Below are 144,179 nucleotides of genomic sequence, written 5' to 3' on the forward strand. Positions count from 1 at the left end.
AAGTGCCCAACGTTCTCTGTCTCTCACTCCTCTCCAACAAGAAGTGACTAAACCTCGATGACTTCCTCCATGTTGATATTATATAATTTAATTATATTCCACTTTGTAATATGTATATTAGCATAGAATGTAAGTTCCTTTTCTTTACCGATTTTTTCATGCAACTTTGTTATTCCTTTGCACATGATATGTTTGACTGACTTTCAACTAAATCCTTTGTGCTTATCACAACTGAATCACTTTATTGTATGTAATTCTTTTAATGTTCTTGCTACTGTATTTTCTGCAAATAATATGTTCCTTTACCTCAATAAACTTACTTTGAACTTAAAAGGCAGCACTAGCTGCTTAAAACAAAAACAGTCCTGTTTGGTATTTGTACTTAGGGTCATTGAAACTTATTTGCCATTAGTTATTTTCTTGCACTCGATAAATACTCTACTACATTTGGGCATGGGGCTTCGAGCAAGTTTTAAAATAATAGTAAATGGCGCCTCAGAGGACATTTATATGTCTGAAGGAAATCAGTTTCCACCTGCACCCCATTAAGGACACCCAAATGGAAAACAAAACTCTTCAACTCATGTCAGTGTCTTCAGCATTTACGTTACATTTCCAAATCCATTATGAATGTCATTTCATCAGTTAGATAATCATTGTGCTTAGAAAATTTCAGGGTAATTCATTCCCCCTTTTCCAGAAGTAATATGTGCACAAATAATGTTGGTCAGTAAAGAAATGAAAGAGAAATCATAGCGGGAGATTTCCTGAAATGACTGAGCAATCAATTGACTACTACAATAAATGAATTGCGAGGAAATGGAACATAAAATATTTCTGAACTGTGAGTAAATGTAGTTGCATCTAGCATAATGCATTGGGTAAAACTCGTGCAACGTGTGACAGTGTGAACCACTCCTGAAAACATTATTAAAGGCTTTTCGGAGCAGGAAGGAAGTTCATTCCTTTTTTCTTGTTATTACACATCATTTTATTGTATTTGATTTGGCAGATACAATCAATACAAAACTGGAAGGAGGAAAAAAGAAAATACACCAACATGGAGGGGAGCAAGAAGAATGAGAAAAGGATACAAAGTTCCTATCCTCAAGTGCATACAACGTGCGACCTAGGTTCATGATTAGCAGACACCAGGTTGTGTAAAATCAACTTTGTAAGAGGTGTGGCATTGCCCTTTAACAGAGTAACGGAGGACGGTGGGGGACCTCAGTTACCTTTCATTTCTTCAGTAGGGCTAATATATCCATTAACGCCCTCCAATCACCAAGGTCTTTGCTTAGTTATAGTGTGCTCCAACCATCACTATGCGGATCTCTTCGGCTGGCAATCCCTCGCCAAGGCCTTTAACTATCAGTCATAAAAAGGTCCCCGCTCCTGCAGCTAATGGTTCAAGATCCTTCGCTTGAGTCTAAGGCCCAAACCCACCACACAATATTTCACTCGCCCTCTCTCGGTGGGTCTAGGGTGGATCCCAGTATGAATTGGCATAGGTCCATTTTGGCCACTTGCCCCACTTCCGACTTCAGCCGTGACACCGCCATGTTGCCACAAAATCTGTGTCACTTTGTACGACCAAACCATATGTGGTAGGTGTGCTTCCTCTTCCCCAAATCTAGGACCTCTTCCTGTAGTTTGGAGTGAGCTGAGACTTATGCATGTACTTACATAGAGTTAGGTGTAAACTGGGGTTACGGGTGATCTTTGCCTTGTAGGCCAATATCTTATCCCTCTCCGCGTCCACCCACTGTGTGCAACTGTCTCTTTTTCCCATTTTGTTTCTTTAAGTCCACATAATACTGCAGACTGCGAGAAAGGCAACCCCCTCTGGAAGAAGTTAGATCCTCTGTTCCATAAGTGAGACATAACGCTCACTAGGTGTGCTACTCCTCTTGTTGCTTTGATTGGGGTCAAAAACTGGTTATAAGCTCCACATCACCAAAACATCTGTAATTAATCAGTTTGTCTACTCTGCGTGTCATTTAACCACTCAGGGAGGTGTTGCAGTTGACACCCTAACATAATAATATTCCAGGTCTGGTGCAGCCAGTCCGGCCCTCTAGTAGAGCAACTTCAACGTGCTCAGTCGCACGTTCGGGCAAGCACCCGTCTAGGTCAGGGAAGTCCATGAACTATCCAATCCTCAAACAAACTTTCTGGGTATCAGGGAGAAGAGGCCCAGAAATAGATAAAGGCAATGCAGCAATATCACCATTTTTATCAGCACCACCCTACCCAACATCGAAAGAGGCCTTCTCAACCAGAATTGCATTGGCTTTTGTATGGCCACAATAACTCAACTCAAACTCAATCTATTCAATGTTGTGTAATAGGCGAATGCCCAAATACCACACACCACTTATCTGACATGGTACTCCACCTGTAGGAGTGTCTTAGGGCCACAGCCTGCCATTGACCCCAAGGGGAAAACAGGTAGGGTTTAGTCCAGTTTGTATGCAGTTCAGAGAGTGCTCCATATTCTCTTAGGATCTCTAACTGCAGTGTTGATCGCGCACGCTCCCTATAGTACACTAGCACATCATCAGCATACAATAACACAGACTACGTTGTTTCTGCAGTATTTATTTCTCTGTTCATCAAAAAAGATCTGACCACCCCAGTCAATGGTTAAGTGGCTAATTCAGACGATATCAAGGACAGTGGACAGCCCTGGTGGGCTCCATGTCCTAGCACGCATCTTTCTGATATCACCTAGCCTGTTGTGACCTGCTGCTGCAGTCTGGCATACAACTGTTTGATCCAGCTGAGTATATGGAGGCCACAATTATAACTGTTAAGGTTTCGGCACATCAACTGCCAGTCTACCTAATCAAAGGCGTTTTCTATATCGATCAAGACTATTGTGTGGTCCTCACTTATATTAGATGTGGGCCCGCCTACGGTTGGTATGTATTGTGTTCTGCCTTGAAATAAATCCAGACTCAACTAGATGAATCAAATCACTGGCACCTAGTAACAGTCCATCAGCAAGTGAACCCCTGAATATCTTTGTGTCGGCCATCACCATAGCGAGGGGGCTGTGCAAGGCACTCCGCTCAGAGTCCTTAACCGCTGTAGATACCATTATGATTAGTGCCTTCCTCATTGATTATGGAAGGGAGCCCTCGCATAGGGACTCCGTGCACAGGTCAAGAAACAAGTTCCAAAGTACTCTGAGTACAGTTCAGCATGGATACCATCTACCTCCGATGATCAATCAATCAATCAATCAATAATACCACTTGTATAGCGCACTACTCACCCGGAAGGGTCTCAAGGTGCTTGGGGGAAGGGGTCCGCTACTGCTCGAACAGCCAGGTCTTGAGTTGTCTCCTGAAGGCGAGATGGTCCTGGGTCAGCCGAAGGTGGATGGGGAAGGAGTTCCATGTCTTGGCCGCCAGGTAGGAGAAGGATCTGCCTCCGGCGTTGGCTCTTCGGATGCGTGGACCTGGTACGGCGGCGAGGGCGAGGCTAGTAGACCGAGGCTGGCGGGTGGGCGTGTAGAAGGTCAGGCGGTCGTGGAGGTACTTGGGGCCCAGGTCATGGAGAGACTTGTGTGCGTGGGTGAGGAGCCTGAACGTGATCCTCTTGTTGACGGGGAGCCAGTGCAGGTCCCTCAGGTGGCCGGAGATGTGGCTGCGTCGGGGGATGTCCAGGATGAGTCGGGCGGAGGCGTTCTGGATACGTTGGAGTCTTTTCTGTAGCTTGGCTGTGGTTCCGACGTAGAAGGTGTTTCCGTAGTCCAGTCGGCTGGTGACGAGGGCCTGGGTGACTGTCTTCCTGGTTTCGGTCGGGATCCATCGGAAGATCTTGCGAAGCATGCGTAGGGTGTGAAAGCATGATGAGGAGCGGCGTTGACTTGTCTGGTCATCGAGAGGGAGGAGTCCAGGATGAAGCCCAGGTTGTGTGTGTGGTCTGTTGGCTTGGGAGTGGTGCCCAGGGCTGGGGGCCACCCGGAGTCGTCCCAGGCGGAGGACGATGGTCCCAGGATGAGGACTTCCGTCTTGTCTGAGTTCAGTTTCAGGCGGCTGTTCTTCATCCACTCGGCGACGTCTTTCATCCCTTCGTGTAGGCTGGTTCTGGCGGTGTCGGGGTCTCTGGTGAGGGAGAGGATCAGCTGGGTTTTGTCGGCGTAGGAGATGATGTTGAGGTTGTGTTGGCGTGCGATGGCTGAAAGAGGTCTCATGTAGACGTTGAAGAGGGTGGGGCTGAGTGATGATCCTTGCGGTACGCCGCAGATGACTTCGGTGGCCTCGGATCGAAACGGGAGGAGGCGGACTCTCTGTGTTCTTCCGGCGAGGACAAGATGATCCACTCCAGTGCCTTTTCTTGGATGCTGATGTTGCTGAGGCGTTGAACTAGGGTGCGGTGGCAGGCAGAGTCGAACGCTGCAGAGAGGTCCAGGAGGATGAGTGCCGCTGTTTCCCCGTTGTCGAGCAGGGCTCGGATGTCGTCGGTGGCTGCGATGAGGGCGGTCTCGGTGCTGTGGTTGGCTCTGAAACCTGACTGGGAGGGGTCGAGGGGTCGAGGGATCCGTTCGTCTCGAGTAAGGCGGCAAGCTGTCTGTTGACGATCTTCTCGATGACTTTGGCAGGAAAAGGGAGGAGCGAGATGGGGCGGATGTTTTTGAGGTCGGTGGGGTCCGCTGTTGGTTTCTTCAGTAGGGCGCTGAGCTCTGCATGCTTCCAGCTCTCCGGGAAGGTGGCGGTGTTGAAGGAGGTGTTGATGATGTTCCGGAGTTGGGGTGCGATGGTGGAGTCGGCCTTGTTGAAGAAGTGGTGGGGGCATGGGTCGGTTGGAGATCTGGAGTGGATGGTGTTCATCGTGCGGGCTGTGTCTTCGGTGGTCACCATGGTCCAGGTGCGGAGGGTGGCGGTGGGGGGCGTTGGTTCGACGGTTGGGTGCGTGGATGGTGCGCCGAAGCTGTTGTGGGTGTCGGCGATCTTGCGGTGGAAGAACGAGGCGAGAGAGTCGCAGAGATCTTGTGAGGGAGTGATGTCGTTGTTGCCGGTGCTGGGGTTGGAGAACTCCTTGACGATGCTGAAGAGTTCCTTGCTGTCGTGGGCGTTGTTGTCCAGTCGTTCCTTCAGTGATTTCTTCTTGGTGGTGCGGATGAGCTGGTGGTGCTTGCGGGTGGCGTGTTTGAAGGCGGTCATGTTGTCAGTGGTCTGGTCGAGGAGCCAGGCTTTCTCGAGGGTGCGGCAGGTCTTCTTGGAGTCCTTGAGTTCGTCGGTGAACCAGGAGGCCTTCTTGCTTCTGGGTCTGCTGGGAGGGTTCTTCAGTGGTGCGAAGTCGTCGGCGCAGGCAGTCAGCCACTGCGTGAAGTTGCGGGCTGCTTCGTTGGGGTCCGTTGTTCTGGCGGGTGGGTTCTGGTTGAGGGAGGTGGTGAGCTGGTCAGCGGTGATCTTGCTCCAGCTCCTGTGAGGAACCTGTTGTGGGTGGTGGTGGGTTGTGGTTCTTCTGAAGCTGAAGTGGACGCAGCTGTGGTCGGTCCAGTGGAGTCCGGTGGAGTGGCTGAAGGTGATGTGCTTGCTGGATGAGAAGACGGGATCAAGCGTGTGGCCGGCGTAGTGGGTGGGGGTGTTGACCAGTTGCTTGAGTCCGAGGTTGGCGAGGTTGTCCAGCAGGGCGGCGGTGTTGCGGTCCTTGTTGTTCTCCAGGTGGAAGTTGAGGTCCCCTAGTTGGATGTAGTCGGCGGAGGGGAGGGCGTGTGGGCTGATGAAGTCCGTGATGTCTTCACTGAATTGTGTGCGTGGTCCCGGGGGTCTGTAGATGAGGGTGCCTCTGAGGGTCGTCTTTGGGTCGGTGTGAATCTGGAAGTGGAGGTGCTCGGCGGCGGCGAAGGTGTCGTTGGAGTCGGTCGTGATGCAGATGGTGTTCTTGTGGACGATGGCGATGCCTCCTCTGGTCTGGTTGACGCGGTCCCTCCTGATGATCTTGTACCCGTCCGGGATGGCAATGGCGATGACGGGTGCTGAGGAGACGTTCATCCAGGTTTCCGTGAGGAAGGCGATGTCTGGTGATGTTGTGTCGAGGAGGTTCCAGAGTTCCACGGCGTGTCTATGGACGGAGCGGGTGTTGAGCAGGATGCACTTGAGGTGGTTGCTGCTGGTGCTTGGATTGGCGGGTGCGGTGGAGGTTCGGAGGCAGGTGAACTTGCAGGTTTTGCAGGTGAAGGGTCCGTGGATGCGTTTCGGGGTGGCCCGGCAGCAGGCGGGGTTCCGGCCGGCATTGAGTGCGTTGAGGGCGGCGGCGTCGTAGGTCTGTCGGGTCGTCTTGCATCGGTGGGGGCCAGGGGTCCTGGCACTGGGCGCGGTCCAGGCGCGGACGGGCGCAGACGGGCTTGTCTTCGGCGCACAATCGGCGCACCCGCTGCGCATGAACGCTGCGCGTGCGTGTGGGCGGCATAAGTAAGGAGCCGAGAGGGAGGAGCAGCTGGGTGGCAGGAGCGGGGTGGCGAATGGGCAGGAGGGGGGCGGGGCCGCCGGGAGTCAGCGGCGGGAAATTAGCGGCTCAGCGGCAGCTGGGGCGTCCTAGGCAGCAGCGAGGCAGGAGCGGCAAAGCAGCAAAAAAGCGAGGCAGGAGTCGGCAGGAGCAGCGGTGAGTGGGGGCGACGTCACCTGGAAGTAGACTCAGAGAAGCAAGTAGCTCTTCCTGCACTAGGGACCATCCAATAGCCCACTGCATCAGTGCTATCATGGACAGATGCACCTGAGCTAAAAATGCATATAACACTCAGGGCCAGAGGAGTTACATGGTGAATCAAGTGTTTCTGTATACTGCAGCATATAGGTTCCGTCCATTTAGCCCACCAGAAATTTTCGCTTTTGATTAACCAGTTTTTGGATCTTTTCTGTGGGTGAGTCTCAATCACATTAACTTCATGGTAAACGGACTGAGCGTTGTAACTACCAGTATCTGCCTTTTAAGATAAGACTGCTGCTGCGCAGCTATGATAATGAACACAGGCATGTGCACGTGTGAGGGCTGTACATGTGATTCTATTGTCATGCCCTGACCAGTTTCTGCACATAGGAAACATGTTGCAGGAGTGAGAAGGAGTTATTCTGGCCTGGGGTGGGCTTAATAGTATTAGTGGGCATTAGTATAACATTCTTTTCATTTGTCTGTATGTATATTTAAATGAATTGATGTTTTTTATCGGTACTTTTATTAATTTTATGAAATTCGATTAAAGGTCTTTTGAACTTGAACTTGAACTAGTGGGCATTCATAGATAGGTCAGTAGGGCTGAGTGGAAAATCTGCGGTGCTTTCTCTGTGTTATACATATATGTGAAATCTGCCCAAAGTACAGTTGTGCTCTGCTTAGGCCTCCAGTTTCCAGCAAGGTATCAAACTGGGGTAAAACATGCATGCCAAGTTAGAAAGTACAGGTCCTAACACACTGCGTATACGTTTTATGGGATTCCAAGAATTGAGATATTGCTCTGGCTCAGCTCATACTCAGATTCCAGGCCTTTGTCCCCCATACTGAGCACAGTTAATGTATCTGCTTCCCAGCAGAGAGAACAAAGGCCTACCCCCAAAAAATGAAGTGGAGCAATTATCAATTATTGACCTAGCTCCTGGTCGAGGAAAGGGGTGGAAATTAGCTTGTCACACTGCACCTGGTCAGGGACAGCCCAAGCCCACTGGAACAAAGAGGAGGCCAGACCTCTGGAGTCAACACAGGAGGGACTCACCTTGAAGTTTTGGTGGAAAGCGGTCAGGCAGGTCTGTCAGCTGAGGCAGAGCTGAGGCCCTCAGAGGAGCTCTTTCCAGAGAAAACTTGAAACCACCATATTGGGGATCCCAGGATGCTGGGACAGGGGTGAAGGGGCGATGTGGCATCCTAGGATTGGACTAGGGTGCCTAGCATCTAGAACTTTCTACCTTCACTTAGGAAACGCTGACAGACAGTTGAGAAGACCCTGGGAGGTAACACAGTAGAAAGGATAGCAAGCTGTAAGGAGAAGCCCCCTAATGCACTGCAAGCATGAAGTAAGGGCTCTGACTCCAGATAAGCCCCCAGTACCAGGGTGGGTCTTTCTATGGCCAGTGGCGCTGGCCCCCTCATGCCATCTGAGAAACAGTTGACTTCGACTCCACTGTCCCCTTACAGGTACTCTGCAAGACAGCCAGAAGGCTCTGCAGGCGGAAGGGTGCTCTGCTGGTGGGTTGTGAAGGGGCTGCAAAGATGCCCCCACCAGCAGGAGAGGAGCTGCAGGAGCCAGTCAGAAGAGATGGTTCTTGAGGGGAGCAGAATATGGCTCTTTAGAGGACAGAGGGCCTGTTAAAAATGCTCCTGGTAACTAGGCCCAGCCACCAGGAACAAAAGAAGCTACAGATCAAGGCAAAAACAGGGCCAGAGTTATGGCACTTCAAAATGTTGGCCTTTGGAAACAAACCCAACTCATGAAGAAGCACATAGCTCTCTGCAGCTAGTTCCCTTTAACTACCATGGGGTGGGCCAGGATCTGAGGGTCGGTGCATCCCTAATGAATTACGTTTTGAGGGAGTGGTCGAACGTGGGGTCCTCTCCATTGAAGCCTTACTGCCCCAGTAGGCCAACAGTTGAAGCGCTGCAGCACTCGTCATACTTCTTCAGGGGAGGTCGGAGCTCTGCGAGCAGGCAGCCTCCCCCAATCCCCCCTTCAGTGTCTGTGGGTTGCCCGCAGTTGCAGATTCCGGCGCACCCGGCAGGTGGAAGAGAAGGTGCATTGGGCTCTTCCTACCTGGAAGATAGCTGATGGGAGAGCAGGGGATTGGTCTATTCGTACCTCACTTTTTAAAAAAAACAAAGCATGTGGGTGCCGTGGATGGGACCAGTGCACCCATTATTAAGAATAAAATGCATCGTGAAGCCTCCTGCGACCACAGAATAGAGCAGAGCAAGCTGTTTATCATCTATTTCTATTCCGCGGCCTGGAACTCCCCATAATGCCCAGCGCTGGGTATTTACTGATTTTCTTCTGCTGGTGGTGGCACCAGAATGGAGGGGGCACACCTAACAAGTGATTCAAGTGCTATGGGGGGCTGCAGGGACTGCAGCCACCCCCATGAGTATTTTAAAAAACTTACCATAAGTCTCAGGGTATATTGAAATGATGACATTAGTAGGTTTTCATGACTTTCATTTAGTTCAGGCACTTCTTAATTCAGAATTTAGTTCTTGGGCTATGGAGTGCCATGCTTAATTGTCATTGGTTCAATGGCTGCAATGTCTGGCTTCTAGAGTGTGTAATAAAGATTCTGTGAGTTAGTGTTTTTGAATACATACAATTTTGTTGATGAACGCTGCAATTTTTATACTTATGATAGGTGCATTACAGTTGTTTATTGTTTCTAATTGTAACACACTGGTAACTTAAAGCTTGTGCTTGTTGTGATTAATGTGGTGGTATCCTGACGGCCTGTATGTACATAGATCTTAATGCTGTGACCCGTTGACAAAGCTAGTTTTCACTTATATGATGATATTGCAGCTGTGTATAGGTGGGGGTACGGTGGCTATGGGATACAGGATGCACTAGCGTATTATGTGATGTGAGGGTGTCACCTAATGTATTTCTGTTTCCCAGATGTGCGTATTTGTAATGTAATACAAAGTGCTTAGTAGTGTGTATCTTAAAAGTGCTTTTCGTTTTTAAAAGAAAAAGCACTGACTGGACAGTAATTCATTAAGTGTTAATATTCCTTGCCAGCAATTTGGGATTGCCAGCTCATACTACCTCCCCTGCAAAAAATGTAGGATGGCGCAGAACTCAAGCGATCTGCCTGCGAGTGAGGCCTGACATTCCTATCGACCACCCATAATTATGAATCGGGGTATCTTTGTTCGTCTCTAAGGCCCTCTGACTAAGGGTGGGCGTAAAATCCGTTTTGCGGGCGAATTTGCGGATTTTCTGCGATTTCGCGATCCGCGAATCTCGCGAAATCGCGGTAAAATCCGCGAATCAGCGGGGACGAATTTTCAGCCAAGCAAGGGTTACAGCAGCAGGTGCAAAAGTTGAACCTAATTTATTTGTAACCTTTTACAAAAGGGTTACAAACAAATTAACTTCAACTTGGACACCTGCTGCTAATTGCTTCCTGGCGCCTCGTTGCCTACTTGCAACTATTCTCTGACCCTGCTCTGACCCTTGAAGCAGGATCAGAGAATAGTTACAAGTAGGCAACGAGGCACCTGTCCAAGGAAGCACTTACAGATATAAAAAACAGGAAGAAGGGAGAGGATGGCAAATACACCCATTTTGAGTTGTCAGGAGGGGTTAAACTAAAACAGACCTTTACAGCACAATTTTCATATGCATTTTGCTAAAAATAAAAAGCTGTATGTTCTGTAGGGGCAACTCAGGAATCTGGCCCTTCAGAGATCCGGCCTCTCTTTCTTTCTCTCGTTCTCTCTCTCCCTCTCTCTTTCCCTCTCTTTCTCTCACTTTCTATCTATCTATCTATCTATCTATCTATCTATCTATCTATCTCTCCCTCTCCCATAAACGACTGCATGGGTAACTTCGCTATGCAAGCGGCTCGCGAAGACGCAAAAATCCCCGCGAACACGCAAAAAACCCCGCGAACGCGCAAAAAACCCCGGGAACGCGCAAAAAAACAAAAATCCGCAAATTCACACAAATTTGCGAATTTTGCGGATCGCAAATTCGCAAATCCGCAAATTCGCGGATCGCAAATTCGCAAAATTCGCCCATGCTTACCTCTGACGCAAGTGAACATGGGCAGCTCAGCTCGCTCCCTGGGTTCTGCCATACCCTCTTCTAGGTTCACTCTTTGAACACTGCAGAACATACCTCTGCTGACACCTTTATGATCTTGGGCAAACAGTGCTGAAGGCGTGGTTAAAGTTGGAGAATATCTGCACCTGAGTCCACATGTGAGATTGACAGTGGCCTCACACACTTTGGGGAAGGGATCAACTGGGTCTTATATGCATTGGCTAAGATGTTAGAGGTAGAGCTGGGGAAACTTTGGGAAATCTGTCCTGTCGAGGAGGAAATTAAAGAACTGGGATGACCCCCTTACTGCCAAGGGAAGTCCTGCCATTCCATGCCACCTTGTGTCATGTGGGATCATGTTATGTTGTTCTGATGTTACGATATATTATGATTGTTAGCGTTAAGTGTTTGTGTGCACGGCCGCTACATGACACTACAATCCCACCCTCATACACTCTTTGTGCTTTCTAGAGAGCACATCCCAGGCCTGGTTCTAAAGAATCTCTTACCGGCAGTTTATGGATTGATAATTATTTTGTAGCATAAGGAGTTCTATTTAGGTGATTAGAGTAATGAGTATAATCAGTGAAATTAGGTGATAGAAATGCAGCAGTGTTGCCATAGCATTTCTACTGAGGGCTGCATAGCGTCTTGAGGACAAGACAAGACGGTTGTCTCTATTGAGAGTCAGTGTAATGCCTGCAGTGCAGGCGAGATAGCGTGATACAAGCATAGAATCTGAGGCTGCTGCATTCTGCTGACACTACAGGCACCGGGTTCAGTACAGGAGCTGATACCTCAGGCACATGATCTGTGGCTGCTGCCTTTTGCCGACACTACAGGCACCGGGTTCAGTACATTAGCTGATACCTCAGGCACAGGATCTGTGGCTGCTGCCTTTTGCCGACACTACAGGCACCGGGTTCAGTACAGGAGCTGATACCTCAGGCACAGGATCTGTGGCTGCTGCCTTTTGCCGACACTACAGGCACCGGGTTCAGTACAGGAGCTGATACCTCAGGCACAGGATATGTGGCTGCTGCCTTTTGCCGAAACTACAGGCACCGGTTTCAGTACAGGGCCAGATACCTCAGGCACAGGATCTGTGGCTGCTGCCTTTGCTGACACTACAGGCACCGGGTTCAGTACAGGAGCTGATACCTCAGGCACAGGATCTGTGGCTGCTGCCTTTTGCCGACACTACAGGCACCGGGTTCAGTACAGGGCCAGATACCTCAGGTACAGGGTCTGTGGGCTACTGCATTCTGCCGACACTACAGGCACCGGGTTCAGTACAGGAGCTGACACCTCCTGCGTAGGATCTGTGGCTGCTGCATTCTGCTGACACTACAGGCACCGGGTTCAGTACAGGAGCTGACACCTCCGGCGTAGGATCTGTGGCTGCTGCCTTTTGGCGACACCACAGGCACCGGGTTCAGTACAGGAGTTGACACCTCCGGCGTAGGATCTGTGGCTGCCGCATTCTGACGACACTACAGGCACCGAGTTCAGTACAGGAGCTGACACCTCCGGCGTAGGATCTGTGGGCTGCTGCATTCTGCCGACACTACAGGCACCGGGTTCAGTACATGAGCTGACACCTCTGGGGTAGGATCTGTGGCTGCTGCATTCTGCCGACACTACAGGCACCGGGTTAAATACGGGAGCCGACAACTCCAGCGTATGATCTGTGGGCTGCTGCATTCTGCCGACACTACAGGCACCGGGTTCAGTACAGGAGCTGACAACTCCGGCGTAGGATCTGTGGCTGCTGCATTCTGCTGACACTACAGGCATCGGGTTCAGTACAGGAGCTGACACCTCCGGCGTAGGATCTGTGGGCTGCTGCATTCTGCCGACACTACAGGCACCGGGTTCAGTACATGAGCTGATACCTCAGGCACAGGATCTGTGGCTGCTGCATTCTGCCAACACTACAGGCACTGGGTTCAGTACAGGAGCTGATACCTCAGGCACAGGATCTGTGGCTGCTGCCTTTTGCCGAAACTACAGGTACCGGGTTCAGTACAGGAGCTGATACCTCAGGCACAGGATCTGTGGCTGCTGTCTTTTGCCGAAACTACAGGCACCGGGTTCAGTACAGGAGCTGACACCTCTGGGGTAGGATCTGTGGCTGCTGCATTCTGCCGACACTACAGGCACCGGGTTAAATACGGGAGCCAACACCTGAGGCGTAGGATCTGTGGGCTGCTGCATTCTGCCGACACTACAGGCACCGGGTTCAGTACAGGAGCTGACAACTCCGGCGTAGGATCTGTGGCTGCTGCATTCTGCTGACACTACAGGCATCGGGTTCAGTACATGAGCTGATACCTCAGGCACAGGATCTGTGGCTGCTGCATTCTGCCAACACTACAGGCACCGGGTTCAGTACAGGAGCTGATACCTCAGGCACAGGATCTGTGGCTGCTGTCTTTTGCCGAAACTACAGGCACCGGGTTCAGTACAGGAGCTGACACCTCTGGGGTAGGATCTGTGGCTGCTGCATTCTGCCGACACTACAGGCACCGGGTTAAATACGGGAGCCGACAACTCCAGCGTATGATCTGTGGGCTGCTGCATTCTGCCGACACTACAGGCACCGGGTTGAGTACAGGAGCTGACAACTCCGGCGTAGGATCTGTGGCTGCTGCATTCTGCTGACACTACAGGCATTGGGTTCAGTACATGAGCTGATACCTCAGGCACAGGATCTGTGGCTGCTGCCTTTTGCTGACACTACAGGCACCGGGTTCAGTACATGAGCTGATACCTCATGCACAGGATATGTGGCTGCTGCCTTTTGCTGACACTACAGGCACCGGGTTCAGCGCATGAGCTGATACCTCAGGCACAGGATCTGTGGCTGCTGCATTCTGCCAACACTACAGGCACCGGGTTCAGTACAGGAGCTGATACCTCAGGCACAGGATCTGTGGCTGCTGTCTTTTGCCGAAACTACAGGCACCGGGTTCAGTACAGGAGCTGACACCTCTGGGGTAGGATCTGTGGCTGCTGCATTCTGCCGACACTACAGGCACCGGGTTAAATACGGGAGCCAACACCTGAGGCGTAGGATCTGTGGGCTGCTGCATTCTGCCGACACTACAGGCACCGGGTTCAGTACAGGAGCTGACAACTCCGGCGTAGGATCTGTGGCTGCTGCATTCTGCTGACACTACAGGCATCGGGTTCAGTACATGAGCTGATACCTCAGGCACAGGATCTGTGGCTGCTGCCTTTTGCTGACACTACAGTCACCGGGTTCAGTACAGGAGCTGACACCTCTGGGGTAGGATCTGTGGCTGCTGCCTTTTGCCGACACTACAGGCACCGGGTTCAGTACAGGAGCTAACACCTCCGGCGTAGGATCTGTGGCTGCTGCATTCTGCGGACACTACAGGCACCGGGTTAAATACGGGAGCCGACACCTGAGGCGTAGGATCTGTGGGCTGCTGCATTCTGCCGACACTACAGGCACCGGGTTCAGTACAGGAGCTGACACCTCAGGCACAGGATCTGTGGCTGCTGCGTTCTGCTGACACTACAGGCACCGGGTTCAGTACATGAGCTGATACCTCAGGCACAGGATCTGTGGCTTCTGCCTTTTGCCGACACTACAGGCACCGGGTTCAGTTCAGGAGCTCATACCTCAGGCACAGGATCTGTGGCTGCTGCCTTTTGCCGACACTACAGGCACCGGGTTCAGTACAGGAGCCGATACCTCATGCACAGGATCTGTGGCTGCTGCCTTTTACCGACACTACAGGATCTGTGGCTGCTGCCTTTTGCCGACACTACAGGCACCGGGTTCAGTACAGAAGGTGATACCTCATGCACAGGATATGTGGCTGCTGCCTTTTGCCGACACTACAGGCACCGGGTTCAGTACAGGAGCCGATACCTCATGCACAGGATCTGTGGCTGCTGCCTTTTACCGACACTACAGGATCTGTGGCTGCTGCCTTTTGCCGACACTACAGGCACCGGGTTCAGTACAGAAGCTGATACCTCATGCACAGGATATGTGGCTGCTGCCTTTTGCCGACACTACAGGCACCGGGTTCAGTTTAGGAGCTGATACCTCAGGCACAGGATCTGTGGCTGCTGCCTTTTGCCGACACTACAGGCACCGGGTTCAGTACAGGAGCCGATACCTCATGCACAGGATCTGTGGCTGCTGCCTTTTGCCGACACTACAGGCACCGGGTAAAGGGGCTGACTCAGATTCACCATGAGGACAGTCAGTCCTTGAGATCGCCAGGTGCAGCACGTGCCGCCTGCACCTAAAGGTGGAAGGAAGGGTGGGATCCGCGTAAGAGTTTGGTGGGAAAAGTGTGCCCTTGGCACCCAGTGCCATCAATTTGCAGATGCTGAATTTACAATCAAAAGCAAGCAACACGAATTGTTGTCTCCCTGCCAGGCGGGCTCCGGGGATGCCCAGGGGGCACGGCGCATCTCCCGCGGCCAGTACCCTGCAGATGCTTCTCGATGGTTTCATCTTCCGTTTATTAGCGGTAATACGTTAATGATCTGCCAGCGAGATTGTTGCTCCTGCAGGTTTCAGTTTACCCACAGCTGCAAGGCATTAGGAGTTTTAGGAAGTGTTTTACAAGGGTCAGCGTGTAAGCACTAAAAACTGAGACGACCGGGAGATTCCCTCACGCGGGATGCAGAGGAAGAGTCATGACGCACTTCCGGTTCGGAAACAGGAGTCTCTCCAGGCCCCTTGTCAACCTTTGTAGGATTCCTTGTCTGTCTTGTCAACTCAATATCAGTGTTTTATTAAGAATGTTGGGCTCTGTCGGGAAAGACATATTTGGGGGACCCCCTCTGGGACAACTTAAAATGTTTTTTCCTTGTTTCTGCTCATTTAAGCGTGAGTGATGCCAAACAAACTTGCAGACCGTCACTCAAAAACAGTTGAAACATCCCTGCACTATCTTTACGAATTGGATCACTATTCCGATTGGCCAAGAAGTTAAACCAATAAAAAGTGTTTATGAAAGCAAAAGTAAACATGGCTTGCCTAGGACCCCGAATCCTTAAGATTATCATAAGAAAAGAGAGACAAAGTTGTGGTGGAAGTAAGCAGACAGGAGAAGGTCTAACACACAGAAACAGACAGAGGTGACGCAAAGGGCAAGTTCACTTTTCCAGGGGGCCCTTTGGACGATGGCCCCTGAGCAACTGTCCACTTTGCCTATGCCTTAAAATGTGTCTGGATGTATTGAACAACACCAGTAGAACAAGGACAGGGGGTGTCCACCACCGATGTCCAGCGCTCGCCTGTAACTCTCCAGGCACTAAACCCTGCCTCGTGCAAGCAGCCATGTTCTTTTCAGAGGCAGCAACCACCAGCTCTCCTTTTACTCTGTGTCACAGGGGACATTCAGACCAGGCGATAGCGCAGCATCTCTGAAGGATGGGCGGAGAATTTAAATGTGGTGTGACCTGTGGTTTATTCCACGAAGAGAGATTGTACCAAGCTGAAATGAGAAACCAATGATGCCTTTCAGAGGATTCTATGAGGCAGGAACAAGCGCAGAGCTGTGAACACTGAAGAAGGACACAGATCCAAAAGAGGTCAAACTTTAGTTCTTGTCTCCCATCATCATTTGATTGTTCCTCCATGAATCCAAAGAAGAGGTCTAAACGAGGCGCGTCCGCATCTGCAGAAGACCCAGAGTCGGCCTCCGACAGCCTTGATCAGGTTCAGGAGAGCTTGCTACCATCAACCAACCTTCTACATGTGTCAGTCAACTCCCAGATAAACGTGCTAGCGAATCACATATGGAATGGAATGATATTTCACATAGAGACGGAGGGATTACTAGAATCAGGAAAATGGTGTGATTTGATCAAAAGAAGAATTCTGTTGGTAGATCATGACTTTTTGTGTTGGTTCATAGGCGTTCCTCCTTCTCTCGCCAACAACGCTTCAAGCACTTTGCTTCAAGCACTTTGCCTCTTTCAGTTCAGGGCTAAACTACCAGTTAGTTGTGTTATGGTGAACGTGTTACATTTATTTTCTGTAAAATAGATTTCTCATTTATTTGCAGCCAATCCAAGATAGCACAGGCCAGCTCAGTAGGGGGTTCTCACTAGGCTTTTCAGGTGGGGACTTTGAGAGACCTCAGTAGGGGTTCACTCCCTACTAACACTGATACTCAGCAGTGCATCCATCTTTCTGTTGTTACAACCCTGGCATTAAAATTAGGGTGGGCACTGATCACATTCCACCCGCACAGTTAGGCCAGCACATAGCGTTTGCTTTTTGCATAGGTCTGAGGTGTGCACGCTTTCCTCAACTACACGAGAGATGACAAAATCCAACAAGAAGGTTTAACAGTTTTTTTCTTTAGTGTAAAGACTATTATTTCTAAAGTATCTGAATTACACAACTTGGTAAAGTGTTACACAACTTTCATACAGATGGTGTAGGTGAATTTACACAGGTTTGCGGATGACTCTTAAAAAGAGGCACGAAGACCAACCAAAAGGAAATGCACACATCAGTGTTGCACATCTGGGACCAGAGTTACTGACATTTGATGCACCTCAACACAGCAGGATAACTTGCTGTGCTGTGTCACGTGGAGAGAGCAGAAATGCGCCATATTTACTAAAATATGTTGCATTCCTTCTCTCTCTCTCTGCTCTGGTGCATAGTACCATCATGGCAACAGTCCCCACCCCCAAGCACATAGTATGCATGCAAATAAGTACACACCACACAGATTTTGTTATTGGGAAAAAACTGCTGCAGGTTTATTACATGCAACGTTATGTAATATGGTGGGTTATCTTACGGGCGATCCAAGCGCAGGCAGCATTCTCGCCACCTGCCCGCCTGATGAGCCAAGCAGCACTGGGGCAAACCCCATCTGTGCTACCCCTTCTGGTGATCCTCCTCCCGCATCACGAGACACCTGGTTCCTTATTACTCACACCCCTTTCAGGGCGGAGTGTAGCAAGGCAAGCCCGCGTTTGTTCAGGCCCGCAACCGCCCGAAGGACAAACAGGGCGCCAACACGGTTTCCAGGAACCTCCAATGAGGCTCCTGCGCTCTGGCACCCCTATGTGCTGTGCAGAGGTACCCTTCTGTACCCATTTGCTCCCACATCGGCCCATAACTCCGCCTGCAACAAAAAAAGTACAAGATTACAACATTCTCACCATGCTTCCTACCACCGAACACGCCGGGTAAGCGGTAGGGTGGGAGACGGCCTGTCCCACGAGGCAGCGGCCACGCGTGTCTGGTGCGATGACAAAGAGGGCGTGGGGTGCCCAATGGCACTAGAGGGCCGCCCTCTTGAGTGGCCTCCTGCGGTGGCCTCGGGCAGCCGCATAGTACCATCATGGCAACACTCCCCACCCCACGCTCATAGCATGCATGCAAATAAATACACACCACTCAGATTTTGTTATTGGGAAAAAACTGCAGCAGGTTTATTACATACAACGTTATGTAATATGGTGAGTTAACTTACGGGCGATCCAAGGGCAGGCAACATTCTCGCCACCTGCCCGCCTGATGAGCCAAGCAGCACTGGGGCGAACCCCATCTGTGCTGCCCCTTCTGGTGATCCTCCTCCCGGAGCACGTGACACCTGGTCCCTTACTACTCACGCCCCTTTCAGGGCGGAGCGTAGCAAGGCAAGCCCCCGGTTGTTCAGGCCCACAACCGCCCGAAGGACAAACGGGGCGCCGGCACGGTTTCCAGGAACCTCCCATGAGGCTCCTGGGCTCTGGCTCTGGCACCCCTATGTGCCGTGCAGAGGTACCCTTCTGTACCCATTTGCTTCCAGATCGCCCCGTAACTCCGCCACAGCTCTGTCGGCGGCCACCATCGCCAACAGAGCCCCCCACCAAAAACAGCTCCTTTCTCATCTGCCACTTCTCATATACAGGTCCCCTGCCAGCATGGGAAGGAGACCCCATCTATATCCCAATGACGTTAGACCGCCAGAGTCTCATGAAGAAGGCCTTTCTGGAAAGTGAACTTGTGCCAAGAACTAATCCTCCCTTGGGAAAGTTCCATTGCTTCACATGACTCTGCCCCGTGCCACTCGGGCGGGGCGGATTAAGGCACTATGGATCACATGGCCCCCTGAATTTGCTGATCGCACCTGGCTGCGTCCAACTAGCACCATGTGTCAGCACACTTGTGCCCCACATCTAAGGAGCAGCAGCACACTTGTTAGCTGACCGCTCCCACACCCGCCTGCCTACATAGGCTGTAGGGTGAAAAGGATTATACCTTAGCATATACACCGTCATTCTGCTTTCTAAATCCTGCCGCACCTGGTTGTACATAACTAAAAGTATGTGACAAAGAGCAAGTGATTGCCCACTCGGCTCCCTCTGAGGTGAATCCTCCTAGGCCTACCGACTCACAGAATGTCGTTAAAAGGCAGCAGGTAGGAAGAGTAGATTGAGCAACTAGGCATGCCACCTGGGGCGTGATCCCGGTACACAGGGACACGCCGAGGCTTCGCTCCACGGCTAGGGTGGCTTGCTTCAGAGCGGCTTGGGGGTAGGGTCACTTAGGGCGGATTTGGGAGGTGGAGCTCAACACATGCAGTTCTGCTCACTCACCTCCAGTAGCCCCAGGGCTCTTGCTGCCTGCCCCCATGGGACCCCGGTACACTTTTCAGAGAGCAAGGCTGGCCTCCCCTGCCGTTGTGCGGTCAGGCCAGCGGCGATATCCCGAGGTCGAAGGCTGTGCGCGGGGTTGTGAGGTGAGCCCCCATTTGCCCCGCACCCTGATGCCGTGCAGCTGTGCAGGCCCTGTTTCCCCCTCCTCCCGGCCCAGGTAACTGTTGCTGCTCCGGCCCCGGCTTTGCCTCATTTGGTCAACATTTATTTTGGCAGTGGCTGTTCAGGGGTTAGGGAGCGGGATAGTGGTCGGGCGGGAAAGGTGGGTCCTGCTGGCAGCAGCTGCCTCAAGCGAATGGCCGCACGGCCTCGCTCGCGGGGGATCCTTAGTTTTTGCCCTCTCGGGGGGTAAACTCAGATTTTACTGTGCTTTTAAGTACCTAAGGGTGGTGAGTTGTATTGTGTAGGTCCGGGCATACAGCTGGCTTGGCCATTCGGCAGGCGCCATGTCATGGCTCTCCCTTGGGGATAGGCCGCTTTATTCAGCTTTTTATGCCTGTTTAACACTGGTTACACAATATCTACTGATGGCCTCAATTCCACCTTAGGCACGTATATTGCGGCCCTTGGGGAGCTATACCTCCTTCTTCGGTGCCTTGAAGCTCGGGAGAGTACGGCTCGAATATATAACACGTCGAGGGTAGCTTAACGGCTAGGGCGGCCGACTCTAAAGCTGTGGACCCAGGTTCGAGTCCGGTGAGAGGCTCAATCATCGTGGGATTCATTTCAAATCACTTAAATAAAGCTGTTCCTCTGTAATGCGACTGGTGCGACTTTATAGCACTCTGAGATCAATGTTGAGACTGTGGCAGTCTCAACAGTGAGACGGGCAGTGGGCGACGCCGAGACGGCGTGTCCCGCGAGGCAGCGGCAGCGCGTGTCCGGTGCGATGACAAAGAGGTCGTCAGCCTGGTGAGGGGGACATATATACCCTCACCCCGCCTCGCGCACCGGACATGACGTGGCCTGCCCGCGCCCAGTAGGGAACTCCCTGAGAGTCCTTGCCCCCTTGGGAGGAAAGGGGGTGTGGGGTGCCCGATGGCACTAGAGGGCCGCCCTCTTGAGTGGCCTCCTGCGTTGGCCTCGGGCAGCCGCATTGTGTGCAGCCTAGCGCCAATGCATGCACCCTTCTGCCATGGTGCAAAGGAGCCTGCATTACAAGCAGGATTGTTTTGTGCAGGAAGAGTTACCTTGTTGCACAAAAACAAACCTCAGAGGCATTTTCCTCTTTCTATGTTTGCTGCAGAATACAGCGCACGTAGAAAGATGAAATAAAGAGGAGAAATGCAAATATTTCTCCTCATTACACGGTAAATCAATATGTAGGTGGCACAGAAAACAGTGCCACAGGCCCTTACCGATTCGTTATTTACCATGTAATTCTATTGCATGGTAAATAACGAATACCTGTGTACATGCACATCTGTGCATGTACACCTGTGCCATGTGGCACACAGACATGCCCTAAGGGCATGTATGTGTGTCACATGGCACACAAGTCAAAATCAGGGGTGCAACAGGGTGTCAAAGTGACACCCTGTCACCCTTGCAAAATCGGTAATTTTACCGAATCGGTATTTACCGATTCGGTAATTACCGAATCATACAGATTCACTAAAAATTACCGAATTTTTACCTACATCTGCTTTACCGAATCTAGAATACCGAATAGGTAAAATTCGGTATTCTAGAGTCGGTAAATCAGATTTACCTACATCTGGGCCTCAGTTCCTAAAAAAATGACTAAGTATTAGTTAAAAAGTAATAGTTCGGCAAACAAGTTGTCATTTACATGCCGAAGTACCATTTGCCTCGCTGTTTTTAGGGTTACGCTCACCAGCGCCAACTTTCTGCCATCCCCCCTCATATGGAGGGTTATTGAAGCAAAGCATTGGTATGTCCACGCAGCTGGTGTGCCGCTGGTGCGCTGAAGGCTCGCCTAAGGCAAGTCTGTCTGTACCCATCTGCGCCCGGATTGTGCCGAGCCCTGGAACCCTTGCCGGTTTCGATCCAGACTCCATCTCACGGATCTGCTATTCTAGTAAGGACTCCCCCATTTTCAAAGATTTTTATGTATTAATTTAGAGTCGCCGTCCCAGCCAATCACAATGCTGCCACTGTAGTGTTGTAATTGGCTTAGGGGAGGGGAGGGTGGCTGCCTGAGGCCGCTTCTTGCAAGGACGGCGTGACGTGGGACTGGACCGCCAAAGGTACATTCTGCTACAGCACTTATAAAACCACTAGCAGCCCGTCCCGACGTTGTCCGGATATAAATTGCTGCCGGCCAGTAATATATTACCGGGGGAGGGTAAACACCCATTATTCCACAACTTTTTTTCCGCATACCATCACTCCGCATACTTTCATTACGAAAGTACCATGACTCCACAATGGCATTACATTTTATATGCTTTTACCACTCATACATTTACAACAAAATTAGTTGTAAATGCATGAATGGTAAAAGCATGTTTTTTAATGTTTGGATAAGGTAAGTATGGGTATAGGGGTATATGTTTTGGGGTACTGAGGTATATGTTTTGGGGTGTTTGGGTATTTTAAGGGTTCAGATATAGTTTTGGGTTATGGGGTACAGGGGTAGTTTTAGGGTTTAGGGATAGGTATGGGTTTTGGGGTAAAGGGGTATTTTTAGGGTTCAGGGCTAGGTTTGGGTATAGGGGTATTTTTAGGGTTATGGGGTAGGTTTGGGTTTTGGGGTACAGGGGTATTTTAAGGGTTCTGGGCTAGGTTTGGGTTTTGGGGTACAGTGGTATTTTAGGGATCAGGGGTAGGTTCGGGTTTTGGGGTACAGGGTTATTTTTAGGGTTCAGGGCTAGGTTTGGGTTTGGGGGTACAGGGGTATTTTAGGGTTCAGGGCTAGGTATGGGTTTTGGGGTACAGTGGTATTTTTAGGGTTCATGGCTAGGTTTGGGTTTTGGGGTACAGGGGTATTTTCAGGGTTCAGGGCTAGGTATGGGTTTTGGGGTACAGTGGTATTTTTAGGGTTCATGGCTAGGTTTGGGTTTTGGGGTACAGGGGTATTTTCAGGGTTCAGGGCTAGGTTTGGGTTTTGAGGTACAGGGGTATTTATAGGGTTCAGGGCTAGGTTTGGGTTTTGGGGTAGAGGGGTATTTTTAGGGTTCAGGGGTAGGTTTTGGGGTACAGGGTATATTTATATGGTTAAGATGGGTTAGTGTTTAAGGGTGTTGGGGTATTTTAAGGAGTAGGGTGGGTTATGATTATGGGGTGCAGGGGTATTTAAAGGGAGCAGGGTGGGATTAGCACACGATATGAGACATGGCATGAAGGGCGGAACGTACCACACGCCCCAAGCGTTTGTCATGCCCCCAGCACACGCCCACAGCACAACGCAGACACACCCACAAGGGACTACTTTACTGGCACGGTTCTTTTACCTTTTAAATGTATATGGTGGGCGTCTGCATAGCCTATGTCCTTCTGCTGCAACTGCCCTTTCCAACGCTGTATTGGGTCTTGTGATTGGTGCTGTGGTTCCTGAGATTACCCGCCTTAAAGGTTTGGGCTCTCGCTTTATTATATTAGTATGAATAAAACATAAAAGTGGGATGCTCTGTAATTTTAAACTCTCCCACCCTCCTTTGTTGCCTCCGTTACACATTCTCTTGTCGCTTTCAGAAACTTCCCCAACGCAATTGTAATATCCAAAAATTACATTTCTGTAAGCAGGTCGATGGCATCAGCACGTGAGTTCACCTGATATTTTAAAAAAATTGGACGTAAAAATGCTTTCCGGATTGCTAAAATCCATGTACAGTCAAGCAGAATATGTAAAATATAATTTCTTACTCCCAAACCACATTTACAGGTACCGTTAGGTTGGATCAGGGCCACTCTTATTTTTCTTTCAATCTTCCATGGATTTAGGCCCACCCGAACCTTCAAGATTTTATGTCCTAGCCATCTATTGGGCAGCAAATCCAGGTATGGGAACCGGACCTCCTTTTCCCATTCATTCTTTACCCAGTTCACCGATTTTTTTAGCCTCAGATAGTCCATATCTTGTGATCTAGAGTATTCGAGCCCTTGGTCTCTAAGCATTTTTTTAGTACAAACTGTATGCAACGAAGGTGGGGAGAGGCTCAATTTTAAGTGCGTGGCTACCGACTGGAGGGGTTTCCTCACATTTCGCGCCCAGCGAATGCTGCTTACTTGAATTTCCTCTCTGCACCAAATTGAGACCTTCTCATCACCACCAGACTCCTGTTGGTTCCAAAATCTTATTAAGGACATTTGAGTCTTTACATCCCATGCTGTCAGTCCCACCTCCATTCTAATAGCTTGGATCATGGAGCTATTTTCAGAATATTACCTTCTTCCCGGTCCCACCCTCTTTTACCACTCAGGTAAAGCACTTCTGCTCCATAAAGCACTTGTGGGGGGATCATAACTTCAAAAGCCTTTAAAATCGGTCTGTGTGATACATCACCGTAATCTTTATTACATTTTTTCAGACCACAGACCTATGAATAAGCCTTTGCAGTTTGTGCCTCCAAGTGGGTATTCCACTTTAATGCGCTGTCAAACCAAAGGCCTAAATATTTATATTCACCTACTACGTCTAATTTATCCTGTCCTAAAAACCAATTAAAATTGTTTACCCTCTTTCCAAAACATAGGATCTTTGTTTTCTCCATATTCACGGTTAAGAGCTTTTTATCACAATACTTTTTGAACACGTTTAACTTCCTTTGGAGGCCCATTGCAGTTTGGTCCAAGATCACGAGATCATCGGAATATAAGAGGCATGACACTTTATTACTATTCATTCGTGGGCTCGCACTTTTTTCAACTTCCAGGACCGCTGGAAGGTCTGCTAAGAAAATTGAAGAAAGCAAGGGTGCCAAAACGCACCCTTGTCTCAAACCGTTCTTTACTGGAATTTTATGGGTTAGTGAGCCCTTTATGTCTCTAATGATCTGGGCCCAATTACCACTATGTAATTCTTGTAAGATGTTCAATATACCCTGTGGCATTCCATAGTTTTCTAGTACTTCCCAAAGGCTATTTCGGTCCACTGTGTCAAACGCCGCCCGGAAATCGACGAAACAGCAAAATAATTTGCTGTTTTGTTCCATTGGTTTCCTGGCCAATGCCCACAGTGCAAAACAATGATCTATCGTAGAGTGGCCTTCTTTGAACCCACCCTGTTCAACCGGCACAATAGACCTGTGTTCCACCCAAACTTTTAGCTTACTAAGGATTATTTTAGAGAAGATTTTTTCTCCTATATCTAATAGGTTAAGTAGCCTATAATTCTTCGGGGCATGTACATCCCCTTTCTTATGTAACGGTCTTATTATCGCTCCCTTCCAGTTTGGGGGCAGAGTCCCATGGTCTAAAATTAAAGCAAACATTTTCGCGTAGAATTTCGCCCACCAGGGCTGATTTGAGTTTAATATCAGGGCTGGTAAGTTTTCTGGACCTGCAGCTCTAGTTAGATTCAATGTCATTATTGTCCTAAGGACATTTGTTATTGAGCATTCTTGTTTTAAGTCATCTACTAGGCCTCTCCAATCCCTTGGTGCCTCATTTCCAGTCCCACTCCCAGGGGCGTATAATTGCTGTATATACTCTGCCCACGCCTCTCTTCCACTACGCAAATCATAGGAGCAACCGAGGGTTCAGAAGCTGACTGAATTAGCTTCCAGAACTGACGTGTATTCTTGGATTCGATTGGTTCCAATAATTTGCCCCAACACATTTCTTTATAGGTCCTTTTAGCATTGCGGATTAGAGCGGTATATTCTCTCTTTATTTTTACTAGGTTTACCGCCCTAGCTTGCACAAATGTTTTCCGTAGGCTGCGCTCTTCTAGCCTAACTTCTCTTTTCTTTAGTAAGCAGTCCTGGTTAAACCAAGTTCCTTGCTTTACTTGTGGCCTTTCATTGTTCTTATGGACGCTTACATCATACCTTAATTCTACACTTATGCTTTTCACTACTTGAGTTATTTTCTCAACGTACCAAGGTAGGTTTTGCCGCACAAGCAATCTAATTGCACCTTTTGTTGCAGACTAGTTAGCCTCTCAATATATTTTTCAGTCAACCGGGTGGTTATCCGCTTTGGATAATCAATCTCCTGAAAAATAACTCCACCACATGCTAAATGTTGGGCTATTACAAGCTCTTATTTTAATATTTTATGATCACTACATTCCGCGGGGTCAATCCTAAAATCTTTTACCAACTCAAAATTCCATGCTAACATAAAAATATAATCTATAGGGCAATTTTGAGGCCCATATTGAAAAGTTTTCTTGGCCGGACAGTCCTGAGTTGTCCTACCATTTAGACAAAACTGCCCAGGTTAGCCGCATCAGTCGGTATTTTAATCTCCAAAAATTCGGCTTTTTTTTACTGCACAAGCCTCTAGAATTTCTGTATACCACTGATCAGACAGTTTTGGGTTTAATTTGTGATTAAAATCTCCCAATAACAACATCAAATCATTTCCATACTTATCACAAAGTGTATCCATATCATTCTTAAAATATAACAATTTGTCGCCATATTCCTTCCGTGAACTCCACTGCATATACACATTTAGGATCAGCATATTTTCATATTTTTTATCAGCAAATTATGTTTGTATTCTACAAGCCAAAAGCCGCTTAGACGTCTCTGAAAAACCTTAGTCAATAAATTTGTTGAAATCAAAGTCAGCATGCCACCTGCTGGGCGGCCAGAGGTAGATTTTTCTGCTGGTCGGTAAATTTGTTGGAACCCTTCCACTACTGGGGGTTCTCCACATAGCCAGGTCTCTTGCATACAAATGATTTCACTCTTTTTTGCGAGTTCTTTCAAAGCTTCCTGTTTTACTTGAGTACCCAAACCATTTATATTCCAAGAGACCATATATGTGCTCCGTAGCTGCCCCATTACCTATTCTACATCGCTTAGGGGATCATTGATTACAGATTCCTCCCTATAGCTTTGTCAGGGGCCTGCCGGGCTTACGATATTACTCCAATTCTTACAGGACTCCGCTAGGTCTGAATTATTTATCACTATATTGAAGTTTTCCCGCCCTTGTTCCATTTCCCTTCCTGGTAGCTTCACTTGTCTCTTGCCTAGCCCTGCATGGTACTTTAAAAAAGATCTCTGCTGAGGCACCATAAGACCTTGTGCTATCTCTTCTTTGGGCACTAATCTAATCCCCTCTTTTCAGATCTCCTGCTCTGCGTTTATTATTGCAGTTATGACCAGAGTTTTTCAAGTTTTTACACGGTCACGCTGGTCTGTGGCAGGTCTGTGGCTATTTTATTCGGTTTGCGGGGCAGTGTGCACGCAAATTTGTGTTCCTGAGAGCTAGATTACCACCTGGACTCACGGGTCTCACAGGTCCCGGCTCCTCCTCACGTCGCAACCCGGCTTAGCCCAGTTCTCAGGGATCTATACTCTACAAGGGCGAGGTCGCCGCCTGGACTCACGGGTCCCACAGGCCCCGGTCACCTCACTCCTCGCTCCTCTCGTTAGGTGTTTTGTTGACTCGGCGCTCGCAGCCGCTCACAGCCGCTCCGCTCCAGCAGCCGGCTTCACCTTCGCCCTCTAGCACCCACAGCACGTCGGGGACACGGGTCACGCAGTACGGGTCACGCAGTACGGCAGCAACAGAGTCAGTACGGCAGCAACAGAGTCTGGCAGCAGTGTTCTGTATTGTCTGGAGTTTGCGAAGTAAGGATTTGTTTATGCCGGCGTTGTTTCTGCTATCATATTTGAAATTGCTAGTTTCTTAAACACCCCATCAAACAAAATCTCTAAAAGGAACACCTAATACTGTGATTGGAACAAGGCTATTAGTAAGCAGCTTACATTGCCATTCATTGGTCAACAATCATCCATATCCCAAGATGCAGAGGCAGCTTCAAAAGGATATAATGAATGGCTCAGTGAGACCATCTCTGAAGTAGTCCCAGTAAGGACGCTCAAAGCAGGTAGAAAAAGGATCACATCCCCTTGGTTTTCTGAGGCACTTTGGCAGGAAAAACAAAATTTCAGGAAACCTGAGAGAAAATGGAGGTCACAATATAGTGATCTAGATAACGAAATCTACAAATGCTCTCTGTCTAAATATAAAAAAGTATTCATAAAAGACAGACTACCTGTTTTACTCAAAAGATAGACAATGCTAAAAACCACACGCCCCGACAACAAAGAAGGTAACTGAAGACAAGCCTTTTAATATTCACTGACCCACTATTTTAGGGAGAAAGTAGACCTAATTCATACAGAATTTGTCGCCAGCAGCAATATAAACTCTAGGGTTAATATTACCAACTCATGCAACCCCAAGGAAGGAGACCTCCAACAGTCATCACTTTCTGAGTTTGCATCAGTAACGTCTGATCAGGGAGCGGAGTTAATTAGGTCCACCAAATCTGGGTCACACCACAAGTGATAAAATGACCCCTGATCTTATTTCTATCAATCTTACTGCTATTTTTATTTCTCTGTTCGTGACTGGACTTTTTCCATCACTATGGAAAAAGGCTTCAGTCCTTCCCCTATTAATAAAGCTCAGTCTCAATTCTGAGGATCCAATAAATTATAGACCCATATCCAGAATACCGTTTCCAGCAAAAATAATAGAAAATAATCATGAACTAACTTCTGATGGCCTTTATCCAAAATAACCACCTTATGGACCCCACACAGTTCGGTTTCAAACCAGGCCACAGCATTGAGACAGCATTCATCAAATCCACTCAGGAGATCGGGGCCGCGCTGGATAGTGGAGGAACGGTGGCTCTTATCCTCCTCGATCAGTCGGCCTTATTTTATACGGTTGACCAATCTGTCTTAATTGACCGGTTGAGGCACATAGGTATAACGAGTAAGGCTTTAGCCTTATTTAAATCTTTTGTCGAAAGAAGAGAACAAACAAGGGCTGTAGATCCATTTGTATCAAAACCTTTTACTCTTCCCAGCGGGGTCCCACAGGGGTCCTTGCACAGCCCTACGCTATTTGATCTCTATGTAACAGAATTAGCATCCTTGATCATGTCTTTAGACTCTCCTTCACAGCCTACGCAGATGACACACAAATTGTGCTATCAGCATTGAACAACATCCATACAATCTGAGCCAACTTTCATGACTGCATGTGTGCAATCACCTGCTGGATGAGCAGGCATTGTTTCAAATTGAACTTGAGTAAGACCGAGGTCATTTTGTTCGGGAACAACCCCTGTTCTGGACACCCTCCTGCTGGCCGCAGGAGATGGGTGAGCTCCCAATGCCAGTCAAAAAGGCAAAAACATGGAAGCATAGTTGATGACAAACAACTATTCTATCCGAATAAACTTGGTGATTTCATCTTCCTTCTATACTCTAAAACCCATTAAGAAAATATTACCTTTCATTCCCACTAGTTCAAAGAAAACAGTTATTACCACATTGGTCTTATCAAAAATGGACTATTGTAACGGTTAGTACCTAGGCTTACAAGAGTAATATCTGAATAGACCGCAAACTTTGAAGTATGTGGCTGCCAGGCTTCTCCTGGGAATTCTCGAATTTCAATCCCTCCTTGGCCATTAAGGTTCGTCACTGGTTGACGGCCCGAGACCATATACAATTTAAGGCACTTTGCCTGGTTTTCAAGGCACTTCATGATTCTGGTCCTCTTTTTTGAGGCACCTTTAAGCGGTATCAGCATAACAAACGTTTGCAATCTCAGCGACCCAAAAACGTTGCAGTACCCAGATTTAGGAAAACAGTGAGTGGGGAGGATGCAGTTTCATCCTTCAAGCCACCAGATGCTGGAACTCACTTCCACTCCATATCAAATCTGCTCCTACACGGCTGGCTTTCCGAAAGCAATTAAAAACATGGATTTTTAACAATTAAATTAAACAGGGTTCCTTCAGTTTTGTTTCATCCGCTAGCAGCAAGACACCTCATTGTAATCGACCGCTTTAAAAAACTGATATCATAACATTTTTAAGACTTAAGCATAAATAACTTGTTGCACTTCGGCATAAAAAAGGCAAAATTGAAGAACTAGTTATGGTTATCTAATATAGAGTAATTTGTGTAGGCCACAAAAATGACCTTGTGGAGAATGCATTTTGATTTTACAATGCTTGCCTTGTTAATATCTGAACATTTAGTGGCAGATTTATCATTCTTTCACGCAGCGCAACGCAACGCAACGCAACACAACTCAGAAGCCACCTTGCTGTCTGTGTAAAAGGCAGAAATGCTTGTATATAATAACATTATATGGCGCATTTCTAGCACGGACGCACTATTGTCTGCCCAGCGTCAACGCAAACACCCTTGTGTCATATTACAAGGACACCTGCTTTGTAGGCAGGATTGTTGTGTGGGAAGGGACACCTTCCTGCACAAACACAATCCTCCGAGGCAATATCCTCTTTCTAGGCGTGCTACAGAATGCAGCACATGTAGAAAGAGGAAAGAGGAAAAAACAAGGAGAAATAAAGATATTTCTCTTCATACACCTCACCTAGGAAGGCGTAGCATTTTGACGCATTCCCAGGTCTACCACTAGTACTACATCTGGTAATGCCCCAAACTCCATTGGTGGATATATGGGAACACCCACGCCCCACAATGGAACGCCTCCCTGCTGCAGAGTAACGCAAGGCAGCGATTTAGACAGTGTGTTACTCTAGTTTCTCAAGGCATGGAGGCTTGATAAACGCACTTAGGTTATGTTTCGCGCCTTGCACCCCCTTGCGTGAAGCAAGGGCGATGCACGACCTTGATAAATATGGGTTCCCATACAATGGGTTCTAGTACCTTACATGTCGCACGTCCTGAGAGGCGCCTGGCTCGTTCGCCATATGTGAATGTGCGAATGTCATGGACGCCACTGGCCGTACCGTCTAGAGTCATCCATCAAAGATGGCGATACGTGCTCAACTAAGCATGTTTCCAGGAGCTCCGCAGCTTCCAGTGGCCGGCCGGACAGTACCCAGATGCCCTCCTCTCCATCCAACACAAACGGGATCAGCCCAATGGAAAACGGTTTGAGAAGAATAACAGTCTGGATGGGAAGCCGCAGCCTCGACATGAACCATGGAAAACAAGCCCTATGGAGTGACTGCCAAACACATCGAAAACAAACTAATGGCTGAAAATAGTATCCCGCCACTGGATGGTTCCAGGCCCTTGTCCAACTCTTAATGCTGGCTCCTTGGAAAGAGCCAAGACGTGTTACAAATACGATGGGAAAGCACAAGTTTAGACATCGCCACACAAAACCACAAGTCCAGGCATTGCCATTCATACCCACAAGTCCAGGCATCGTCACACAGAACCACAAGTTCAGACATTGCCACACAGAGCCACAAATTAAAGAATCGCCACACAGAGCCACAAGTACAGGCATAGCCGTGCAGCTGCATTTTTTTAAAACATATTTTATTGATTTTCAATTTCCGTATACAGTCATGCATAATGTTCGCTTCTGATGTATACTGTGTTCCAACTACAAATAGTGTTACATTTTCCATCTGAAGTTTGAAATAACCATAATACATGTCAATTGCTCATAACGGATAATCTTAAAAATCCCTTGTGAATCCTCCCCCACCCCCCTAAGAACTGTGGTCACATTCTAAACGTATTAACAATACCGAGACATGTGTAAGCCATCAATGTCCTGATCATTTTGTTAAAATCATAACAGATCTTTGCAGTCCTTTAGATAAGTAGGCCTAGGCAGACAGGGGTACTGGCTACACGTACATAGCATACTTTAATCTGACATATCAATCTCCGCAGATTTCAACTCCTCCAACATAGCCACCCAATCCATTGCTACTGGCGTCTTTCGTAATCCTCGTGCCTCCTCTCTACGCACCGCAGCGCCCTCTGCACTACCCCATTTTAACACTTCCGCATTCCAGCTGTGCACCGCAGGAGATTTACCGGATTTCCATTGCATGGTGATAGTCCTGAGAGCTAGTAGCATTGCCAGGTCGATGAACCGATATTGCACCTTGTGTTTGGACCTGTGTTTGTGTAGCCCCAGCAAGCAATTCTCCACTGTATCGTGTACTACGTGATAAGCTGACCGTGCTACAGCCTCCCGTATCATAATGCAATAATCTAGCAGTTTGGGGCATGCCCACAACATATGTAATAGGCCCACCCCTGCTTCGTGACATCTAGGACAGGAATGTTGCGTCTGGGGGAACATTTTGTCCAGTTTTTCTGGGGTCAGATAGACGCGGTGGAGTACCATAGTTTGAATGAATTTAAATCTCGTGTTCCGGGATACCTTTCTGGGGTGTTCCAGTATCACTGCCCATTCTTTGTCCGACAATTCCCATCCTATCTCCCCCACCCAGAGAGCTCATAGGGGATCTAGGGACATCCTAGTGTGTGTGCCAATCCCTTGGTATAGCCAGCGGACCAGATGCCTCCCTCCTCCCATATAGTGTACCATCTTTACTAGCTCGTTTTGTTCAGGCTCCTGGCCATGTGGTGCCCAGTGGATCTTAATGTATTGTATCAGTGCAGCGTGTGTTAAAAATAAGTGTGGCGGAGCACCCGTCTCGTGTACAAAAGTGTCATGATCCAGCAGGTGCTTGTGGCTGAAAAGGTCCGCCACTGTAGAGACACCGCCTCCATCCAGGGCGTTATCTTGCGTTTAGTGAGGTTACCAGCGGTAAGTGGGATGCCCAATAATGGTATATTGCCCGCGTATGTGGAGGTTGTAGTAATATACCTCAGCGCCGCCTTCCAGCAGGCAATTGCAGTGTCCAACAGTGGAGGCAGGTCTCTTGGTGCTTTATGACCTGGCAGCAAGAGGGTATGCAGTGCACCTTTGTCAATGTCCATATCAGTGTACCCTATTTCATGGAGGTTACGTCCCACCGTCCAGTACGACAACCACTGCAACTGACAAGCGTAGTAATACGCCCGGAAGTTCGGAACTCCCAGCCCTCCTAATCTAGTGCCCACCTGAAGTTTTTTCAGACTAATGTGTCTGCGTCCCGCAGTGCTTAATTTGTAAAATATGAAGTGCAGGTGCTCTAGTTTTTTTAGGAGGACACACCTACTTCCCCGGCCTTCCCACTTCATCCGGTGGCCCCACCCGCTTCCTTTATTGGCTCCACCCACATCCACAAGCCTCAACACCTCAGAGCTGCTTCCTCACTCCTTGAGTTCCACAAGAAGCTGAAGACCTGGTTCTTCACATAAGCACCCCAGGGCCTCACATCTACATTCCTGCCAAAGTGCCTTGATACCCTCTCGGGTCTTTAGTGTGCTATACATATCAATATAACATAACTTAATATAAAATATAGAAAGCCTTTGACAATAACTTAAAAGTTAACTCAAATTAGAGAATATGTGTATATCTCAAAATGCAGCTTTAGGAAGATATAACCCTGGAAGAAACCAGATTTCCTAGAGTGCAAATGAGACTTCACCAGCAAACTATCCAGCATGGTCAATGACTTCTGATTAACGTGATCGACATTAGAATCTCATCTGAGTCAATCATGGAGTTGCTGCAGACTTTCAGCACTAGTATCAAAGATTGCCAGTAATTTATGAATTATTAATATTTTAAATATGAAGAAGAAGAAAACACTGAAACCTACAACACACCACCCTATAAAAAGCAAAACAATATATGGAAGTCCACTGAAAAACTCAAGCAGTTTGTGCCAGCAGAAGCAAAGTCTATACAAGTATATGTTGTACAGTGTAATGACATGGCCGTAAGTACCTAGCGCAGAAGTGAAAGAGCGTAAAACCAGTGGCTGCAGAGCAGCTAGTCAGTATAAGTCAAAAGAGACATTAATGGAGAGTTAGTTTGGGTACATAATGCTGCCACTGATGGAAGTGGTGAAACTGCTAACCTTGTCACAAGCACATGCACTGGTACACAAAGGCGGCCTCTCTCCTATCACACAACTCATTGCACTGGAGGGCCAGGGATTGTGCCCTGCAGTGAATACATGCTATGCTAAGCACACAGGCATCAATCTGGTCAACCGGGCAGTGCACAACCAACTGCCAGTGACCATGACCACGCAGCATACTCTATCATCATCCTGAGATCAACAGAAGACATGAAGTAACAAGAGGGACTACCAGCAATGGTACATATATCCAACTGTGGCACCGGCCCCAGCACCTCAACCACTTACTGATCCTTACATTTGTAGCCTGCACTCTTTTTGATCAGTTAAATCACATAACATTATTTTAATCCTTTAAAACAGAGACACTCCCAAAATGCCACCAAACGCAATCACTATTACTAACTAAAGGGAAAACATCTTTGTCGCACCCATTGTTAAAAAATGAGGGTATGCATCTTAGATTTGAGCATAATTCAGTTTACTTTCCATTTGGACAAAGTCCTGCCAAGATCAGACAGGATGATACCACAGCAATAAAAATGCACCATTCGTTTTTGAAAATTGCAAAAATCAGCAAATTAAGCATATTGCATAATCGATGCTAGACTTCAAAAGGGCACTACCGCCAGAGAAACATGTGAGTGATCGGACCAGACCTCTCTCTGTACGTGGGGTTCAACTCACAATAAGTGCTCTTCAAAGCAGGATCTAACTTTGTGAATCACCATGCAAGAGCTAATGTCAACAGAATAGCGTCAAGACTATAGTTAGGATTTTTTCCCTATGGCATTTCTGAAAATTCTATGTCTAATAACTTTGGCGTTTGTGGACGGAATCGGCTGAAATTTTCAGGAAAATGGCACATTTTGTTTCTGAGCAGCTCCTGGAAATTTGGGGGGGGTTCGTCAAGGGGGGTCCGAGAAAAAAGGGGGGTCCCAAAACGCGTTTTTCCCATGTTAATTTCCATAGGGCGGTTGGACTCACTTTTAGCCCGAACGGCTGAATGGATTTCCACGAAACTTGGCAAAATTGTAGGGACTGTTAGCCCGATGTGCCTTTGCTAGGTCTCAATATATGTGCTTCAGTGGATTTTGAGAAATTAACGTTTAAATCAAGATATATATCTGTAACAGCGCTCCGGGCAGCGATCCGGTTAGCGAACTTTTCGCGTATCGGAACTTTGCGAAGCGAAGCTGATTGGCTCTCCGGTGTCTGTCAACATTCTAAACAGTCCGGAGCGGCCGCCATCTTGTCTCTCGGTAGGATCGAGAGACAAGAGGAGGCCAAAACAAAGGGGGAAATGAAGGAAAGGGGGCAAGGTAGACCCCTTCTGACCCCCTAGGATTGATGAGGGGGATATTATAGAGCCACGCGGGGCCCCAAAAAAAAAAAAAAAATCCGATTTTTTCGCCGTAGAGACGCGTCTTGGTAAGCGAACCGGGCAGCTAACCGGGCAGCTAACCGGGAAGCTAACCGGCAGTGTAACGGGAGTCTGAGGAGTAGCTGATTGGCTGTCAACATTGTAAACAGTCCGGAGCGGCCGCCATCTTGTCTCTCGGTAGGATCGAGAGACAAGAGGAGACCAAAACAAAGGGGGAAATGAAGGAAAGAGGGCAAGGTAGACCCCTTCTGACCCCATAGGATTGATGAGGGGGATATTATAGAGCCACGCGGGGCCCCAAAAAAAAAAAAAAATCCGATTTTTTCGCCGTAGAGACGCGTCTTGGTAAGCGAACCGGGCAGCTAACCGGACAGCTAACCGGGAAGCTAACCGGCAGTGTAACGGGAGTCTGAGTAGTAGCTGATTGGCTGTCAACATTGTAAACAGTCCGGAGCGGCCGCCATCTTGTCTCTCGGTAGGATCGAGAGACAAGAGGTGGAAAAAAAAAAGGTGTAAATGAATGAAAGGGGTAAGGCAGACCCCTCCTGAACCCCTAGGATTGATGAGGGGGCTATTAAAGTTCCCTGCGGGGCAAAAGAAAAAAAAATTGCGATTTTTCGCGGTAAAGGTGCTTCCTGGTACGTTAACCGGGCAGCTAACCGGCAGCGTAACGGGAGTCCGACATATTGTGTTTTTTGAACGTTTGTGATATGTGCACGTGTGGATTTTGTCTAATTAAGGTTAAAAAAATATATATATATCTTTAAGCGTGTTCTGGCGCGCTTACGTTTTGGGTTTGGTTTGCGCTGCAGAGACGATACGTCACGGTTATGCGATGCATCATGAGGCGTCTCACGGGCTACGTGATACGTCACTTAATAAAGAATATATTTTACAGCTATAGATATTAGCTTTTAAAAAACCAATGAAATTCACAGAAAAAACCATAGGTTATAGACCATATATAGTTAGGAATTTGCATTTACAAAACCTTGAAAATTCACTGAAAAAACCATAGGTTATAGACCATATATAGTTAGGGATTAGCATTTAAAAAACCTTATTTTATTTGCACAAAACCATTGAAATTCCATATATAGTTAGTTGCACTAACTATATATCGCGGACCCGCAATCCACTGCTAATGATGTCACATATTACATCATTCATGACATGGTCAGTGACATCACTGATGACATCTCAAATGACATCACTGATGACATCACTGATGACATCTCAAATGACATCACTGATGACATCACTGACATCTCATTTGACATTACTGATTACATCACTGATGATATCATTTATGTGATAATACATCTTCAGACTCTAATATAACCTTAGATACACTCAGTGTAAACAGGCACTCACAGACTGTCACACACCCATGGAGTTACTCACACACCTAGTCAGTCATGCAAAGAATCAATCACATCTCCATTTCCTCAACTATACAGTTATACACACCTTACTTATTCAAACATATAGTAACACATATTTACTCTCTTATACAATCCTTGATACAAGTTCACAATGATTCATACAGCCACTCACACATTCACTGGCTCTTATGTTCAGTTATTTATATATGTCAACTCTCACATGGAGTGTGTTTTACATATGTACTTACTTTGACATGTAGCACTGAGATATCCATTCACTCACCAATATACTCATGCACACAGTCAACTGTCCATACAGCTGTTTCTACATGCACTTTTGAACCCATACACCTAGGGAATCAACTGCTCACACATCTATGCACAGAGTCATACACCTCCCAGCCACCCACACACATACTCAGTCTCCCATACAAATACTTGGGCAACCATTCAATAACCCATATAGTTACTGATATAGCTACTGATTTAAACATGCAGCAGTTTACAGAACAACATAAATAATGATTGCCAAATTAAGACACTTTAATCACTAACCCATACACTCAGTGAGACACATTTAATCATTCTCTCATACAGTCAGTCATGCACCTACTAAATCCTTCATCCAGACACTTATACATCCACTCATTCTTCAATATGTAAGACATATTTTAACTTTACAGAAACATACAGTCACTGGCTTTCCACAGGAAAATTTAAAATACAAACTAGAACGTGTACATTTACCCCGTCCTATTTCAATGCTTTTACGAGGGAAGACACTGTCTCTGTGCGTTTAGATTACAAGCATTATCAAACCTTCACCTGAGGCACTACAATGAACATTGGTAGTCAAACATACTAGATTGCTTCGTAAGATACTTAACTAAATGCGATTTGTGATTTGCCTTGTTTCATATTAATTTCAAATGCTATATAATATACATAACCAAAATGTATAAATATGGAATACACAATTCTGGTTCTGCTAGTATTTGCATTAAACCTACATAAAACATACATCTCTGTAAGCCTCTCTGCAATAAAACTACATTATCCACTCATTTGATGCTATTAAACCACTCCGTGACGATAGCCAGGTTCTCACTTTGCTCTACTGAACTCGCATGTCTCTAAAACAAGCCTTGGGGTGCACCAAGCATCTCTACAAGACATGCATAAACAAACCTCCTAGTCTCACCCTAGATAGACTACTACCCTAGTTTACACACAAAACTAACCTAAACTGCCAGTAGACAATGGGACATGTGTAAACGTTTGGGATTTAATTAAGTAGAAAATTATGAGAACTGGAATGCCCACTACGATAGGGTACCACACTGGTATTGAAAATATTACTTGTAAGGAGGGTGCATCTTGTTGTGGGTATGGAGATAGTAGAGACAGGCGGGATCAGAGTTAATTTCAAAAAAAACAAACTGGGTATATGGAAGGGAGCGCACGGACCTGTGCCGCTCATAGGATGAGTTGATGCAGCTATTTTCGAATGACTTCTTCTAGAGAAATGTTGAGGTATTATAACTACTCTACGTTTATTTGCAACCCGGGAATGATAGAAGAATCAGCGAAACTGATAGGCTCGCAAGAGCAGATCTTCGCTCGCCAAACTTCCCCGCCTTTGACTAAGGCAGTGATAGCAGCGGACAGGGCAGTGCGGACTACAAGTAATATACTTCGGACGGTTGAGCTCGGTGCAGGCTAAAGGCTCCAGACGATACGTGAAAAGGAGCAAGTAATGATTTATGAATCACGTTAAGTCTGTAACTCAAATAATGTACTCTTCTTTCTTGTGCCTTCTTTATCTTCTTGCACCCCGAAGATCCAGGTTCAATATATAGCAAACGGCCCACGGCTGCAGCTCTTCCTCAGCTGCTGCTGACTTTTAACTTTACAAAAGATTTATTTTGCAGCAAAAGTGAAAAGCCAGCAGAAGCGGAAGAAGAGCTACAGTCGTGGGCCCGGACATATTATAAAATATTATTTATTTGGCATATGGAGCCATGTCAATACTTTGGAGACAAATATGTCATGATTATTAGAATCTAAAGTGAAAGTTATTACTTACCGGGACAGCCTTCATCTGAGATGGTGGCCTGCTGCGCCACACGCTCCTTACTTCGGTCGTCGGCTGATGATTGGCCTGCTGCAGCTGCGCAGTATGCTGGGTGGGCGCGGTTGAAAACAATTAATTTTAGTCCGAATCTAGGCACACATTGGAAGATTCGCCACGGAGGGATAGGGGCGGGCTATTGATACATTTTGCAATTGTTCATTGGTAGCTCATGAACGCAGTGGCGGCTGGTGACATTTGTAAGTGGTGTGGCGTAAAAATTCTGGATGAGTGGCTGATGGTGAGTAAGCTTAGCGGGCGCGCCTCAGTGTCATAAAGAGGGTTAGTTCAGGGGAGTTCTCACCATGGGAATTTTATTTAAAAAAGAGTGGGCAAACTGTGCATTCTCAAGCAAATTTGAGAAAGCAAGAAAGTTACTGAAGCATTTTTGAAAGTGTAGTTCTGCAGTGGTGTCATTTTGTGAATGTGACATGAAGTACCACAAAATCCATCTTATGCTGCATAATGGGCAGATTTGAACAATAAACGAATTTGTTTCTAGCTCAAACGGATCAAAAGTAACGAAAAACATGGCAGCATGTGTTCGTTCTTTTGAAAGGGGAAAGCCTGTCTCAAATTTTGACTTGTCAACTTTCAGCTGCTTATTACTGTATGTGGGTGGTGGTAAACTGGTACTAATAAAGTGAAAGCTTTCCCCAGGCAGTTACCATATGTAAAGACCCCGAGTTCAGACACACTGCACTTCAAAAATTAAATAAACACTGCCTGCTTTCCTGCACTGAGCAGATAAAACCAGTGATACTAGCACCTCTCACAAGGCCATGATCCTGCTATCCACCTGCACCCCTTCACCCCCACTCCTGTGATATTTATAAACCATATGTACACTACTCCAATATTATGATTACTGGGCCAGGCAGAGAGAGGCCAAGCCCCACGCGGGTATGGAGCACTGTGGGACAGTGGCAGCATGTCTGGCCTGTCTGCTGGTGTATATGGGTGGGTGGGTGCCATTAAACTATATCAAACCGGCTCCATTGTGCGCCTGTCAAAATGTGTGCATTACCTGCGACAATAAAAGCCAGGCCACAAGCCTCGGGTAATCCTTGCAAACACCCACTTTAAACAACACACAACACAACACCACAGGAGCTGACCCCTCTCTTATCTTGCTCACAGACTCTTTGGGCAGTTTTAGCCACGGAGTGTGTCATGATCATCACTTGAAGAATTCACCAATAAGCACACACTGCTGGGCCCAGAAAAAGCGTCATTGTTTTGCTCTGAATGGGGGTTGTTTAAAAAGTGACACCGTTTGGGAAAAACAATTAGCAAAGCTATCAGAATCGTGACGGTTGATATATTCCCGCAGCAACAGATCTTGTAGTACAATTAACCATAACATGCTAGGCACACTGCAGCACTCTCCTCTGGGGGGCATTAATCAGCACAGTGGCACAGGCGCACCTTTTAAAGACCGTGAGATTAAATGACCCACAGCAAATGTCAGGGGTGCCTGAGCTATTTTACACCACAACATTGTGTTATCCCGAGTCCCGACAATCTTATGACTGAAATCTACTGGGCTTCCACGGTCGTAATTTACTGCTGGCAGGGGTTGTTGCGAAGGGTGCAGGTGCTCAGAGATTACTGACGTCTGGTGGCCAGCCGGGAAAAAAAAAAAAGAGACGAATGTGATTTGAAATTCAATTTGCATTTTTTACACCTATAGGGCTTAGATGAAGAGACTGTTGGTCTACGCAGTGAAACAAGTACGTGTAAAGACACTTTCCACATATTTTGCTCCTGATTCTGATGTGATCGGCATCAGGGAGACATGGGAGGGTAACGGGTCTAAATTACTTGCATAAACCGTATTTGAGCAGGAGGGCACTTAAATAGAGTTACAATGGGTAACACTATGCCAGAGCCAACATACTACCCGAGTTGGCATTCAAGACCACTTAAAAGGGACGTATCCATTCGTTTTTGACATGGGTGTATAGGTTTTTAGTTTGCTTCACTGAAGGCATAACACTACCCAAATTGGCGTTCAAGACCATTTGAGAAGGAACGCTTAAGACGGGCCGGATCCATGCGTGTTTGACATGGGCGTACAACGTGCAGATGTTCTCACTACTATATGATATGCAGTTTTAACTTCCTACTTATTATGATGTAAATGCCTGGAACATTTTGAAGTTTTCCCGCATTTCATCAGTTTAATTGAATAGGGCAAATCATGTCCCTAGACGAGCTGCAGAGAATGCCAAATGCAGTCCTCCAAAGGCTCCTACCCGTTTCTCGCAAGATAAAGTTGGGTCTCCGAAAATGCCACGGTTTTTATGATTTGAAAAGAAGACGTGTTCTTTTTTATTGTGTGCAATCTTATCGCAGCAATAATACATTATATTTTGTCTGCTTACTTATGACCTTTTTTCCATGAACCATTTATTATATGGACGGATCTGTCGCGGGAAAGAATATCGACCGTCGCCGGACCCAGAATATTCAAAGGCTAGAAGAGCCGCTGTGCTGCCACTGCCATGTTCGAAACATTAACAACTGAATGTGTTAACTAAAATATAAAAACTTACGTTTTCTCATACTGTTCAGACCGCCGTCCGTCAGCGCCGCATCCTGGGACCTTCGACCTTGGGCTTGCCGCCTTCAGTGAAGCGGAAACAGTTACCCCGCCCTCCGTCCTCAGCCAATCCTGGTGCTGGAGCAGCACCAGGATTGACACAGGGCATGGTTGCTTTCTGCCCGGCTGCCCATTAAGAGAGCGAGGTTTCGCTCTTCTAATGGGCATGCGAGCAGGCACAAGTGCGCATGCGTGGGCAAGGCTGAAAAATGTGCCTCCGTCCCCACTGATGCGCACCTGTGTGCTGCTGCGTGCCCCAGACAATGCCTTATGCCTGTCAGTCAGCATGAATCAGGACCGCCCACCCCCTTCAGACTCTGAAGGGGGTGGGCGGTCCTGATTCATGCTGACTGACAGGCATTGTCCCTCGGCGTTTTGAACTTAAGTAAACTGAGAGTTTACTTAAGTTCAGAGCAGTACGCCGAGGGAGCTGCTGGTGCGGGCGGGGGGGCAACGCCCCAACGCCCCTAATGGACGCACCGCCACTGCATGAACGAATGTAAAATGGGGTGTGACAGTGACGGTGACCTACGCTGAGGCAGGGATCCAGGCAGTTTCGCTTTCTGGCGATAATTGTGTGGCTTGTAAAAAGGCATAATTGAAATATTTTACCAGCACGCAGTCAGGTTTGATATCAGCTCTTTACCGGAGAGGCTGGGATCCTACTCTGAGCTTAATGAGCAGCGTGCAGCCAACTTTTATTCATATTACTTGTAGGGTTGAGACTAGAGTGTAGACCCGGTCCTCACATATATGTGCCGGTGCTAAGCACCGGAAAGCTCCGGCACAAATTAAGCACTGGCGTCCCGTACCTCAAATGAGGTCTACAAGCAGCGTGTTTAGCGTCTTAAAAGTGGACAGTGGCACCAAAAGGGGTAGATTCGTGAAATAATAGAGCAGACGCGGCAAGACTACCATCTTCGCTATTGCAACTCTCCCCATAATGGATAATGGCAGTGAGGTCCAGAATACGACGCTGGACCTCAGAGACCTTATTGTTTTATCAAGGTTGCCCTCCAATATATCGGCATGTGCTCTATATACTTGAATACCCAGATTAGAGCTGATGATTGGCGGAGATCACGTAGATAGATAATGATATCGTCTGCATATGCAGAAAAAAGGTGAGTGGTGTGCCTTATCAGTATTCCCTTTTCTGGGAATGACTGTCTCATTGCTATCGCCAGGGGTTCAAGTGCCAGAATAAAGATCAGGGGTGATAACGGACAGCCTTGACGCGTCCCTCTGTGTATTCTGTACTCTCACGAGGTATGCCTACCCGTCCTTGTTTGCACAGTCGGAGCTTTGTATAGCAGTCATAGCCAGGTCATAAACCCCTCCGGTATCCCAAAGCGTGGTAACGTTCGAAACATATATTCCCAGTGGACAATGTCGAACGCCTGCCTAAGGTCTAAAGAGAGGCAGCCCACGTATGGGAACCACTTCAGGGCTTCCGACATCAGATGGTGCAGTTTCCTAATGTTCAAGGAAGTGCTAAGTGCCGGTAAGAACCCTGTCTGATCCATGTGGACCAATTTCGTCAGGAACGGTTGTAATCTGTTGGCCAGCACTTTACTTAGTATTTTGTATTCCGTGGGTAGCAGCGACAGCGGGCGGTAATTGGCCATTTCCGTATGGTCCCTACCGGGCTTGGGCAAGGATATAACCAGCGCCTGTGTGGTGGTGAGCGGTAGGGAACCCTCCTCCCAGATTGCCTTATACAGGTCTGTTAACTTGGGCACCATAGATTCCGGGTATTCAGCGTAAAATTCGATGGGGAGCCCATCCATACCAGGAGTCTTATTACGGGGAAGTCCCTTCATAGCAGTCCTGATTTCTTGTGAGGTTATGGGTCCCGCAAGGTCTTTTTGTGCCAGAGGTGTCAACGTGGGAAATGTCAGGGCGGATAGGAAAGCATCCATCCGCTCTACAGGTACCCCATCAGGTGCGCTATATAAGGAAGTATAGTATGTCTTAAATGCCTCATTAATCTCTCCCTGCATGCAAGCTCTTGTGTCATCTTCTTTTCTGATGTCAGAAATCATTATTGTGGTAGGGGCGTCTTGGAGCAATCTAGCTAATAAAGTGCCTGTCTTGTCCGCCTCTACATGTGTTCTCCAAAGTATATTCCTGGTAATCAATGACTCTAAGGGATTTCAACAGTTCAGCGTGTTTAATCCTCATTTCTTGGAGGTCACCCGGGTGAGTGTCGTCAGTCGCCGCCATCTGTTCCAATTTGCACATTTGTGTTTCAGTGTCTATCAGAGACCTGTGGAGTTCTTGTCGAGCACCGACCGTCGCGCTAATCGCCTTGCCACGTATTACTGCCTTGAATGCATCCCATTCAATCAATCTACTGGACGCCGTGTTGCTATTTTCTGTAAAGTAGCGTTCTATTGTGTGCATCAGATCTGTACGAAACACTGAGTCTTCCAATAGCTGTGGCCATAAGCGCCATGTAGGTAGGCATGGGCGGAAAATCCGTTCCGCTCGCGGATTTTGCGGATTTTCGGGAAATCCGCAATCCGCGAGATTTGCGAATTTCCTGAAAAATCCGCAAATCCGCGAGCAGCGGATTTTGCTCGCACTGCTCGCACTGTTCGCGTGAGTTCGCGCCCCGCGAATAAGTGCGAAATTGCAGAAATACGATTTTAGCAAAACTGAAAGTAACTACTTACCAGGTTCAAAAGTTCAGGCTCATCATTAGTAGCCATTTCCTGTAGTGCTTCCTGAGGGGCCCCTCCAGAGTTCAGTTGCCAGTTGCAACTATTATGTGACCCTGCTCTGAACCTCAGAATAGTTACACATATGCCACAAAGGTCCTGAATTACAGCTAAGGGAGACAAGCAGGAGCCAGGCTGGAAGTTCAAATCCATTAATCAGCCCCTAATTCATTATTGTCAGTTGGGGCAGGGCAGGTGTTGTAACTAATTTTGCAACAATGAAAGCACTTAGCAAGTGCAAAAGATCACTAATCAGGGCGCACTAAGGAAGCAGGTGCCAGCTAAAAAAATATTCTGTGACACATTAATCAGCCCCAAATTAATTCAGGTCACTTGAGGCAGGGAAGGTGTGCTTTGCTTTGCCAAAAATAATGTACACTGGACAACCAGAGGGTGTGGTGATGAAACAGAGGGTGGCATGGGTGGGCCAGAGGGTGGCATGAGTAGTCAGAGAGTGGCAGTGGTGACAGAGAGTGGCAGTGATGAAGAAGAGTGTCCCAAACAGGTTGGACACGTAGAAACAACAAGTTCGCAAAACTTGCGACCCGACAGGTAAGTTCGCAAATTGCGAAATTGTAAAAACCCTCGCGAACTGGCAGAAACACGGGCGAACACAAAAAAAAAAAAAAATCCGCTAATTCGCGGGAATTCGCGGATTTTGCGGATTGCGAGTTTGCAAATCCGCAAATTCGCGGATTGCCAATCCGCAAAATCCGCTCATGCTTACATGTAGGGACTGGGGAGGTCACCCTGCCCCATGTGATTTTGATCTCCTGTGGATTGTGATCAGAGAAGGTCTTGGGCAGGTATGTAGAGTGGAGTACCTGCATTGTGATGCCTTCAGAACAGAGAATCCTATCTATTCAAGTATGTAAGGTATGTACTGCCGAATAGAATGAGTATTCCTGGTGATCTTGGTGTCGTATCCTCCAGACATCACATAGTCTCCACCCCATCATCCATCGTATCCACGCCTCAGTCTGTTTGAACACCCCCGCACAATGCAATGGAGGATGTGATCTATCTAAGGACGCATCCAGCACGGTATTGCAATCCCCCCCCCCGATTATCCAGGGGCATGTATCCCACCCTGCAAGCGCTCTACTAAGCAGGTCCCAATATTTGTCCTGATCAAAATTAGGGGCGTATATGGATCCCAGCACCACTAATTGTCCGTCTAGTCTGCCCCTCACCAGTACATATCTGCCCTCTTTGTCAATTTTCTGGTCATGCGCTACAAAGGGTACTCCATGTCGACCCATATCGTGGAACCCCTAGCGTACCCTGAGTAAGAGGTGGAGAAAACCTGTCCTCTCCATTTCTTTCTAAGTTTTACCATTTCACTGTCCACCATATGTGATTCTTGCAAATAAGCTATCTGCACTTTGCGGCGTAGTAGTTGTGCGTGTATCCTATGTCGTTTGTGAGTGGTGCCCATGCCTCGCACATTCCAAGTAATTACTGTATAGTTATCCAACACATGCATTGAGATAATCTGTACATTCTCAAGGGTGTTAACATGTTTCGTGAGAGATCATATATATTTGTAGCTACAGTATGAATGTGACCAACCCACCCCCCAACATTCCCAATACACGGTCTGGGACCGGAACCATACCAGACCACAACATAACATTGCAATGAACTGAACAAAAGGAGCAAGCCAAGGGCCTTCGCCATATGGGGGGTGGCGCTTGCACTTCGCATGCGTTTGTGTAGCACTTCGAGCTAGAGCCCTAGAGCTACGACGGTACCCGAGCCCATTCAGTACTGTTCTACAGTGAGCAAATACAAAGCAAATATAAAGAGATGGTAATGTAAGCCAGTTACAGTTAAGGCACAAAAACACATTATATACTTGCGTGGGTGCGTCAACCAAATAAGTCCATAATCAATTGCGGTGTAGCCGAGGGGAACAGGGCCACACTTCCCTCCGAGTCCGATCCGTGTGACGTCTCGCCCTCTCTGGAGGATTTAGTCTCAGTTCGTGGGGCGTTCGTGAAGGTTGCTATAGCTATGATCGCTTGTTGCTTAGTTTGATGCAGTTGCTGTGAGGTCACTCTTCTGCTCGCATTGTTTCACCGAAATCGACCACTCCTACAGCTCGTTAATGCGTTCAGCTGGGATCCCTGCTTGAGTTCCATGCGTGTAGCAGTTTTTGCAGCATTGGTCAGCTCCATCACTTCAATCCAGTCTTCTACGTCACCAGGGCTCTCGAAGAAGTAGGTTTTTTGTTCATGTAGCACCTTGAGACGCGCCGGGAATAGTAAGGCATACTGGACGTTCAGATCCCGCAATCGACGTTTCACTGCCACAAAGGAGGAGCACTGGCGTTGTACCAACACCGTGAAATCTGGATATAGGGATACCCTCATGTTCTCAAAGGTAATCGGCGCCATCTCCCGAGCTTTTTGTAATAATGCATCTCTTTCACTGAAATTCAGCAATTTCACGATAAGAGGCCGTGGTGGGGCGCCCGGTTTTGGTCTCCCAGTAGGTATCCGGTGTGCCCGTTCGATGCAATATTGCGGGGAGAGACCCTCCACCATAACGTGATCACAAAACCACTGCTCCATGTAGCTAGTGGCGTCAGTCCCTTCACTTTTCTCCGGCAGGCCGATCACTCGTATGTTATTTCGTCACGCCCGACCTTCCGCATCCTCCACTCGATCCATTAAGGTGGCCATCTGCGTTTGTAGGAGCTTCACGTCGGCTGCCGTCTGTTTCTTCTGTGGGATCAGTTCCGCTAGTGTCGTTGTGTGTTCCTTCACCGTGTCCGCCACCTTCGCATGATCTGCCCGTAGCAGGTTTAGGCTCGTGGTCATTCCATCTGTGACTCGATGGCCTTCCTGGAGTCACGTACTTCTTTCAGAATAAGGTCCAGCTTATCCTCTTGCTCATTTACTATTGTAGGGGGGACACAGCTGGTCTCCGGTGTTCCATCTATACTGTCTGGCGCATCCTGCGTGAGATTAGTACCGGTTTGACCCTGTTGCCTCGGCCTGTTACGCCCCATATCGCCAAGACAGCGCAGCACCCGGTCGCACCAGGTCAGGCCCACATTGCCAGCTAGGGAGTGACACATTCTCGGGCCCCTCACCGTCGACAGAAGGACTACAGCTGTGAGTTTACGTGTAGCGCCGTCTGCTGCAGCACAGATTGTTCAACCAAGGACCAATATCCAAATATTCTCTATGGCATTCAGGGTGGGAGGGGGAAGCCGAACGCCGTTGCTGGGTCCCCCTCTTTGTTCGGGCGAGTGCAGTGTGTTGTGAGTTCCTCCGTCGTTTATATGCGAGGGAGGAGATTCTTGGGTGGTTGGCATTCAGCAGGAGTCCCCACGACGGGGGGGGGGGGGGGGGAGAGGGTCTGCCAACCAGTCCTCGGGATTGCCTCCGTTTCGGTCAGTTTTTATGTTGCTGCCGGTGCCTCGGGTAGTCCCTACCACCATGCAGTTCCTCACCCCCAGCCAGAGCCACCCGTGCAGTGTCCACATTTGTAAATGTATTTATGCACTGAAGTTCAGCTTAGGTGAGTAAAAAGCAATTTGCAAAGGCTGTCATGTAGGTGGAGTTTCCCCATGAATTCCCCAGCGTTTATGGTTAGGGGCGGCTTGTGGACATATCTGGTGGATCTACTTGTGAAAGTGAGCTAATGTCCGATTCGGGTCAAGTTCTCTGTATATATTAAAAAAAAATGTCCACAAACTATTGCATTTATTATATTTGCATGTCCGATGCAGGTAATTTATTACCTTTGAAACGTGCACAGATATACTCTTGTCAGGGGCAAGAGTGTGTCTCCAGCCAGAAATAGGGAGAGATCCCCCCACCATTAGTGGTGTAAATAAATACTGGGCAGGTCTGAACAGTGATGGGGGCCAAGTCTATCCAGAAATAGTGAGCTCAACCTCGACAGTGATATGAGCAACATATAATGCCCTCATTCTGCCTTTTTATGAAGGAAGTTGAAGCCTTACTACTAGAAAAACACTTGTCATAAGAGAACCTTTATAACTGTAATTTACACTAGTTCATCTGGCTTCGCAATGTTTTGTATTGTGCTCTTCGACTAATGCACATTGCATCATAAATATTTGGTGCTTTCTGTAAAGCAACCCTCGTCGGCCCTTTGTACAGCGCTCTGAAACCTTGATGGCCATTGTTCGCACTATATAAAACACTATGAATAAATAAATAAATGTATATGAAGATTAAAACAAACCAGTCATCTAGTGTGTCTCTGTGATGCAGCCCTCATTGACGGCGAGACCAGGCAGTGCCACAGTATTCCTTGCGGGGAGGCTGGCTTGGCAAGGTCGGGCAGCAACCTCTGAGGCACAGCATGGGCGCTACAGTACGAAGGACTAGAGGCCGGATGTATCAAGATATCGTTTTGCGATTTTTAAATAGCAAATTTTTGCGAATCGCTATTTAGAAATCGCAAAACGGTATGTATGTACAAAATCGCTATTTTTTAGCGATTCCTTATCATTCTTTATTTGCGAATTCGCAATTTGCAAAATCGCAAATAAAGAATGATTTCCAATGCATTCCTATGGGCCAGGAGGCCCATAGGAAAAATGGAGCAATAATTCTCAAATTGCGAATTCGCAATTTGCTAATCGCAATTTAAGAATTATTACAAGGGTGCAGGGGTGTCTCAAAGACACCCTGATGCACCCCTCAAATCTACATGTGTGTGCATGTGGCACACATACATGCCCTATGGGCATGTATGTGTGTCACATACCACCCTCACGAATGCCAAATAGGGCATTATTTTGAGAAATCGCAAATTACCACCAACTACAAGTTGGTGGTAAATTGCGATTCCTTAACACAAATTTGCACTTCAAAAATGTATCATACATATCATTTAAGGAATCGCAAAATTTGCGATTCCTTAAATGCTATGGCAAAATAAGGAATCGCAAATTATTGCGATTCCTTAAATTGCGATTGTATGATACATTGGAAAACATGCAAAAATGCCGTTAGCGAATCGCAAAGGCCGAAATTCTGCGAATTTCGGCCTTTGCGATTCAAAAACGGCTTCATACATATGGCCCTAAATGACGACACTCCAGGCCACCATCTTGTAGGATTAGCAATCTACGTCACCACTAGGATGGACCCTCTGGAGAAAGCCCACCGAGGTCTTCCTCGGTGGGATAATCAGCATTACACTAAGATGCCAGTGGAAGGTACTGTCTTCATGCTTTAAAAACAAAGGGCCTCATTTTTGAGGCTGCGCGTCACTTTTACGCCGCCGGTGCGTCACTTTTTGTGACGCACCAGTGGCGTAAAAAATGCGACTTGTTGCGCCATATTTACAAAGTGACGCATCTAGGTAGATACAACACTTTGTAAACCCCTGTGCCACATTATACCTGCGCAAGCTATAAAGTATGCAGGGGGGGTGTATTGAAGCAAGGAAGGGTCGTAGAAGTGACGCAGTGAAATCTATGAGATTTCACTGCGTCACTTTTAGGACGCCGTTGCGTCAAAATCTTGCGCCTGCCTCACAGCAGGCGTAAGACTGATGCAGGCCCTTTCACATGGGGCTTGCCCCATGTGAAAGGACGCATTGCTGGAGTTGCGTCACTTTTGTGACACACTCCAGCAATGCGTCACTTTTGCGCCATACAGATACGTCAGAAATACTGACGTATCTGTAACTCCTTGCGACATGATGTGTCATACATTAAATATGACGCATCAGGAATGTCGCAAGGAGTGCGCACTGATAAGTGACGCATCGCTGTTTTCACGCAGCGATGCGTCATTTCTCATAAATGAGGCCCTTTGGCAGCGGTGCACGGGTGCGCCTCCAAACCCACTCTGGGAAGTCTTATTAGGATCTTTGCGATACTAAGTACACTTTAGAACCATGTTTAGATTGCATACAAGTTCCCAAGATTCCAACTTTAATTCCAAACAAGTATTGACACACTCAATAAGTTTTACCTTTTGGTTTTGCCAATGCGTTTAGGCTGCAGTTCCGCACCAACAAAAAAGGGTTATTGCCAAAAAAGATACAAACAGGCCAGCGCAATGATGTGGACTCATGCACTCATCTTCACTCAGGCGCAGACATGTTTCATGATGCTACCGCAGCCTCAGTGAGATGAGGTTTGCACACGCCTGTCACCAAACATATGCACGCATACACCACGGCGCAAAAGTCCCATTTTGTTTTAATTTTGGAGCAGAAAAAAAAACAGAGGTGTGTGATAGTGAATTTACAGACAGTAATGACCAGCTAAGTAGCAAATTGCAGTTGCTGTAGGTTTAGTTATCTTTAAGAATATCAAACACCTCGATCATTTTCCAGGCGTTTTAGCAAATGTCCTGTTTTCATTCCAAATAATTTCTGAAATTGAGGCAGCATTTCCTTTGTTTTGAGTTTTGTGGGTGTATTTGGTGACAAACACATTCAGGAGTCCTATGTGCTTGAAGAGCCTGTGGTGGATGAAGGGACCCTCATCTTGTTTCGTGTAGGATCTCTTTGTCTTCCTTAGGGGGGCGCAGGACACATTCCCAGGACACCGCTCACGCAGATACCTCTGTACGTCTCAGGATGACGGTGTTCGCTGTTTTTTCGTCTGGGGTCTTAAAGACCCCTTTCAGCCCTTCTTTGCAGAATTGACCTGAGTGCACAGGTTGATTACCTTCTGTATTGTTGATTGTAGCCTGGAGGTGCCGTCTTTGACTATGACATTGATTATTTTGTCTGCTTTGTGTGCCCTGCCTGTTTGTATGTTTTTTAATTTGCTCCAGTGATTCTGATGTTGTTACTGATGTTTTGCAAATAGCACTGAATTAAATACAAATAATTTCAAGACTAATGGAATGGAAGTTCTGGTATCCTTCTGAGATTGGCAAAGATATATGGCTCAAAATGTGGTTTCCCTAGCAGTTAAGACATATGGCTAGTTTTAAGGCGAAGAGGGAAAATGTACCATACAGCGTAAACATAAGACAACGTTGGTTACATAAGTACATTTCTCTGTATCAGCTCTTCGCTGCCTATAAGGCAGAAGAACGGACGACAAGCCCTGTGTGCTGCATCGCTGGTAAGAGGAGGTCACCTGTGATGCTAAATATCAAGGAAGTCCAGTACCCAGCACTCCTCTGTGATTTCATATGGCAGGGCAGTAGCTCCAGTCACGTGGTGAGGAGTGAGAACTCTAAGCAGCAGGGTGCTCAACCACCTGTGCTGTGGCATCTATTGATGGCAACAGCGCTAAGGCAGTCAATTCTGCATCCAAGCAGTAAAATGTAAATTGATACTTGTATAGCGCACTACTCACCCGCAAGGGTCTCAAGGCGCTTGCACGAATACCGCTGTGGAACCCATCCTGGCTTTTCCTGTGAGGTGTCCACTCCTGGGCACCCCCAAGGGGGAGGCCAGGCATCCTTAGCATTGTGGGGGCCGTTGTGGAGATTAAGCAAGCTATTGCCCAGAGTTGCAGAGTGGGACTCCATGATTGGAATAGGCACCAAGGCGAGAATTATCAGGCCCGTGGAATTTTGAGCCCAAGACCCGCCGAGGCAGGGAATTGAACCCTGGTCCCGGTCTAGACCTCAGCATCAGGGTCTGCCGCTCTAACCATTGAGCCACACTTCTCCACAAGCAGTGGATCATAAAAGCTGGCAGGCATCTTGGTAAAGGCTGCCAGTTTCAACAAGTTTTCAACAAAACAAACATTGGAACAAAGGGGCATATTTACAACAAAATGTCAGAGCATTGATCTGCTCCGAATTTGGCAGCGCTGTGCTCTGACATTTTCAAAGAGTACGGCTGCAACGTGATTACTACAATACCGCGCACCCCTGTGTTTTTCCTAGACCTGGCACTTAAATTAGCTACCTAGCGCCAACGCATGCAGGAAATGATTGTTGTACCTTCCTGCACATAAACAATCTATCATGGCTATTAGTTACTTCTACGGGTCTCATCTTTTCTAATGCACTGTTGGCGCAACCAGCTTGCCCATATTCACAAGGCCATGTAAAGCCACTCAGTGTGACTTTTCATGATCTTGTAAATATGGGCCCCTTTCACGCATTACTCTGCCTGAAAGAGGCGTTCCATGAGTGTTGCTGTGGATGTTTCCACGCAGCAGCCTTGGAACCTGACACATTCCCACATTTACAACGTTTTGTAAAGCTGGGAATGCGTCAGAATCCTACTCCTGCCCAGGGGAGGCGTAGGAGTGGCACAACGAGGGGAAAAACTAGTATTTCTCCTCGTTTTTCCCTCTTTCCATGTGCGTTGCATTCAGAAAATGCCTTCAATGATTGTTTTTTTGCAAAAAGGTAAATGTAATGTAAATGTATAGGCATTTATATAGCGCACTACTTACCCGTAGGGTCCCAAGGCGCTTCGACCGCTGCGAAACCCTTCCTGGCTTCCCTGAGAGATGGTCCCTTATTGGGTATCTCCAGGGTGAGACCAGGCATCCCCGGCGGTCTGGTGGGGCCGTTAGTGAAGATGAGGCAAGCTAATGCCCAGAGTTGCCGAGTGTGATCGCTGATCAGAGTGGGCACTGAGGCGAGAGAATTATCGAGTCCGCTGACCCTGGTCCAGAAACCTGCCGCGCCGGGAATCGAACCCTGGTCCCGGGCTGTTCTCTGCTCTCGGGTCTGCCGCCTCTAACCAGTGAGCCACACTAAGGTGTGCCTTCCTGCACAAAAACAATCATCCCTGCAACGCAGGCACCCTTGCAAAATGACGCAAGGGTGCCTGCGCTGGCGCATGGCAGTCAATTGTGCTCCAGCACAGGGGAAGCACACAGATGCATCACATTGTTGACCCCTCCCATGCTCATGACGTGCTCAGCTCGCATGAGCCACAGTTGCCGTGTGCTCATGACGAGCTGAGCTCGTCATAACGGCTCTAACACTCACACGTGGGGCTGATTCCCCCGCTGTGCTGAGCGTTCTAAGAAAACGGGTGCGGCCGTGACGAGCTCAGCTCATCATGAGCACACGGCCACTGTGGCTCGTGACACGCTGAGCTCGTCACGAGCACCGGGGTGCTGTGCGTGCCCCCACCGCCCCCCAGCACAGCAGGGTAATTACCCCCGCGGCCAAGGGGTTAATACAACGCATTTGTGTGCTTTAAAAATGAAGTCGCTCGGCGCAGCGCTGTGTCATTTTCTGGTAATTTAGGCAGTCTGTGTTCTGCAGCACACATAGAAATAGCAAACTGTCATTATTTAATGATTATTTATGCTCAGGAAGGGACACCTTCCTGCACATAAAAAATCATTAACGGCTTTTTTCTCTTTCTGTGTGTGCTGCAGAACGCAGTAAACATACAAAAAGAAAACACGAGGAGAAATAAAAGCATTTATCCTCCTGCGCCATTCTAATGCCTGCTCTTGCATAGAGGTAGTTTTTGGCGCTGCCAAAGATTTACACCTTGTTGTAAATCTGCGGCAGTGCCAAAAAGCAAAGGGTGTTGTGTTGGAACGCCCACAACTACACCTGTTGCACGCCTTTTCACGTAGATACATGAGTAAAAGGGTAGCATATTTACAAATCGGGGTTAAGCCACGAAAAGTGGCTTAACGCCACTTGTAAATATGGTACAGAGCATACCGCCACTGGAGCATACACAAAAGTGACACTCCAGTGGCGACAGAGCTAGTACATATGCCCCAAAGGGGCATACTTTAAGCTTGGTTGCATCATTTTTAAATCCCTCACTGGTCATGGTCCCTCCTTCATTTCTTCTTTGCTTCATCCTTATGTTCCCTCCCGCACTCTTCGGTCATCTCAATTGGCCTTACTTTCTGTCCCCAGATTCAAGCGGAAGAAACACGGTGGCCTCAGGTTTTCTTTCTTAGCCCCGTCTTTTTGGAACACCTTACCTCTTTCTCTTAGGTTGCCCTCCCCCTACACCACATTCAGATCCTCCCTCAAAACTCACCTTTTCACTGTAGCTTATTACTAGCCGTCATTCTGTGTTATGTTATCTTCTGTCTCTCCTCCCTGCTCCCTCTGTATAGCGCCAAGAAACCTAATGGTGTTAGCGCGCTCAATAAGTTAATTTAACATAACATATGTACAAGTAGTTAACGCCGCTTTAGCAGCACTTTTCCAACGGTTCTGCTGCGTTATTTTTATCGCCATATGTATAATCTGTCGCTAACCTCTGTTAGAGGCAGTTTTCCAGTGAAAACGTCCATTATAAAGATCGGCACTTCTGTTAGCCATAATGACATGCAAGGGAGGCATTCCCGTGCAAAAATGGCTGCTAACCCCACTCAGGTTCCTTAAGTCTGGAGGACCAAAAAAACTGCCTCTAACTACAGTTAGTTGCCAGAAAGTAGCTGGTCTTAAAATGGAGATAACCCTTGGGGCCTCATCTCAGCAGGTTTTGTTGCTGGACCGCACTGCAAGCAATGACGGAGAGGTAGAGGAAGTGAGTTAGGTTGGCCTAGGTTAGCCGGGAGGATCCGGCCACCGGGAGCTGAGGAAGTTGCAGCTAGGAGGAACAAAGGACACACTACACATTACAGATGCTGCTGTGTGTGAAGGTTTGCACAATGAGAACAAATGACTCTCGAGTTCTGCGAGCAGCTTGAAAAGACTGCAGAATATTACCGTCAAGCGGATGTCTTCTTCTGTAGCATCCTATGAGAGGTCTTTTTACACGTCTTTTACCTAGAGAATATTACCATGAAATTCTGAGTGTCCCTTTGGAGTCTTCCCATCCCGTTCCCTGCAGCTTTTTTCTTTCTTCAAACTGTAACACATCTGACGCCCCCTCTGGTAGGATTAGCATACCTAAAAATCGTAAGTCGATGTTGCAGAGTCCAAAGGTTCCTATCGTCCGCGATAGTGGTGATGAGGTGATACTTGGAGAAGGAAGAAGATTCAGGAGGAAAGAGAAAAGATGTAACTGACTCCAGAAAAATCATGAAAACAGCACCAGCCTTCATATCGTACCAGTGCAATGACGTCAGCAGCCTGAAGCTCCAACAAACAGTGCTGCAGAGTCCGGTGCATGATGTGCTCGTGCTACACATAGGTAGTGCAGTTGATGCCTGGCAGTGAATATGGCACCCTCCGGCTCGTGATACAGCCCAGCCTGACCTCTGTTGTAACCAATAATGAACACGTGCACCGATACCCTGGCACCCAAAAGCGAGCAACATGCGGAGATTCTAATAGAAGAATGGCCAAGCCCCAAAAAAACAGTGGTATGAAGTCATTGTTCAGAGCCTACAGGGACACGAGAGACAACAAAGCTGCGATGTAATCTCCTCGCACTGTTATTGCTCCTGACATACTGCCTGTACCTACCTAAAATGACGGCCGCAACAAACACTCTTGCGTCTCTCCTGACCTTTTCTCCCTACCCCTTACCCCTCTCCACTCTACTCCTCTTTCCTGTTACTGACCTTTTCCCACACCTTTTCTGGCCCTTAGTCCCCACCCTGTTTACCTGTTTATCAATGTTCCCGCGTCAAGTGAGATCTAGCTATTTTGTCTGATGCCCGATGGAGCTACCTGGTTTAGCTATAGGGTAGACAGGCCGGGGATTCCCTCCTTGGACGTCACCTACCCAGTCGGACTCTAGACAGACTTCCTTTCGTCTCCCCTGTCGTCTCTCCCCGCATCCTTCCTCTATCTATGTCTCTCCTTCCCTCCTCTCTCAATGTATTGAGACTGATTATTTTGTCTGAGGCCCGATGGAGCTACCTGGTTTAGCTATAGGGGAGAAGGACCGTGGATTCACGCCTCGGTCGTCACCTACCCAGTCGGTTTTTAATTAGACTTCCTTTCAATCTCTCCTTGTCTGTCTCCTTCCTTATCCTCCCCTTCTCACCTCCCATGCCCCCTCCACTACTTTTCACTTTCCTTTCTCTCCTCTCCTGCGTCTCTCCTGACCTTTTCTCCCTACCCCCTACACCTCTCCACTCTACTCCACCTTCCTGTTACAGACCTTTGCCCTCACCTTTTCCTGACCCTTAGTCCTCACCCTGTATACCTGTTTATCAATTTTCCCGCTGTCTATTGAGATCTAGCCATTTTGTCTGATGCCCGATGGAGCTACCTTGTTTAGCTATAGGGGAGACAGGCCGGGGATTCCCTCCTTGAACATCACCTACCCAGTCGGACTTTAGACAGAATTCCTTTCGTCTTTCCTGTCTTCTCTTCCTGCATCCTCCCTCTATTTTTGTCTCTCCTTTCCCTCCTCTCTCAATGCATTGAGACTGAACTATTTTGTCTGATGCCCGATGGAGGTACTTGGTTTAGCTATTGGGGAGATTGACCGTGGATTCCTGCCTCGGTTGTCACCTACCCAGTCGGTCTTTTGACCGACTTCCTTTTAGTCTCTCCATGTTTGTCTTCCCTTATCCTCCCTTTCTCACCTCCACTCCCCCCTCCACTTCTTTTCTCTTTCCTTTCTCTCCTCTCCTAATTGTATTGACTATTTTGTGATTCATTGTGTAACTGTTGATGTTTTTCTGTAACATTGTTGATTCTCTTGTAAAGCGCTCTGATACCTTCGGGTCTAGCAAGCGCTATATAAAACTCTTTAAATAAATAAATAAATGTTCATGCACTGCCCTGCCACAAAACAACAGGGCAAAACTGCACACCATCAATAAGTGCATATTCCTGGCCCTCACTCATGAAAAGTGTTGCAGCGCTGCGACAAGACAGCGTTGCAACAATTTTCACTACCTCCTTCTTGCGACACCACAGACACGCTGAATTTACTGGACAGCACTCCATGACGCAAGATAGGTCTGGAATCCTGAAAGAGTCTGCGCTAAAGTCACCCATTGCTGCAGTCGCGTCATAAACATGACGCAACTCTAGCAATGCATGGGGCCAGCCTATCCCTGTGGCACTGTGTCACCCTTATGCCTGTCATCATGCAGGTGTAAAGTACTGACGCGTTGCCGTTTTTTAAGGATGCCTGAGTGTCTGCGCAGTTGGATATGCATCAGTGGCGGTTGTGCGCTGCAGGTGTCATTGTCTGTAAGAGTTGGCGGAGTGGTGGTGCTGAAGGAGTTGATGAGACGTACTTTGGTGGCCTTGATCCAGCTACGAGGGGGGCGATGAAGGCGGTTGTGTACGGTGGCCATGGTGAAGCCGTGATGTATACAATGATGGTCGGTCCAGGAGAGTCCGGTGATGTGGCTGTAGTTGAATGTCCCGATGGAGGAGGAGACGTGCTCGACCATGTGTCCTACTATGTGGCTTGCTGCAGTGACTAGCTCCTTGAGTGTGATGTTAGGTAGCTCTCCCAGGAGGGGGTAGTGTTCTGGTCACTAGGGTTGTCCAGGTGGAACTTGAGTTCACTGTGTAAGATGTCATCGGTGATGGAAGAGCCTGGTGTGCAATGAGGTCTACAATGGTATCAGAGAATGGGTGTCCATGGCCCGGGGGGCTGCAGATGAGGGTGCCACAGAGGATGGGGTTGGGGTTGGTCCGGATCTGTAAGTTTAGGTGTTCCATGGTCACCCTTGGGTCATCAGAGTGCGTGGTCAGTTGGAGTGTGCTTGGCCATGCCTCCTCCTGGACGGTTGGGGTAAAATGTCCTGTATTTGGAAAGTGCACAGCTACCTCCGGAGAGGTGTCATGGCGCTGGGGGCCGTCGGGAAGATTAAGCGAGCTATTGCCCAGAGTCACATGGTGCTGGGCTGATCTTCCGCCAGCACCAGGGATCGAACCATGAGCCCCAGGTTCCAGAGGCAGTCGCCCAGGCCGCTGCGCTACACCTCTTGCGGGTGATTTAGTAGCCGTCAGTGATGGCGATATCGATGTCAGGTCTGGAGCAGATATTGGTCCTGGCAGGCAATGTGGTGTCCAGGGTTGATGGTGAGGTGGGTCCTGGTGTCGTAGAGGGGGAGTATCAGAGAGGAAGGGTCCTTGTTGCTGGTAGCGGTCCAGGGGCAGGCGGATGCAGACGGGCTTGCCTACAGCTTACCTTTGGCACGGGAGATGCCCATTACAACGCAGGCATTACAGTAATGCCTTTAGAACGCAAATGCAACAACCCAGGTGCCTTTACATCGAATTTCATTACTACGCATCGTGAGGTCAGTCATGGGTTATTTTTCATTTTTAGGGTGGGATGGGTTTCGGGTGTCAGAGATTAAATGTGGGCTGTATTATGGGGTAAAATTTGAAATTTGGGGTGTGATTTGGGGTCAATCATGAAAATTGGGGTGTTATTTTGAGTCAAATATGAAAATTGGGGTGTGCATTTGGATCAAATATGAACATTGAGGGGTGCATTTGGGTCAAATATGATTTTTAGGATGTGTTTTGGGGGCTCAAAGATTAATTTTAGGGTTCAGGGTTTGCTTTGGGGTGCAAGGGTCAGTTTTAGGGTTGCACTCACTGAAGTAGGAATAGTAATGTTTACATCTCCGCAATTCAACACCTTCCCTACTGTTGCAATATGCCTAGTATTAGTATGCATTGTAATGGAATGTGATATAATGATATGCATCGTAACTCCATATGTACCTTTGGCTCACCAGTGGTATGCCCGCTGCGCATGGCCGCACAGCTGCCGCCAAGTGCTGCGGGGGAGACTGGACAGCAGGGAGGTGGGAAACGCCAGAAAGAACACTGGATGGGGCGTGGACGTGGGGTGTGTGTGTGTGAGCGGGTGTTGTAAATAATTAAATGAAAGAAATCTTACCTCGAGGCCGGGTCCCGTGTCTTCGTTGCTCCTGCTCTCCTGAGTCTGCTTCCAGGAACAGGAGGTAGGCAGGCAGGCTCCCTTCCCTAAGCCAATCGCAATGCGGCGTTGGGATTGGTCATTGGCGCTAAGACGAGGCATTCAGCCAGTGGCTGCAGGTGTGGGCAAGTTCTCCATGCAGGCTGTAATGCAACCTGCATTGCGAACAGGACAGTGCGCATGACCGCTTTGTGCGCCTGAGTGGGCCGATCAAACAGTCACTGCGCACTTGAGTGGGCATGCCACTCCACCCCTGTCCTGCTCTGTGAGTGGAGCAGCCCTACCCACCCTCCTGCACGCAAAGGAAACATGGCACGATAACATCAGGAAGTTTTCAACATGTGATGATTGTTCCTCTTCTTGCACTGCTTGGATGAGCCACAGCACAAGTTTGGCGCAGATCAGGGACCTCACCCTCCACAGCGTCTGGCCAGCGCAACCTCATCTGGCCTATGATGCAGAGAGGTGCGGCCTACCTTTGGTAATCCTCTCTGTGCACCCTGGTGTAGTGGTGGATCGTAGTATGTGATGCAGACCTCCATACGTTGGTGCGCAGGAGCGCCTCTACCATTGAGACCTCCATGGGGCGCAAGACGGTCTTCTCACACAGGTCAGCAACGTGTCTCCATGCGTCCAGACAGATTTCACCACCAAGTACAGGGGATCGCCATGCCTCTATATCTACCACCACGGCTCATCGACTCCACAGCTCCTCCGCATACCACTCCAGGCTCCAGACGCAGGCCCAGCGAGGCATCCAGGCTCCAGACACAGGTCCAGCGAGGCATCCAGGCTCCAGACACAGGTCCAGCGAGGCATCCAGGCTCCAGACACAGGTCCAGCGAGGCATCCAGGCTCCAGACACAGGTCCAGCGAGGCATCCAGGCTCCAGACACAGGTCCAGCGAGGCATCCAGGCTCCAGGCGCAGGTCCAGCGAGGCATCCAGGCTCCAGACGCAGGTCCAGCGAGGCATCCAGGCTCCAGACACAGGTCCAGCGAGGCATCCAGGCTCCAGACACAGGTCCAGCGAGGCATCCAGGCTCCAGATACAGGTCCAGCGAGGCATCCAGGCTCCAGATGCAGGTCCAGCGAGGCATCTAGGCTCCAGACCCAAGTCCAGCAACGCATACAGGCTCCAGAGGCAGGTCCAGCGAGGCATCCAGGCTGCAGACGCAGGTCCAGCGACGCATCCAGGCACATGTCCAGCGAGTCATCCAGGCTCCAGACGCAGGTCCAGCGAGGAAGCCAGGCTCCAGATGCAGATCCAGATCCAAGGACGCATCCAGGCTCCAGGCGCAGGTCCAGCGAGGCATCCGGGCTCTCATCCTGGTCATCCTGGCTGTTGGGTGGCTTGAGGGGGATGTTGATGTGTGCTGCACTTGGTCCTGGCTGCTCCATTCTGCATTTCATTGTTTTTTTGCCTATTTTCTCTTGGAGGTCGATTGATAGGCTATTTTTTACCATTAGAGGCAAAAAAACTCACATTGGGCTGACTAACGTGCATTTTTTTGCAGCTAATGGGCCTTTCGTTGGTTGGTGCCCCTAACGCCGGTATTCCTATCGCCATCATGCTAATCTTAGCAGCAGTTTTCACCGCTGATCCCTGAAGCTATCGCCATGTAGCGACGTCTTGTACATACATCGCTAACAAGGCAATAGTTTTCAGCAGTACACAGAGGTAAGAAAACTGCCGCTAACTAGCGTTAGCTGTAGTTTTCGCCAGTCCTTGTACATATGCCCCAAAGTCTTTTGAGAATCTAACAGTCATTTTAGAAAGTTTGTCGACCTTGACAGACTTCATTGGGGCATGCACAGGCACTTTTAGCACTGAAACTCCATGATAATAAGTAATTTAAAGACAGTCGATTAGAGTACATATCGGCAGTAGATTTCTAATGTTTTTAATTGCTTTAGATGTGTGCTGAGTGATCGCTGTTGTGTACATTTGATGATTATATTTAACTACCTGAATTTTCTTTGTTTGCTTTACTTCTCGGCTGATGTCCAGAAGGTGAGACTCTAGAGGTAAATGCAACAGAAACCATTTGATAATTGGTCAACTAGAATTTAAAACACGGAGGGGAGAACGCAGGCCAGGTTCAAGTACATATATTTCATAATTCTTTTGATTTATTGTTTTTTTTACATTTGCATTATTCGAATTGCAGATGCGATGTATTTTGATAGTCTGTGTTAGGTTGACAGGTTTAGTAATGTTCCAGTTGTTTCGTTGTATTGCTGCATTGCTACTATCTGTCCTGCAGATTTCCTTTCAAAATATAGGGTCTTATTTACAAGCCCCTTGCGCCGCTGGTGATATATACATGAATATATGTTTCAATACTCTGTACAGGTCAACTGAACGTGGGAGCGAGCAAATAGATGTTCTTTCGCTGTCAATACCCACACTGCCAGATTTTATGAACAGTGTAAACCATGACAATTGGAAGTAATCAGAAGTTTTATGCATTAGAACCGCAACTTCAGCAGCTGGGAGAAATAAAATGCTTACAGCCATATGCACTTTTATGAACATCCCTTGAAAACAACACGCCTCAGTCTCTGTTGGCCATTCCCAGTTGACCAATGGTTGAAACTCTAGCCGTGAGTGTCAACGGCGCATGACGGGAACAGTGAGCCGCAGTCTCCTCATTGCAGGTTTGTTTTCTTTTTTGTTGGCCCTTGTTAACTCAACTGGTCTCTAAGTCCATGCTGTGCTGAGCCACCACTTAATATTTATGGCGGAGGGCTGGTAGAATGCGCCTGTACAGTGGCCTGTGGGATTTTAAACATTTGTCACATCACATCAAGATTTGGGAAATTCAACAAATACAGCTAAAGATTCTGTGCTTTCTCTGCTCTGGTAGGCTGAGCTAGACATCCTCAGCTGACCCCTCCCATCCCTGCACAAAACATGGCCACCATGATGGAACCGTACAGTAGAAAAGGAAACCAGAGCACCTCTCCGACACTGCAACATGGATGGCTTCTAGTCTGCAAAATCCAACCAGACTATCCAAGACAAGATGTAGTTCTGTTGGTTGATCAAAGAGGCTCAGACCTGATCCTAAAGATTCTAGCCAGGCTTGTTGAAAGTATACCTTCATTGTCTGAGACAGAGCGGCGCAAAGCTGGATGGATCAGGCATAAACAAACTGTAACTTTCATTTAGCTATCTACAGGTTATCTGAGAATAGTGATTTAAGAGCTTCCTAGCTTGAGAGAGGCTTTGTGGAGTGTCTACTTCAAAGAGAGGTTAGCTGAGCTCTCCCTAAGCCACGCCCCTGCAAGTATGATACCTGCACTTCCACAAATGCAAAAGACACACAAATGATGAACGGAATGCGCAACAAAGGAAACATTCACCCCTAGTCAAGAGATCTGGGTTTGATCCATTGTTTTGTTTGCCCACTATGCCACCCTAGTTTGGACCCAGCTATATGCAAATTAGTCTTGACCCTGCACCCTCATAGGGACAGTCCAGCACCAACTGCCAAACCAGGTCTCCCCTGAACCAGAAACAAGCCTCCTGGGACCGGATTTGGGGTATCACTACTCATCAGCTAGGCTGGCTTGAGTCCAGTGGTACAGTGACCTCAGGATTAAGGTCATGGCATACCCGGCGCTCTTTGGGTGAGGAAGCAAAAGACACACAAATGCTGAACAAATCAAACATTCACCCACAGTCAAGAGATCTGGGTTTAATCCATCATTTTTTTGCCCACTACACTACTCCAGTTTAGACCCAGCCACATGCAAATCAGTCTTGACCCTGCTCCTCATGGGAACAGTCCAGCCCGAACTACTAAGCCAGGTCCTCCCTGAACCAGAAACAAGCATCCTGGGACCGGTTTTGGGGTATCACCCCTCATCAGCCAGGCTAGCTTGACTGAAGTGGCACAGTGAGCCTGAGACCCACGTCTGTGCACCCCCGGCGCTCTTAGGGTGAGAATGCAAAAGGAACGCAAATGATGAATGGAATGTGTAACAAATAAAACATTCACCCCGATCAAGAGATCTGGGTTAAATCCATCATTCTTTTGCTCACAATGCCACCCCAGTTTAGACCCAGCAATATATAAATCAGTCTTGACCCTGCACCCTCATAGGAACAGTCCAGCTTGAAGTGCCAAACGAGGTCCCCCCTGAACCAGAAACAAGCATCCTGGGACCGGTTTAGGGGTATCACCCCATATCAGCTAAGTTAGCTTGATTCCAGTGGCACAGTGACCTCAGGTTTAACCTCTGGGCATTCTCGGCGCACTTTAGGTGAGGAAGCAAAAGACATACATATGATGGATGGAATGCGGAACAAATCAAATATTCACCCCCAGTCAAGAGATCTGGTTTAAGCCATCATTGTTTTGCCCACTACGCCATCCAAGTTTAGATCCAGCCATATGCAAATCTGTCTTGACTCTGCTCCTTATGGGAGCAGTCTAGACCGAACTGCCAAGCCAGGTCCTCCCATGGACCAGAAACAAGCATCCCAGGACTGGTTTTGGGGTATCACCCCTCATCAGCCAGGTTGCCTTGAATGAAGTGGCACAGTGAGCCAGGGACCCACGCCTGGGCATACCCGGCGCTCTTGGGATGAGAAAGTAAAAGACACACAAATGATGGACGGAATGTGGAACAAATAAAACATTCACCCTAATCAAGAGATCAGGGTTAAATCCATCATTCCTTTGCTCACCATGGCTCCCCAGTTCAGACCCAGCAGTACAGTCCAGCTCAAACTGCCAAACCAGATACTCCCTGCACCAGAAACAAGCATCCTGGGACCGGATTCAGGGTATTAACTAAGCGTGGGCGTAAAATCCGTTTCGTTTGCGAAATTTGCGAATTTTTGGCAAATTCGCAGTCCGTGAATCACGCAAATGTGCCCAAAAATCAGTAAATTCGCAAGCTGCAAATTATTTTGCTTGGTCGCGCTTGAAAAATAAATATCGCGCGCGCGGCGTTGACCTACCGTGATTCTGAGTGCGCCGAGTTGTTTTTCTCCCGGCTTGCGTGTGCTGCGCCATTTTCGATCTTGCTGCGTGATCACGCGAGAGTTTTTTGAACGCAATTACGTCATCGCGGCTCGCCATCTTGCACAGCGAGAGTTTGACAACGCGAGTACATCATAAGGGCCCGCGATTACGCATTGCGGGAGTAAACAATGCCGAACACGTAGATGGGGCGCGCAGCTGACTTCCGGCGGGAGATTTGAACAGCTCGCTTTCCTGAAATTGCAAAAATTGCAATTCTGCACAAGAAATCCACTGCAGGAAGCATAAACCTTCTGAAAATTATGATTTTGATCAGAATAACTCCTCAGATTGATATTTGGCTGCACTTTTTGGTGCAAGGAGTCCATTTTGGGGGGGGGGGGGTGGGAGGAAGGAAGTGCCCCAGAGTCCCCAACTTCCTGTTCCTGTCCAGCAGGCTCCTCCCAGTGTTTTGTCCATGTCCTGGTTACTTTCATTTGGATCTGGAGCTAGAAGGATTACTTTTTGTGGCTGCTGCTGGATATTTGTATTTGAGTACTTTTTGGACTTTGGAGTTTGGATCACTTTTGGACTTGAGATTTTACAAGTAAGTTGGTGTTGTTTGTTTGGGGCATTGCAGTTGCTGCAACTACAGTGTTAAAACTTTTTTCACAACTTAAAGTTTGCCTTGCTTTCAACCATTATGCCCAGGGGTACTCAGCGGTGCATGGGCCTAGTCTTTCTGTGGGGTGTCTTGAATTTAAACATCATTGAGGGCATGGATGGCATTGGATTGTGGTGATTGTTTTTATAGAACTGGAAAATTACAGTATTATTATTCCAATTTTGATGTAATCTTTTCTGAAGTTCCTTTACATAGAAATTAAAATTGTATTTCTTATACTAGAGATTCAACACACTTTATGGGTGATTATTTTCTAACAGTAGGATCAATAGATAGAGCTAAGGCTCACAAAGACAATCTAACATGCATATTACGGGAGAAAGAAAAGATGTTTTTAGATTTAGTCGAGAAAAGGAGATAGGATTTCCATAAGAAAGCATCTGATCATAAACAAAAAAAATCCTAAATGGGCTGAAAATAAAGAGTTTAACCCTAATGGCAAGACTCAAGCTGCTATGTTGCTGGATTTCGAAAAGAAAGGGAAACTCTGTCTCCATGAAGAGAAAACAGATTATTATAACAATATACTCATTGGAACCAATGAATGTGAACATAATTTCAAAGTTATTGGGCGTTGGGGTTTCAAAGATGGAAATGAACCAGTATTCCCTAGAATTTATTACATTTGTGGGAACAAGGCCTATTTTAAATTGCCTGATCATTGGTATGGGAATTGCTATTTTGGGATAGTATTCCCAAAGGTGTACCATGTAGAGAAAATCACTGGAAGCAATGAAGAAACTACTGGATTAACTCGTAGTAAAAGAGCAACGTTTGCTGAAATTGTAGATGACATAGTAAGTGCAATAATACCTTCATTTGGAGTGGTTCTGAACACTTAAAGAATTTGCAAATTGTCAACAGTGGTGGATCGCTTATCGACTGACACTGCTAGTGGGTTTCTAATGATCAATACCAAACTAGTTGCGGTAAGATCAATCGACTTGCTCTTGATATATTATTAGCAAAAGAGGGCGGAGTCTGTAGAATGCTGAAGAAGCAACATTATTGCATTTATATTCCAGACGAAAGCGTTGAAATTGGAAAATATGCAAGAAACATTACACATTTGAGAGAAGAATTGAAACCACTGGAGGTTGACAGTGCATGGAAGAGACTAATTAGTGGTCTCTCTTCAATAGGTAGTTGGTTTTCTAACGTAGGAAAGAGTTTTGTAGGTAAACTACTGATGGCAATGGTGGGAGTAGCCCTACTGTTTTTAGGGATAATAATTTGTTGCAAATGTTGTAAGCACAAAAAGACATATACAGTAAATAAGAAAGGAAAGTAAAGAAACTTCCATGAAATTGAGCTTGAAGAATTAAATGGGGATTTATATAAGCAAATTAAAAACTTTCACATGAATAATGGGGAATGCAATCTCCTACTGCCACCGACAGGCGATTCGAACGTTCAAACACTGACTGACCAGTATCTCAACGCTATGACCTCCATAATTAATGAGGCTGCACAAGTTTCAAGTTTTTATTATTATGTTTTGGCTCTCATTGAGGGCCACATAAAAGACATACCACCAATACAAGTAATAATACATCAAACACTATATTTCATCTATATACAATATTTCTAGTACATATGTCGATCAAGTCCAAAGAAAAAATCATTCATTAAAGTAAGCACAAAGAGGAGCTGGCACAATAAATAAATGACATTAATAAATATCTAAAAAACTTTTGAAAAATTTAAAAATGAAGAAGCAGAACACTTCATTTGGAGGGCAATATAAATATTGCATAAAAATATTTAGAGTAGATATACCTAAGCGGAGACAGATAGGTTTTAGCCATTTAAGGCGCAAAGTACGAAGTGCTGGGCAGATCAACAGAACGTGCATACGGTCCTGTATACCAATATTACAAAAATTGCACATATTGGATGAACCGTGCCATTTAGAGAGAAGTACATTTAATGGCAATAGATCGTACCGAAGAAGGAACCAGAATCTTCTGATGCCATGGGGTAAGTTCCATAAAACATAATTTACTGCTTTTTTGGCAACATATGAGTTAAGGAGAAGATCACAACCCCCTTTTCCTTGTAATATGTTTTTATCGGTTAGAAAGCATAGTTCCCATGATGCCTGTTTTAGCAGGATTTTTAGTTGTACTGGAGAGTACTGGAACAAAGTACCTTCCTCCAACCTCAGAATAGTCACCGCTTTTCTGAAGTTCTTTACAAGTAATGAAAACTCTTTAAAGTTGCCTAATAATTCACTCTTCAGCAGAGCCCTCATTGTCCCCGGTTCCGCTCTGGCTAGAGAGGCCACCCATCGTACCAGGGCACAGAGCCCCTGTACCCAGCTACCCCTTAGCCCAAACTCAAGTCTGCATGCTGCTAAAGAGCAGTTAGTATTTAGGGATGCGAGGGATCTCAGAAGTTTCCCTTCGATTTTATTGCAGAAATCCCATAGTTTTATATCTATGAGTTCAATGCCGTAAATGAGGGTAGCGGGAATCTTAGCTTTATATACTTCAAGCAGAGAGGCAAAGTGTCTTTTGCCAGTTGCTGAGTAGAGTGTTTTAAGTAAGCATGAGCGAATTTTGCGGATCTCGCGTTCGCGAATTTTGCGGATTTGCGGATTCGCAATCCGCAAAATCCGCGAATTCCCGCGAATTTGCGGATTTTTTTTTTTTTGTGTTCGCCCGTGTTTCTGCCAGTTCGCGAGGGTTTTGTACACTTTCGCAAATTGCGAACTTACCTGTCGGGTCGCAAGTTTCGCGAACTTGTTGTTTCTACGTGTCCAGCCTGTTTGGGACACTCTTCTTCATCACTGCCACTCTCTGTCACCACTGCCACTCTCTGACTACTCATGCCACCCTCTGGCCCACCCATGCCACCCTCTGTTTCATCACCACACCCTCTGGTTGTCCAGTGTACATTATTTTCGGCAAGGCTGATTCATGTGTCACAGAATATTTTTTTAGCTGGCACCTGCTTCCTTAGTGCGCCCTGATTAGTGATCTTTTGCACTTGCTAAGTGCTTTCATTGTTGCAAAATTAGTTACAACACCTGCCCTGCCCCAACTGACAATAATGAATTAGGGGCTGATTAATGGATTTTAACTTCCAGCCTGGCTCCTGCTTGTCTCCCTTAGCTGTAATTCAGGACCTTTGTGGCATATGTGTAACTATTCTGAGGTTCAGAGCAGGGTCACATACTAGTTTCAACTGGCAACTGAACTCTGGAGGGGCCCCTCAGGAAGCACGCCAGGAAATGGCTACTAATGATGAGCCTGAACTTTTGAACCTGGTAAGTAGTTACTTTCAGTTTTGCTAAAATCGTATTTCTGCAATTTTGCACTTATTCGCGGGGCGCGAACTCACGCGAACAGTGCGAGCAGTGCGAGCAAAATCCGCTGCTCGCGGATTTGCGGATTTTGCGGGAAATTCGCAAATCTCGCGGATTGCGGATTTCCCAAAAATCCGCAAAATCCGCGAGCGGAACGGATTTTCCGCCCACGCCTAGTTTTAAGGCCATTGCCATGTGCTATAGCCTTTCGTGCACAGTATTCGATGTGAGGCCTCTCGCTCATGTTGGCCGCGATGATTTTCCCCAAAAAGGTGTAAGTTTTAACGACCTCCAATTTTTGACCACCGATGTGCCAGCCGAAGTTTTCCGAGCGGCACTTCCTTCTCCCCCCTATACACATAATTTTACTTTTGGTGATGTTAATTTTCATAGAGTGGGAGACTGCAAAAGCATTAAGGGCTTGCAACCTATTTGCCAAACCTTTCGGTGTCAAATCAAGGAGGAGGATGTCATCAGCGTACATCAAGCAAGAAACAGAAGCCCCCCCTATCACTGGAGCAATGCCCTCACAGGCCGCCACCACGGTAGGCAAATCCTGCGTGTATAGGGAGAACAAAAGGGGCGCTAGAAGACAGCCTTGCTTTAGACCATTAAGGGAAGAGATACGATCCGAAAGACCTCTTTCCCCCCCCTGCAGCACCCTACACCATGTTTCCGTATGTAATGAGCGGACAAGCTCCAGCAAGTACGGGGGTACTCCAAGAAAAGATAATTTTCTCCACAGCGTTCCACGATCTACTCTGTCGAACGCTGTGGAGAAATCAATGAAGGCTGCATAAACAAATCCCCGTCTTACTTTCGTATACTTGTCAGCTATTACGTGCAGGGCGGTTAAATTATCTAACGTGCCATGTTCCTTACGGAATCCCGTTTGTTCGCGTGGTAAGATATTGTTCTCGTCGACCCAGTCGGAAAGTAGCCTTAAGAGACATTTTGCAAAAATCTTGCCGACTGAGTCGAGGAGCGCAATCAGGCGGTAGTTACTGGGGACTTCCCTTGCACCCTTCTTGAAGATGGGTATCAGAATACTACCCCTCCAAGATGCTGGAACCCTTTTTGTCTCAAAACAGGATTTGAATAGAGGGTAAAGAATTTTACTCCAAAGTAAAGGCTCCTGCTTGAGAACAGTCATGGGGAGTTCGTCCGGTCCCATTGCACCGGACGAACGCATATTTTTTATGGCCGATACTATTGTTTCCTCTGTGGGATAGATAATTTCACCATCAGAGGTTACATCAGGGAAGTTAGTGTCCTCTATGATACCATTCCCCCCGTAGAGCTCCCAAATATAGGAAGACCAGACATCTTCGGCAATAGGGATAGAGCAAGGGATTACTCTATTGCCACATTCCTTCCCAATTATAGACCAGAATTCACGGATCTTGCCATGCACTACAGCTTCCCTTAGGTTAATCCATACTAGGTCTTCCTTCTCCTTTTTTATTGTCGCCTTCAATCTAACTCTCTTTCTTTTTAACCTAGATACTTCTTTTTCCCGTTCCCCGTTTCTGTTTAGAAACTGGGCGCGTACTAGTTTATTTATCTCTTTATTTAATGTTCTCAGAGCACTGGGCATATATACCCGCTTTAAAGGACACCTAGCTTTTTTAATATCTAGAATAATGTTCCGCATAAATTTTTCGAAACTGGATATTTCTAAACCATGCCAAGCATTCAGGTCTGCCATGGTTTTACACAAACTGGTATGCACCCTAGCAATTGCAGATGGATTCCAGAAGCATCTACCAGAGGAAGCATGAAAGTCCGTAACTTCACCATTAAGAGACCATGATGCCGTACTAGGTGGTTTTAAAGAAATAGCCAGGATACTTATATTATGATCACTCAGCATCGTAGGAACTAGTATAAGATCCAAAATGCGCGGGAATATATCATAATCAGATATCGCATAATCAATTATAGAGGGCTTGCCATGAGAATTATGCGTAAATTTTGCAGGTACATCGGAGGGGAATCTCCCATTTAGGATAAGCCCCTCGACTATCGATAATTCCTCAAGGAGAAGCTTCCCTCTTTTGCTAGTTGTGATTTTATCTGGGAAAACAGATTGTGGTATAAAAAACGCCTCTTCTTTTGCTCTATTTCTGAAAAGATTCATACTAGAATTAGATATTTTGCAATTTAGGTCGCCTACTAATATGACTTGTGGGGCGGGAGTTCTATTTTTAATGAGGCCAATATATTGAAATACCTGCTTCAACACACAGTTAAAACACTCTCCGGGAGGAATATAAGCATTTATAATAACAACAGACGTCTTCATGGGAAGTGTGGGAAGATTTGCTATAGATATAGCCTGGAAGAGGTTACTAGGGTCGATGTACTGAGCAAATTTCCAATTCACTTTGTTGGATAACAGGCAAGCGATTCCTCCTTTAGCATGGCCTTTCTTGGAAGCAACAGCCGGGACTTCCAACACAAAATAGTCATTTCTGACATCAAGTTTACTGGTGCACCAGGTTTCTTGGATACAAATTACGTTTGCACCCAACGTAAATAAAAACTCCAGTTTCTCTGGGCTATTGTGTATCCCGGCTGCGTTCCATGAAATAATTTTCAATTGGTTATTAAAGATGCTGAAATAATTTAGGATTGTCTGTGGATTTAGCTGCTAGAGCACTATGCAACCAGTTCCATCGATTAGAATCCTCTAACAAAGAGGAATTCTTGGTCAGTGGGAGTGGTTTTATCTGGGAGACTAAGCGTTTCCCTTTTGCTACCCAGATCTTTAAGTCTTTAAAGGATGAACCGATCCCAGTTTGTTTATCATCTTTTTGGGTCATCCTATAAGACACATCTTTATAACCAAAATTCATTATAGGAAGGACATCAATGCCTGTACATTGGAAGCACTCTGCCTGTTGCAAGACCAAATTTACAATTATTTTTGAGTAAAATTTCACCCTAATACTCGACACAGTTTTCCCCCCCAACAGAGAGACTAGCTCAATATCACTTGATTGGATGAGCTGTAACTTATCTATTTCACCAAAACGTTTTAGTAACCATGATCTATTTAAAAGTAAATCATTATCAAATAGCGGCAAAAAGTCCAACACATTAGTGTCCACATAAGATAAAGCTTCTTTTTGCTCATGGGGAGCAATTGGCGGCTCCTGTCCCCCCACTATAATAGTGAAAGGAGAAGCCAGTGGGTTAAGACCCCCGGATTTCAGTTGATTAACATTCCCTGGATTCAGTTCAAGGGGAGATTTTAAACCCACCCCAGCTTCTTGTATTGGGACCTCCCCAATCGTAGGTAGAGAGATTACAGGGGTCTCAGGAGTATGGGAACTAAGACACATTTCCAAGGCCACCTCTGCATTTGATGTAATAATTTCAGTGGCACTACTTTCCCCATCACTCAGATGTAAAGAGTCTTGAAAAATGATTCGCTTCTGTCTTTTCTTCCTATGCTTTCGCACCGGTTTCCTTTTATTTCCTTTGTATTTTTTATGTTTTCCATTTTTTTCCCTTACTTCTAGGTTAACCTCGGTAGTTGCTTTTTTATTTTCCGCACAAAAGATAGGAAACAGATCTTGTGGTACCTGGCAGTCAAGTTTGGGCATACTTCCATCTTCCAACTCTAAATCCCCCTTCGTAGTGCACTTAGTTGCAGTAGTTTCGGTGGTTACAGGCGGGCCTTTAACACTATTATCAGGATCTACCAAAGGTATTGGAGCTGGGACCTTCGAGTTTTCTGTACACACCTCAGTTTCCCCCTTTTTCAAAATAATGACTTGCGGGAGGAGTGGGGTGATCTTCTTCTCCGGTGCTTTTTGAACTAAATGTTCCAAAATTTGTGTAACGGAATCCAAGATGCAGTCCGAGCTACCAACAAATTTCCCCAGGAGAAACAGAATAGAGGCTAACAGGTGTTCCAAGGCAATAAGGGATTCCGATACTGGTTTATCTACTGCCCCAACTGTAGGGCAACAGCCAGAAAGATTAAGAATTGGACTCCTAGAAGTACTTAATAAGTCAGACATATCATGTTTGCCAACAGAGGGGGTACTACTGTAGAGATGGAGCCCAGATGGAGTCGCCCTTCCCGGGAGTTTATTAATTTTCGGAACATCCGGGCTGTCAGGTTTCACATAGCGGCCACAAAGTTCAAGGTCAATGGAAAGTGGTAATGAAACCTGCCCATCCATACTGTTCAAAGAGGGCTCCAAGAGAGGGACGGGGTCATTAACTAAATCGCCTTTAGGCAAAGTTGCAGGAGGATCAATAGCCCCGTCCTCCTCAAAGTGTACAATACTAGGAGAATCAGTGGGTATCGTCTGTACTGGTTCAGAAGTTATAGGCAGAGCGTTGCTATGTACAACATTAGTATAAGCCTCTTGGTTTGTTTGGGCAATGTTATCATTTCCACCGGACATTAGGAGTTTGTCCCCCGGTTTTTCCCATAGTTCAAAGAGCTGACATTGACCCTTTAGCAGCGGGTTACTCACTGATTTATTTCTCAGGGGATTAGATTTTGTTTTGGCGCAGGTTCTTCCACCCACCATTCTGCCAGAACGGAGCTTTTTAGTCATCTTTTTAGATCAAAGCTTCCCACACCTACGACGTATGTAGGAATGAATATTCCAAATATGAGAGTGAAAAATAACTTGGATACACACAGATATGAATTGAAAATTACAATAATACGGCCAGCGTTCTTGTACAAACGGAGGTATTCACTTCTCTTGGACCAACAACGAGATAGAATTGGAGTACAGAAGAAACTTTAAAATGACGGGGCCCAGCCCAGCCTACCTCGGCCACTGAGGGCCACAGAGGGCCCGCCCTTTGCCCGGGCTTAGCCCGGCGTCCCGCTCGCGTCCCGCGAGGCGGGGGTGTCTCCGTATTTCTGCGCCTCCTGGCGCGAAACTGACGCGGCCGGTGCCGCTGGGGTTGCTGGGAAACGTAGTTTCCTGCCTCAGCGCCGCGCTCCACCGCCAGTGAGTGTGTCTGAAAGCGGGAGGCGGGCGGGCAAAGTCGTAGACAAAACGGAGCCCAACAGCAGCGTTCACGGAGCAGAAAGCAGTCCAGGTAATTCTGCAACAACACCCCCTCGGCCGGGGTGTCTCCGTATTTCTGCGCCTCCTGGCGCGAAACTGACGCGGCCGGTGCCGCTGGGGTTGCTGGGAAACGTAGTTTCCTGCCTCAGCGCCGCGCTCCACCGCCAGTGAGTGTGTCTGAAAGCGGGAGGCGGGCGGGCAAAGTCGTAGACAAAACGGAGCCCAACAGCAGCGTTCACGGAGCAGAAAGCAGTCCAGGTAATTCTGCAACAACCTTTGGTTGCACCTTTGCAGCTAAAAAGAACCTCTACTAAAATCTCCAAACCATGGTACGACGGGAGACTCAATGAAGATAGACGAGACATGCGAATGGCAGAGCGTACCTGGAGATCAGCTCCATCGGCAATGCACCTAAAAGACCTAAAAGAAAAGAGAAACGCCTACTTCAGGAAAATAAAACGCTCAAAATCAGACTTCTTCAGCCTCCAGCTCGACCAAGCAAAAAACCGTCCGAGAAAACTGTTTGAGCTAATCAGATCACAATCCAAGGATCAACCCCAACCACTCATCACTGCGCGTGAGGCGCCTTCCTGTGAAGACTTTGCTGCTTTCTTTTCCCAAAAAACTGACAACATAAAGAGCGACCTCCTTATTGACGCAAGCCTCTACTCCAAACCACAGTGCCTAGCAGCCACTGAACCAAAAAACAATGCCACATGGTCAACCTTTGGCACATACTCAGAAGAAGAAATTGGCAAACTGCTCAGCACCCTGAAACCATCCAATCACCTCACGGACCCCCTTCCTGCTGCAGCAGTAAAAGACTTTACCCCCTTGCTTATCCCTCTCTGGACTAAAATTATCAACAGCTCTCTCCAACAGGGAAGCATACCTGACTCACTAAAAGTTGGTCAGGTCACACCTCTCCTAAAGAAACCTACAGCCGACCCCTCTGATCTCAACAACTACCGTCCCATTACCAACATTCCCACCCTCGCCAAACTGCTGGAAAAATGTGCACAACTACAATTGGCCAAACACATTGATCAATTTGATCTTCTCAACCCGCATCAGTCAGGCTTCCGAGCAGGGCACAGTACAGAAACGGCTATGACTCACATAATTGACGACGCACTTCAAATGCTAGACCGGAACGACACCTGCCTCCTCATCCTCCTTGATCTCTCCTCAGCATTTGATACTGTTAAACATGAGAATCTACTAGAGCTCCTAAACACAAGAATGGGCTTATCTGGAACTGTTCTCAAGTGGTTCACCTCCTTTCTTCACAACAGGTCGCAGAAATTCAAGAGCAACAACAGGATGTCCTCGCCAATACCCGTAACGCTAGGTGTCCCCCAAGGATCCTCGCTATCCCCAACTCTATTCAACCTAGTCATGGAACCGCTCACCACCTTGCTACAAGCATCCAATGTACACTTTCACATGTACGCAGATGACACCCAACTCTATCTCAAATTACAGTCCCCCAAGGCATAACACTCGACACCAATTTGAGCATGCAGCAACATATCAGCAAGGCAACAAAGGGAGCAAACTTCCAGATCAACACTCTGAGGAAACTTAAACCCTTCCTCCCAGCCAAAGACTTCCAAACCGCAGTACAAGCACTAGTCATCCCTCGAATTGAATACGGCAGCATCGCCCTCTGTGGACTCCCCCTAACTACAACCACACCCCTAAGAGCTTCTCTAAACGCTGCAGCGAGACTCATCACTGGGTCAAAAAAACACTCCCATATTACCCCGGACTTGAGATCCCTGAACTAGCTGCCATTTGAAGCTAGAATACATCTGAAAATCGCCTGCCTGACACACAAGGCGGTACATCTAAACTCACCTAGATACCTCGCTCAGAAACTGACAATCTCTGGAGGAGCTAGAAATACCAGAGGCTCAAACAATCTTCTGTTGAAACCTCGAAGATTCCGGAAGGAAAAAACATATAAGCGCTCCTTCTCGGGAATGGCGCCCAGGATCTGGAACTCTCTCCCGCCCGAAACAAGACTTATCTCTTCCACCACACTCTTTAAAAATGAAGTAAAAGCTATCCTCATGGCTAAATACACCTGAACTACTATCTGTTAGTACTCTGCACCGATCTATACTACTTGTTTGGCCCTTTTGATTTTGTATTAACTGCTCTATTACTCACATGTGTGGCCTTGTAGCCGCCTATTTGGGCTTAGTTGCCACCTACTTGTATTATTTGACCTATTGATTTATCTGTTTAACCATGCCCATGTACTTCTCTGTGTAAAGCGCTCTGATATCTGCAAGGATCTTGTCCGCGCTATATAAAACTTTCAAAATAAAAATAAAATAAAATAAATAAAGCCTAAAAGAGTGATTGAAGAAATAGAGCTGAGTAAATTTTGAAAGTTGGCATGTGTTTCTGTAATTTGTGATGATATAAAATATCATCAAAGAGGGGATTGATGGAGCAAGGTTTCGCACGTAAAGAAACTTGCTCGGATTCAATCTTCTTGAAATAAAACGTAATGGGGAGATGCTGTGCTGGTGGAGCAGAGAGACTGCAGGGCATAAGGACGGACCACAACCCCCAGGAGGCCGCGGGGGCGACACGCACATAACCGGCCCCTCCTACCTACAAACGGGGACCTTTAAATACTTCTTGCGCATCCCGCTCTGCGGGAGACGCTGCCCTGGTGGAGCAGAGAGACTGCGGGGCATAAGGATGGACCACAACACCCAGGAGGCCGCGGGGGCGACACGCACATAACCCGCCCCTCCTACCTACAAGCGGGGGCCTTCAAATACTTCTTGCGCCTCCCGCTCCGCGGGAGACGCTGGGCTGGTGGAGCAGAGAGACAGCGGGCATAAGGACGGACCACAACCCCCAGGAGGCCGCGGGGGCGACACACACATCACTTGCCCCTCCTACCTACAAGCGGGGACCTTTAAATACTTCTTGCGCCTCCCGCTCTGCGGGAGACGCTGCGCTGGTGGAGCAGAGAGACTGCGGGGCATAAGGACGGACCACAACCCCCAGGAGGCCACGGGGCGACACGCACATCACCTGCCCCTCCTACCTACAAGCGGGGACCTTTAAATACTTCTTGCACCTCCCGCTCCGCGGGAGACGCTGTGCTGGTGGAGCAGAGAGACAGCGGGGCATAAGGATGGACCACAACCCCCAGGAGGCCGCGGGGGTGACACACACATCACCCGCCCCTCCTACCTACAAGCGGGGACCTTTAAATACTTCTTGCGCCTCCCGCTCTGCGGGAGACGCTGCGTTGGTGGAGCAGAGAGACTGCGGGGCATAAGGACGGACCACAACCCCCAGGAGGCTGCGGGGGCGACACGCACATCACCCGCCCCTCCTACCTACAAGCGGGAGTATTTAACTGAGTACCTTCTCCCGCCTCGCAGAATGCGCGCGGGCGCGCGCCGGCGAAGCCCGGGCCAAGGGCGAGCCCATTTGAGCCCATTGGAGAACGTTACAGGACGGGACGGGACCTTCTTCGAACATCTTCACCCAGAGGTTAGTGCAAGTTAAACCACTTTGCAAGTTGCTAAAGATATTTCTTAGCAATCCCAAGGCTTTGATTCTACTTGTACCACAAAATGTCTTCTTCTATGGGCAGAAAAGGAAGAAAGTCTATTGGCAGCGGTTCCGTAGTGGGAACCTTGGACCAGTTCTTAACAAGAGTGTCTTCGATTCTAGCCCATCAAAATTGTCCAGACTGAAAAGTCCTTCGATATTTCTCAAGAAAAACGCTCTTCATTGGGTAACTTGGCTCAGGCTCGGTCGCCATTACAACATCATGCTATAGAGTCCATTGAGGCAGACTACAACGATGAAGGTCCGGGGAACAGTGCATCGCACAAAGTTGGAAGCCTGACTTGCTTTCCTGTAATAGAGGACGCAATATTGACTCACAGAAATGCATCTAACCCACACCCTGGTATTTCTTCTGGTTCTCGGGCATTGTGCGTTAAAACCCGGTCTGCATATAGTTCTAAGCAGGGTTTGACCCAATCAATGTCAAGCCTAACTTCCAAAAGGAAATGAGGGGGCGCAAATGCCAAAGGAAGGAAAGCTAAAATCCAGAAGGTTAATACAGTTGATAAGAACGCCATACCATCAGTGCTCCATAGTCCGGATCCAGGTCAATCCCCTAGTGAAGCTATAACCCTGTCTTCGTCCCCTGGTGACGAGTTACCTGCAGAGCTGGGGTTGGACTTCTGGTCCAAATTGGAATCCATTTTTTAAGAAACATGTCTCCCAATTTATGAAAGACTTGACACTATTGAAAATAGACTAGTATGCCTTGAATTGTCATTTGCTTCGGCACAGGCACGGACTGAAGCTCTGGCCAAAGGTCCTACTGGCAAACAAACAATTTTGACTGGGCATCCGAATGAAAATGGCCACATTAACGGACAGTTGACTACAAGTAAACCTGTCGAGCCCACTGATCGTGTTGTGCCGCCGCATAATCCCCCTTTACCTTCCTCAAGTACCAAAGTTGTGCCTAGTCTATCTATGTTGGGTGGAGGGGCTGTGATGGGGGAAGCTAACAGGGTGGTACCTCATGATATTGAAGTGAATCTGGATACCCCCTGTCTGCCACTAGCAAAAAGATTGCAGTGTATTGACCTTCCTCCCGAATCTATCCCTTACGCGGTAGTACTCGCGGGGGTCCCTTCTTTAAGCCAGGACAAAAGGGAGGAGTATGGGGACTTAAAGAATAAGTGTATCCATTGGCTTAATTCCAATCGTCCATTGCCTAGGAATGTATCGGCTGAGATTTTGTTTGTAAGGCGTGTATATTGAGTGGGACCGCGTAAAAAGTCTATAGAAGGAGACTGTATAATTGTCAATTTTAGGGACAGAAGGGCTGCGGAACACATTTGTGAATGACCCGTGGCAAGTACAGCTACGCTAATATGCTCCCTACCACTAACTTATGTCTATCCAGTATTACATCTTACCCCTGTAAATATGTTGTCAGCTAGGGGATAGAGTCTTGGGGAAATGTAGGAGGCATAAGGCTGTTTAATAGATTTGACAGGTTGTCTCGGTTGCAGGATTGCGATTGACGGTCTCCCTCGCCCAGGTATAGGGTACATCCCTTAGAGCCTATCCAGGGAAAATCAAGAATTAGAATAGACTCAACTGTGAGTAGAGTTAACGGCCAAGTTGGGATTTTAGCCCCTCAACCAAATGGTATCGAAACAGGTGTAGGGAATACTAATCCGGTCCACAAGTGTGATGAGACGTTGTTGATTCCACCTATGGGAGAAATAACCTTGACTCTACCTACTGGGCCGGGTAATGTAAACAGGCAGTGTAATTCTTTAGGCAGGGTGGATTCCCATGGTGGTTTGTTTCGTAAGCACGGGACTACCTCTATGATATTTTGGAACTTAGCGGGCCTGGGTCCCAAATTAGCCTCACCTGAGTGGTCCGATTTTATTGATAAATTTGATATCTGTCTCTTTCAGGAGACATGGCCAGTAGATCCTGTTTTCCACTTGGGCTATCTTAATTTTTATGTACCAGCGGTAAAGAAGGACAGGGGCCGCCCGGCTGGCGGGCTAGTCATATGGGTTAGGCAGAACTTAGGCTGTAAAGTCCAGCAACATCCTGTATGTAATAACGACATCCTTGCAGTGAGATTCAGTACCTTTTCAGGTTTTAGCCTAATATTTTTAATGTCTATGTAAGAGGCCTTCCAGGGGGGGGGGGGGGCAAATCTGAGGTTCTAACCGCATTGGAAGAGCTACTGGTGATTATGCCTTCCAACACTTTGCCTCTTGTAGCGGGGGATTTCAATACAACTTTTGAGACACTAGGGCATGACGATCAATACCTTACTGAGGAGGAAGATACCAGGTGGGATATCCCCTGTCTTTAGTTGGCCCCTATACAAAAGTGGACCGAGGCGGCCATCCAATTAAAGGGGCTGTGTATGGGTAATCACCTGAGGGCAGCTAATGGGCGCACTCCTTCAGATAGGCGGGGAATTAATACCTACGATAAAGTACTACGTGCGGTAACTAGGGGCAGAGCGCCGGGTATGGATTGTATTCCCGCTGATGTGTTTGTACATGATAGGCAAATCTGGCGATTATATATTGCCTATATTGCAAATGCAATCGCCCAAGGAGCTGATGTCCCCCCCTCATGGAAGGGAGCGGAAATCGTTCCGGTGTACAAAAAGGGAGATAATTCTATTCCGGGCAATTATAGGCCAATTAGCCTAATCGACTCGTTCCAGAAGTTTATGGGCAGATTAGTTTTGTGCAAAATGCAGGCCTGGATAGATGACAACGACATCTTGAGTCCTCTGCAGGCTGGTTTCCGCCGCCTAACCAGTACGATTGACCAAATCTTTTGCTTTATCACTCTGTACTGGAGGACGGTGGTTTTGGGAAAGGGGGCCCTGTACGCTGTGTTCGTCGATCTAAGGGCAGCTTTTGACCTAGTTCGCGTAGCAAATTATGGCACGTTTTGGGATAGATGGGGATGGCCCCGGAGTTGTTGACCCTTATGGTCCGGCTACATGAGGATAGCTTTGCCCAGGTCCGGTGGGGGGCGCAGGGTGAAGTAACGGAAACCTTCCCCGTTGGCAGAGGAGTGCGACAGGGATGCGTTATGGCGCCTACCCTGTTTTCACTCTTCGTCAATGGGGTAGCTGACTATGTTTCCCTGGCCCCCACTGACGCCCCGGTGCTGGCAGGTATTCGCATCTCAATCCTCATGTTTGCGGATGATACTTTGATCATTTCAAAGACCTTGAGTGGTCTCTAGAAGGCCGTACAGCGATTTGAAGAATTTTGCCATGTTCGCGTCCTAGAAATAAATACTGCTAAGACCAAGTTTATGTCTTTTAATTAACACAAGTCCTTTAGAGGTAGTGTGTACATCAATAAATCACCCCTGGAACAGGTTGAAGCTTTCACATATTTGGGTGTCACCTTACAAAAGGATATGCGTTGGAATAGCCAACTCGATCTGGCTGCTCTGACGCACAAACAGCAAGCTGGTGTTCTTCTAACCAAATTTAAAACTTCCCTAACCAAACCCATTAGCCCAGTGCTAGATATCTATGGAATGAAGGTACTGAGTTCGGCCCCATATGGAGCCGAGCTGTGGGGGTTTCGAAAACTTAAAATGTCTGACTATGTTGGAGAATGCGTTCTTACGCAAAGTTACAAGTCTCCCTCAAAGTACCCCCCTGAGACCTTTATTATTGGATCTTGGCAAGAAACCTGTGGAAGATCTAGCCAAGCTTTGCCCTTTACTATATTGGCATAGGGTATGGTGTACAGAGAAACTCTCGCATTATGTCAAGTGCCTTATGGATGTTATAAAAATTGATTCCTTCCACAAAATCAAATGGTTGAAGGAGATTAGATCCCTGTTAGTGAAGCTGGGTATGTTAGAACTATGGGATGATCCTCTAAACACAGTTTTTCCTTCTAAATAATTCTGAATGGAAGATATTGGGAATTGGTATTTACATCAGCATGTTCCAAAGGTCTTTCCACCCATCTTACTGGTCGTTTTCTTGAATTTAAGACCTGTCCTGGGCTTGAGAAGTACTGGGATCTGATTGAAATACCATACGATCGCAAATTGTATTTCCAACTTAGGGTGGGAACTCTTCCAACTCGGGAATTCACTTGTAAATGGGGGGGCGGGGCTATAAGTGACAGATGCTGTAGGTGTCCTGATCAATGGGAAACAGTAGGCCATATACTGTTTTTCTGTCCACTATATGTCGCACCACGTAGCAAGTGGATAAAGCCTATTTGTAAGGCGATGGGCATTAGAAGATATGCCGTGGCTTTGCGAATCTTGTGTACAGACCCTTCCCCTCCTATAGCAATAGCTGTGGCGAAGTACTTGAGCTGGGCATGGTCAATTCGTTTGAAAACGTTGCCTTGAGTAGCCAGCGACTGATTGGTTATGACATCCCATGTCTTATGATGACCTCGTGTTATAGCAACCGTACATATCTGATTAGTGTAATGAGTTTCCTTTGGCTGCGTCAGTTTTCTGCACCTTTTCTGGAGTTATACCTTAAATTTGGATAATGAATTATCGACTGCTTTTATTCTTCTCTTTAAAATAGAGTAATTTTCTTTTTAAATGTATTCGATAGTTATCAAAAGATTTAATTGTATCTTAAATATTTATTCAACTGTTTTTAAAAAAAAAGTGTTTGTATATTGTTAAATTTAACCAATGTTTTTATGTTGCACTTTTATGACTTAACTGTCGAATAAAGTTTATGAATGGAATGGAGAACGTAATGCACTAATAAACATGTTTTGTCTTACTAATAATGCACCACACGACATTTCTAGTATCTAGGGGAAGCTTTACTATGTGCCTTTACTAACCGTAACTCGATGCGTCCTAAAATGGCCGTCGCAATGTGGGAACTTTTCTGTGCATGTGTCTGTCACACTCACGTGACATGACGTATTCTCTGCTTTGGTGGGAAATCTTTGCTTCTGCGCACTAGAACTAAAGCTGGCTGCTCTATATTTTCACATGCTAACGCTTCCATTGCTGCTTTTTACTAAAGTGTTCGTTCTGCTTAATTCCTAAAGCTGTAGTTAAAATAAAGTAATGGGAATAGAGTACAGATAAGTGGTATACAGTGCATTCATTTATTCTTTCTTCTAAAACTGTTCTTTTTTGACTTTGCTATTAGCTAGTGTTTGGACTAATCAAGTACAATGTTGCTCTATCTTGGGTCCCGTGACTACGCATGTGCTGGAATCCCCCGAGTCCACAAGCTATGGCATTGAATCAGTGCCAGCAACAGACTTGCTGGAGAAACTCATGAGAATCTCACCCTTCGACCTATCAAAATAAACTTGATGTACCTAAAGTTATACATTGTGGAGAAGTGTGGCTCAGGGGTTAGAGGCGGCAGACCCGGAAGCTGAGATCAGCCCTGGACCAGGGTTCAATTCCCCGCCTCGGCGGGTCTTGAGCTCAAAAATTCCACGGACTTGATCATTCTCGCTCCGGTGCCTTCTCGACTCACTGGTTCACACTCTGCGACTCTGGGCAATAGCTTGCTTAATCTCCACAACGGCCCCTTGCGGCGGGATGCCTGGCTTTCACCTTGTGGATACCCTGCTGGGGTTATCTCACAGGGGAATACCAGGATGGGTTACCTAAGCAAGCGCTTAGATACCGACCTCGGTCAGTGATTTGCGCTATATAAATACATGTACATTTACATTGTATTTGTTATTGAACCATCCATTGTTGGGTGGAGTAAAAGTGCATGGGAAAATAAAATCATGGGAGGGAACATTAATTTGAATATATGAATGAAGTAACCTCATAACTGGTATAGTGTGATGACCTCTCCTCGCTTTTGACCAATCAAATTGAGGGAATACATGAACTTGCAACATCGGGGGTGGTACACTGCCCTGGAAAATGGTATATCTAAGTTAGGCTTAGCTAGCTAGTTTGTCCGACTTGTCCGAATAGCTGACCTGTCACTGACCCAATGCACTCAATAGGCGATCGAGAGCAGAGGTGCTAGCGGAGCACTCTGTCAGAAGAATCAATAACCCAATCGGGGTTCTGGGAAGGAGTTTGATAACCCAATCGGGGTCCCGGGAAGGAGTTTGATAACCCAATTGGGGTTCTGGGAAGGAGTTCAATAACCCAATCGGGGTCCGACTGTTAGCTGCAGAGAGGGTTGCGACGCTTGCGTTGCACTTTAGCTGTGGGTGCCCGGTCCTGATTTATGGTGGTCCTGTCCTGATCCAATTTGGTCCGTACTTGTCCTGATTCTGGTCTTCTCTGCACCTGTCCTGTCCTGTTGGCACCTGAACTATTGAGGGTCCTGTTCTTTATCCCAGCCCATGGCCAGGGTTGGTCTTCAAACCATTCTAGGTAATTATAAATCAATGTGGGTATGTCATTGTATTGTTTCCCTTAACTTACCCTTTCTATGTTCCAATGCTTGATGAAAGTCTCATAAAATTTTCACATCATCTTGCTTTGATCATATTCTTTCTAATAGAACGCACTTTAATTGAATTGGTATGGACTCTGACATTTAAGAATTTCATAGATAAAGTGTTTAAACCTTTCCAGAGTCTGTGGTTATTTTATGAATGCAAATGTTTATTTACTGCCTAATATGCTAACTCCCTTGATCCCTTAGGACTCTAGGTACCGGTGACTAGGATTGGTAAGTCAATGGTATAGGTCCTGAATGGTTAATTACATTTCTGATTAGCGTAGGTTTATCTGTTCAAAGTGTGTATGTTATATGGGCCCAGGTGAGTATGGTAAAACAGCAGGTGAACCCGTGCTCTATCACACTATGGTGCAGAGGTGCCTGCGTTGGCGCTAAGTTGCTAAACCTTGCTCCATCGCAGGGGGAAGCGCAAGGCTGCACCACATTCTTGTAAATATGGTGCAGTCTTGCGTTTCAGAAGTGGCAGAGAGAGGAGTTAAGCCAAGGAGGCTAAAGCCCCACTCCGCCACTTCCTTGTACATATCCCCCTTAGTTTCTACCTAGACAAAACAAAAGACCTGAGAAAATCCAAACAGCTATTTGTAAATTATGGTCATGTCAGACAAAGTTTAGCTAGATTCAAACATTTGCCAGATGGATTTTATCATGCATTTCCTTATGTTGCCAATTAGCAAATAGACCTCTTCCAGGAAACTAAAGATAAAAGCAGATACCCCTGCCTGGATCAGAAATGTACTAATAGCAGATATTTACAAAGCCCCCGCACGGAGGTCAGTACATGCGTGCATAAGACACTATTGTCTAGTCTCAGACACACAGGCTAGTTCTGGATTCAGCCAGGAAACCATGAAACACCTCTTCGAATAGTCCAGATTTACTAGCTGGTGCACTGGCATAACGAAAATTGAGGGGGCCTCCCTGCACGGTGCGAAGAGGGACCCCCTCCAGGCTCAATTAGGAGCTCTCTGGCCAGAGTGCAGTGCCGAGGGGGCCCCTTGGAGCTTAGGGCCCTCCCACACTGCAGGGGCTTGGGGGCCTGTGTTACGGCCCTGAGCTGGTGATATACGCTCCTTACTTCTTGGCTGCTTTCAACAGCTGTCAAGGTTGTGAGCTTGCTACTCTAGTCACAAATCTATGACTGTCAATGAAAATCCAGCGATGCAGAAGAAAAGGTTACTTACTTATAGCCTTAATTCTGCATCCCAGGAATCTTTATAAACAAACCCCTCACCCCACAGTCAGTTGAGCAGTAGACACACATTGCTCATGTACTCACAGTAGAAAAAGAAAAATGCTCTCAGAGGTAAGTGCCAGTACAATGGGTAGGAGAAGCTCCAAGAACCTTGAAGAGACAGGACTCCTTTTCCTAGCTTTCAATGGAAGCCTATCAGGCAGCACTTTTTCCTACAGGTTATACAGGTTTTAAAGATTTTACACTGCAGATGCTGCAGTACAGACTTGAAATTGGGTCACTCGAGCCTGACAGAGTGGATTTCAGCACACTCTTCCTTTGGATAGACTTTATAAAGGTGCTACTCATCCTATGGATATTTGGACACTTGCACCTCCTGGTGTTTTTAAGTCTATGGACAAATACATTAAAGGAAGTGTGTTGTAATATTCTCCTTTTTTCCTCCTATCCTAGTCCCTCTCTCCCCCACTTTTCTCTCCTTTTGGAATGATCCTAATGAAGCGCATTTTAATGTTGAGAGGTTTAGTGAGGAGAGACTCTAGACACACGCGCCATCTCTACTTAAATACCCATCTTACTCACCTTATAAGTTGTAAATTCTGTGGCCACATATTCAGCAGGAAATTATTCTAACTTTTATGACTTCAATGAAAATTTCTACAATGCAGACGTAGCACTACAAGGAAGTAATATTTTCTACTACATGGCGTTAACTCTTGGGGCCAGATGAAGGTCGCCAAATACCGGTCGGTAACGACCGACCGGTATTTGGGATTTGACATGTAGGGGGCCTCATATTTACAGAATCAGTATATTTACCGATTCGGTAAATTTACAGAATCGGTAAAATACCGAATCCGTAAATTTACAGATTCTGTAAATCCATATGTAGGTGGCACTTCAAAGAGTGCCACAGGCCCTTTAGGAGTCGGTATTTACCACCCAATCCTATTGGGTGGTGAAATACCGAATTCCAGTGTACATGCACATCTGTGCATGTACACCTATGCCATGTGACACACAGACATGCCTTAGGGCATGTATGTGTGCCACATGGCACACAAGCCTGCAATTGGGGTGCTACAGGGTGTCAAAGTGACACCCCGATCCCCCTGCCAGGATTCGGTATTTACTGATTCGGTAAATACCGAAGCGGTATTTCCCATTGATTCCTACGGGCTTCAAGGCCCATAGGAATCAATGGGAAATACCGATTCGGTATTTACCGAATCGGTAAATACCGAATCTTACAGAATCGGTAATTATAAAAGAAAAATTACCTACATCTGCCTACTTCCAATTTACCTACTCTTAAATACCGAATCGGTATGATTCGGTATTTAAGAGTAGGTAAATCGGAATTACCTACATCTGGCCGTTGGTGTCTTAGTTCATAAAGAAGTGAGGGGGATGTGGGAAGAATTGAGTGTTGAAGAAAATTCTATATTCCTGGTGGAATGCTGCTAGGGTTCTCACCTGGAGAACCTGCTGGTTACGTCTGTCTTGTCTAATAAACCCTTTACTTTCTGAAACGTGTCAGTACCCTCTTTTAGTAAACACATTTGCGAAATGCTATGTTTGTAAACTTTGCAAAAGTTTGTGGTCTAAACTTGAATTGCACCCACACCTATTGCACATGGTTAGGTCAGGAGCCGGACTCCCAGAGTTCGGCAGTCTCAAAGACTGGGCACATTGCTGCAGGGTTAGCAACGCTAGCCAATCGGATTCACCAGTAGGCATGAGTGACCCAGTCAAGTGAGGTCAACCACTACTTCCATCACTTAAATGCACTGCTGAAGAGGCAGAGGTTAAAGAGCCCAAGATAAGACCAACTTTTTACTGGTCTTATTGTACGCGGTGTCAGCAGGAGGCACTGACTGCTGGGTCTGCGGATTCTGGTGGACCTCACTAACCAGGTCTATACGAGCACCTCCCCAGGACGGGGACAAAACACTGCCTCTCTTACACCAGGTGGTTACCAGCAGGAGAGCCACTCCACAGTGACCGTAATATGGATGACGGTTTATGCCCATTTCGCCAACTGGAATGGTATCTGAAGGGGGTACTGTTTCTTATAGTCAGACTCAAGAGACCTCTATGTCTCCTAAATTATATAAGTAATGCGGTCTACTTTCAGATGTTGAAAAAAGACATTATTTTTAGCCCCATTACCACAGGAGAGATGTTGTGTAAGTTTGTATCCCAATACAATCATTAATTATATGAAATTAAAAGAGTGTGCAATAATTTGTTTTTAGAAAGGTACTGCTATCTTAGTTACGCAGCCGGAAGAAAACAACACAACCGGGCTTCCAGACAAGTCTACTTTCTATGGTTTCCATTCTTGTTTTTCCCCTGACATCTCAGCATCAAGTAGGAAGACTAAGGAGGAGCTAAAGTAGGGCATGTGACCGCACTGTGTTGTCCTCGTGGTCAATGCTTTCACAATCTGACTTCTAGTTCCTCTAGAGCTTCAGTGAATATACTTCTTTGAGTATTTCTAAGCAATTACGTTGTAAGGAAGCAGGTATATGGACCACATGCTACTGGAGATGTAGATGGGGATAGAGTTCACCTGAGACACTGGACAATCTCCTCCCAGGCAACTGACTTTGGAGCTCCTCTAATCTGAGGATCTCTGGAAATGTGCTATTCTGAGGGCTCAGGCTTTCTTTTCACCTAAGGACCTGGTTTTTATGCCCTCCCTGTCTGAGGCTCTCTAGGTGGTACTTGATGCAAGGTTATCACTACGACGCTCTCTTAGGGCCTGATTAAGATCTTTGGCGGCTAGGATACTCCAGACAGACCTGCCTTCTTTACTGTCGAAGTAAACACCTGTCCTCTTGGGGTAATGCAGTGGTCCCCACTGTCCACACAGAATCTCAGTAATCATCAAAATCCGAACAATACCTGATACGGCTGGACCTGCCGGCCTTGTGTACAGTTCTCTGAGGGTAATACGGGTCTCCGTAATGTACCAAGAGTATCCCAGTACTGATCACTACCTTAATAATACCCGATACTGCTGGCATGATACCCTGCTCTCTGAGGGTAAGGCAGTGGTCCCCACTGATCCTAAAAGATCCCAATACTGATCAATACTGCTACTGATGGGGCAGCCTGTCTGCGTCATACTGTAGACCATGAAACTCTGTTCTCTGAAGCTCTTTCAATGGCCTCCACTGTCCAGTAGGATCCCATCAGTGGTCTATACGTCATAACCTATATTCAATCCAACACTCATAGGAACATACTACCTAACATCAATATCTCACACCCAGAGGAATAACTCAAAGATTTCTTTAACCAATAACCCGAGGACCACTCCCAATAGTTCAGACAGAGGGCGGCCAGGGCAGGGAGAGGGGTGTCAAGGGCTTGCAAAGGTCAAGTAGACACCCCAAACATCTAAGAGTCCATCCTTTGAACAAGAGGCCTTCAGTGCCATCACTGATGCTAGATGTTTGTGACTCATGAAAGTATCCAGTGTGAAGCTCTAAATGGCTTAGCGTGAGGGGGATGCGTACCCTCAGGGGTAGGATGCAGTAAGCAGCACATATGGGGATTCAAGCCCCAACTAAAAAGTGCAAAAACACAGTGGCATGCTTTAAAGGTGGACCGGCTACTCCCCTTACATCTCAGAACTTCCGCTTCATTACAATCATTCAGGAATTAATTAAAAATATGCTTGTGGCAGATCAGTCCGGATTCTATCAAAGTGCTCCCCTGATCTCCGTGCCCTTCTCTGCACTACACAAATATCCTAAAAAATATACAGGGTAATGAAAATCCCTCATATCAAATGTCCTGCACTGAGAGTTGATTGGTCCTTCTCATATACCCCTGAAAGCTGAGTCTGGCTTCATGTCAACAAGGCTGGAATCAATTTCCCATTTGTTATCAAAAGATGAACTGGGAGTAGCACATGTGGATTTGATCGCAGGAGTTGTACATTTAATTTTGCACTACAAGCAAAGTGATGTAGCCTAAGATGAGGAATGTCCCGCCAAATTCGAGTTGTGTAACTATTTCGCCTTTTGGATTCTGTTTCCACCACTTAAGTTAGAAGAAAGACAGCTCAAGATGTGTGAGAGACAGAAAGAATTAAAGAGGCAGAGGGAGAGCGAGAAAGGAGAAATAGTGAAAGAAAAAACATGAATGAGACAAGAGGGGAGAAATTGAGGTGACAGCTTCCATCTTGAAACAGCATGCATCCACTATGAATCAATGAAATGGCAGTATTTTGTAGACTATGCATTTGAAACATTGCTTAATCCCCACAATAGCATTGATACGCCAAGCGGCCATTGATACGCCAAGCGGCCATTGATACTCCAACCAGCCATTGATACGCCAACTGGCTGATCCACTCCAGTGTTTCAGGATAGTGTTGTTGGGCATTCATACCTGAGAGAGTTGGCTCATATCTTAAAGGTGATGTAGAATCAGAGAACCGAGACAATGACTTCAGAAAAGGGTTTGCGTCTATTTGTGTTAAGGTGGTAGATGCACACAAATGTTGCGGTAGAGAATTTGATATGGGTTATCCATCACTAACATTAAATAAAATCTTCATGAAACTCATTTGCTAGGATACAAGTATAGCATGGTGCGTACACTTTCTGGTGCGCTGTAAATTTGGGAGCAGATTTACAAGCTCCTTGCGCCACTTTTGCGTTAATTTCCCATGTTAAAAGTGACGCAAAAGTGGTGCAAGGGGCTTGTAAATCTGGCCCCCTTTGGAACTCATCCCTAGCCTATAAAGGAACCTTGTTAACAAGGTCCAATTTACTGGAACACGTAAGTATTCTTGGAGCACTGGGTGTTCTCAGGAACATTCTAACACATACTTAGCCCTGGCACTCCACAGACACGCCACAATCCCAATTGCCGGAGGCAGCATGGGAGAAGCCGAGAGGCTCTTCCTTACTCCGCATGAAGGGAAGGGCAAGCGAAGGCTCAAGGACCAACTTGGATACCTACTCGAAAGCCCTACAATGATCCAGGTGGGCAAGCCTCCAAGAAACAGCGTAATCTATACGAACTTGGCAACTCCACTGGGCTCAGGATGAGACGAGCAAGGCCAGCAATGCAACCCCAAATAAATACTGGTTACACACAAAGGCAGCATTCTGTGGGATCACGCAGACCCTTTTGTACTGTACGCGATGACTATTAGATGTTTTTTGTAATAATCGTCCCAATCACTTGCACGTGCCCTCCCTTAGTCTGGAGTAACATTCATTTGGCCCGGCGAGCTGTGCGACACTCGCGGGGCTTGTAACGGGGCCCTTCTGTTTTATGTAATAATTCAGCTCATAAGCAACCATTAAATATTTACAAGAGGGACTGAAAGCAACTCTCTGCCAAGCACCGCCCTCAGATTAAACACTTCCTGTGGTTTGACTTTTCCAGAGTTAAAGAAGACCTCAGACGCCTCGGCTTACCGTATATTCACATTCATTGGGCCACACACTTGGGAAGTTGATTATTTTTGCGTGGAAAATAATGACTGTATGGTAGAGTTGCTCCCAGAAGGGCCAGTAACACCTTGTGAAAGGAACGTGGCAGGGACAAGGGAAACAAGGCCCTCAGGCAAGATGGCGCTCACGACTGAACTCGCTGGAGGTTTATTTGTGTAACGCATGACCCGGGGAGACCTCGGAGCCGGCTTCACTCCCTCTCTTCCTGTAAGGACGTCCTCGAGTGTTCCCTCTGGGCCTGGAGGGAGACCCCCGGAGCTGCTCGGGCCAGACTAGCTTTGCAAAGTGTGAGCCGCGCCGGCCTTGCGGTGTTAGCTTCACATTAGGACATAGCAGAAGAAGATGTTGCCAACAGAGAGTTTATAAATTAGAAAATGTTCTGTCTCAGCCCATTCAAAGACGAAAAACCACCACGAAGAGCCTGGAATGTGAACAGAGCAGCTGTGTGCAAATGATCGTCTCACTTGGTTCAGTCCGAGCACCCCTCTGCAGTTAGAGTCTCCTTTGGACGGTCCTGCAGGCAGTCCTAGTTCTCCAGGGCAAAACACAACCCTGAGCTTAGTGCTCATGAAGGGAACCAATGGACCCCTAGGTGTCGGAGAGAGTGCCCACTACCTCCTCACCACCTGCACCTCCTAATCTTTGCTCGGTAATGCCACCTCCGAAATGATGGGGGGTGGGGGGATTCATTTATGGCATGGACTGGGGAAGGGGGTAGAGGGGCAGAGGTGACAAGGCACATGTGGTTAATGGAGTGGCAAGGCATGCATGGTTTATGGAGTGTCAGGGCATGCGTAATTGAAGGAGTGGCTGGGCATGCATGGTTGATGGAGGGGCTGGGCATGCATGGTTGAAGGCGTGGCAGGGCATGTGTGGTTGATGGCGAGGCTGGGCATGTGCGGTTGATGGAGTGTACGGGCATGCATGGTTGATGGAGTGTCAGGGCATGCGTGGTTGATGGAGTGGCAGGTCATGTGTGGTTGATGAAGGGGCAGGGCATGTGTGGTTGACTGAGTGGCTGGGCATGCATGGTTGATGGAGTGGCAGGGCATGTGTGGTTGATGGAGTGGCTGGGCATGTGTGATTGATAGAGTGGCTGGGCATGCGTGGTTGATGGAGTGGCTGGGCATGTGTGGTTGATGAAGGGGCGGGGCATGTGCGGTTGATGGAGTGTACGGGCATGCATGGTTGATGGAGTGGCTGGGCATGTGTGATTGATTCAGTGGCTGGGCAAGCGTGGTTGATGGAGTGACAGGGCATGCATGGTTGAAGGAGTGTCGGGCATGTGTGGTTGATGAAGGGGCGGGGCATGTGCGGTTGATGGAGTGTACGGGCATGCGTGGTTGACGGAGTGGCTGGGCATGCTTGGTGGTGGAGTGGCAGGGCATGCTTGGTTGAAGGAGTGGCTGGGCATGCGTGGTTGACGGAGTGGCTAGGCATGCTTGGTGGTGGAGTGGCAGGGCATGCTTGGTTGAAGGAGTGGCAGGGCATGTGCGGTTGATGGAGTGTACGGGAATGTGTGGTTGATGGAGTGGCTGGGCATGCGTGGTTGACGGAGTGGCTGGGCATGCTTGGTGGTGGAGTGGCAGGGCATGCTTGGTTGAAGGAGTGGCTGGGCATGCGTGGTTGATGGAGTGACAGGGCATGCATGGTTGATGAAGGGGCAGGGCATGTGTGGTTGATGGAGTGGCAGGGCATGCGTAGTTGATAGAGTGGCACGGCATGTGTGGTTGACGGAGTGGCAGGGCATGCATGGTTGATGGAGTGGCAGGGCATTCATGGTTGATGGAGGGGCTGGGCATGCATGGTTGAAGGCGTGGCAGGGCATGTGTGGTTGATGGCGAGGCTGGGCATGTGCGGTTGATGGAGTGGCTGGGCATGTGTGATTGATACAGTGGCTGGGCAAGCGTGGTTGATGGAGTGACAGGGCATGCATGGTTGATGGAGTGGCAGGGCATGTGTGGTTGATGAAGGGGTGGGGCATGTGTGGTTGATGAAGGGGCGGGGCATGTGCGGTTGATGGAGTGTACGGGCATGTGGGGTTGATGGAGTGGCTGGGCATGCGTGGTTGACGGAGTGGCTGGGCATGCTTGGTGGTGGAGTGGCAGGGCATGCTTGGTTGAAGGAGTGGCTGGGCATGTGCGGTTGATGGAGTGTACGGGCATGCATGGTTGATGGAGTGGCTGGGCATGTGTGATTGATTCAGTGGCTGGGCAAGCGTGGTTGATGGAGTGACAGGGCATGCATGGTTGATGGAGTGTCGGGCATGTGTGGTTGATGAAGGGGCGGGGCATGTGCGGTTGATGGAGTGTACGGGCATGCGTGGTTGACGGAGTGGCTGGGCATGCTTGGTGGTGGAGTGGCAGGGCATGCTTGGTTGAAGGAGTGGCTGGGCATGCGTGGTTGACGGAGTGGCTGGGCATGCTTGGTGGTGGAGTGGCAGGGCATGCTTGGTTGAAGGAGTGGCAGGGCATGTGCGGTTGATGGAGTGTACGGGCATGTGTGGTTGATGGAGTGGCTGGGCATGCGTGGTTGACGGAGTGGCTGGGCATGCTTGGTGGTGGAGTGGCAGGGCATGCTTGGTTGAAGGAGTGGCTGGGCATGCGTGGTTGATGGAGTGTCAGGGCATGCGTGGTTGATGGAGTGGCAGGTCATGTGTGGTTGATGAAGGGGCAGGGCATGTGTGGTTGACTGAGTGGCTGGGCATGCATGGTTGATGGAGTGGCAGGGCATGTGTGGTTGATGGAGTGGCTGGGCATGTGTGATTGATAGAGTGGCTGGGCATGCGTGGTTGATGGAGTGGCTGGGCATGTGTGGTTGATGAAGGGGCGGGGCATGTGCGGTTGATGGAGTGTACGGGCATGCATGGTTGATGGAGTGGCTGGGCATGTGTGATTGATTCAGTGGCTGGGCAAGCGTGGTTGATGGAGTGACAGGGCATGCATGGTTGATGGAGTGTCGGGCATGTGTGGTTGATGAAGGGGCGGGGCATGTGCGGTTGATGGAGTGTACGGGCATGCGTGGTTGACGGAGTAGCTGGGCATGCTTGGTGGTGGAGTGGCAGGGCATGCTTGGTTGAAGGAGTGGCTGGGCATGCGTGGTTGACGGAGTGGCTGGGCATGCTTGGTGGTGGAGTGGCAGGGCATGCATGGTTGATGAAGGGGCAGGGCATTCATGGTTGATGGAGGGGCTGGGCATGCGTAGTTGATGGAGTGGCACAGCATGCATGGTTGATGGAGGGGCAGGGCATTCATGGTTGATGGAGTGGCTGGGCATGCATGGTTGAAGGCGTGGCAGGGCATGTGTGGTTGATGGCGAGGCTGGGCATGTGCGGTTGATGGAGTGGCACGGCATGTGTGGTTGATGGCGAGGCTGGGCATGTGTGGTTGACGAAGTGGCAGGGCATGCATGGTTGATGGAGTGGCAGGGCATTCATGGTTGATGGAGGGGCTGGGCATGCATGGTTGAAGGCGTGGCAGGGCATGTGTGGTTGATGGCGAGGCTGGGCATGTGCGGTTGATGGAGTGTACGGGCATGCATGGTTGATGGAGTGGCAGGGCATGTGTGGTTGATGGCGAGGCTGGGCATGTGCGGTTGATGGAGTGTACGGGCATGCATGGTTGATGGAGTGGCTGGGCATGTGTGGTTGATGGAGTGGCTGGGCATGTGTGATTGATGGAGTGTCGGGCATGTGTGGTTGATGAAGGGGCAGGGCATATGTGGTTGATGAAGGGGCGGGGCATGTGCGGTTGATGGAGTGTACGGGCATGCGTGGTTGACGGAGTGGCTGGGCATGCTTGGTTGAAGGAGTGGCTGGGCATGCGTGGTTGACGGAGTGGCTGGGCATGCTTGGTGGTGGAGTGGCAGGGCATGCATGGTTGAAGGAGTGGCAGGGCATGTGTGGTTGACGGAGTGGCTGGGCATGCATGGTTGATGGAGTGGCAGGGCATGTGTGGTTGATGGAGTGGCTGGGCATGTGTGATTGATAGAGTGGCTGGGCATGCATGGTTGATGGAGTGGCAGGGCATGTGTGGTTGATGGAGTGGCTGGGCATGTGTGATTGATAGAGTGGCTGGGCATGCGTGGTTGATGGAGTGGCAGGGCATGTGTGGTTGATGAAGGGGCAGGGCATGTGTGGTTGACTGAGTGGCTGGGCATGTGTGGTTGATGGAGTTGCAGGGCATGTGTGGTTGATGAAGGGGCAGGGCATGTGTGGTTGACTGAGTGGCTGGGCATGCTTGGTTGATGGAGTGGCGGGGCATGCGTGGTTGATGGAGTGGCGGGCATGTGTGGTTGATGGAGTGGCAGGGCATGTGTGGTTGATGGAGTGGCAGGGCATGTGTGGTTGATGGAGTGGCTGGGCATGCGTGGTTGATGGAGTGGCAGGGCATGTGTGGTTGATGAAGGGGCGGGGCATGTGTGGTTCATGGAGTGTACAGGCATGTGTGGTTGATGGAGTGGCTGGGAATGCGTGGTTGATGGAGTGGCTGGGCATGTGTGGTCGACTGAGTGGCTGGGCATGCTTGGTTGATGGAGTGGCGGGGCATGTGTAGTTGATGAAGGGGCGGGGCATGTGTGGTTGATGGAGTGGCTGGGCATGTGAGCCTGCTAGAGTGGCTGGACATGTGTGGTTGACGGAGTGGCTTGGCATGTGTGGTTGAAGGAGTGGCAGGGCATGTGTGGTTGAAGGAGTGGCAGGGCATGCTTGGTTGGTGGAGTGGCTGGGCATGCATGGTTGATGGAGTGGCTGGGCATGCGTGGTTGAAGGAGTGGCAGGGCATGTGTGGTTGACGGAGTGGCTGGGCATGCATGGTTGATGGAGTGGCAGGGCATGCTTGGTTGGTGGAATGGCTGGGCATGTGTGGTTGAAGGAGTGGCTGGGCATGCGTGGTTGACGGAGTGGCTGGGCATGCTTGGTGGTGGAGTGGCAGGGCATGCATGGTTGAAGGAGTGGCAGGGCATGTGCGGTTGATGGAGTGTACGGGCATGTGTGGTTGATGGAGTGGCTGGGCATGCGTGGTTGACGGAGTGGCTGGGCCTGCTTGGTGGTGGAGTGGCAGGGCATGCTTGGTTGAAGGAGTGGCTGGGCATGCGTGGTTGATGGAGTGACAGGGCATGCATGGTTGATGAAGGGGCAGGGCATATGTGGTTGATGGAGAGGCTGGGCATGCGTAGTTGACGGAGTGGCAGGGCATGCGTGGTTGATGGAGGGGCTGGTCATGCATGGTTGAAGGCGTGGCAGGGCATGTGTGGTTGATGGCGAGGCTGGGCATGTGCGGTTGATGGAGTGTACGGGCATGCCTGGTTGATGGAGTGGCAGGGCATGTGTGGTTGATGGAGTGGCAGGGCATGTGTGGTTGATGAAGGGGCAGGGCATGTGTGGTTGACGGAGTGGCAGGGCATGCGTGGTTGATGGAGGGGCTGGGCATGCATGGTTGAAGGCGTGGCAGGGCATGTGTGGTTGATGGCGAGGCTGGGCATGTGCGGTTGATGGAGTGTACGGGCATGCATGGTTGATGGAGTGGCAGGGCATGTGTGGTTGATGGAGTGGCAGGGCATGTGTGGTTGATGAAGGGGCAGGGCATGTGTGGTTGACTGAGTGGCTGGGCATGTGTGATTGATACAGTGGCTGGGCAAGCGTGGTTGATGGAGTGACGGGCATGTGTGGTTGATGGAGTGGCAGGGCATGTGTGGTTGATGAAGGGGCGGGGCATGTGCGGTTGATGGAGTGTACGGGCATGTGTGGTTGATGGAGTGGCTGTGCATGCGTGGTTGACGGAGTGGCTGGGCATGCTTGGTGGTGGAGTGGCAGGGCATGCTTGGTTGAAGGAGTGGCTGGGCATGCGTGGTTGATGGAGTGACAGGGCATGCATGGTTGATAAAGGGGCAGGGCATGTGTGGTTGATGGAGTGGCAGGGCATGCGTAGTTGATGGAGTGGCACGGCATGTGTGGTTGATGGCGAGGCTGGGCATGTGTGGTTGACGAAGTGGCAGGGCATGCATGGTTGATGGAGTGGCAGGGCATTCATGGTTGATGGAGGGGCTGGGCATGCATGGTTGAAGGCATGGCAGGGCATGTGTGGTTGATGGCGAGGCTGGGCATGTGCGGTTGATGGAGTGTACGGGCATGCATGGTTGATGGCGTGGCAGGGCATGTGTGGTTGATGGCGAGGCTGGGCATGTGCGGTTGATGGAGTGTACGGGCATGCATGGTTGATGGAGTGGCTGGGCATGTGTGGTTGATGGAGTGGCTGGGCATGTGTGATTGATACAGTGGCTGGGCAAGCGTGGTTGATGGAGTGACAGGGCATGCATGGTTGATGGAGTGTCGGGCATGTGTGGTTGATGGAGTGGCAGGGCATGTGTGGTTGATGAAGGGGCGAGGCATGTGCGGTTGATGGAGTGTACGGGCATGCGTGGTTGACGGAGTGGCTAAGCATGCTTGGTGGTGGAGTTGCAGGGCATGCTTGGTTGAAGGAGTGGCTGGGCATGCGTGGTTGACGGAGTGGCTGGGCATGCTTGGTGGTGGAGTGGCAGGGCATGCATGGTTGAAGGAGTGGCAGGGCATGTGTGGTTGACGGAGTGGCCGGGCATGCATGGTTGATGGAGTGGCAGGGCATGTGTGGTTGATGGAGTGGCTGGGCATGTGTGATTGATAGAGTGGCTGGGCATGCATGGTTGATGGAGTGGCAGGGCATGTGTGGTTGATGGAGTGGCTGGGCATGTGTGATTGATAGAGTGGCTGGGCATGCGTGGTTGATGGAGTGGCAGGGCATGCATTGTTGATGGAGTGGCAGGTCATGTGTGGTTGATGAAGGGGCAGGGCATGTGTGGTTGACTGAGTGGCTGGGCATGCATGGTTGATGGAGTGGCAGGGCATGTGTGGTTGATGGAGTGGCTGGGCATGTGTGATTGATAGAGTGGCTGGGCATGCGTGGTTGATGGAGTGGCAGGGCATGTGTGGTTGATGAAGGGGCAGGGCATGTGGGGTTGACTGAGTGGCTGGGCATGTGTGGTTGATGAAGGGGCAGGGCATGTGTGGTTGACTGAGTGGCTGGGCATGTGTGGTTGATGGAGTTGCAGGGCATGTGTGGTTGATGAAGGGGCAGGGCATGTGTGGTTGACTGAGTGGCTGGGCATGCTTGGTTGATGGAGTGGCGGGCATGTGTGGTTGATGGAGTGGCAGGGCATGTGTGGTTGATGGAGTGGCAGGGCATGTGTGGTTGATGGAGTGGCTGGGCATGCGTGGTTGATGGAGTGGCAGGGCATGTGTGGTTGATGAAGGGGCAGGGCATGTGTGGTCGACTGAGTGGCTGGGCAGGCTTGGTTGATGGAGTGGCGGGGCAGGTGTAGTTGATGAAGGGGCGGGGCATGTGTGGTTGATGGAGTGGCTGGGCATGTGAGGCTGCTAGAGTGGCTGGACATGTGTGGTTGACGGAGTGGCTTGGCATGTGTGGTTGGAGGAGTGGCAGGGCATGTGTGGTTGATGGAGTGGCAGGGCATGTGTGGTTGATGAAGGGGCGGGCATGGAGTAGCAGGAGTGGCAGGGCATGCTTGGTTGGTGGAGTGGCTGGGCATGCATGGTTGATGGAGTGGCTGGGCATGCGTGGTTGAAGGAGTGGCAGGGCATGTGTGGTTGACTGAGTGGCTGGGCATTTATGGTTGATGGAGTGGCAGGGCATGCTTGGTTGGTGGAGTGGCAGGGCATGTGTGGTTGAAGGAGTGGCTGGGCATGTGTGGTTGATGGCGAGGCTGGGCATGTGTGGTTGATGGAGTGTACGGGGATGCATGGTTGATGGCGAGGCTGGGCATGTGTGGTTGATGGAGTGGCTGGGCATGTGAGGCTGATAGAGTGGCAGGGCATGCGTGGTTGACGGAGTGGCTGGGCATGCTTGGTGGTGGAGTGGCAGGGCATGCTTGGTTGAAGGAGTGGCAGGGCATGTGTGGTTGGTGGAGTGGCTGGGCATGCATGGTTGAAGGAGTGGCAGGGCATGTGTGGTTGACGGAGTGGCTGGGCATGCATGGTTAAAGGAGTGGCAGGGCATGCATGGTTGAAGGAGTGGCAGGGCATGCTTGGTTGACGGAGTGGCTGGGCATGCATGGTTGATGGAGTTGCAGGGCATGTGTGGTTGACGGAGTGGCTGGGCATGCATGGTTGAAGGAGTGGCAGGGCATGTGTGGTTGACGGAGTGGCTGGGCATGCGTGGTTGATGGAGTGGCAGGGTATGTGTGGTTGAAGGAGTGGCTGGGCATGTGTGGTTGATGGCGAGGCTGGGCATGTGCGGTTGATGGAGTGTACGGGCATGTGAGGCTGATAGAGTGGCAGGGTATGCATGGTTGATAGAGTGGCTGGGCATGTGAGGCTGAAGGAGTGGCTGGGCATGTGAGGCTGAAGGAGTGACAGGGCATGTGTGATTGATAGAGTGGCAGGGCATTCATGGTTGATGGAGGGGCTGGGCATGCGTGGTTGATGGAGAGGCTGGGCATGTGTGGTTGATGGAGTGGCAGGGCATGCGTGGTTGATGGAGGGGCAAGGTATGCATGGTTGATAGAGTGGCGGGGCATGCGTGGTTGATGGAGAGGCTGGGCATGTGTGGTTGATGGAGGGGCTGGGCATGTGTGGTTGACGGAGTGGCTGGGCATTCATGGTTGATGGAGGGGCAGGGCATGCGTGGTTGATGGAGGGGCAGGGCATGTGTGGTTGATGGAGGGGCAGGGCATGCGTGGTTGATGGAGTGGCAGGGCATGCATGTTTGATGGAGAGGCAGGGCATGCGTGGTTGATGGAGGGGCAGGGCATGCGTGGTTGATGGAGTGGCAGGGCATGCATGGTTGATGGAGAGGCTGGGCATGTGTGGTTGGTGGAGTGGCAGGGCATGTGAGGCTGATAGAGTGGCAGGGCATGTGTGGTTGATGGCGAGGCTGGGCATGTGTGGTTGACGGAGTGGCTGGGCATTCATGGTTGATGGAGGGGCACGGCATGCGTAGTTGATGGAGGGGCAGGGCATGCGTGGTTGATGGAGTGGCAGGGCATGCATGGTTGATGGAGAGGCAGGGCATGTGTGGTTGGTGGAGTGGCAGGGCATGTGAGGCTGATAGAGTGGCAGGGCATGCGTGGTTGATGGAGTGACAGGGCATGCATGGTTTATAGAGTGGATGGGCATGTTTGGTTGATGGCGAGGCTGGGCATGTGTGGTTGGTGGAGTGCCAGGGCATGCGCGGTTGATAAAGTGGCAGGGCATGTGTTGATAATTAGGTGGCAAAGCATAAGTCCTGAGTCAAAATGCCATGAAGGAGGCCCAAAGAGTATAGAGGACCCTGTGATTTCACTGGTTAAGGATTCCAGATGTGCAACTCAACCCAAGGCCTGGAGAAATAATGATCATTTCACTGCTGACAAAAGGCTGAGAGGTACTGACAGAGAGATGTGCCCTCGGCTGGCTGGAGACAACGAGATGGCATAACAGGCGCGTCACTCCACAAGGAGATCAAGCCCTCAATGTTCAGTACAGTTAAAAAAATCATCACTCCACTCCACTCCAAACCCAACACTGAGAAGCTGCTAACATTCCTGCACCTACTAAAAATAAACATGTGGCCCAGTGGCCAAAGCAGTTGATTCCAGAGCACGGGACTCATGGTTCAATCCCTGGCACCGGCAGCAGCTCAGCTCAGCATCTTGTGGCTCCGGGCAATAGCTCACCTAATGTCCTCCAACAGCCCACAGCGCCTCGGTACCCTTATGGGTGATAAGTTTGCGCTTTACACATATGGAATTATTTTTGTATTCTTAAAACGTCCCTGGGAATGTATTCTGCTCATTGCTTACCATTGGATTTGTAGGTTGCAATTCACATTTGCTGGCTTTATTTGTTTTAGGCTGTCCAGCTTGTGTTCATCCTTTCGGGGAGCACTGCCTGTAAACAGTCCTTTGAATTTTGTTCTTATCTTGTCACATTTGCTGTGCATTCAAAGATAGAAGTCAAATGTCAGGCTCTGTCTTCCTTGATGTTTACTTTTCTTTATCTAACTTCAAAGTGAGAGAAGCTATGTGACAATCTGGCTTTAAAACGAAAGGCTTTATTCTAGCACACAACAAAAATGAACTGTGCTGATATTTCAGAGTATATCAGGATTAGGAAAGCACAAATTAAGATAATTTTTTTCGGAATTCTGACGTGTGGTAGAAACAAATATTTGAATACAATCAAAATACATCAATACTCTAGTTGATGTCGTTTCCACACATAATCATTTGTGTGCAATAAAACAATATCTGTGCAAATGTATTTATTTATTTATTTTAAAGGTTTTATATAGCGCTGGCTAGACCCGGAGGTATCAGAGCGCTTTACGTGAGCATCAGATCATAGTTACAGGTTACATTGTTAAAAAGGTTACACAGTTATTAGAGCATGGCAACATAGTTACTTGTAAGGTTGAGATAAACAATAAGCACACATACGTAAGGGGAAAAGCAGGTAGGGGGAAAGAATCAGGGGAGGGGGGTAGGAACTGGGGAAGTAGACAGGTAATGAAGGTGGGAAAGAGGAGGAGAGGGTGAAGGACACTGCATGGAAAGAGGAGGGGAAGGGCAACGGGGACACAAACCGGTAGACGATTCAAAGCAATGTCCAAAGTCCAGTAAGCTGTGATTCCAGGGGAAGGGGTATCACTTCTCTATCTCTGTTGCGGGAGGCTCCCTTTACACAGTGGATTCTCTCAGAGGGGTCTCCGAGACTCCAAGGCCTACATACTGGATCCTTCCCCAAAAAGGGGACAGGGAGTGCTTTGGCAAGGGGTGCCATACCATACCTCAGCTGTGAGTAGCTCCCTTGGCACAGTGGACTCTCTCAGCGGGTTTGCTGAGACTCCAAAGTATAAATATTGGATCTTTCCCCAACAAGGGGAGAAGGAGTGCTCAGTCAAAGGGCACAGAGATCAGGGGGCTAGGCAGACTAGCAGGCAAGGTGAGAGATTCAGGGGAGAGGGGATAAGAGCTAGGGAAGTAGATAAAGAGAGAAAGAGTACTAAATGGGAACATATTTAATTAATGAGTTATTATATAGCGCTGGCTGGACCCAAAGGAAACAGAGCATTTTACATGAGGAAGAATAATGTTGCAATTTACATCAGTTAAAAGTTACATAAGTATCAGGAAAAGCATTTAAAGAACATAGGGGACAAGGTGAATGGAGCAAGGAAGGGTAAGGGGATAGGGTAAAGGGGTAGGAGGAAGATAGGACGTTAAGACGAGGGGTAAATCTGCCCAAGGTCCGGCTGGGTAGGTGATGGCATGGAGGGGAGTCCACAACCCATCTCCTCTTTAGTTATATGGTAGCTCCACCGGGCATCAGTCAAATCGCTTGGTCTCTACAGTCTGGGGTAAGTTCCGCAGACGCCATTACTCACCCTAGATAATACTGTGTTGAGTTCGCCGGTGGCATTGAAGAGAGACGAAATGGCGAAAGCTCTTTGTGCACATTCTGCATGGATAAGGATTTTCCAGCAATGCCTTTCTAGTATCTGGGTTATCATTCTGTATCTCATGGAGGACTACATTCTCTTGGGCCAGGTCCATTACAATGGAAAATGTGTTGTCTATAATAGAAGTGCACTACCAAATCATGCATACTCCACACTACGCCACTCCACTCTACAACACCTTACTCCACTCTATGCTCATCCACTCTATGCCAATACATCCCAAGACACTGTACTTCATTTTATGACATGCCACTCCATCCTACGACACTCCACGTCACTCCACTCTACGACATGCCACACCATGCCCCTCCACTCTAAGACACTCTATGACATGCCACACCATGACACTTTATGCCACTATCCCATACACGACTCCACTCTATGCCAATTCACTCTACGCAACTCCACTACACGCCACTACACTCTACGCCACTCCATGCCACTCTACTCTATGCCCCTCCACTCTACACCCCTCCACTACACACCTCTTGCTCCACTCCAATCTACCCCACTCCACTCTAGTCTACACCACTCCAATATACCCCGGTCTACTCCAGTCTACCCCAATATACTCCAGTCTAGCTCAATCCACTTCAATCTACCACAATCTACTCCACTCCACTTCACCCCAATTTACCCCACTCCACTCAAACCTACTCCAATCTACCCCACCCCATTCCAGTCTACACCACTCCAATTCGCCTAATTTGCCCCACTCTACCTCACTCCACCCTTCCAAACTCTGCCCCACCCCACTCCAAACTACCCCAATCCACCCTACCTCACTCCAATCTACCCCACTCCACCCACTCCATTCCAATCTACCCTACTTCATTCCAATCTGCCCCAATCTATCCCACTCCAATCTCCACTCCAATATAAACTCCCATTCCACTCCAACATACCCAACTCCACTCCAGTCTAATCCACTCCACTCCAGTTCAACACACTTCAATCGACCCCAATCTATCCAATGCCAGTTCACCCAATGTACCCACTCCACTCCACTCCAATCGCCCCAATTTACTCTGCTCCACTTTCCCATGCCACCCCACTTCAACCCACGCCAATGTACCCCAGTCTACCCTACTCCATTCAAATCTACCCTACTCCACTCCAATCAAACCCAATCGACCACAATCTACCCCAATTCACTCTAATCCATCCCATTTCCACTTCACCCACATCTATCCTACCTCACTCTACCCCAATCTACCGTACCCCAATCTACCCGACGCCATTCCAATCTACTCCAATCTACGCCACTCCAGTCTACCTCACTCCACCCCAATCCACCCCACTCCACTCTAGTCTACCCCAATCTACCCCAATACACCACAGTCTACCCCAATCTACCCCACTCCACCACACCCAGCTCTACTCCAACCCCACTCCAATCTACCCCACTCTAACCTATCACATTCCAATCTACCCCAATCTACCTCAAGCCATTCAATCTACCCCACTTCAAACCATCCAATCTACCCCATTCCACTCCACCCTAATCCCTCCACTCCAATCTATCCCACTGCACTATACACCACACCACTCCAATCAACCCTGCCCCACTCCACCCCAATCTACACCATTCCACCCCACTCCACTCTACCCCTATCTACCCCACTCCACTCCAATCTACCCAACTGCAACCTACCCCACTATACTTCAATCTACCCCAATCCACTCCAATCTACTCAAATCTACCCCATTCCACTCCAATCTACCTCACTCTATTCCAGTCTACCCGTGCTTAATTTCAGGCGGTTGTTTCTGGTGCTCATCAACAGCACTTACCAATCTACCCAACTCTAATCTATTCCACACTACCCCACTCCATTCCATTCTACCCCATGCTTAATTTTAGGTGGTTGTTTCCCGTCCTCAGCACCATCGCTTACTTGTCAGCACTGGCACTTATGACAGTCTGCCAAATGGTGGCACTGTTTGTCTAAATTAGAGATGAACACAACAACCGTTGTTTATTAACTCAATATACATTAAGAATGACTAATATCAGCAGCCCAATTTATTCCTGTAGCTTTAGAGGGCTGAAATTGTCTGAATTGTCACACTTGTAGTGTGTTCTGTTTATGTCTTGGTTTTGTCATTGGCAGCGCTGGCAGGGATAATGGATGGTGCAGGCTGCAGTGGCCTCCTAATGAGGTCTCTGGCACTTATATGTTTTTACAGATTAAGCACTGATATCTACCCCACTCTTCCTCAATCTACCCCAATCCAATCTACCCCCTCCAACCTACCTCGTCCCACTCAACTCCATCCCACTTCACACCACCCACTCCAATCTACCTCACGCAAATCCAATCCAATCTACCCAACTGTACCCCACTCCAATCCACGGCACTTTACCCCAATCTACCCCACTCCAATCTACCCCCTCCAACCCCTCTCCCATCCACGCCACTAACTTGCAGCCATGCTAAACAGCAGCCACATTTGTGTATCACATGGCTGAAACACATTGCAAACCCCATATCTCCTATAGTTAAGACCTATTGGCATTACCAATGATTGCTTGACTAAGTGCTTTTACAATGAAGGAGAGACGTGAAGCTCAGGGCGATCCGGGTTCAAAGCACCAATCGTGAGTCACCTCAGTGGCATATTGGGCCAGTTGAAGAGAGTCACAGGAAACAAGAATGACACAGGTTTAAGAGCTGGCAGGTCTCACACCGACCCCCTGGACCACGCACACAATTCAGCGAGGACATCGCCGACTTCGTCAGCCCGCATGCCCTCCCCTCGCTGACTACATCCTCCTGGGGGACCTCAACTTCCACCTGGAGAACAACAACGACCGCAACACCACCACCCTGCTGGACAACCTCGCCAACCTGGGACTCAAGCAACTGGTGTCCACCCCCACCCACCTCGCCGGACACACACTCGACGCAGTCTTCTCCTCCAGCACAGACATCGACTTCAGCCACGCCACAGAGCTCCAATGGACGGACCACAGCTGCATCCACTTCACCTTCAAGAGAACGACGACCCACCACCTCCAGCAACAGGCCGCCCGCAGAAGCTGGAACAAGATCACAGCAGACCAGCTCGCCACCTCCCTGAGCCAGCACCCTCCTGCCAGCTCAGCGAACCCCAGCCAGGCCGCCGACAACCTCACGAAGTGGATCAGCATCTGCGCGGACGAGCTCGCCCCGCTGAGGACCCCGCCCAGCAGACCCGGAAGCAAGAAAGCCCCGTGGTTCACCGACGAACTCAAGAGCTCCAAGAAGAACTGCCGAGCCCTAGAGAAAGTCTGGAGAAGGGAACCTACACCGGACAACAGGACCTCCTTCAAGCTTGCCACCCGGAAGCACCACCAGCTGATCCGCGCCGCCAAGAAAACAGCATTCAAGGAACGGTTGGACAACAACGCACACAACTACAAGGAACTCTTCAACATCGTGAAAGAGCTTTCCAACCCCAGCGCAGGAAACAACGACATCACCCCATCGCAAGACCTCTGCAACTCCCTCGCTTCATACTTCCACAACAAGATCGCGGACATACACAACAGCTTCAACAACCAACCAACGCACACCATGACCGACCAATCACCCCCCACCACCACCCTCCACGCCTGGACCCCGATCAGCACCGAAGACACCATCCGCACGATGAACTCCATCCACTCCGGATCACCGACCGACCCCTGCCCTCACCACGTCTTCAACAAGGCCGACGCTGTCATCGCACCCCACCTGCGAGACATCATCAACACATCATTCGACACCGCCACCTTCCCTGAGAGCTGGAAACACGCCGAACTCAGCGCCCTACTCAAGAAACCAACAGCGGACCCCACCGAACTCAAGAACTACCGCCCCATCTCGCTCCTCCCGTTTCCAGCCAAAGTCATCGAGAAGACCGTCAACAAGCAGATGACCGCCTTCCTCGAGACGAACGGATCCCTCGACCCCTCACAGTCCGGCTTCCGAGCCAATCACAGCACCGAGACCGCCCTCATCGCCGCCACCGATGACATCCGAGCCCTGATGGACAATGGAGAAACAGCGGCCCTCATCCTCCTAGACCTCTCCGCGGCATTCAACACGGTCTGCCACCGCACCCTAGTACAGCGCCTCAGCAACATCGGAATCCAGGACAAGGCGCTGGAATGGATCATCTCCTTCCTCGACGGAAGAACACAGAGAGTCCGCCTACCACCGTACAAGTCAGAAGCCTCCGAAGTCATCTGCGGCGTCCCTCAAGGATCATCTCTGAGCCCCACCCTCTTCAACGTCTACATGAGCCCCCTCGCGGCCATCGTACGCAAACACAACCTCAGCATAATCTCCTACGCCGACGACACCCAGCTGATCCTCTCCCTGACCAACGACCCTGCCTCCGCCAAAGCCAACCTGCACGAAGGGATGAAAGAGGTAGCCGAGTGGATGACGACCAGCCGCCTGAAACTGAACTCTGACAAGACGGAGGTCCTCATCCTGGGCTCTTCCCCCTCCGCCTGGGACGACTCCTGCTGGCCCCCCGCCCTGGGCACCGCACCCAAACCGACAGACCATGCACGCAACCTGGGCTTCATCCTGGACTCCTCCCTCTCCATGACCAGGCAAGTCAACAACGTCTCCTCGGCGTGCTTCAACATCCTACGCATGCTACGGAAGATCTTCCGGTGGATCCCCACCGAGACCAGGAAGACCGTCACCCAGGCCCTCGTCACCAGCCGACTTGACTACGGCAACGCCCTCTACGCCGGTACCACCGCCAAGCTCCAGAAGAGACTCCAGCGGATCCAGAACGCCTCAGCCAGACTCATCCTCGACATCCCACGAACCAGCCACATCACCAGACATCTGAGAGACCTTCACTGGCTCCCCATCAACAAAAGAATCACCTTCCGCCTCCTCACCCACGCACACAAAGCCCTACACGACCAAGGCCCGAGCTACCTCAACAGCCGGATCAACTTCTACGCTCCCAAACGCCACCTCCAATCAACCAACCACGCCCTCGTCACCGTCCCCCGCATCCGAAGAGCGACTACAGGAGGAAGGTCCTTCTCCTACCTGGCCGCCAAGACCTGGAACTCCCTCCCGACCGACTTGCGCCGGACCCAAGACCACCTCTCCTTCAGGAAGAAGCTGAAGACCTGGCTGTTCAAGCAGTAGCGGCACCCCCCCCCCCCCCCCCAGCGCCTTGAGACCCTACGGGTATGTAGCGCGCTCTATAAGTGTCACTGATTGATTGATTGATTGACACAGCTTTCTCGTTACAAAAAAGTAAGTACCACTCACTTTACTAAACGTATAGTGTATTATTTACAGTTCTATGACATCCACTTGCGCTTTTAGCAATGTAGACACAATACGTTGATATTATTATTAATAGATCTGTATGTAACAAAGTCCTTTCTCTCTGCCAATGGTAAATCGCTCTGACGTCATCCCGATGTGTCCTGCTCTATAGAAAACCTCAAATAAATAATTCAAAACTTGGTGGGAAATAGGTATGTCATTGTTGTGTAAATCAAATAGATTATCGTTCAACAGTGATAGTCTATCAAACGTTAAGATTTAACGGGGAAACGTCATCCATTAGCAAATGGCTCAGTTCACAAACTGATTATTTGCTCCCTAATGGACCACATGAGTGTATTTCCTCTCTCTCTCTAAAGTCGTCTGGAACAGCACCATGCAGGATTTTGTAGGTAAACGACGCTACTGTGGGCGCCCCCTGATTTCAGGCACGTGATGCTTAAAAGAAAGCACATCAAAGTAACAATGGTTCACTAGAGATCTATTCAGGTACCGCGTTTGCAACATCAGTTAATAATGCAATAATTGCTAAGTAAAAGCTAGCAGTAGTAATAATGAACAGTACAGAGAATAGAAATATATGCAAAAAGGTAGCAAATATAGTGCTTGGTGCCTGCAATGGTCACATAGTGAAAAATACTAGTGGAAAATGCCAGCATGTGTCTATAATTCTACAAAGCACATGACTTACGTCAGAATAAAAAATGTGGGTAAAAGTTGTAGGTACAGTACCCTAGCTGCAGGGATAAAACCTAGCCTGTTTGCTAACCTGTTGATGTTTCAACCTCATGATTTATTTACCAGGTCATCATCATGACAAGGGGAATAAGGGCTTGAAAGGATTAAATCAACAAAATCCCTGGGTATAGGACTTGACAAAAACCTCAACATGTAGTCCTACATTAGTGCATCCGCGTGTAGTTACTTTCTCAAACAGACTTTAAGACAGCAGAGTGATCCCTAGTAGTATTCAGACTAGACTGTAGAATTGAAACCTTAGCGAGATACCAAAATCATGACTCGACCCACATTGCTGCAGTGAGACTGATAACATGAAAGAGATGCTACAACCACATCACACCCTCTCTCAAGTCTACACTATAATGCCCTTGAGAGCCTAGCAGCCCACAACCACACTATCTCAGGAGGCAGTCGCCCCCAAAGGAGGGCGAGTTTCCTTCTGCTAGAACCACCTAGATTGAGAAAATTGAAAACCTGTGTCCAAATTTCTCCTGTCCGGCCCCCAAAATATGGAACTCTCTCCTACTGGAGATTTAGTTGAACACATCAACCATTGCTTTAAAAAATGTGTCCAAAAGGCTTTTATTAGAAAGATGGTTCCGGTGATGATGATGAATGTGGCAAGGACCTCACCGGGTAGTCTATCAGTTTTTTAAAGAGGTTTATATAAAGACATCGGGTATCAGAGCGCTTTACATAGCACCAGTTTCATTACAGAAGGACTTATTCATTTTTGTTAGGCACAGGGAGATTAAGTGATTTGCCCAGAATCACAGGATGTTGCTCGTCGTTGCCGAGACTCAAACCCAGTTCCCCAGCTTCAAGGTCGACAGATCTAGCCCTAAGGCTACATTCTCTCCCACAAAGCCGCTAGAACACCTCATGAATGAATAGCTTTAGGTGATAAAGCTTGTGTCATATCATTGTTTATGTTGTTCATTAACATTTAAGATAAATATATATATATATCTATGTACATATATCAGACCTGCAATGAATAGAATTGCACGGGTACAAATACCGTGTTTGTACTTTCCGTCACCGACAGTAGAGTCTACAATGATTTCAATTTTAACAGGAACAATGATTGCTTTTATTCCATTTTCGGTGACTGTGATTAATATTACTGGAAGAAAGACTCAATGTAACATGGCACACTACATGACGTTTATTGCATACCTTTTCCATGACTGTTGGGGAAGGGGAATCACCATGGCAACCAACCCATGTCATGACCAAGCCCATGAAACCTTGTGTATATATCACGCTTTACTGAGTGTTAAGATGTTGTGAACAAGGCGGTTTCACTGCCGAAACGCGTTGCCACTTCGTTTTGGAATAAACAAAACTTTTCTTTGATATCTGGATTCCCACGACGTCAGCACCTTATTTTCACAAAATAATTAAGGATTGGATTGTATATATATATATATATATATATATATATATATATATATATATATATATATATATATATATGTATATATATATCAAGCTCCAAGGGGATGTCCAACAATAGGCAGCACACGAACACAGAGTAGCTTTTCCCCAGAAGCTTTAATCAGGTACAAACAATCGCGCTGGTCCGTGAAGTTAAGCAGCAAACTGCAACCCTGACGCGTTTCGAGAGCTTTCTCTTTTTCAAAGGAAGACTGCAGTTACAGGCACACTCACGGCCACACCTTCTTTTAATCCCTCCTATCGTGGGTCCATATAGGTCCGCTCTGTATGAGCATTTAACACGTAGTACTCTGGGAGGTGTAGTCCGCTTCCATGCCTTTGATGATGGCGCCTCGCACAAACTGTTATTGAAGGGCTCAGCACGAGCACCGGGCAGCGCGTTGTTTTAAATCCTCCTCCGTGCCCCACATTGAGAGCCCCACCGACTTGGGAGCTCCGTGGCCCTCTTCTGTTGGTTGTCGAGGTGGTGCCAGCCCTGCGGCAGGACGGCCGCAAATACATCAAGCTCCAAGGGGATGTCCAACAATAGGCAGCACACAAACACAGAGTAGCTTTTCCCCAGAAGCTTTAATCAGGTACAAACAATCGCGCTGGTCCGTGAAGTTAAGCAGCAAACTGCAACCCTGACGCGTTTCGAGAGCTTTCTCTTTTTCAAAGGGAGACTGCAGTTACAGGCACACTCACGGCCACACCTTCTTTTAATCCCTCCTATCGTGGGTCCATATAGGTCCGCTCTGTATGAGCATTTAACACGTAGTACTCTGGGAGGTGTAGTCCGCTTCCATGCCTTTGATGATGGCGCCTCGCACAAACTGTTATTGAAGGGCTCAGCACGAGCACCGGGCAGCGCGTTGTTTTAAATCCTCCTCCGTGCCCCACATTGAGAGCCCCACCGACTTGGGAGCTCCGTGGCCCTCTTCTGTTGGTTGTCGAGGTGGTGCCAGCCCTGCGGCAGGACAGCCGCAAATACATCAAGCTCCAAGGGGATGTCCAACAATAGGCAGCACACGAACACAGAGTAGCTTTTCCCCAGAAGCTTTAATCAGGTACAAACAATCGCTCTGGTCCGTGAAGTTAAGCAGCAAACTGCAACCCTGACACGTTTCGGGAGCTTTCTCTTTTTCAAAGGGAGACTGCAGTTACAGGCACACTCACGGCCACACCTTCTTTTAATCCCTCCTATCGTGGGTCCATATAGGTCCGCTCTGTATGAGCATTTAACACGTAGTACTCTGGGAGGTGTAGTCCGCTTCCATGCCTTTGATGATGGCGCCTCTCGAAAGCTCTCGAAACGCGTCAGGGTTGCAGTTTGCTGCTTAACTTCACGGACCAGCGCGATTGTTTGTACCTGATTAAAGCTTCTGGGGAAAAGCTACTCTGTGTTCGTGTGCTGCCTATTGTTGGACATCCCCTTGGAGCTTGATGTATTTGCGGCCGTCCTGCCGCAGGGCTGGCACCACCTCGACAACCAACAGAAGAGGGCCACGGAGCTCCCAAGTCGGTGGGGCTCTCAATGTGGGGCACTGAGGAGGATTTAAAACAACGCGCTGCCCGGTGCTCGTGCTGAGCCCTTCAATAACAGTTTGTGCGAGGCGCCATCATCAAAGGCATGTACTTTTATGAAGGACACAAACTATTGGACTGACAATTAGTAAATCTGAACTCTCCCGAACCTAGTTAAATCTTGAAGAACTCCTATCACATATGAATGAATACTCTTGTGTTTATCACTGACACCATAATTGAGTTGCATTATGTTATTATTTGTTATCATTCATTCTTTGACTCTTAATCTTGCCATTTATTTACAAGTTATAAATTACAGTCACGGGCGGCTGCAAGCATTGGGGACGTAGGGCACTCAGCCCTTTATTGACAAATGGAGTATCTCCATGCCAGTTACGCATCATTAGCCAACCCTCTGGTAAATAGAGGGCTGACTACATACGCACGTGTCATCACGCGCGTCAAAAAGCGACATTGCCCTAGTTAACTGGGGGCCCGCTTTTAGATGCAGTAACGCTAAACCCGCCCCAATGCAGCAAAAACCCTTGACCAGCACATAAATAGTGATGGCTAAAAACAATGTAAACTACATGTCCCAGCATGCCTTAAAATACAGGGGCGTGCACCACAGGCTTAGTTGTATTGAAATAATGAAGGGACTACACATTATGACTACCGTGAACACGAACTACGGTTCGAAACGCGTAGGTGTTTTGTCACGTTTTGAATAAAGAAACTGCAACTTAACCAAGGCGAGTGCGGCGAGTTATTTGGTATTTTATACAAATCTGGGACACTGCCCTGGTCCCGTCGCTGGCACCGGCTGAGAAGTGCTCCCGCTGCGACAGGACAACTTGTATGCAATATATATATATACATATTTATATATATATACTATATACATATAAATATATAAATACAACCCCTGCTCCAAAAGCAAAATATATATATATTCACTGAAAAAAACCATAGGTTTCACACACGTTATAGTTAAGATTTAGCATTTAAAAAACCTTGCAAATTCACTGAAAAAACCATAGGTTTCACACATGTTATAGTTAGGAATTAGCATTTAAAAAACCTTGCAAATTCACTGAAAAAACCATAGGTTTCACACATGTTATAGTTATTTAGACATTTCACTCCTACAAAACCATTGAAATTCCCCTGTTATATTTAGTTCAGCTAACTATAACTTGCGTGCCTGCAATGCACTGCTGATGACATCACATATTACATCACTCATGACATGGTTAGTGACATCACTCGTGACATCACTCATGACATCTCAAATGATATCACTGATGACATCACTGATGACATCATCCAGTGAATGTGTGTATTATTGAAAAATAAATATTTTTTATATATGTATATCTAAAGGTTGTTGGAAAAATAAATGGGTAAATAAATGTCTAAATGGATGTTTTTTTTGTAAAAATGATTCCATAACTGACTTATTAAGTGTATCTTAGTGAATATATGTATTAGCGACTAATGTTTAAATATGTAAATATCTGTATCAGTGTCCCACTTTGTCTATAAGTGGCTGGATGGGTTGGTGAGTAGCTACATGAGTGTCTGTATGAGTTATTAGTTGGCTTTTTCAGTATCAGTATGAGTGTCTGTATGGTTCGGTGGGGAGTATTACTTAGCGCATAGATGCATGTATGAGTGACTCACTGTTTGTATGTGTTTTGAAGACAGCATGTGTGCAGGACTGTATGGGTGGATGAATGTGTTCATGGGTGTGTCAGTAAGTGAATGACTGTCTCAAAAGTATCTTTATGAGTAACTACATATGTTTTAATCTACTATATGTGAGTATTGATGTATATAAGTGATTATATGTGAGAGTGTGAGAGAATGGAAGAGTTCCTGTATAAATAAATATGTATTTCTATAAGTGGTTGTTTAAGAGAGTAAAAAAGTGTACGTTTCTGTAAAAGTAAGTGTAGTGGTGTGTGTATAGCTGTATATGCAAGTAAATGGATGTTTGATAGTTGATTTGCATGTGTGAGTATGTGTGTGAGTAACTGTATGGATGAGTATCGGTGTGTAACAGGATGTATAGGTGTATGACTACATATAATGAGTGAGTACATGTATGAGTGACTATATAGAACTGTTGGTGAATGAGTGGATGTGTATGTAGATGGTGGAATTACTGAACAGGTTGTTGAAACTGGTATTGGTATCTCCATTCTTTTCAAAATTGTAGTTTCTGTTTTTGAATGTATGTATCAAAGGTTATATTATGGTGAGAGGAGGTCTGCCACTCTTTCACCAGGATGATGTCATCAGTGATGTCATCAGTGATATCATTTTAGATGTCATCAGTGATGTCAAGAGTGATGTCACTGACCATGTCATGAGTGATGTAATATGTGACGTCATCAGCAGGGCATTGCAGGCACGCGAGTTATAATTAACTGAACTAACTATAACGGGGGAATTTCAATGGTTTTGTATAAGTGAAATGTCCCGCTAACTATAACATGTGTGAAACCTATCGTTTTTTCAGTGAATTTGCAAGGTTTTTTACATGCTAATTCCTAACTATAACATGTGGGAAACCTATGGCTTTTTCAGTGAATTTCCAAGGTTTTTTAAATGCTAATTCCTAACTATAACGTGTGTGAAACCTATGGGTTTTTTAGTGAATTTGCAAGGTTTTTTAAATGCTAATTTCTAACTGTAACGTAGCTGAAACCTATGGTTTTTTCAGTAAATATATATATTTCAATGGAAAACTAAACACCCACTTCCTTTACAAAGAAATGGAAAGTTTGCATCTCTGCAACCTCCCTAATTTTTCACCTTACTCAACTTCCGCTCAATCAACACAACAACCACACATACACACACCTACTTGTTACCATTCTTGGATGAGCTTATCAATTATTCTTCCTTAATTCAAATTCAAAGTGCAGGCCCTTTATTCAGCCTTCTTGGTAACTACTACCCGTGAAAAGCAGTGGGTAATTTGCACACTTCCGTCCTTTCTTGCATCTTTTCTACCACACACTGGGGCAGGTTTACAAGCCCCTTGCGCCACTTTTGCATCATTTTCCCACAAGCTTGTAAATCTGCCCAACTGTGTGTACTTTATGCACTAGCTTTCTTCCTTAGATGTGGTACTAGTTTCTCTTGCTCCCACTGCTGAATCCAACACCCTATCTGTGTAATGACCTGGAAATCCAAAGATCCACTTCACTGACAATACAGTGGGTAGTTTGCGTCTCTCCACCCTTTCTTATCTTTCACGTTTTTCATCTTCCACTCAATCTACACATCATCCACACATCTAATTGCTGCATTCCTTAGCTGTGATTATCAACTATTCATCTATTTTATATTCGTATTCAAAGTGCAAGCCCTTTATCAAGCCTTTTTGTTGTAACTACTGTTCCAGGAATTCTGCTCATACACAGAACTGTGCATAAAGACTTAGAACCTCAGTGAATTACAGTGTACCAAAACCCACCTTACTACACAACCCCATACCAGACTAGTAATCAGTGACTCATTGGTTCTTCGCCCTAGACCAAAAATATCAATGACTAGTCAACCCAGAACATGCAACTTAGATTACATGAAGTAAAGTGGATAACAGGAGCACTCTTTCATTATAGTCTTACACCAGTCCAAAGCAAGATGTAAATAAAGACACGTGCAACTTTGAAATGTTTATTTCTAACGCCATAATGTCATGCACAGTACCTTAGATAATATAACCAAACATATTATCAGAAACAAGGTTGTCAGCATTGTTACTATTCTTTGAAATACAAATGGAAAAAGCATCCTATAATGCTAAAGGTAAACACATTTAAAATATACCTACATTACACCCTCCCTACCTAGCAGATTAGTTTATAACTACAGAAAGCTTCATAGGATTACATGGGCAGACCCATACCTCTGGTAGTCAGCAGTAGTGGATCACATTCAGTGCTCCACAAACTGTCAAGAAACAAATGTTCTCCAACTATGTGTAACTTTGCCTCCACAATGCATTATGAAACGCACCAGTATAAGAGGTGGCCACAGCTGCATATGTGTAATGGCTCGAACGTGCGAGGATCATTCTGAATAACAGACACAGTATTTAAGATAACCTTGATGTTCCATGCTCTCACTATACACACAAAACTAGCGATGCAGTTTACAAATCTAGCATACCAAATTATTCTCATATAAAGCAAAATATTTAGCCTTCTCAAAACAATATCACAAGTACGTGTTGTGTGCAAAGCAGAGCAGGAAAGCAAAAATAACGTGTAAGCTTCTAATGAACCCATGCTAACTTAATAGGGTGTGAGTGCACGGCTCAGCCCCACGGCACCCTTCCTTGATCGAAGCACATGATATAAACGTGAGCGAATTAGGAACACAGAGTCCAAGCCCAAAAAGCAGAGTCAAGTTCACATTTCAAAAAAAAGTTATTAGCCCTTTGATAGAAATCAGTAGCTAAATAATAAAGAATACGTAGAAAAATCAAAGAGTCTTAATCCAACAGCGTGTAAGCACAGTATGTAGCAACAGCCTCCAACAGGAAGTCATTGTTCTCATCTGAAAACATTTCAGCCATCCAATTCAATAGTGGGAATGAACATACATGTTCCTCAACAACCGGAGCCTCTATCACCATCGGAGGAAAACTCGGGTCATCTTCAATGTGACTGGTGCCAAGAACTCGAGCGCCTCTGCAAAAACATCCCAATATCCCATTATTCCATGTATCGCTGCTAAGGCCATAATCCCGCCACCAGAACAGACCATGTCATGAACCACTAAGAGGCCCATCAGCTGGTCATAATTCGCGTTGGGAGACACCGTACTGCAGAGACACAAATCCAGGGCCAAGTCGAAATCGCAGCACAGGCAATGGAACACAGGTTGAACGCATGTGAAAAAGGTAAATCAAAACGATAATCCATAAGCTGCACTCAATGTAGCCAGAGGCAGCGCTCCGTAATAACTAAGCATTCGGTTTCGAACCATCAACAGCCGGGACATATTGTCGTCTGCTGCAGGATGTGCATCCATATTTATGTGAGCAAATTAATAAAAGCACACCGGCAACTAATGCGAGTATTAAGCGCAATCCACCAAAGATGCTGGAAAAAATCAAATGAAAAAATCCCCAAAAGACACCAAATATAGTTTCTACAAAAGTCACAAGGCCACTGATTCTCACTTTAAAAAAGTAAGGTAACCCCGTAGTCAAGGACACATTAAAGATACTCTAAATTAACTCCCCAAAATTCAAGAGCACGTCTGTATTTAATAAAGCATGCACTTGTGTGTGGGTGTTTGCTAGATGAAGGACAAATGTTTCTGTAGCAGATATAAGAGCAACCTCTTTTTGAGACAATAGCGCTCTTATACGACTCATTTGGTTAACTCTGCTTTCAAGGTCGAAATCGACAGCCAGATGGAAACATCCAGCTTCCCATGCAGAGGAGTTAACACACCTTTTTTTTAATCAAACCACACGCTCAGTTACCGTAATCATGTAAGCGATGCCTGCTAACATTGCACAACAATCTCCATTATTTCAAAGTAAATAACTCCCGTTTCCAGTTAACTGAACGTTGTCATGATAGCAGGTGTCGGACTACCTTTCAAAACTCAGTCCAAATTAGGCGCATCTTGTTTATAAGAGCCATGCAATTGTATGTGTCTACAAATTAAGGAGTGATCTGGGGCTATTGTGCAATCCTCGCCATTCACATAGACTTCTTTTCCCTCCCTCAGGCACCTATATGTAAATGGTAATAACCAAGCTTCATGGAGATAAGTGCTGCCTAAACATCCATATCTGCCTATAGCATAGTATTTCATGCAAACCTAAAACATAAACAGGTTAAAAAATAACGTTATGATACTGTGGATAAGCCACACACCTGAATTGGATCTCCAATGAGTGACCACTGCTAACCATTCTCACAGCACGCCAAGTGCTCTGATTTGACAGTGAGAGAGTGATCGCACCATAGTTTGTACTGCTAATCATTCTCAGCATACGTTACGAATACGCTTTGGCGTTACGTGTCGCATCAAAGCTTCTGTGTGACGTCATGTACGGCGCCCTGTACAAAAAAGACGAGAATGTTTTCAATTGTTTAAAAACATATATTCATGTATTTAATGAACATACTAACAGAAGACTTAATCTAGGATAATTATGAAAGAATTTTTTAAAAAGTTTTAATAATCCTATATTACTTCTATATTGTACGAGTGGAGCTGCGTGGCCCTCCGCCTGGTGCCCTAGACTCCACCACGCCCAGACCTGGTTCATAAGCACGCGTAATCGTCACTACGAAGCCATTAGCATGCATATGGCTTTACCACACATGCTTTTACAACTAGTATGCATTTACCACGCATGATGAACGCATAATCTTAATAATGTTTTTTGTTGATGAACACGCGTTGTAATGGCTGTGGCTTACGTCCTTCAAATTCGTTTCTAGGTATACGTGTGACCAAGTCTGATAAGATCGGAAGCCAAGGACAAACACCGTGGTGTATGTGACAGGAAATTCCATCGATCACAGAGAAAATATGTGCAGGGTAAAATGAAAGTAACAGGTATAATAAAAATAACAGAGGAAAACTACTAAAATGGCAGTTGGACGGAGTATGTAATCAACGTTTGGCGCCTCGACACTACATTTCAAATAAATATACATACAATATGTTTATTAATATATTACAAAAGTATAGCACCCGATGACACACACGACCCGGGAAAAGAAAGCGGCAAATTTAATACCTAAAATCAGGAGAGGTTTGCTTGACGAACCTGAAGAAAAAGAAAAAAAAGTGCACTTGCAAACAAGACTGCGCATGCGTAGAGAGTACAACTGATGCAGGAAAAAAAACGGAAAGTTTTACATACTGTCATAGAAATATAGCTCTAAAAATTGCCCCAGGAATTTGCCCCCGAGACCTAATGAATAAAACAGACTTCTATTTTTTATTTCCCTTTTCCACCACGTACGTATACCATACGCGTACCCCCCGATTTTTTATTTAAAAATTGACCCTAAAGATCCATGTACGACCCCCTGAGCAAGCCTAGAGGTTCAGGATGTTTCTACCCTGCCCCTTTCCTTATTTCTCAACTTTGTTTTACTGTTTTCTTCTGAGTCGCTTCTAGGGATGAGCAAGATGACTTCCTGGTTTGGAGTGTTCACGCACAGTTGACAGCCAATCAGCATGGAGCTCGTGCTCGTAATTGTACGGATTTCCTTACGCGTGCTGTACTCTGTCTTTAGATATTGCTATGATTTTACTTGTAATTTTCTAAGGATTTACTGAACAGATTTACATGATTTAACACAAAGCACAATCTGCGAACCGAACTCTACCTCTCTGCCAAATTTGGTGTAATTCCGTTCAGCTGTTCGGGCTGTAGCCCTGGTTAAAGGTCCCTATGAAAAATTGCATGGGGAATACACGTTTTGGGACCCCCCTTTTTTCTCAGCCCCCACTTGACGAATCACCTCCAAACTTTCAGGGAAGGGGCAGAACCAAGCAGGCCATTGTCTTAAAGAAATTCACGAAGATTCGTCCACAGACGCCAAAGTTATTCCAAATAGAATGTTGTGGATTTCCTATGGAAACTAGGTCCTAACTACAACTACCTACTGGCGACCGCCAGTAGGTAATATCTATATAAATATATATATCTATATTTATAGATATATATATTTTTTTTGGACACTTTCAGCGTATTCTCCTCGACACTGAATAAGGAAAGCACACTGGTATCCTTTGCAAAGGCCCTTGCAAAGTACTTTATTGCAGAGGTAACCCCGTAGTCAAGGACACATTAAAGATACTCTAAATTAACTCCCCAAAATTCAAGAGCACGTCTGTATTTAATAAAGCATGCACTTGTGTGTGGGTGTTTGCTAGATGAAGGACAAATGTTTCTGTAGCAGATATAAGAGCAACCTCTTTTTGAGACAATAGCGCTCTTATACGACTCATTTGGTTAACTCTGCTTTCAAGGTCGAAATCGACAGCCAGATGGAAACATCCAGCTTCCCATGCAGAGGAGTTAACACACCTTTTTTTTAATCAAACCACACGCTCAGTTACCGTAATCATGTAAGCGATGCCTGCTAACATTGCACAACAATCTCCATTATTTCAAAGTAAATAACTCCCGTTTCCAGTTAACTGAACGTTGTCATGATAGCAGGTGTCGGACTACCTTTCAAAACTCAGTCCAAATTAGGCGCATCTTGTTTATAAGAGCCATGCAATTGTATGTGTCTACAAATTAAGGAGTGATCTGGGGCTATTGTGCAATCCTCGCCATTCACATAGACTTCTTTTCCCTCCCTCAGGCACCTATATGTAAATGGTAATAACCAAGCTTCATGGAGATAAGTGCTGCCTAAACATCCATATCTGCCTATAGCATAGTATTTCATGCAAACCTAAAACATAAACAGGTTAAAAAATAACGTTATGATACTGTGGATAAGCCACACACCTGAATTGGATCTCCAATGAGTGACCACTGCTAACCATTCTCACAGCACGCCAAGTGCTCTGATTTGACAGTGAGAGAGTGATCGCACCATAGTTTGTACTGCTAATCATTCTCAGCATACGTTACGAATACGCTTTGGCGTTACGTGTCGCATCAAAGCTTCTGTGTGACGTCATGTATGGCGCCCTGTACAAAAAAGACGAGAATGTTTTCAATTGTTTAAAAACATATATTCATGTATTTAATGAACATACTAACAGAAGACTTAATCTAGGATAATTATGAAAGAATTTTTTAAAAAGTTTTAATAATCCTATATTACTTCTATATTGTACGAGTGGAGCTGCGTGGCCCTCCGCCTGGTGCCCTAGACTCCACCACGCCCAGACCTGGTTCATAAGCACGCGTAATCGTCACTACGAAGCCATTAGCATGCATATGGCTTTACCACACATGCTTTTACAACTAGTATGCATTTACCACGCATGATGAACGCATAATCTTAATAATGTTTTTTGTTGATGAACACGCGTTGTAATGGCTGTGGCTTACGTCCTTCAAATTAGTTTCTAGGTATACGTGTGACCAAGTCTGATAAGATCGGAAGCCAAGGACAAACACCGTGGTGTATGTGACAGGAAATTCCATCGATCACAGAGAAAATATGTGCAGGGTAAAATGATTGTAACAGGTATAATAAAAATAACAGAGGAAAACTACTAAAATGGCAGTTGGACGGAGTATGTAATCAACGTTTGGCGCCTCGACACTACATTTCAAATAAATATACATACAATATGTTTATTAATATATTACAAAAGTCTAGCACCCGATGACACACACGACCCGGGAAAAGAAAGCGGCAAATTTAATACCTAAAATCAGGAGAGGTTTGCTTGACGAACCTGAAGAAAAAGAAAAAAAAGTGCACTTGCAAACAAGACTGCGCATGCGTAGAGAGTACAACTGATGCAGGAAAAAAAACGGAAAGTTTTACATACTGTCATAGAAATATAGCTCTAAAAATTGCCCCAGGAATTTGCCCCCGAGACCTAATGAATAAAACAGACTTCTATTTTTTATTTCCCTTTTCCACCACGTACGTATACCATAAGCGTACCCCCCGATTTTTTATTTAAAAATTGACCCTAAAGATCCATGTACGACCCCCTGAGCAAGCCTAGAGGTTCAGGATGTTTCTACCCTGCCCCTTTCCTTATTTCTCAACTTTGTTTTACTGTTTTCTTCTGAGTCGCTTCTAGGGATGAGCAAGATGACTTCCTGGTTTGGAGTGTTCACGCACAGTTGACAGCCAATCAGCATGCAGCTCGTGCTCGTAATTGTACGGATTTCCTTACGCGTGCTGTACTCTGTCTTTAGATATTGCTATGATTTTACTTGTAATTTTCTAAGGATTTACTGAACAGATTTACATGATTTAACACAAAGCACAATCTGCGAACCGAACTCTACCTCTCTGCCAAATTTGGTGTAATTCCGTTCAGCTGTTCGGGCTGTAGCCCTGGTTAAAGGTCCCTATGAAAAATTGCATGGGGAATACACGTTTTGGGACCCCCCTTTTTTCTCAGCCCCCACTTACCGAATCACCTCCAAACTTTCAGGGAAGGGGCAGAACCAAGCAGGCCATTGTCTTAAAGAAATTCACGAAGATTCGTCCACAGACGCCAAAGTTATTCCAAATAGAATGTTGTGGATTTCCTATGGAAACTAGGTCCTAACTACAACTACCTACTGGCGACCGCCAGTAGGTAATATCTATATATATATATCTATATTTATAGATATATATATATTTTTTGGACACTTTCAGCGTATTCTCCTCGACACTGAATAAGGAAAGCACACTGGTATCCTTTGCAAAGGCCCTTGCAAAGTACTTTATTGCAGACCCCTCAACCCCCCAGCAGACTCGTTTCGCCTTGCAGCTCCATCAATGTTATGTGTGTGTGTGTGTGTGACCAAGGCCAGGCTTGGCCGAAATGTTTCAAGGCAGACAGTTCATAATTAAATAAGACACTTGCACAAGTAATCTAGGTTTCTTGCCCCGACATCTCCTTGAGGTGATCGACACAACGGGTGTATATATATATATATATATATTCACTGAAAAAACCATAGGTTTCATACCAGTTATAGTTAGGAATTAGCATTTAAAAAACCTATTAAATTCACTGAAAAAACCATAGGTTTCACACCCGTTATAGTTACCTGGAAATTTTACTGACATAAAACCATTGAAATTCCCACGTTATAGTTAGTTGGACTCACTATAACTTGCGCGCCTGCAATGCACTGCTGATTACATCACATATTACATCACTCATGACATGGTCAGTGACATCACTCATGAGAACCCACTTTATAAGTAAGACTGTTAACGCTCTAGTTGTTCTTTAGAACACTCTGGTACATTCTATCATTGGGCTATAGTTGGGCTACATATGGCTGATATTTGGGCTACATTTGTTTTTTTTTGTCTCTGGTGGCCATCTTTGGGCTACATTGGGCTACATTGGGCTACATTTGGGCTACATTTGGGCTCTAACATATATATAGCCCAATGTAGCACAATATATATTTTTTTCAAAGTTAATTTTCGTAAAAACCACTTGAGTATAGCAAAGGCACATCGGGCTACCAGTCCCTACAATTTTTCCCATTTTTTTTTCTTTAATCTAAAAAAAAAAATGTTTTGCCTTGGAGAGCTCACGGTGCACGCCCCGGTGAGCGCCCCGGAGAGTGTACTCGTTTGAAGCGCCCCGGTACGTTTTTTCCTCATTTTCACTTTGTTGTTTGAGTGAAGAAGACCTGCATTCTGTGAGAAATGGCTTCAGTAGAAGCAGCTGCAGGTGCATCTGTACCACCACCACCTCCACCACCACCACAAGGACCACCACAAGACTACATTGGTGGTCATGAAGAAGAGGAGGACGAAGAGGAGCAGGAGGAGAGGCAATATCTGCCTGAGGACAATTACCCCATACAGACCCAAGGAACATTTTATTTGGGAGTTTTTCAAGATGCCAAGGGGTGCCAAAAAAGTAAATGCAGCAAAGGTGACTTGCCTCATCTGTGACCAAGAACTGTCAAGAGGGAACCCAAACAAGAAATATTCGTTTGGGAACCACACTATGATAAGGCATATGCAGAGGAAGCACCCAAACAATTATTCAAGAGCAGAATTCAGGGAACTGACCAAGAACCCTCCCCATCCTTCTACTTCAAGCACCTCCAACCAACCCACTCCATCGGGTGCAGAGGCTAGGGAGATGGTCCCTAATGTCCAAACCAAGTTTTCAAAATTTAAATTTGTTTGCATATATTGCAACAAAACAATATCATATGGTGAGCAGAGCATCACTTTACTTAATCGAGCTGCAGACAACCATCACTGCAGCAAGCAACTTTAACTTTTTTCTATTTTTTTGCTCCAGTTGAGCTGTTTGCAATTCCCTGTCTTTTGTTTCACCCCAGAAAAAACTACAAAAAAATATAAAATTGTTCTGAAAATCCCCCCCAAAAAAAACTGTTCCAAAAAACAAAAAAAATATATAAAACAACAAAAAGAAAAAAAAACAGTTCTTTTCAGAACTACCTCCAATTTATATGAAAATGCTACATTTTTTAAAAACTGTCTTTCTTTTTTCCCCCATGGTACGCTCCCCGGTCCGCTCCCCAGTGCGCGTACCGGGCGCTCCCCCCGCGGAAATCGAAAAAAAAAAAATAATTTATGCCCGCGGGGCCCTTTTATGACCCCAACATCAAGCCTAGGGGGTCAGGGGGGGTCTACCCCTGCCCCCTTATGGTCATTTCCCCCTTTGTTTTTGCCACCTCTTGTGTCTCGATCCTACCGAGACACAAGATGGCGGCCGCTCTGGACTGTTTGGAATGTTTACAGACACCCGAGAGCCAATCAGCTTTCCGTGCGCAAATTGGGTGTCGCGCCCGGTGCGCGTACCGGGGCACGCTTACAGATATATATATTTTTTTGAACCTAAATTACTCAAAATCCACTAAAGCACATATCTTGAGACATAGCAAAGGCACATCGGGCTACCAGTCCCTACAATTTTGCCAAGTTTGGTGTAAATCCATTCAGCCGTTCGGGCTAAAAGTGAGGTCGACCGCCCTATGGAAATTAACATGGGGAAAACGTGTTTTGGGACCCCCCTTTTATCTCGGCCCCCGCTTGACGCATCCCCCCCAAACTTTTAGGGAAGGACCGGAGCTCGACGAGGCCATTTTGAGGAAATTTTCAAGCAGATTTGTCAACCGGCGCCAAAGTTATTCCAAATAGAATTTTGAGATTTAACATTGAAAAAAATCCTAACTATAACTACCCACTGGCGACGGTAATATATATATATATATATATATATATATATATATATATATATATATATATATATATATATATATATATATATATATATATATATATATATATATATGAAGCACGGCAATACTCAATGTTACAGCAGCATCAGCAGTCGTAAGGCTGTACCGATACATCGCAGAATACAAAACTACACTGACCATAGTCCTTAGGGGCGATCCCACTGGTGAGTGAGTGGTGTGCGACCCCACCCCCTTTTGAAATGTTTAAGCGGGCTGACGAGCCTGGGACCCCGCACCCGCGCGCCTGTGTGGTACTAGACCTGGCAATATTTGGCAGCCACCGGCAACCCCAGAAGATAAGAAGATGGCCTATTCCCTGCTGATGAGGGGTAAATACCCCGAAACACGTGTCCAGGGATGGCGAAGAAAGATACATCGCAGAATACAAAACTACACTGACCATAGTCCTTAGGGGCGATCCCACTGGTGAGTGAGTGGTGTGCGACCCCACCCCCTTTTGAAATGTTTAAGCGGGCTGACGAGCCTGGGACCCCGCACCCGCGCGCCTGTGTGGTACTAGACCTGGCAATATTTGGCAGCCACCGGCAACCCCAGAAGATAAGAAGATGGCCTATTCCCTGCTGATGAGGGGTAAATACCCCGAAACACGTGTCCAGGGATGGCGAAGAAAGATACATCGCAGAATACAAAACTACACTGACCATAGTCCTTAGGGGCGATCCCACTGGTGAGTGAGTGGTGTGCGACCCCACCCCCTTTTGAAATGTTTAAGCGGGCTGACGAGCCTGGGACCCCGCACCCGCGCGCCTGTGTGGTACTAGACCTGGCAATATTTGGCAGCCACCGGCAACCCCAGAAGATAAGAAGATGGCCTATTCCCTGCTGATGAGGGGTAAATACCCCGAAACACGTGTCCAGGGATGGCGAAGAAAGATACATCGCAGAATACAAAACTACACTGACCATAGTCCTTAGGGGCGATCCCACTGGTGAGTGAGTGGTGTGCGACCCCACCCCCTTTTGAAATGTTTAAGCGGGCTGACGAGCCTGGGACCCCGCACCCGCGCGCCTGTGTGGTACTAGACCTGGCAATATTTGGCAGCCACCGGCAACCCCAGAAGATAAGAAGATGGCCTATTCCCTGCTGATGAGGGGTAAATACCCCGAAACACGTGTCCAGGGATGGCGAAGAAAGATACATCGCAGAATACAAAACTACACTGACCATAGTCCTTAGGGGCGATCCCACTGGTGAGTGAGTGGTGTGCGACCCCACCCCCTTTTGAAATGTTTAAGCGGGCTGACGAGCCTGGGACCCCGCACCCGCGCGCCTGTGTGGTACTAGACCTGGCAATATTTGGCAGCCACCGGCAACCCCAGAAGATAAGAAGATGGCCTATTCCCTGCTGATGAGGGGTAAATACCCCGAAACACGTGTCCAGGGATGGCAAAGAAAGATACATCGCAGAATACAAAACTACACTGACCATAGTCCTTAGGGGTGATCCCACTGGTGAGTGAGTGGTGTGCGACCCCACCCCCTTTTGAAATGTTTAAGCGGGCTGACGAGCCTGGGACCCCGCACCCGCGCGCCTGTGTGGTACTAGACCTGGCAATATTTGGCAGCCACCGGCAACCCCAGAAGATAAGAAGATGGCCTATTCCCTGCTGATGAGGGGTAAATACCCCGAAACACGTGTCCAGGGATGGCGAAGAAAGATACATCGCAGAATACAAAACTACACTGACCATAGTCCTTAGGGGCGATCCCACTGGTGAGTGAGTGGTGTGCGACCCCACCCCCTTTTGAAATGTTTAAGCGGGCTGACGAGCCTGGGACCCCGCACCCGCGCGCCTGTGTGGTACTAGACCTGGCAATATTTGGCAGCCACCGGCAACCCCAGAAGATAAGAAGATGGCCTATTCCCTGCTGATGAGGGGTAAATACCCCGAAACACGTGTCCAGGGATGGCGAAGAAAGATACATCGCAGAATACAAAACTACACTGACCATAGTCCTTAGGGGCGATCCCACTGGTGAGTGAGTGGTGTGCGACCCCACCCCCTTTTGAAATGTTTAAGCGGGCTGACGAGCCTGGGACCCCGCACCTGCGCGCCTGTGTGGTACTAGACCTGGCAATATTTGGCAGCCACCGGCAACCCCAGAAGATAAGAAGATGGCCTATTCCCTGCTGATGAGGGGTAAATACCCCGAAACACGTGTCCAGGGATGGCGAAGAAAGATACATCGCAGAATACAAAACTACACTGACCATAGTCCTTAGGGGCGATCCCACTGGTGAGTGAGTGGTGTGCGACCCCACCCCCTTTTGAAATGTTTAAGCGGGCTGACGAGCCTGGGACCCCGCACCCGCGCGCCTGTGTGGTACTAGACCTGGCAATATTTGGCAGCCACCGGCAACCCCAGAAGATAAGAAGATGGCCTATTCCCTGCTGATGAGGGGTAAATACCCCGAAACACGTGTCCAGGGATGGCGAAGAAAGATACATCGCAGAATACAAAACTACACTGACCATAGTCCTTAGGGGCGATCCCACTGGTGAGTGAGTGGTGTGCGACCCCACCCCCTTTTGAAATGTTTAAGCGGGCTGACGAGCCTGGGACCCCGCACCCGCGCGCCTGTGTGGTACTAGACCTGGCAATATTTGGCAGCCACCGGCAACCCCAGAAGATAAGAAGATGGCCTATTCCCTGCTGATGAGGGGTAAATACCCCGAAACACGTGTCCAGGGATGGCAAAGAAAGATACATCGCAGAATACAAAACTACACTGACCATAGTCCTTAGGGGCGATCCCACTGGTGAGTGAGTGGTGTGCGACCCCACCCCCTTTTGAAATGTTTAAGCGGGCTGACGAGCCTGGGACCCCGCACCCGCGCGCCTGTGTGGTACTAGACCTGGCAATATTTGGCAGCCACCGGCAACCCCAGAAGATAAGAAGATGGCCTATTCCCTGCTGATGAGGGGTAAATACCCCGAAACACGTGTCCAGGGATGGCGAAGAAAGATACATCGCAGAATACAAAACTACACTGACCATAGTCCTTAGGGGCGATCCCACTGGTGAGTGAGTGGTGTGCGACCCCACCCCCTTTTGAAATGTTTAAGCGGGCTGACGAGCCTGGGACCCCGCACCCGCGCGCCTGTGTGGTACTAGACCTGGCAATATTTGGCAGCCACCGGCAACCCCAGAAGATAAGAAGATGGCCTATTCCCTGCTGATGAGGGGTAAATACCCCGAAACACGTGTCCAGGGATGGCGAAGAAAGATACATCGCAGAATACAAAACTACACTGACCATAGTCCTTAGGGGCGATCCCACTGGTGAGTGAGTGGTGTGCGACCCCACCCCCTTTTGAAATGTTTAAGCGGGCTGACGAGCCTGGGACCCCGCACCCGCGCGCCTGTGTGGTACTAGACCTGGCAATATTTGGCAGCCATCGGCAACCCCAGAAGATAAGAAGATGGCCTATTCCCTGCTGATGAGGGGTAAATACCCCGAAACACGTGTCCAGGGATGGCGAAGAAAGATACATCGCAGAATACAAAACTACACTGACCATAGTCCTTAGGGGCGATCCCACTGGTGAGTGAGTGGTGTGCGACCCCACCCCCTTTTGAAATGTTTAAGCGGGCTGACGAGCCTGGGACCCCGCACCCGCGCGCCTGTGTGGTACTAGACCTGGCAATATTTGGCAGCCACCGGCAACCCCAGAAGATAAGAAGATGGCCTATTCCCTGCTGATGAGGGGTAAATACCCCGAAACACGTGTCCAGGGATGGCGAAGAAAGATACATCGCGGAATACAAAACTACACTGACCATAGTCCTTAGGGGCGATCCCACTGGTGAGTGAGTGGTGTGCGACCCCACCCCCTTTTGAAATGTTTAAGCGGGCTGACGAGCCTGGGACCCCGCACCCGCGCGCCTGTGTGGTACTAGACCTGGCAATATTTGGCAGCCACCGGCAACCCCAGAAGATAAGAAGATGGCCTATTCCCTGCTGATGAGGGGTAAATACCCCGAAACACGTGTCCAGGGATGGCGAAGAAAGATACATCGCAGAATACAAAACTACACTGACCATAGTCCTTAGGGGCGATCCCACTGGTGAGTGAGTGGTGTGCGACCCCACCCCCTTTTGAAATGTTTAAGCGGGCTGACGAGCCTGGGACCCCGCACCCGCGCGCCTGTGTGGTACTAGACCTGGCAATATTTGTCAGCCACCGGCAACCCCAGAAGATAAGAAGATGGCCTATTCCCTGCTGATGAGGGGTAAATACCCCGAAACACGTGTCCAGGGATGGCGAAGAAAGATACATCGCAGAATACAAAACTACACTGACCATAGTCCTTAGGGGCGATCCCACTGGTGAGTGAGTGGTGTGCGACCCCACCCCCTTTTGAAATGTTTAAGCGGGCTGACGAGCCTGGGACCCCGCACCCGCGCGCCTGTGTGGTACTAGACCTGGCAATATTTGGCAGCCACCGGCAACCCCAGAAGATAAGAAGATGGCCTATTCCCTGCTGATGAGGGGTAAATACCCCGAAACACGTGTCCAGGGATGGCGAAGAAAGATACATCGCAGAATACAAAACTACACTGACCATAGTCCTTAGGGGCGATCCCACTGGTGAGTGAGTGGTGTGCGACCCCACCCCCTTTTGAAACGTATAATTTGTGGGTTACTAATAACCATGAAAACACTTACAAGTACTCATCTTTGCATTTCGAACTGTAATGAAATGTTTGAATTATCTAAGAGTGGCGATTAAACTGTCCCTTTAATCTGGAGTAATTTTGGACTTGGTCCCTCTTCAGTGTTTAAAAAGCTACGTTTTTTTAAATCTCTAACGAACCCTCTGATGCTGAAGCAACTGGCATTTGACAAAGAGTCATGGGACTCGAAACGCGTTATGCCTGGAATCTTTTTAAATAAAAGCATCTTGAAGAGAATTGCTGGTGTGGCTTGGTTTGCGTCGCAGAAGCAGCGCGTGAGCTTTTTTTGGTGTTACAGAAGTGTCTGACACACTTCAGGACCGGGCCCACGACCCACGAGGGAGAGGTGCTCTCTTGTCAGTATCGAGTGACAGAAGCGTGTAGCTTATCTAAAGGGTGCCCCCCGGCTGTGAAAATTACAGGATGTGAACTTGATGGAAGAGGCCGCTGTGTGTGGCCCACCTTGATGAAGAGAATGGAATTTTGCAGCAGCCAGGGTATGCGGAAGAATTGTCTGAAGCACAGCAATACTCAATGTCCCAGAAAAGATTACAGCAGCATCAGCAGTCGTAAGGCTGTACCTACACATCGTGGCCGAGGTATGGAAATGTCCGTGTTAATGCTTGATAGCACTGGGCTCACGCTGTGAAAAGTAGGGCTTTGCCATCATCGACACTGAAATCCAGTGAATATGGATTGAGGACAGAGAAAGAGCACTCTGGGAACTGAAGTCCCTTTACATTTAAAGGAAATACCTCGAGACATTAATGCAAAGAAAACACTGAAAACGTATAATTTGTGGGTTACTAATAACCATGAAAACACTTACAAGTACTCATCTTTGCATTTCGAACTGTAATGAAATGTTTGAAACATCTAAGAGTGGCGATTAAACTGTCCGTTTAATCTGGAGTAATTTTGGACTTGGTCCCTCTTCAGTGTTTAAAAAGCTACGTTTTTTTAAATCTCTAACGAACCCTCTGATGCTGAAGCAACTGGCATTTGACAAAGAGTCATGGGACTCGAAACGCGTTATGCCTGGAATCTTTTTAAATAAAAGCATCTTGAAGAGAATTGCTGGTGAGGCTTGGTTTGCGTCGCAGAAGCAGCGCGTGAGCTTTTTTTGGTGTTACAGAAGTGTCTGACACACTTCAGGACCGGGCCCATTACCCACGAGGGAGAGGTGCTCTCTTGTCAGTATCGAGTGACAGAAGCGTGGAGCTTATCTAAAGGGTGCCCCCCGGCTGTGAAAATTACAGGATGTGAACTTGATGGAAGAGGCCACTGTGTGTGGCCCACCTCGATGAAGAGAATGGAATTTTGCAGCAGCCAGGGTATGCAGAAGAATTGTCTGAAGCACGGCAATACTCAATGTCCCAGAAAAGATTACAGCAGCATCAGCGGTCGTAAGGCTGTACCTACACATCGTGGCCGAGGTATGGAAATGTCCGTGTTAATGCTTGATAGCACTGGGCTCACGCTGTGAAAAGTAGGGCTTTGCCATCATCGACACTGAAATCCAGTGAATATGGATTGAGGACAGAGAAAGAGCACTCTGGGAACTGAAGTCCCTTTACATTTAAAGGAAATACCTCGAGACATTAATGCAAAGAAAACACTGAAAACGTATAATTTGTGGGTTACTAATAACCATGAAAACACTTACAAGTACTCATCTTTGCATTTCGAACTGTAATGAAATGTTTGAAACATCTAAGAGTGGCGATTAAACTGTCCCTTTAATCTGGAGTAATTTTGGACTTGGTCCCTCTTCAGTGTTTAAAAAGCTACGTTTTTTAAAATCTCTAATGAACCCTCTGATGCTGAAGCAACTGGCATTTGACAAAGAGTCATGGGACTCGAAACGTGTTATGCCTGGAATCTTTTTAAATAAAAGCATCTTGAAGAGAATTGCTGGTGTGGCTTGGTTTGCGTCGCAGAAGCAGCGCGTGAGCTTTTTTTGATATATATATATATATATATATATATATATATATATATATACACACACACACATATATATTCACTGAAGAAACCATAGGTTTCAGGCACATTATAGTTAGAAATTAGCATTTAAAAAACCTTAGAAAATCACTAAAAAAAAACATAGGTTTCAGGGGCGTTATAGTTAGTTGGACATTTCACTCGTACAAAACCATAGAAATTCCCCCGTTATGGTTAGTTCAGCTAACTATAACTTGCGCACCCGCAATGCACTGCTGATGACGTCACATATTACATCACTCATGACATGGTCAGTGACATCACTCATGACATCACTGATGACATCTCAAATGTCATCACTGATGACATCATCCAATGAATGTGTTCTTCTGAAAATTAAATATGTTTTATATGTGTACATCTCAAGGTCGATGGAATAATAAATGGGTATATAAGTGTCTAAATTGATGATTTTTTGTTTGTAAAATTGATTGTATAACTGACTGATTAAGTGTATCTTAGGGAAAACATGGGTTAGTGAGTAATGTTTAAATATGTAAATATCTGTATCAGTCTCTCACTTGTGTGTAAGTGGCTGCATTGGTTGGTGAGTAACATTCCTTCCTCCTAATTAATCAAATAAACGTCTCACTGAAGAACAGGGGCCAGCTTTGATCGGTAAACAGCCGTTACAACGACTTTTTCACTTTGCGATACCATTACAACGCATGTATTACCACACATCCGTTGTACATCGCAAAGTCAATACTACGCATTTTTTTAGAACGCATGGTCATTTACCACGTATGCCTTTATAACTAATTTTGTTGTATAGGCATGTATGGTAAATGACCATGCGTTCTAGAAAACACATCATTGTAAGGAAACAGAGGCTGTTCCGTTTCCTCACAACAATGTGCACCGCCCCTCAGAGACGACGTGAAGCAGGAACCATGAGGAGAGAGGAACCACGAGGAGTGAGAGGTAAGGGGGATTGGGCATGGGGTGTGGGGTTCTTTTCTAGGGTTTAGGGTAGTGCTGTTGTAGTGTAGTTCCTATATTCCCAATAGGCTCTGCGCATTGGAATAATATATCCTATAGATTAGACGTAGGACTTAGGTCGACTAGTTCTCTATCGAATATACTAGCCTTAATTGTGAATTCCAGCTAGCTCAGAGGTCACTAGAAACTTTCTCGAATGAACAAGAAGGAATTTGTTTCTGACAACCGCATAAACATGGACACCTTTATGTCCCCAAGATAAAACTGATATTCAAAGTCGTTGAAACAATGATATATATTTCACCCCAGTCAATCGTGCATGCTTCGTTTCACCAGAGGTGCAGAGAAATAGAGAGACGGGCAATTTCAATAAAAGGTATTTATTGAATAGTCTTCTTTCTCAAGCATAAGAAATGAACTGCTACAATCGTAAAACTTGTTGTACAATATAACGCATACAGTATAAAAAGTAGAATAAAACAATACTGTAAGAGCATTGTATGGTTCCTAAACTATAGATAAATACATACACAAATAACAGAGGCTAAAAGTACTCACCTGGTGCTTCTACAATACGCCTACCTCAGTGTACCTAACCTAAGCTTAGTACGAGGGAAGAAGTAAGTGAGGTGTAGCATAAATTTAGTATTGTTTTGCTAAGAATCTGTCCAAGATTTCTCTTAGGGTCCAATCAGCTCCGTACCTTAGTTTAGAATGGAGAAGGCCAGTCTCGGGCCTCGATTTCCCAACAACCTGCAAGGGTAGCTTGGAAACACTGGGGCTGGATTTCTCGGCAGGAGAAAAGACAGCGTCTCTCTCAGTGCGTCTGCTGGAGGGTCTGCTTCCTTCGGCACTTGCTGTAGCAGGATGCGTCGGGCAAGTAGAGAGTCGAACTGCTCCATACCACTGTGTGTTTGCTAAGGCAAGTGTGGGCATATTTATACCTTGAAGTTGCCGAGTTTGACGTGAAGGTGGACATAATAATGTCATCAAAGAAGTTCTTTGAAAACTCAATGAGTTCTTGGACAAGTCAGTTCTCGAGCAAGGAAAAGTCCCTAGCTGCTGAAGCTGAGTTTTCCAAGAAATCGTTGTAGATTTTTGAAACTAGTGGAAGTAGCCCTGCCGTATTTGGACTGCATGAGCTATGTCTAAATATGGTTATGATTCTTATGCCTATATAGGACATAGTTGTTTATACCTATATAAGGGCATGAATCGGGACATTTACAATAGTGTCCTAAAATGGTTTACAACACAGTGGTGTTTGGGTAGTGTAGGAGTTCGTGTTGGGGGTAGTGTTTTAGGGTTTAGGGTAGTGCAGTGGTGTTTGGGTAGTATAGGGGGACGTGCTGGGGGTAGTGTTTTAGGGTTTAGGGTAGTGCAGTAGTGTAGGGGGTCATGCTGGGGGTAGTGTTTTAGGGTTTAGGGTATTGCAGTGCTGTATGGGTAGTTAGGGGGTCGTGCTGGGGTAGTGTTTTAGGGTTTAGGGTAGTGCAGTGGTGTTTGAGTAGTGTAGGGGGTCATGCTGGTGGTAGTATTTTAGGGTTTAGGGTAGTGCAGTGGTGTTTATGTAGTGTAGGGGGTTGTGCTGGGGATAGTGTTTTATGGTTTAGGGTAGTGCAGGGGTGTTTGTGTAGTGTAGGGGTCGTGCTGGGGGTAGATTTAGGGTTTAGGGTAGTGCAGTGGTGTTTGGGTATTGTAGGGGGTCGTGCTGGGGGTAGTGTTTTACGGTTTAGGATAGTGCAGTGGTGTTTGTGCAGTGTAGGGGGTTGTGCTGGGGTAGTGTTTTAGGGTTTATGGTAGTACAGTGGCGTTTGGGTTGCGTAGGGGGTAGTGCTGGGGTAGTGTTTTAGGGATTAGGGTAGTGCAGTGGTGTTTGTGAAGTGTAGGGGGTAGTGGTTTAGGGTTTAGGGTAGTGCAGTGGTGTTTGTGTAGTGTAGGGGTTCGTGTTTTAGGGCTTAGGGTTGCGCAGTGATGTTTGGCTAGTGTAGGGGGTTGTGCTGGAGGTAGTGTTTTGGGGTTTAGGGTAGTGCAGTTGTGTTTGGGTAGTGAAGGGGGTCATGCTGGGGGCAGTGTTTTATTGTTTAGGGTAGTGCAGTGGTATTTGTGTAGTGTAGGGGGTCATGCTGGTGGTAGTGTTTTAGGGTTTAGGGTAGTGCAATGGTGTTTGTGTTGTGTGAGGGGTTGTGCTGGGGATAGTGTTTTATGGTTTAGGGTAGTGCAGTGGTGTTTGTGTAGTGTAGGGGTCATGCTGGTGGTAGTGTTTTAGGGTTTAGGGTAGTGCAGTGGTGTTTGTGTAGTGTAGGGGGTTGTGCTGGGGATAGTTTTTTATGGTTTAGGGTAGTGCAGTGGTGTTTGTGTAGTGTAGGGGTCGTGCTGGGGGTAGATTTAGGGTTTAGGGTAGTGCAGTGGTGTTTGGGTAGTGTAGGGGGTCGTGTTGGGGGTAGTGTTTTAGGGTTTAGGATAGTGCAGTGGTGTTTGTGCAGTGTAGGCGGTTGTGCTGGGGGTAGTGTTTTAGCGTTTATGGTAGTGCAGTGGTGTTTGTGCAGTGTAGGGGGTTGTGCTGGGGGTAGTGTTTTAGGGTTTATGGTAGTGCAGTGGTGTTTGTGTAGGGGTAGTGGTTTAGGGTTTAGGGTAGTACAGTGGTGTTTGTGTAGTGTAGGGGTTCGTATTTTAGGGTTTAAGGTTGTGCAGTGATGTTTGGGTGGTGTAGGGGGTTGTGCTGGGGTAGTGTTTTTAGGTTTAGGGTAGTGCAGTTGTGTTTGGGTAGTGAAGGGGGTCGTGCTGGGGGTAGTGTTTTAGGGTTTTGGGTAGTGCAGTGGTGTTTGTGTAGTGTAGGGGGTCATGCTGGGGGTAGTCTTTTAGGGTTCAAGGCAGTGCAGTGGTGTTTGTGTAGTGAAGGGGGTTTTGCTTGGGTAGTGTTTTAGGGTTTAGGGGCATTCTCCCCTCCCCTTATTCCTGACCTCCCTTTCAAGGGGTTGATGGATTTCCCCCACCACATACTCTGCCACTTTGGCGTCGACCTAGGATGGTAAATTTGGGTAGGCTCAAACATGTCCAAGCGGACCCCGTCCCCAACCGGGGACTGAGAGGAGTGGGACTCTGGATGCCAGGGACACCCCAAGTCCTTATCCTTATCAGAGGAGAAATAGTCATCTGATACACCCTTTCTCTCTAAGGGAAACCTACCATCGGGTCTATAATAGTGGTGACAGCGTCGCAATTTTCTCCGGGCTCCTGCTCCTCCCAGCAGGGTGCATGTTTTAGCGTTCGCGCACTCTTGAGGAAGGTCCTTGTAAGTTTATCAAATCCTTTCAAGTTTCCTGCGTTATGCTTAACAGCCCTTTTATTCCCCATCTGGGAGCTACTGGGACCCGCGACCACCAGATCTGGGTCACTGAACACCCCAGGGATGCTTTTCGCCATCTTATCATCCTGATCCCTAAGAGGAACCAGCGCCCTAGAAATAGCCAGTGAGAGGGCTTAATCCACTGCTGGAGGGAGAAGTTGGGGGGCCATTCCTCCTCCACTTCCTGGTAGGAGGAGTAAAAATGGTCTTCTGGAGAAGACATGATAGCAGAGGGTGTGAGCACAGAACAAAGACCCTTAAAATCCTTAAGGCAGCCCCCTCGCTGGTGTTCCAACAGCTGGGCTTTTCCCGAAGCTGTTATAAGAATAGACTGAGGCACAATTAAGCATGGGCGAATTTTGCGAATTCGCGATCCGCGAATTTGCGGATTTGCAAATTCGCGATCCGCAAAATTTGCGAATTTGTGCGAATTTGCGGATTTTTGTTTTTTGGCGTGTTCGCGGGGTTTTTTGCGTGTTCGCTGGGCTTTTTGCGTCTTCGCGAGCCGCTTGCATAGCAAAGTTACCCATGCAGTCGTTTATGGGAGAGGGAGAGAGAGATAGATAGCTAGATAGATAGAAAGAGAGAGGAAGAGAGGGAAAGAGAGAGGGAGAGAGAGAACGAGAGAAAGAAGGAGAGGCCAGATCTCTGAAGGGCCAGATTCCTGAGTTGCCCCTACAGAACATACAGCTTTTTATTTTTAGCAAAATGCATATGAAAATTGTGCTGTAAAGGTCTCTTTTAGTTTAACCCCTCCTGACAACTCAAAATGGGTGTATTTGCCATCCTCTGCCTTCTTCCTGTTTTTTATATCTGTAAGTGCTTCCTGATGAGGTTTAATTCCTTGGACAGGTGCCTCGTTGCCTACTTGTAACTATTCTCTGACCCTGCTTCAAGGGTCAGAGAATATTTGCAAGTAGACAACAAGGCGCCAGGAAGCAATTAGCAGCAGGTGTCCAAGTTGAAGTTAATTTGTTTGTAACCCTTTTGTAAAAGGTTAGAAAGAAATTAGGTTCAACTTTTGCACCTGCTGCTGTAACCCTTGCTTGGCTGAAAATTCATCCCTGCTGATTCGCGGATTTTACCGCAATTTCGCGAGATTCGCGGATCGCGAAATCGTGGAAAATCCGCAAATTCGCCTGCGAGACGGATTTTACGCCCACCCTTAGGCACAATACCAATTGGTGGCGCTGGTCACTAACGTGGCCGTGTGGGGAAATCACCGCGTAGCAGTGTCAAAATTAGGCGAGGGTTGGTCGGGAATCAACCGGACACTAAAGGAGTGACCGGATACCTAAACGCACGTAAAGACCAGCGGGAGCACTCGACGGAGCTGCCTCGCTCGGACCAGACGTGCCTGATAGGTTCTCACCGCGCGCAGAGCGCACAGCAGGAGAAACTGTGAGAGGGAGAACGCGCTTGAGCAAAATCCTGCTGCGCTGGGAATTTGAAACAATACCAAGGCAATAATGCTTATAACGTGCACAAGAAACCACTATACAAACAGCAACAACATCAGATTAAGCCAAGAATGTAAGGAATGCACTTAACTGATGAGCAGTGAAGAAAGAGGAAGCGGAAGGGATGTCACGATATTATATACAATGCACTGTGATATGATTGGACTATAGTTGCCTTGGAGACTACCCCCCTTTTGGTTCGTGTTGTGTAGTCTTTTGTTTAATGATTGTTGTGTTACGTTTTCTTTGAACTGCTATGCAATAAAGTGAGGAAAGATATGCATAATCCTCGCCTCCGTCCTGCCAAAGAATTAATTAAACTTTATTCGATCTGATTTAGAAAGATAGATCATAAAAGGGTACATAAAACAGTAAATCCTCTTTCCTAACACAATACAGTGAGAATTCATTAAAACCAGTAGGTAAAAATGGGTGTTACAAAGCCCGGTTCAGAGCAACTTCAGGTTGACAGAATCGTAAAGTTCAATGTTTCGCAAGATCAATCTCATGTACTTCATGCAAAATACGCAATAAGGGGTCCAAGTAAGATGTAACGCTCCAATACCTGACCAGTCCGCACTATATAAAACTGTAGAAAAACTAAAAATAAAAAGTGTTTTGCACTCTTCTGTCATTGGGCTATATGTGGGCTACATCTGGGTGATATGTGTACTACATTTGGCACATTTGTCTCTGGTGGCCATCTTGGGAGACTTATTTGTTATGAAGTCTCCTAATTTCCTCATTTACTGCAGTCTCCTCAGTAGTAAATGCTTTCAGTTTTTACTTTGATTACATCAAGAGGCATTCAGATGTGTCACACATTTGCCATAAATTCAAAATGTTAGCACTCTAGTTGTTCATTAGATCACTGTAGTAAAGCTACTGCTCACCAGGGAGTTACCTGGAAGTCTACTGCTGGTATTGAAAGTTATTGTTTCAGTCTGCATGTCAGAATGTTCTAATGAAATAGAAGAGGATTTGAGATCTCACTTAAAACATGCCCTAAGTTTTCTTTCTGCAGCACTAACCATAATTTCTATGGCAACTCCCTCATTTTGTTCCTTTTTAAATTAAATGTGTTAAGTGTTACCAGTTTATTCCAATCAAGATGGCTTCAGGTGTGCCATAATTTTGTCATAAGTAAGACTGTTAGCTCTCTAGTTGTTCTTTAGAACACTCTGGGAAGCTGCAGTGGAACACAAAGGCATCAACTGACACGCTGCTCCTGTTGAAATATAAAAGGAAGATATTTGAGATCACACTTTAAACATGTCCTAATGTTTCTTTCTACATCACTAACCATAATTTCTATGACAAAATCAACCCCATCATTTTGTTCCTTTTTAAAATAAATGTTTTAACTGTTACCAGTTTATTCCAATCAAGATGGCTTCAGGTGTGCCATAATTTTGTCAATAAGTAAGGCTGTTAGCGCTCTAGTTGTTCTTTAGAACACTCTGGGAAGCTGCAGTAGAACACAAAGGAATCAACTGTCAGTCTCTGTCCTTGTTGGATGTACATGATTTACTGAGAATGTCAGACTTCATTCTCACATGACTGAGAAAGATAATGTGAATTTACAGAAAATATGCTCTCATTTTAGCTTCTGGAGCACCTTCCAAAACTCTATGGGATAAGCAAGTGAAAATAGTTTTCTCTCAAACATGATTCATGATATCCCAGCAGAAGGTTTTTTACAGGGTAAAATCACCTTAGAACACGCCACAATTCCTGAAATTAGTATGGTACCATCAACAAATTAATTCTAATGTAACTAAATTCTGTTATCACCCTTTATAGTTCTCCTTTTGGTAACCCTCAAAATTTTTGATTAACTACAATGCATTTCAATGGGGTACTATCATGTATATTGGTCCCAAGATGGCTGCCACCAATTCCAGGATGAAGTGCTGACAGCCAATCAGATCTCACAATGACATGTGTGGTTAGGCTCCACTCAGATATCGATATTTTTTTCTTTTTCAAATTTCTCAGGAACTACTGAACAGATTTCCATCATTTAACAAAAAGAGTTCTTTCTGAACCAAGGGCTACCTTTTTGCCAAATTTGGTGTAAATCCGTTCAGCAGTTCGGGCTGTAGCCGTGTCTAAAGTTTCCTATGGGAATTAACATGGAGAAAACACATTTTGGGACCCACCTTTTTTCTCTGCCCCCGCTTGCCGAATCACCCCGAAACTTTCAAGATAGGAGCTGACCGGAGAGGCCTCGAGTTTTGAAAATTTTGCGAAGATTCGTCAACCGCCGCCAAAGTTATTGGGAAAAGAATGTTACGATTTTCCTATGGATAAAAGGCCCTAACTATAACTACCTACTGGCGAGCGCCAGTAGGCAATATATATAGTTCTTGCAATGTAACAGGTTACACTGTTTCTCTGTACAGCGCTCTGATTCCCTTGTGTCATGTTCGTGCTTTATAAAACTCTCGCAATAGATTATAAATAAAAAGCCTACATCAAGGATTGAGGCAGAGAAAGCACAGAAGGAGCAGAAATAGGTAACGACAGGAAAACTATGGAATGGGCCAGGAATTAGCCCAAAAATCACCCTAGCTGCCCTTTATTCATGGCAGCAGGAGTCAGCAGTGAGAAGCTGTTTCAGTTGCAAATTTGGTACTAAAATGAGTCCCTAGCGAATCATAATTACTTTTATGTGCTTCAACTCATGTTACCAGTCAACATACTGAGTTGCCCTTGTTTATATTACCCCAACTGAAAGTGCATCCATGTTTGAGCTTCTCAGAAGCTTTCTTGGGCCGATTGCGAAAGAGGCTATCGTAGTATTGAAAAGTCCAGATTTAGCTATGTTCTTAGTATGTGGCATCAGTCAAGTCAAGTCCTTGTCCGTCCATATTCCAACATGTCCACCTTGCCCTGTATTTGGACAGCCCTGCTGAGGAACAGGTGTAGAGGATGTCCCCTACATGGTATTGTGTCAGGTTGCCTTTTTAGAAGTGAGCAAAATATGCGAATGTCTGAATGCCAACCAGGAGAATTGTCGGTTTCCTTTTTATGGGTTGCAGCAATGTTGTTTTGAGTCCCTATACTTCTAAGACCAATACAGGTGTAGCCATGAATGGATGATGGAGGCAGAGACATGTCAACAGTGAGTGACTGCATTTGTCAGAGAGATGCAAATCTCTCCAAACCATGGTGTCTTACAAACTGATAAGAGTGTCAACACAGGACACTTATCCTTCGACTAAAGATGTACTGTAGTGTAGTTCCTACCAATCTGTAGGATTTGTGCATTGTTTGGACAACATAAACTAGGTTCTTGGTATCACGACGGATTCCAGACAGCCCAGCAGGATATGATGGCCTACAGACCAGCTAGCTCACATCGCAACTATAAGCCCCCCAACCTTACCAAGGAGAGAATGGTTTTCTGGCAACCACGGAACATAACAAAACCGACCCCTCAGGGATTGTGGAATCAGTACAGAACCTTTCGCTCAGTCACCCATGCTTACTTATTCTCAAAGAATTATACAGAGAATGCACAGTGGGACGTTTTTTAATAATATTTATTGAACCAACATTATTCTTGCATAAAATACGTGTGCAGAAGCACAAAAACATGATTACAAGCACCAAAAGCGTAAATAGTAGATATAGTTCTAACCTGCTGCTAAACAATGTCTATATGCATGCATATAAACAAGGCAGTAATCTTGCGTACTCCTGCTATGCGATCCCTACTCCAGGTGTACCTAGAGTGTGTGTAGGTGTAGAGCCAAGAAACCCCCCAAAGGACGAACCAACCCCATTACTTGATGGGATAGAGTGAAGGACCACATCTTGGCATTAACTGGATATACCTCAAGAGATGTCAGACCGCTGCGTCGTAATTTCTCAGCATGCAAGGACCTTTGGTGACAGCGGAAGTGCCTCCACTACTAATTTATAGGGATGCTCATCTTTTATAACAAAAAGCAGCCTTGCAATGTGCGCCTAGATTAGTGATGTTGTAGATATGTAGATGGCCCTGTCGCCCTGTGGATGAAGATCATTTCCAAAAACATTTGTATGTAGTGTGAAACAAGACCTGGTACATGATGTTCAGGGAGTTGTGAAAATGTGTGAATCTAGATGTGAAAACAAGTTTAGTTTAAGAGAAACAAATCCTACATGGTCGTGCGTGCAAATGTGTGCAAATAGTCACAGCTGGATATGTTATTTGTGAGGACAATGTAAGAAATAAGCTGCTTCAATACATGGGCCTAACTCGGGAATATAACAGTACTATTGCCAACAGCTAGTGCCTCCCCTTTGCAGAGAAATGCAGGTATTGCCAACATCTGCACAAGATATAACTGTTGTCACTATGAATACTGAAGTTCTTGTTGAGATTCAGGTAATGTCAGACAGGGAATATCTGCAGTTCTTGGTGGGATTCAGGTCATGTCAGACAGGAAATATCTGCAGTTCTTGTTGGGATTCAGGTCATATCACACAATGAGTTCTTCAGTTCCTAATGGGATACAGGCTTTTGTGAAACTGCATATAATTGCACTTCTCAAAGCAAGGCATGTATTAAGTGAGCACCTTCATCTTCCAAGGGGCGACATGTTCACTGTTATTGTGAACCCTGGCATACAGGTGTCACTGTTATAGTGAACTCTGGGATACTGGTATCACTGTTATAGTGAACTGTTGGATGCAGGTATCACTGTCGTCAAACAACAAACTCTGCGATGCGGGTATCACTGTGATAGTGAACTCTGGTATACAGGTATCGCTGTTGTCAAACAATAAACTCTGGGATGCGGGTATCACTGTTATATTGTACTCTGGGATATGAGTAAACTGTTGCCAAACAGTCAATTTTGGGATACAGGTATCCCTATGATGAATCTGTGGAATGTGGGACCCAGGCATCACAATTATCAAACAGTGCATTCTGAGACACAAGTTACACTATTATCAAACTATAGACTCTGGTATTCAGATAACGCTGTTGTCAAATAGTGAACTTTGTAATCCTGGTATCAAATACTGTTATCAAACAGTGCACTAATCAACGCATTTATCACTGTTGTCAAACAATGAACTCTGGGATGTGGGTATCACTGTTATAGTGAACTTTGGGCTGCAGGTATTACTGTTGTGGGATTCAGGTATTACTGGTTTAGGGAACTCTAGGATGCAAGTATCACTGTTGTCAATGAACTCTTTGATGTTCGTATCACTGTTATAGTGAACTGTGGGATGTGTCTCTGGTATTCAGGTAACGCTGTTGTCAAACAGTGAGCATTGGAATCCTAGTATCAAATACTGTTATCAAACAGTGCACTAATCCATGCATTTATCACTGTTGTCAAACAATGAACTCTGTGATGTGGGTATTACTGTTGTAGTGAACTTTGGGATAATGGTATCACCGTCGCCAAACAGTCAATTTTGGGGCACAGTTATCACTATGGTCAATCTGTGGAATCTGGTATCACAGTTATCAAACAGTGCATTCTGAGATACAGGTTACACTATTTTCAAACTATGGTATCTGATATTCAGGTATCACTGTTGTCAAATAGTGAACATTGTAATCCTGGTATCAAATACTGTTATCAAACATTGCACAAATGAATGCATGTATTACTTGTCAAACAATGAACTCTAGGATGCAGGTATTACTGTTATAGTGACCACACAGATGCATATTATTCTTTGTGATTACCTGCATTGTATTGCATGTAAAGCGCTCCGATACCCCCGGGTCTGGCCAGCGCTATATAAAACTTCTTAAATAAATAAAAATAAATAACTGTCACTTCTATAGTGAATTATGGGGTGCAGGTATCACTGTTGCCAAACAACAAACTCTGGGATGTGGGTATCACTGTTTTAGTGAACCCTGGGATACGGTTGTATGACAATCCATCGCATGCAAAGTCCTCGCGGGCGTTCGCATCGCAGCCAATACATCGCAAAAGCATTTACATCGGCCATTTTTGCATCGCACGTCGTTGCGACGCAAATGCGGCCTCAGACTGGGATCGCTTGTCACATCGGCGACATGACATCGCGCGACATGACAACGCGATGTTTCACACAGCCAATGGGTCGGTGGAGGGGTGGGGAGTATAGATTGTATATATAGTGTTGCACACCGTATCTGCACCCATTTGTGGCTGTGCCGTTACCCTGTGGACAGCATTTTAAATCGGTAAGTGTCCAGTAGGCTTGTGTTTTATTTCGTTCTACTTCGTTTCGTTTTTTAGTGCCCTTGTGCCCTATGTTTTCATCGTGCCATACCTGCCTATAAATAATATTCCCCAAAAAGCATCTTTGTGAGAAGCTGATCAGAAGCGATCATTTGAGCGTGCACTTCTGACCTATGTTTTCCTGTTTTTAAACAATCGCTTATATGGGGGTGAAGGGGCATCCATCTATTTGTAGTAGAAGTGCAAGAAATGGGGGTCAGTAATATAGGTGGCCATCTGTAAGGGGCAGCTGAGGTAGTAACTGTACGATGGTGATCTATCCGATGTAACGTGTGTTTCCCGTTTGTTACAGCCGTTCTAGCACTGGTTTCCCTCGTTTTTGTGTGCCATCCTGGCCCATGTGTCCCTCGTTTTTGTGTGCCCTCCTGGCCTATGTGTCCCTCGTTTTTGTGTGCCCTCCTGCCATACGTTTCCCTCGTTTTCCGTGCATCCCAGCCATACGTTTCCCTCGTTTTTGCGTGCACTGCTTTAGATATCCAATGTGGTTTAAAAGCCAAGTGCTTTATACGGGGGTGAAGGGTCATTCATATATTTGTAGTAGAAATTTAAGAAATGGGGGTCAGTAATATAGGTGGCCATCTGTAAGGGGCAGCTGAGGTAGTAACTGGACGATGGTGATCTATCCGATGTAACGTGTGTTTCCCGTTTGTTACAGCCGTTCTAGCACTGTTTTCCCTCGTTTTCGTGAGGCCTTCTGGCCTGTGTCCCTCGTTTTTGTGTGACCTCCTGGCCATCCCACCACCCATCCATCCATTAATCCACCATCACCCATTCATCCACCCATCCCACCCACCCACATCCATCCACCCATCCCACCCACCCACCCACTCATCCATTAATCCACCATCACCCATACACCCATCCCACCCACCCACATCCATCCACCCATTGCACCCACCCACATCCATCCACCCATTTTTTTTTTTTATTTTTTTTTTTATTTATTGACGTATTGTAAGTGCCGGCTTGAATCAGATGTTAGTATCTTGAAAGAAATGACCGGATTTGCGTTGCATTTCTTTGTTTTCCAAATCAATTGCTTTATTTAAGAAGAGCACCAAAGTCTCTTGTGTTGATAAACACAATTGCGCATATGCGCACAATACCGCTGGTCGTATATGGCAAAAGTGTCTTCCGATGTATTCTGCTCGCAAAAGTGTCTTCCGATGTAATGTAAAAGGCCGGATCTGTTCTTAAATAAACAAAAGTGGTATTCTGCTCGCAAAAGTGTCTCTTAAATAAACAAAAGTGGTATTCTGCTCGCAAAAGTGTCTTCCGATGTAATGTAAAAGGCCGGATCTGTTCTTAAATAAACAAAAGTGGTATTCTGCTCGCAAAAGTGGTATTCTGCTCGCAAAAGTGTCTTCCGATGTAATGTAAAAGGCCGGATCTGTTCTTAAATAAACAAAAGTGGTATTCTGCTCGCAAAAGTGTCTTCCGATGTAATGTTTAATGGGCGGATCTGTTCTTAAATAAAGAAAAGTGTCTTATAAACAAGTGTCTTCAACAAAGAAAGTGTCTTCCGATGTAATGTTTAACGATGTAGAAGGAAATGCGATGTACTTGCATGCGTCCTGACGGCATGCGATGTGATGTCGCGCACGATGTAACAGCAGCGATGCACTGTCACCGCGATGCGATTTATCCGCTGTAAGCGGCGCTTCCCCTGGGATACAGGTATCACTGTTATAGTGAACTCTGTGTTACAGGTATCACTGTTGTTAAACAATGAACTCTGGGATGTGGGTATCACTGTTTTAGTGAACTCTGGGATACAGGTATCACTGTTATAGTGAACTCTGTGTTACAGGTATCACTGTTGTTAAACAATGAACTCTGGGATGTGGGTATCACTGTTATAGTGAGCTCTGGCATACGGGTATCACTGTTGTCAAATACTCAATTTGGAACACAGGTATCACGATGATCAATCTGTGGAATCAGGTACCCTGGTATCACAGTTATCAAAAAGTGCATTCTGAGACACAGGTTACAGTATTATCAAACTATGGGCTCTGGTATTCAGGTAACGCTGTTGTCAAATAGTGACTATTGGAATCATGGTATCATATACTGTTATCAAACATTGCACTAATCAATGCATTTATCACTGTTGTGAAACATTGAACTCTGTGATGTGGGTATCACTGTTATAGTGAACTATGGAATGCAGGTATTACTGTTGTCAATTAACTCTGGGATTCAGGTATCACTGGTATAGTGAACTCTGGGATGCAGGTATCACTGTTGTTAAACAATGAACTCTGGAATGCAGGTATCACTGTTATAGTGAACTTTGGGATGAGGGTATTACTATTGTAGTGAACTCTCGGATACGGGTATCACTGTTTCCAAACAGTCAGTTTTGGAGCACAGGTATCACTATGGTCAATCTGTGGAATCTGGTATCACAGTTATCAACCAGTGCATTCTGAGATACAGGTTACACTATTGTCAAACAATGGGATCTGATATTCAGATATCACTGTTGTCAAATAGTGAACATTGTAACGCTGGTAACAAATACTGTTATCAAACATTGCACTAATCAATGCATTTATCACAGTTGTTAAACAATGAACTCTGGGATGCAGGTATCACTGTTATAGTGAACATTGGGATGCAGGTATCACTGTTATAGTGAACATTGGGATGCAGGTATCACTTTTCTCAAACAATGAACTCTGGGATGCAGGTATCACTGTTATAGTGAACATTGGGATGCAGGTATCACTGTTATAGTGAACATTGGGATGCAGGTATCACTTTTCTCAAACAATGAACTCTGGGATGTGGGTTCACTGTTATAGGGATCTCTGGGATGCAGGTATCACTGTTGTAAAACAGTTAATTCTGGGACACAGGTATCACTATGATCAATCTGTGGAATCTGGCACCCGGGTATCAGTTATCAAACAGTGCATTCTGGGACACAAGTTACACTATTTGTAGTATGGTCTCTGGTATTCAGGTAACGCTGTTGTCAAAAAGTGAACATTGGAATCCTGGCATCAAATACTATTATCAAACAGTGCACTAATCAATGCATTTATCACTGTTGTCAAACAATGTTCTAG

The sequence above is a fragment of the Lissotriton vulgaris genome, chromosome 6 (assembly GCF_964263255.1).
Source record: "Lissotriton vulgaris chromosome 6, aLisVul1.2, whole genome shotgun sequence".
In the NCBI taxonomy this organism is placed as follows: domain Eukaryota; kingdom Metazoa; phylum Chordata; class Amphibia; order Caudata; family Salamandridae; genus Lissotriton; species Lissotriton vulgaris.